Genomic DNA, 121,896 nt, shown 5'->3' with positions numbered 1-121,896 from the left:
ATACTCTGGCTTCCATGCTCAACGGAGGCTCGTCCACTAGTAATGGCTTCACATTCTTTTGTCTTCATTAACCAGCCTATAAACTGGCATTTAAGTTCATGAGGGTAGCACCTTCCTTCCAGGAATTTCTCCAGGCTTGGATGTTTGTCTCTGCTGTTCTCTTCGTGTGTGTGTGTGGTGAAGGAGGCAATACCCACAGGGAGTGGGACCGGCTCTAAGCCCCTGACCTGTGGCATGAGTGTGTGCCATCCCTTGCATTTGGCACATTTGCACACAGGTGCTTTGCTACTGAACTCTGGTCTAGGAAAACTGAGGAAGAAGGCAGGCAGGAGCCCAGCCCTCCTCTCACTTGCTGTACACTCACAGCTGGCCTGACCAGAGCTGACCCTTCCCATACTACCTAGTAAGCACAGTGTCATGGTCACCCCTGAATCCTGGGGCTGCTGCTCCAGGCGCTCCACAACACCCTCCACTACCACGGGGAGGGAGAGTTTCACTCCTAGTGCCACTACTTGGGATGTTTGAGCCCAGATACCCAATGTCGTGTGACTACATCGCTCTCTCCCTTCAGCCCTCAGTGGCTCTCCATTGCCTGCAGGATCAAGTCCAAGCTCCATGGCCTGGCCTTCAAGTCCCTAGATTTGCAATCTGGACCCAGGTATACTTCTGGCACTATCTCCCAACACCACATACCCCCTTGTCTAACCACTCATTCAGCCCAGGCACAATGGAGTCCAACTTATGCATAAGTCTAAAGGCTGTTTTCCAAAATTCACAGCTGCCCCAAATGCCTCATTTCAAAGACAGCCTCTCTCTTATTAACTGGTGTCATCAGAACTACACTGTACAGATGCAGATGCAGGCGTCCCAGTGCCTGCTCTAACGCGGGGCCTTACCCGGGTGCTCACACCGCCCTTGAGGCTGCACCTGGCTGAGCGTCACACAGACCACTCTCTAGAAGGGCTCTCTCCACGTGAGCAGCTGCAGATTCCTCCCACCTCCCCAGAGCTCACTGCTGTGGAGCAGAGGCAGTTGTATTAGGACATATCACAGCATCTTGCTGCCAAAGTGACAACTACAATTATGTTTTGGCCGACAGCTAGAGATGACAGAATGTACGGCCAAGGCCTCATGGGCCTTCATGACTTAGCAAATTGTGCTGTGTGTCCAACTGATAGGTGAGGTGGGCCCAACCTGCCCACTGCCCAGGCCCTCCCTTCTTAGGCAAACTGCTAGCTACGACCTCGAGTTAATACCTGGGGCCCTCAGGTGAAGTCTTTCACTGGGGTGTGATAGTTAATCCCCCAAGGGACATCGTAGGCCCAGAGGAGAGAAATAGTAGTGGTCATGCCCAGGCATGGCCCAAACCAAAGATAGAAAATTGATTCCTCAGGAAGGGCAGGGGCAGGCCATACAAAGCCAAGCTGTCTAGGGGTGAACTCCATCATGCAGGACAGCCTGATGAGGGGGACGCTTGTGATGGACAGAGAGTCTCTTGAGGCTCAGGACACCACCTCCATGAGGAATCTTGGTGCCAAAGGCTGTGGGCAGAGGATGGTGTCAGTGTAGGGGCCCAGATGATGCAGCAAGTACAAGCACGCAGCAGCGGCAGCTCCCACTTACTGAGCCCTTCCGTGTGCCTGGCAATGAGCTGACCACTTTACATATGTTCCTTCTTTGCATCTTCCCCATAACCCAGTGAGGTAGGTTCTGTTATTATCTCCACTTTGCCAGGAAGGAAACTGAGTCTAAGAGAGGAATGTGATGGTGGCCGCGAAGCTGGCACATGTGCAGACAGGATTGGAGCCCAGACAGTCTGGCTCCAGAGCTTGATTGGTTTGTGTTCTCATTATCTTGGTTAGACCCTTTCAATCCAGTCTTGGTTGCAGGAAGTTAAGAGACCCCCCCCCAGCCCATTTCTCACAGATTATGAGTTGAGTTGCGGCCTCCAAGTAGACTTTGACCTGAAAGCCAAAATATTACCAAGGAAAATAAACAACAGCTATTTCAGGTGACAGGTACTGGGCTATGGAATTGGGAGGAGAAAAAGAGCTATCAGGATTTCCTCGAAGTCCATATTTGCATGTTCAGCAGAACAAGCATCACCAGGAAGCTGCTCTGTGGCCAGCGTTGCCCGCGGAGGCAGGGCAGGAGCAGGAACGGTCCTTTCTCTCTGACCCACAGGCCTCCTGTTAGCCCAGGGCCTGTCTCTTACTCAGCCCTGACCTAGGCTCTGGCTGAGGCCCTGGGAGGGGCGTGCTCAGGCTCTTACAGTGCTCTGAGGAGCACTGCTGCCCCTTTTCAGGCCCTTTGTTGAGGCAGAACCTGCTTGTCCACTCACCCTGCCCAAAGGCATGCAGAGTGGAGGCAGTAGACTAACAACTCTGTTCTACATGCTTCCAAAGTGGGCATCTGAAAGGCTGGCGAGGCTGGGACATGGGAGCATTTGTATTTCAAGTGACTGCTGCCCATGAATCACCAATTTCATTCTGTGCTCTCAGCTCTGTGAAGGCATCATTTCCACCCAGCCTCACATGGAGCTGGCGGCCAGAGCCTCTTAGTGGGGCTATAAATAGAAGATCATCAACTCACCTCTTCTGAGCTCATCACAGGCTCCTGGGTTTACTGCGTGTCTTCCTGCTGCCTGCACGTCACCATCACTCAGATTTCCCAGGTGAGGCGTGGCTGAGAGACCCAGGGCATGCTCTGGGGGCTGCAGGGTTTGAATTTTCAGAGCTGTTCAGGGTGACAGCAAGGGCAATGGCAGACTTTTGAAGAGCTCGGCATTTAGGGCGTCATAATTATAATCTCGGGTCTCTGAGATCCTCTCCAATTAAACACAGTAGCAAGGGACAGTCATTTCTCCAGAAGTCCTAGAAATAAAAGGCAGAGGACTCACCAAACACACACCCAGAGAAAGCCACCCAGAGTGGGTAGCAAGAAATGAGAGGTTTCCTGCCTTCCTGTGGACTTGTCTCCTAACACTGAATGAAATACTTTATGGCTCTCTGGCTTCAGAAGTGAGATACACTGAATGAAATATTTTATGGCTCCCTGGCTTCAGAAGTCAGATCACATTTTTTTAGTATTACTCAGAGCTACCATTATGGAGTGCTCCCTGCGTGCCAGGCTCTGTGCCCAGCCTTGGCATGCAGCGTCTCATCAAGTCATCACAACAACCATATTGAGTTAACTGCTAGTGGCATTGGCTTTCTATTGGTGAGGAGGCTGAGGCTCCCAGAGTCTCAGGGACAGGGCTGCTGGATTTCAGAGCCCAGTCTCTGAACCACCACACTTTCTGCCTCCTGCAGAGGAAGACTGTGTGTCTACTTCCGTGTTCATGTGTAGCCATGCATGTGTCCATGCACATGTGCGAACAGAAGGATCTGAACCATAGTCTCCTTTTCTCAGCTTCATAAATTCCATGACTAGAGTAGGAGCCAGATGCTCATAGTCATCTTCCCCCAAGTCCCAGGCCTCTTCGACATCATGAACGTCCCCCATCATCATCTTCTCCTAATTGTGATCTTCTAGGTTCTCCCGCAGGAGGGGCCCAGCCTCCATTTGGCTCTTGAAGCCCAACTTGATGGTACTCCTCATGCCTCCCTCCTCTCAGGCCTTAAACAGTCAGAGGTCAGGTGGGACTCCATCCCTCCCATTTGCTCTCCCCCTACTTCCCACTCTGAGGGCAGCCTTCCTCCAATCTGTGTCCTCCTTTGCCTCCCAGAGTCACAGCCCCATATTTGAGGTCCAGGGCCCTTTATTGGCTTGTTTCAATAGCCTTCCAGCTCAGTGCTGTACCTGATGAATGTACTGAGAACACAGATTCTTAGTTCCCTCTCTACACCACCTGAAACAAAATCTGGCAGGGTAGAGGCTAGGGTTCACATTTTTAAAAAGCTCTTCCAGTCACCTCTGCAGCCAGGATTAAGAGATCCTTTGTCTAACTAGCCACCTAGACTCCAACCTCTCCCTGCTCCAAACCCTCCCACTCACAGCTATAAGCTTAAATTTCTTTTCTTTTTAAAAGGTGTTTATTTATTTGTTTGGCTGGGCCCGGTCTCAGCTGAGGCTCTGGGATCTTCGTTGCAGCATGTGGGATCTTTCCCTGAAGCACAGGGGCTTCTATAGTTGTGGTGTGCATGCTTCTCTCTGGTCATGACATGCAGGCTTAGTTGCCCTTGGTATGTATCATCTTAGTTCCCTGACCAGGGATTGAACTGGCATCCCCTGAATTAGAAGGTGGATTCTCAACCATTGGACCACTAGGGAAGTCCCATAAGCTTAATTATCTTAAAGCTCAGTTTATCTCATGTCACTCTCCTGCTCAAGATTCCTTGGGTGGCTCCCCACTGCCTGCAGGACAGTGCAAAGTCCTTAGTGTGGCCTTCAAAAGCCTCTCCATCCTGATCTACTCATGTCCTGCTAAACTTTGCCCCATCCACAGAGTCATCCTTCCCTGTAACACCCTCCTGACCCTGCTCTCTCTCCTTGTCTGGACTTTAAGATGTCAGCTGGCACAGCAGAGCACACTGATACAGCAGTGATCCTTTCCTAACACTTTGAGCCCTTCAATAAGAGGAATGAAGAATTATTGCTAAAATGCCCTCTTAATTCAAGAGCCACGCGTGCAGCTTTAAATGAAGAGGGTTTTGTGTGGCCAGAAGATGAAAGGAGATCTGCCAGCAGATATAACACAATAGCAGTAATGCATAAACACAAGATAGCAGGAGAGGTGGGGCTCATGATTAATTCAAAGAAGATGGTATTTCAGCATTCTCCCTGGTTTTATTCAAGCCCAAAAGACAGAGCAGGTCTGGTAAGCACTGGTGCCAAGGCCATGTTTCAAACTGCCTCTCATGCTTTTCTGTCCCCATTCCCAGGCAAAAGCAGAGAAGGACATTTGGATCTTGTTCAAAAGGTCAAAAGTGTCTTACTAACATGATTAAACAATGTGTGTATTTGGACTTTGCTCCATTTCCCACAAAGAAACACCTAGCTCAAAACAAAATAAAGAATGACTATGCTGGGGAATGGGGTGGGATGAATTGGGAGATTGGGATTGACATATATTTACTACTATATACAGTATTTTTTGTATAGCACAGGGACTTGGTGCTCTGTGGTGACCTAAATGGGAAGGAAATCCAAAAAAGGGTTATATGTATATGTATGGCTAACTCACTTTGCTGTATAGCAGAAACAGACTCAGCAATGTAAAGCAACTATACTCCAATTTGAAAAAAGGTAACTGTGTTGACTGACAGCAGAAATTATTTCAGAACATGGCCTGGAGATTGTTCCCCCCAAGTACTTCAAAGTGAAAAGGGACTCTAAAGAACTTCGGACCAAATGTGACAGAAGAACTTCCCAAGAATCTCTGTCTGCTCTCTCCCAAAGCCCTACTACAAACAAACATAAAGGAATAAAAAGAGTTACACATTGACAAGTCTATGCAAACAGGGGAAGACATGGCAGCAGACTGAGTGCCTCAGCACATTTCTGAAAGGCAGGAAGCAGTGGTGAGCCACAGGGCAGCACAGGGAGGCCGAAGGCCTGATGCCTACAGAGAGCTTCCGGATAAGGAGTGGGCAGCTTGCTGGGACAGGGAGGGCAGAGCTGCACACAGGAGGGACTGGTGGAGACTGCATGAGAGCACAAATCCCACTGGGCAGTGGGGTCACACCTCGCTTGTTCCTGCAGGAAACATGAAGTGCCCACTGGGGAACTTGGGTCAGCTCCTCAGGCACTGTAGAAGGTGAGTATGGAGTACAAAACCAAAAATATAGGGAATAAATGGAAACTCTGAAACTAAGAGGTAAACTGCCAGCCCCTTTTTCTCATTCTGTTTCTAGGAAGCTTGATAAGCAGGCATACTCTAGACTGAAGACTCACGAACTCTTTTCTGAAGAAACTGAGCACACTCAAGGGAAAGACCTATAGATACATACATGATATGGATACAGACCCCCAGAAGAAGAGCCAGCTCATGACCAGCCACGCTCTACAGGAACGTCCACTGACAGACAAGATCCACCCATGCATGCTGACCATCCAATCATCTGTACAGCACATAGTTCCTAAATATGATCAGCGAGCCAGGATCCCCAGACATTTAATGAAAGCCTCAGACATGAAAGGTAGGTGTAGGGGAGGGAGGAAGAATGCATGTTTAGAGAGGAGAAGAAAGCTTTACAAATGCTATGAAATATTCAGGGAGAGAAAATGAGATTTCTATTTCAAGACTCACTTTCATGAAATGTCAAAACACCGGGGATAAAGAAAAGGCTCCAAAAGAACTCAGAAAGGAAATACAGGTCAGTTGAAAGGATCAGGGATGAGAACAACACCAGACCTCTCAGTAGCAACACTGGAAGCTGGAGGATAATGGAGTCACAGATTCAGAATTCTGAATGAGAATTATTTTAGCTTAGAAATCTAAACTCAAACCATTAAGAGAAATGGTAGAACAAAAAATACTTGAAAACATGGAAGATCACAAATCATTTGCCTCTCATGCTCCCTTTCTCAGGAAGCTCTCCACCCAAAGAAGAGAAGAATGAAATACTTTATAGTCTCTCACCCAAATAAGAGAACAATCCAAGAATGAGCAAGACATACCTAGGAGAGGGCAGAGGCATTCTCAGGATGATGGTGAAGGATATCTGGTGACAGATGGGCCAGATGGATTACCTAATAGGTATGAATAGGTGGGAAATTATGTTCAGGAGCTATTAGATGGTTGCAAGAATTAGCAATAAGTTTACCAAAAACTGAGTCAATAAAAATGTCTGAGGCAACTGCTACCTACCGATAACCCCATAACACAGAAACTGTAAAAAAAGATGAAGGCAACACAAAATTTACAGAGCTATAATAATGTTAACACAGATTATTAATTAATCAATATCTGTGATGTACAGTACTGGGAAGCTGGAGAAAAGGGAAGGGGGATGTAGGTAGAAGAGAGTAAAAGGAATCAATCTTCATATCCCATGATTACAAATAAATAGGTAATGTTTAAAATTGACAAATCAACAAATGAACATGATAATATAAGATTTAGAAAAGTTAAACCTGGGAGAAACAGCTGAAAGTGTTTAACTGGGTACCTCTGGGCATCAAGCAGGGAGTTATGGTTGGGTGGGATAGAAGGCTACCATTTTTCACCATATGCCTTTTAGTTCTATTTGATATTTTAATCTGGGGGAGTGTATGTGTTATTTTTATGAAAATACAAAAAATTACCTAGAGGGGTGGGATGCGGAGTGGTGGGAGGGAGGCTCAGGAGGGAGGGAATAGGGACATATGTATACCCATGGCTGATTCAAGTTGATGCTTGGCAGAAACCAACACAATACTATAAAGCAATTATCCTTCAATTAAAAATAAATAAATTTTTAAAATTAAGAAAAATAAAAAAAAGAAAGAAAAATCATTAGAAAATATTTTAGATTTAAATATTTAAAACTCACCCAAGGGCCACATGACTTGAAAAGGTCAGTTTACATTCTAATCCCAAAGAAGGGAAATGCCAAAGAATGTTCAAACTATTGTTCCTGTAGTATAATTGTGCTCATTTCACATGCTAGCAAGGTAATGCTCAAAATCCTTCAAGCTAGGCTTCAGCAGTACATGAAGTGAGAACGTCAATGTACAAGCTAGGTTTAGAAGAAGCAGAGGAATCGGAGGTCAAATTGCCAACATTCACTAGATCAGAGAGAAAGCAAGGGAATTCCAGAAAAATATCTACTTCTGCTTCATTGACTACGCTAAAGCCTTTGACTGTGTGGATCATGAAAAACTGTGGAAAATTCTTAAAGAGATGGGAATACCAGACTACCTTACCTGTCTGCTGAGAAACCCGTATGCAGGTCACGAAGTAACTGTTAGAATTGGACATGGAAAAATGGACTGGTTCAAAATTGGGAAAGGAGTATGACAGGCTGTATAGTGTCACCCTGCTTATTTAATTTATATGCATAGTACATCATGAGAAATGCCAGGACGGATGAATCACAAGCTGGAATCAAGATTGCCGGGAGAAATATCAACAATCTCAGATATGCAGACAATATCACGCTAACGACAGAAAGTGAAAAGGAACTAAAAGCTTCTTGATAAAGGTGAAAAAGAACGGTGAAAAAGCTGGCTTGAAACTCAACATTCAAAAAACTAAGATCATGGCATGCAGTCCCATCACTTCATGGCAAATAGAAGAGAAAAATGTGGAAGCAGTGACAGATTTTATTTTCTTGGGCTTCAAAATCACTGCAGATGGTGACTGTAGCCATGAAATTAAAAGACACTTACTCCTTGGAAGAAAAGCTATGAAAAACTTAGGCAGCATATTAAAAAGCAGAGATATCACTTTGCTGACATAGATCCATATAGTCCAAGCTACAGTTTTTCCAGTAATCATGTATGGATGTGAGAGTTGGACCATAAAGAAGGCTGAGCACTGAAGAATTGATACTTTTGAACTGTGGTGTTAGAGAAGACCCTTGAGAGTTCCCTGGACAGCAAGGAGATCAAACTAGTCAATCTTAAAGGAAATCAACCCTGAATATTCATTAAAAGGACTGATGCTGAGGCTGAAGCTCCAATAATTTGGCCACCTGATGCAAAGAGCCGACTCACTGCAAAAGGTCCTGATGCTGAGGAAGACCGAAAGCAAAAAGAGAAGGCAGCAGCAGAGGATGAGATGGTTAGATAGCATTCCTGACTTAGTGGACATGAATTTGAGCAAATTTTGGGAGACAGTGAAGCCTGGTGTGCTGCAGTGCATGGGGTTGCATAGAGTTGGACACAACTTAGCAACTGAAGAACAACAAAATTTTAAATTGACAAACTATTTTTTTAAGTGTTAAATTTTCATTAATTATACCTCTGTGATTTGTTTCTGTCCTATTGATCTTCCTGACCATTCATGTATTCATTCATTTATTTTTCCTTTCAAAGTCTTAAATACTGATTGGAACAATGCAGTAGGTTGCTAGACAGAACACATTTAGGATCTACTAATACTAAATTTAAAAAAAAAAAAAAACGGAGAAGGCAATGGCACCCCACTCCAGTACTCTTGCCTGGAAAATCCCATGGGCGGGGGAGCCTGGTAGGCTGCAGTCCATGGGGTCGCCAAGAGTCAGACATGACTGAGTGATTTCACTTTCACTTTTCACTTTCATGCTCTGGAGAAGGAAATGGCAACCCGCTCCAGTGTTCCTGCCTGGCGAATCCCAGGGACAGGGTGCCCGGTGGGCTGCCATCTATGGGGTCGCACAGAGTCGGACACGACTGAAGCGTCTTAGCAGCAGCAGCAAAACTAAAATATTATTTATCTGAAATCCAAATTTAACCAAGCTTCGGAATTTCTCTGTGTGTGCTAAATCTGGCACATTAAGATGTGATTCTTCCATTAGCCCCACAAGTTAATACTGTGGCTAAAGATAGGGCAGAACCAGAAAGTTTGTCTGCACTTAATAGTTACAGTGTGGGAGAGGACACAGCATGTGGCAAGACTTCCTGGTTAGATGCTGAAAAGCAACCTGGTGTCTAGTCATGGTATGGTGCCGACCAGTCCTTGCCCGGTCTTGGTGAGTCCAGAAGTACTGTAAAGTGCAGTTCTTGCCCGTGACTGGCAGCTGTGTCCACCCCAGGGCCCAGCACTTGGCAGCCTGCCTCTGTCTGCCCCTCAGGACATAAGAGATGAGCCCGGGGCTCTCGCATTCATCTCCATTCCTTTGCTGCATTTTCTTTCTTGAGAAGACAGGGCAAGATAAAAAACAAACTTATTTTAGCTAAATTCAGGAGTGAAACCACATCCATATCATCCCTTCTTGCCTTTTTTTTTTAAATAAAAAACCAAAATTGCCAGTTTTTTTTTTTTTCCTGTCAGGCCACGTGGCTTATAGGATCTTAGTTCCCCAACCAGAGACTGAACTCAGGCCCCAATGGTGAAAGTGCTGAGTCCTAATCAATGGACCACCAGGGAATTTCCCCTTCTTGCTTTTTATTGAAAAACTATCTCCTTTTTTATTGAAGTACATTTTTTTACATAATGAATGACCTCACTCTCCCAGCTTTATTTATTTACTTTTGGTTGCGCTGGGTCTTTGTTGCTGCATGTGAACTTTTCCCTAATTGTGGCAAGTGAGGGCTACTCTTTGTTGTGGTGCATAGAATTCTCACTGTGGTGGCTTCTTTTGTTGTGGAGCACAGGCTCCAGGGTATGCAGGCTTCAGTAGTTGTGGTGTTTGGGCTCAGCAGTTGTGGCGCAAGGGCTTAGCTGCCCTGCAGCATGTGGGATCTTCCTGGACCAGGGATCAAACCTGTGTCCCCTGCATTGGTAGGCAGATTCCTCACCACTGGACTACTAGGGAGGTCCCTGAAGTATACTTGATTTACAATGTTGTGTTAGTTTCAGGTGTACAGCAAAGTGACTCAGTCATAGGTTATTATAAGGTCTGGTGGTGGTAGTGGTTTAGTCACTAAGTCATGTCTGACTCTTGCGACCCCATGGACAGAGGAGCCTGGCAGGATACAGTCCATGGGATTCTCCAGGCAAGAATACTGGAGTGGGTTGCCATTTCCTTCTCCATTATAAGTTATAGGTCCTTGTTTTCTATTATATATTATTATAAAATATAGTCTTTATTATTTATCAATTTAATATATAGTAGTGTGCATCTGTTAATCCCAAACTCCTAATTTATCCCTTCCTCTCCCCTTCCCCCTTTGGTAACCATAAATTTGTTTTCTATATCTGTGAGTCTGTTGCTGTTTTATAAATCAATTCATTTGTATCATTTTTTTAGATTCCACATATGAGCGATATATGATATTTGTCTCTGTCTGACTTACTTCACTCAGTATGATAATCTCTAGGTCCATCCATGTTGCGGCAAATGGCAGTATTTCATTCTCTTTTATGGCTGAATATACTGCATTATGCCATATACCATATACTCATGCATTCATCTGTTGATGGACACTTAGGTTGCTTCCATGTCTTAGCTATTGTAAGTAACGCTACTATAAACATTGGGATGCATATATCTTTTTGAATTAGAGTTTTTGTCTTTTCTGAATATATGCCTAAGAGTGGGACTGCTGGATATATTGCAACTGTATTTTTAGTTTAAGGAATCTCCATGCTGTTCTCCAGAGTGGCTCCACCAATTTACATTCCCATCAACAGTGTAGGAGGGTTCCCTTTTCTCCATACCTCCTCTACTTTTGGTGATGTCCATTCTGACTGGTGTGAGGTGATACTTCACTGTAGTTCTGTTTTACATTTCTCTAATAATTAGCAATGTGAGGCATCTTTTCAATCAAGCCTGTTGGCCATCTGAACATCTTCTTTGGAGAAATGTCTGTTTAAGTCTTCAGCCCATTTTTTGATGGGTTGTTTGGAGAAACTACCTCTTTCAGCAAATTTCTTACACAAAAACTGTACTATGTGCTTAAGAGTTTCACTCTCACGAAGAATTTTGTTCTTGAACTGTGGGAAATCCTCTACCACCACTGACCAATGGTAGGAATGTTGGGAAACGGTTCTTTGGGGTTAACAGAATTAATACAAAGGATATGTGAGTTCTCCTGAAAGCTAAAATTATCTCTGGAATATATAAATTCATAGTTTGGAAATACACATATATAAATGTATATAGAGAAAGAGTTAACATTTGGATATTTAAAAATGAGGGAGAATGCAAATATAAAGCATTATTGAGTTTTTGCTATTAATTATACCTTATGTGAGTAGATGTCAAAGGCAACCAGGCAGGCAACATGTTTCAGAACTCCAACTGGGATTAAGATGATCAGCCAGTGTCCTGTTTTGCAAAATTAACAGGTAACAAGAGAGTTTGCTTTTTAAAAGACATTTTGAGCTCTTCTTATTGTATTTTTTAAAATTGTGAAATATTTAATTATGTATCTGGTTCAATCATGAACTTATTGTAGATGTGCGATGGCTGGGAGCTCGGTTCAAGTCAAGGAAGCTTTTTTTATTTTTCAGACATCTCTAATAAAGGTCTTCTATTTAAAGATGAAATCCAACTTTATAGAGTTCTCACTCTTTGGCCCTATGCCTGCCTCAAAAAGCAATGAAGAATGAGCCATCTTTTACAAAACAGCCCTTCAAAGATGGGAAGACAGTCCTATGGCCTCTCCAACGGTGTCCTTTGCTCCCATGTAACCTGGTCTCCGACTTCCCTCCTCCACCTCCTTCCACGTGAACACATCAGTTCATCAGTGCTGTGCTTAAAATGAGGCAAACTCAACTCCTGGTATGCCCTGAGGTGTACAAAATAGCGAGGAACTATAACTTGCTGTGATCTGAGAGCTGAACGTCCATTCAGTTAAAGCAGCCACTCAACTGCTGTTTTAAAAATACCGATTTTAACATTCCTAGCCGAGAGAAGACTAATTCAACAGAAAAAAAAGTTAAGCTTACATTTAAAACAGGTTAAAGCATTCATGATTTTGATCTTTAAAAAACCCACCGTCTCATATGAATATAAATAATGGATTAACGAACTTTTGCACAACAGAAGCTAACCTGATTTTAATCTTTACTACCTTTGCAGTAAGGAGCAGAGTAACTTCCTGCAGTAGGAAGCCTTTGGGGAATGTAATTTTCACTGCCTTGTGATGTTAATTTGAGATAATTATCATAAGTGAACTAAAAAAAGTTGTGCATATTATTTGTCTCTCTGAGAGCCTTCTGCTGTTGGCTAGGCAGGATACCAAGGAAGCCCTGGGAGAGGAATATTTAGAATTTAGATATTTCTTTAATAGCCATGGATCCCAGAGTTTCAAAACTTTTAATGTTTCCCAGCTTTGGCTGGGAAAGCCATTCTCTACAAAGGCTTGAGAAGCCAGATCCAAGAGCTCTCTCCAATCGGTATTTTTAATGCACCTCCATTGTCAACTTTTCCAAAGCAGGATGGATAAGACCATTTGGCTATTTTGGAATAGTTTTGTCACGTATGGAGGGAAACTACGTTTTTTTTTTTTTCATTTGATACCTCCAGGACCATTATGAATTTAGGTTATTTGCTGAGAAAAAGGAAGCCCTGGAGTCCCTGGTTCAGTGCTCTCATCTGACTGCCCACTAGGACGCCTTGAGCCATTTCCAGGAGCATTTTCACCTGTTGGACTGGCCTCCCTTTTCAAGACCAAAATCAGAACAGAAGAGTGCTGGAAGGTAAATAAGGACTAGCTGTTTTTCCAGTCTCAGGCTTCCATGCCATGGCCTTTAGGCGGGGAGGTCGTCTACAGAGCACCAGCCACAAAGTGGGAGCCTGAACAAAGAGAAGGGAGGTTTTGCTCAACAGAGTCTGGAAACATTAGAATGTGCCGAGCAGTGATTGCAGAAACTGTTCGCCAGCTTTTAAAGAGGAGGCCTGTGGCTGGTAGATTTGGAAACTCAGGTGCAAACTTTCTAGGGGATACTTTGGCATAGTAAAAGTGTGAATGCCCTTGTGAACCAGGAATTTCACTTTTAGGAGTTTGTCAGAAGGAAAAAAAACCCTGATGTCCACAGAGGTTTAGCTGAAAGAATGTCTTAGTGGAAATAATATTTTTTATTATAATTTCAAAATAGGAGAATGTTCCATCTCTGAAGGAACAGTTTAGTTCTGAATCGTCTTAACAAGGACTTAACAAGGACAACAGCAAACCTGTCAACTACGTAGTTGTGCAACCAGGAGAAAAATACAACCTCCGAAGTGTTTTTAAAGAACTGCAGGGCTGAAAATGAGCAGGAAGCCTGGTGAAAACCTTGAGTAAAGAGGGGATGTATAGCCTCAGAGAGCTCAGAAATCTCAGCAATGATTCCCTTCTGGAAGGAGAAGACCCTACTATGAAAGGGAACTATGAAAACAAGGTCTAAATAGAACAAAGCAGAATTGCTGGGGACACTGAAAAATCTTGGAAAGCACTGTAATAAAAAAAAAAAAAGAACTTTAAAATGTGGGTCTAATTTTCCTAGAGACAAAGGCTGTAAAGAAATCTGAGAAACAGAAACTCTCCTGGACCAAGCTCTGAAATCCAGGGGACAGGTGACTTCTCAAGGGGTCCATATCAGAAGTTCATCACTGTGGCAACAGAGAGCTCCCCCAGCCCCACATTCCAACCACTTTTCCAGGGCAACAAGCATTACTGCAAACTGGACCCAAACCTGCAAGACCCTCGAAGGAAGGAAAGTATGGGCCAAGAGTTCTGTCCAGCCAAACTGACCTTCAAGTACACAGCCTGCAGACAAACATTTAAAAATCTGTAAGAAATCAGAGAATACTATTCTCATGAGCCTTTTCAGAGGAACCCGCTAGAACCATAGGACAGCAGTTGCAGCACCCCTGAGCAAGCCTGAGGAAATCAGGATACAAGGACCTTCCTTGAGCATTGGCTGTATTAAATTGTAGAAATAAAACAAATACAGAGATTAGGGTGACAGATCAGAATGCAGATGTTACATGCCTTACTTAATATTGTAGACATTTCTCATTATTAATAAAAAATTGAAGAAAGAGAAAATAGGAGTAAGAATAAGTTTACTGATCACCTCAAATTATTTGATTCAAAGGATAGTATTTAAAGCTTCCAAATCAAGTAGAAGCTTAATCATATTCAACATAAACACTAATTCTATTGACTGAATGGAGAGGAGGCGTGAGGCAGAGAGGGTGAAATTAAAAGGTCATTTTATTGTTGCTCATAGTAGAGAATCAAGATACAGTCCCCAGAAAGAGTGGATCCAGGGTATTTTACAAAGGTAACTTTTAGAGCAAAAATACAAACCTTCCTAAGTATCAAAACTACATTAAGAAAAAGGGCAAATACAAAAGTAAATAATGAAAACACAACATAAAGTAATATGACAGAATTGAAACCAAATACATCTGTCAATTCAATAAATATAAGTGGGTTTAACTCATCTATTTTTAGAATGGTTTTCAAAATAGATTGCAAAGCCTAATCCAACTCTAGGTTATATACATCTACGACAAAATGACTCAGAAAGGTTAAAATGAAAGGATGGGCAAAGAAAAGCATACCAAAAAAATATAAACATTAAAAATCTTATTATCTGACAACACAAAATTCAGGACAAAAAGCTTCAAAGAAGATAAAGAGAAATATATTTAAATGCCAAAGGCTATAAAATTCATTATGAACATTTAAACCATGAATATGTACCAAATACCACAGCAGGAACTTTCACATAATACAGTATAGAGATGCAAGGACATCTAGACAAAGACACCTTGTGGCAGGGCCCAGCAGTAAGGCCAGGTAAGAACACAGGGTTGGAGATGTATGAAAAACAGCCAATACTCAATGCATAATCATTTGGTCTATTGCACACAATTAACACACAACACAGTTTAGTCAAAGTAGTGAAAATAGAAAAGGGCAATGAACCACTCCAAGGGGAAGTCCCCAGAAGGAGGCATCTCAGCAGTGGTCCCCAGTCACTCAACAGGTCTCACAACAAGCCTGAGTTAGTAGTCACCCTCTACTCCAACAGTCTCTAGCAGTTTTGCTATAGAACAGCTCTCAGCAGACTGGAATCCGGTCCTCCACCAAAGAGCTTTCAAGTCACCTGACTCAAGAACCTTTAAAAAAAAAAAAATTTATTTGGCTATGCTAGGTCTTAAGTTGAGGCACACGGAATCTTTTATTATGGTGCACAGACTCTCTAGTTGTGGCGTGCGAGCTTAGTTGCTCCACAACATATATGATCTCAGTTCTCTGACCAGGATCGAACCTGCGTCCCCTGCTTAGACCATCTATGGTCTTATTTTAAGGAGTCCACCAGTAGGGTATAATGATTACACCACAGGGAGTCTTGTCTCTATCCAGTGTTCTTCCTGTTCCAGTGAAGTCTTTCTGCAGATTACCAAACAAAATTCTTACCTAAAGTAACACTCTTAATTTCTAACACTAAGACACTCGCAATTCTACATCAAACAACTAATATGGAAGTTCACACTGGCCACTGTGACTCCATTTTGAACTACTTAAAACAGCTTAAATTCTATCAGCAGTAAAAGAACTGAATAGAAGTATTCTAGAGTATTTTCTAAAGTATCTTCTAGAATTCTCTTAAAAGTTTCTAGGCCCACAATTAAAAGAATTGGTGAAGAGTATTCTAGAAAACAATCTTAGGAGGAGGAGGAGAGAGGAGAGGCAGAAAGAGTCAGAGGAGGAAGAAAGAGAAGAAAGAAAAGGAAAAAATGAGAAGAGAAAAAAATTTTTTAATGAAGATGTAGTGGTTTAAAATTCATTCACAAATTCTCTGACACTCTATTTAAAAGGTGGAGCCTAAAATATCTTGCCCTTAAATATGTAGTGGACTCAATAATTTACTTCTAAGTTAGAGTGGTGGTATGGACCCTCTGAGTCCATGTCATATAAGATATTGCAGCTCTCCCTTATTCCTCCTTGGTTTGCTGATGCTGAAGGAAGGCCTCCACCATGTGAGGACACACAGGCAGCCCTGCAGAGAGTCCGTGTCAGGAGAAACGGAGCCCTGAGACAAACAGCCACGTGCCTGAGCCATCCTAGAGGCGGCTCCGGGGCTCCTACCTAAGCCTTCACATAACTAAAGCACTAACCCGCAAATGTATTGAAACCGCATCAGAGACCCTGAGCCAGAACCACCCAGTTAAACTATGCCAGTTAAACTATTCTGTGAATTCCTGATTCACAGAAACCGTGAGATAATAAATAGTTATTGTTTTAAGTCACTAAGTTTTGGGGTAATTTATATCCAGCCAAACAACAAACACAGAAGGAAAATAAAAATTTTACATTTGACAAAAAGTGACCTGCCACTAACAGACTAAAGGAAATGTTAACAAATTTTTCAGGTAAAAGAAAAGTTAAAAAGATGGAAAGTAAGAAGCAGAGAATGAATGAATGAATAACAAGTAAAGTGGCAAATATGTGTTTAAGTCTAATGTTTCAACAGATTTTAAAATATACCATAACAATAAGACCTAAATAAATGGAGATATACCATGTTTATGAATTGGAAGACTCGATATTGTTAAGATGTTAATTCTCCCCCATTGATCCATAGATTCAGTGCAATTCCAATTAAAATCCTAGCAGCTTTGTTTTTCTAAAAATTGAGAAACTGATGCTAAAATTTGTATTGAAAAGCAATAGACTAAAATAGCCAAAACCATTTTGTGAAAGAACACAGCTGAATAACTCAAATGACATGATCTAAAGACTTACCATAAAGCTACAGCAGTTGATGAAAAATGATTTTCATGTTTTTAGACAATTGAAAAAAGAAACAAAGAAAAGTATCTAACAGGAATTATATAATAGCCACCCTTTACAGAAAAATCTTGCTCTTTGAGCTACAGTAATCAAGACACGATCATATTGGTAAAAAGATATACACATAGATCAATGGAGCAGAATAGACTCCAGAAATAGATTCACACATAGATGGTCAATTAATTCTTGACAAAGATATTAAAGTACAATAATTGAATGGAAAAAAGATGGTCTTTTTCAACAAACTGAACTGGACCAATTAGACAACCACATGCATAAAAAGAAAAAGAAAAAACAACCTATGCTGGGAAACAATTTTCCATGGGTGTCTTATGTATCTGCACATCTTAAGAGTTAGACGCTAACTGCCCTTTTGTTCCAGATTGTCTTTTCAAGGATATTTGTCCATGAAGCAGTCTAGGGATAGTGTCTATCTTCAAAATAAAGGGTCAGTTTGTTTACTGTCCAGATAAAAAAGGTAACGTACTCCTCTGGGGCAAAGGTTGAGGAGGTTTGCTTGCAGCCTTTTATGAAAGATTGTGTGTGTGTGTGCTCTCAGTCATGTCTGACTCTTTGCGACCCATGGACTGTAGCCCACCAGGCTCCTCTGTCCATGGGATTCTCCAGGCAAGAATACTAGAGCAGGTTGCCATTTCTTCCTCCAAGAGATCTTCCCAACCCAGGAATAGAACCTTGTCTTCTTTTATCTCCTGCATGGCTGGTGGATTCTTTACCACTAGCACCACCTGGGAAGCCCTTAGAAAAGACTGATGTTCCCTAAACTTGGGGTTCCTCAGCAGTCATACAAATCCATCACCTGTACCTGTTTGTACCTCATCCACTGCTGACCTTTTGTCATAACCCCCGTGGGACTTAAGGAATAAGAGGAACCAATGCAAACATAAAGCTTATGCTGTTTGCTGTACTGTGATCACAGTACAGAATTCTTTGTCTCTGTTTTCAGTTCAGTTCAGTCCAGTTCAGTCGCTCAGTTGTGTCCAAGTCTTTGCGACCCCATGAATCGCAGCACGCCAGGCTACCCTGACCATCACCATCTCCCGGAGTTCACTCAGACTCACGTCCATCGAGTCCGTGATGCCATCCAGCCATCTCATCCTCGGTCATCCCCTTCTCCTCCTGCCCCCAATCTCTTCCAGCATCAGTCTTTTCCAATGAGTCAACACTTCGCATGAGGTGTCCAAAGTACTGGAGCTTCAGCTTTAGCATCATTCCTTCCAAAGAAATCCCAGGGTTGATCTCCTTCAGAATGGACTGGCTGGATCTCCTTGCAGTCCAAGGGACTCTCAAGAGTCTTCTCCAACACCACAGTTCAAACGCATCAATTCTTCGGCGCTCAGCCTTCTTCACAGTCCAACTCTCACATCCATACATGACCATAGGAAAAACCATAGCCTTGACTAGACGGACCTTAGTCGGCAAAGTAATGTCTCTGCTTTTGAATATACTATCTAGGTTGGTCATAACTTTTCTTCCAAGGAGTAAGCGTCTTTTAATTTCATGGCTGCAATCACCATCTGCAGTGATTTTGGAGCCCAAAAATATAAAGTCTGACACTGTTTCTACTGTTTCCCCATCTATTTCCCATGAAGTGATGGGACCAGATGCCATGATCTTCGTTTTCTGAATGTTGAGCTTTAAGCCAACTTTTTCACTCTCCTCTTTCACTTTAATCAAGAGGCTTTTTAGCTCCTCTTCACTTTCTGCCATAAGGGTGGTGTCATCTGCATATCTGAGGTGATTGATATTTCTCCCGGCAATCTTGATTCCAGCTTGTGTTTCTTCCAGTCCAGTGTTTATCATGATGTACTCTGCATAGAAGTTAAATAAGCAGGGTGACAATATACAGCCTTGACATACTCCTTTTCCTATTTGGAACCAGTCTGTTGTTCCATGTCCAGTTCTAACTGTTGCTTCCTGGTCTGCATACAGATTTCTCAAGAGGCAGGTCAGATGGTCTGGTATTTCCATCTCTCTCAAAATTTTCCCAGTTTCTTGTGGTCCACAGAGTCAAAGGCTTTGGCATAGTCAATAAAGCAAAAATAGATGTTTTTCTGGAACTCTCTTAGTTTTTCCATGATCCAGCGGATGTTGGCAATTTGATCTCTGGTTCCTCTGCCTTTTCTAAAACCAGCTTGAACATCAGGGAGTTCACGGTTCACGTATTGCTGAAGTCTGGCTTGGAGAATTTTGAGCATTACTTTACTAGCATGTGAGATGAGTGCAATTGTGCGGTAGTTTGAGCATTCTTTGGTATTGCGTTTCTTTGGAATTGGAATGAAAACTGACCTTTTCCAGTCCTGTGGCCACTGCTGAGTTTTCTAAATTTGCTGGCATATTGAGTGCAGCACTTTCACAGCATCATCTTTCAGGATTTGAAACAGCTCAACTGGAATTCCATCACCTCCACTAGCTTTGTTCATAGTGATGCTTTCTAAGGCCCACTTGACTTCACATTCCAAGATGTCTGGCTCTAGATTAGTGATCACATCATCATGATTATCTGGGTTGTGAAGATCTTTTTTTGTACAGTTCTTCTGTGTATTCTTGCCACCTCTTCTTAGTATCTTCTGCTTTTGTTAGGTCCAGACCATTTCTGTCCTTAATCGAGCCCATCTTTGCATGAAATGTTCCCTTGGTATCTCTAATTTTCTTGAAGAGATCTCTAGTCTTTCCCATTCTGTTGTTGTCCTCTATTTCTTATCATTGATCACCGAAGGAGGTTTTCTTATCTCTTCTTGCTATTCTTTGGAACTCTGCATTCAGATGCTTATATCTTTCCTTTTCTCCTTTGCTTTTCGCTTCTCTTCTTTTCACAGCTATTTGTAAGGCCTCCCCAGACAGCCATTTTTTTTGCATTTCTTTTCCATGGGGATGGTCTTGATCCCTGTCTCCTGCACAGTGTCACGAACCTCATTCCATAGTTCATCAGGCAGTCTATCTATCAGATCTAGACCCTTAAATCTATTTCTCACTTCCACTGTATAATCATAAGGGATTTGATTTAGGTCATACCTGAATGGTCTAGCGGTTTTCCCTACTTTCTTCAATTTAAGTCTGAATTTGGCAATAAGGAGTTCATGATCTGAGCCACAGTCAGCTCCCGGTCTTGTTTTTATTGACTGTATAGAGCTTCTCCATCTTTGGGTACAAAGAATATAATCAATCTGATTTCGGTGTTGACCATCTGGTGATGTCCATGTGTAGAGTCTTCTCTTGTGTTGTTGAAAGAAGGTGTTTGCTATGACCACTGCTCTGTTTTAGGAGTCTTAAATATTTTGCCAGCATCCACTGAAACTACAACAGGAGAAACTTTTAGCTTGTAAGTGTGGTACACAAATGTTCACAGTAGCATTATTTATACTAGTCAAGGTGTAGAAACAATCCAAATGTCCAGCAACTGATGAAAGGATAAACAAAATGAAGTGTATCCATATGATGGAATGTTCAGTTCAGTTCAGTTCAGTTGCTCAGTCATGTCCGACTCTTTGCGACCCCGTAAACTGCAGCATGCCAGGCCTCCCTGTTCATCACCAATTCCCGGAGTTCACTCAAACTCACGTCCATCGAGTCGGTGATGCCATCCAGCCATCTCATCCTCTGTTGTCCCCTTCTCCTCCTGCCCCCAGTCCCTCCCAGCAAAGGGATTTTCCAATGAGTCAACTCTTCGCATGAGATGGCCAAAATATTGGAATTTCAGCTTCAGCATCATTCCCTCCAAAGAAATCCCAGGGTTGATCTCCTTCAGAATGGACTCGTTGGATCTCCCTGCAGTCCAAGGGACTCTCAAGAGTCTTCTCCAACACTACAGTTCAAAAGCATCAATTCTTCGGCACTCAGCTTTCTTCACAGTCCAACTCTCACATCCATACATGACCACTGGAAAAACCATAGCCTTGACTAGACGGACTCAGTCATAAAAATGGAATGAAATACTAACACATGCTACAACATGGATGAATCTTGAAAACATTATGTAAGTGAAGAGCTTACAAGAGACCACACATTGTATGATTCCACTAATGTTAAATGCCCAGAATAGGAAACCTATAGAGATAAAAAGTAGATAAGTTGTTGCCAGGGGCTTGAGTGAGTGCAAAGCAATTGCTAATGGGTATGGAGTCTCTTTTAGGGGTGATGAAAATGTTTTATATTTAATTTGTGTTGATGGTTGCACAAATCTGTGAATATATTGAAACCACTAAATTCATCCATTTAAAATATTCAGTGGTACCCACACCAGTATTCTTGCCTGGAGAATTCCATGAACAGAGGAGATGGGTAGGCTATGGTCCATGGATTGCAAAGAGTTGGACACGACTGAACAACCTTCACACACACACAACCATGTTTTAAAAAGAAGATAAGGTAGGAAAGCTGTACTTGTCTATATAAGTATTTCACTTTAAGAAAATCTGAATCACAGAAATGAGTTAGAAACAATAACCTGGGCAGTGACTGGACTTGCCACAGGGCCCTGTAAAATGTTAATATTAACTAACATTTTTAGGCTACATTACATTTTGAAAGTATAATGTTAAGAAGATCATAGTATAAAAAAAATACCTATTTGTGTACGTTTGAGTTCTTATGACCTGCATGCATGAATATGTCTATATGTAGGTACACATACGCATATGTCTCATCATTATTAAAGATGATTCTAAATGAGACAGTTGCCAGATGACCTCTTAGCCTTTACACGAGTTAGCTATGTAGCTGCAGTTGTTGGTCGCAAAGTCCAGGTTCCTATTTCTGGGGCAACCTCTCCACCATACAATCAGGTGACCAAGAATTTGGTCCCAAGAACCCTCATCAATGTTTTTCAAAGTTTGGTCTGCTGCAGATGGAATCAATTTCCTGGAGCCTTGACGCAAAATCCAGTTATGTGCCTGGGACTCTGCTATTTTTGGCTATGTCTCACAGCTTTCATAATTTCAGTTTCTTGACCAGGGACTGAACCTGGGCCATGGCAGTGAAAGCACCAAATCCTAACCACTGGACTACCGCAACTCTTAAGGAATCTGTTATTTTAACAAGCTCCTTAGGTGATGTAATCTACACTTAATTTCAGGAACCCCAGCTCTTGGCACCTATTGCTGACTGATGTGGAGAAGCTGAGTCTGTCTGATTTCACAGGTCTGTTCACATTCTTCCCAATAACCAGGGTAAAAGTAGCATGCCTCCCTATTGTTAACCACAATGGGTGTCACTGAGCCTGGTACTGTTTTTTGCAGGCACAGTCTACTTGTGAGACTGCCTGATATTTCCATTCCATACCTGTTTTATGCCTGCTAGAGGCCCTGATGTCTCATCACAAGCTGCAGAAGCAGGAGATTCATAGGTTGCTTTGCTCCTAAGCCTCACAATACTGGACCTACACTGAAGCCTTGGATCCTGGATTCTAGGCTCAGTTCTGTACTTCAACCCACATTTGATGGGGGAAGATGGGGAAGCCTATTAGCTCAATAACTTCCCAAGGTTGACGGAAGTGCAAGTGGTTTCCCAGTTCCTGAATGAGATATGAAATTCAGCTTTTATGAACTCGTTTGTCAGTGGGTCTACCTGACCCTAGAACCGACAGCAGAGTCAGGCCAACTCACCTGCTTATTTCCTCCAGACACTTCCATTTTGGCTCCTGCCAACATCTTTTGGAAATACCTGATTAAAATCCTTCAGTGGCTCCCCATTCTTTTTAGGGCCTAGGCCACAACTCCTCCTGTGATCTACTGTCCTTGGTGATCTTTGCATCCTTATCTCCTCCACTGTCCCCCTACTCTAGGATTTGTCATACAGATCTTGCAGTTCTCTCACCAGTTCGGGGTCTCCTGCGCTGCCCTACTCTTTTCCGTGTACTTAACTCTTGTCAATTCCTCAGCTCTCCAGTATCATTTCCCTGACCACCAAGTCTGCATCAGGTCTCTTGCTTATCCATGCTCCTGGCACTCTGGGTCTCTCTTTTACTAAACTTTGTCAATGCTCAAAAGTTTCCCTTGAGCAATTATTAAATATTCACTAATAATGTCTATCTCCCCTAGCAGACTAAAGTTCAGTAGAGGAGCGCTCTGAGTTTGCTCTCATACCATCCCAGCACCTAGCAAAGGGTCTGGCAAGCACTCAGCTGGATCGCTAATTGGTTCCAGGAAGGCGGGCCACAAGCTGGGTGGAGTGTCAAGGCCTCTGGGAATGGATAAAAGTAGACCCTGAGCAACCACACATGTAATTCCTCGGAACTGTGGGCAACGGTCCCGCGGGCCAGGTGCTCAGGGAATTCCCAGGTCAAGGACACAGTAAAAGCCCTGACTGAGGTCCAGCTGCCGAATGGGAGAGGGCCGTCCTTGCTCTGTGCTTGGGAAGGCCTCCGTTTCCCTACTGGTTTCCCACTCGGTCCAGTGAGAACTGCCCCTGAGGCCCTGAGGCCCTGAGGCCCTGAGGTAGAGCCACTCCAGAGGCGCCGGCTGAGGTCTGAGGTGCCTGTTCGGGCTGGGTGAGGCCGCCGCGCCCGCCGAGGGCGCTCCAGACCAATCCTCCTGCGCAGTCGCGCGCCGCCGGTGCTCCTCTAGCCGCAGAGAGGTGGCGCAGTGCATGTCGGGAAGGCGGTGGGCAGGTCCGGCCTTTAGCGGTGGAGGGCGCCATGGTGGGTGGCGAGGCTGCCGCTGCCGTGGAAGAGCTAATCTCGGGTGTGCGGCGAGCGACTGACTTCGCTGAGCAGTTCCGCTCCTACTCGGAGAGCGAGAAGCAATGGAAGGCCCGCATGGAATTCATCCTGCGCCATCTGCCCGACTACCGCGATCCACCCGACGGTGGCGGCCGCCTGGACCAGCTGCTGTCCCTCTCCATGGTCTGGGCCAACCACCTCTTCCTGGGTTGCAGGTGCGGACCCCTGCCGGCTAACTGACCCTGTCCCAACCGCAGTCCTAATCCCAGGGCTAACCCCTGCCCAAGGCTGACCCCGTCCCCAGTCTCCAACCGTACTGGCCAGGTCTAAGGCAGAGTCCCACCTTAGCCAATTCTTGAAAAGATACTAAACCTCTCAGAGCTTCGACTTTCTCATCTGGAAAATGAATTGTGATGACTACAGTATTAAAGGGTGAAAAGCACTTAGCACAGGCGGTCATCTAGCAAGAAGAGCCCTATACATGCTAGGCGTTCGAGTTTGTATTATTTTGTAATGCAAGATACAAATATTTTGTTTGTATTATTACTGTAATTACTTAAAACCATCCTCTTTCTGAGTGCATAATTTTAAGTTCATTAGGTCCTTTCTTCCACATGGCAAACGTGCAGGGACAGAAACTGAGATCCCCAGTTTACATAAGCAACTGAAGAGAGGGAAAGAGACATAACTAGGACCATGCAGCTTCTGGCAGGATTGGTGGATTTTACCATTTATGGCAGGATGTAGTTTGTGGCCCTTGGCTTTTTCTCTCACATCCTAGTCTGCTTGGACCCAGTAGCAAGCAGCACTCTTTGCCTCTCTGCCTTTCCTTTTATGAAAATAACAAATGCCTTCAAGAACTGAAATGCTTGAAATATGGCACTCTACCACTCCATGAAGTGGTTGGCAAATCTTTAGGCTCTATCCTTTTATTTAGCATTTCCTGAAATTCTGTTAGGATAATGAAATGACTTAGTTGACTAGTTCTGGTCTCTGTGCTCCTTATGGCTGTGTGGTCACATGGCCCCTCCAGTCCTAAGCCACTTGGTTTTGCTTTCAGATTTGGGGAGTTATTGGAACAGAATTTTGGGAAGCAGTGCCTGCTGCATCCCTTCTGTTTCTCTGACTTCCAGGTGCTCCTAGTAAATTCTAGTTAACAAGATCCAACATTAGGCAAAAGTAAGAATATTGGACAAATGAACAAGTAACATTATTTTCATTAGACCAGTATTCCACATATAAAAAAAAAAAATTGGCCCTCATACCATATCCAAGAATACGTACTGCCAGATGTACAGTGCCTCTGTTTTTGTAAGTCTTGTTTTGTAAATCTTACAACACCTGCTCTGTCGGCATTCCTAGTGCTGCTTCTGTAGCTACATGCGGAAGAACTATTTTCTAACTTGATGTTGCTATCAGTTTCCCCAGTAGTATCAAATTGTTCCTCTGAGAGTTGCGTTTATAGTCCAGCTACCTGCAGTTTCTTTTTAGCCCACAGTGACAATAATTCTTCCAGGGTTTTTATCTTACTACTTTTTATTGTGCAGTTACAACAAAGACCTTTTAGACAAGGTGATGGAAATGGCTGATGGGATTGAAGTGGAAGACCTGCCACAGTTTACTACCAGAGGTGAATTCATGAAAAAGGTAAACAGGATTTCCAAGTGCATTTGAAATGGTATAGAGCTAATGGCCCCTGCCTTTATGGTGATGTATTAGAGTATATTGTTTTCTGAATGCTCTTCTTTACTACCCCAATCTAAGCCCTTTCATTTTATTTCTCTGTAACTGGTATAAAGCTTTTCATAACCAGATTGTAACTCAGTAGGTAAATTACACAGTGGGTGGAGTAACACATAAATTCAACCTCTTTAGTTCCTTTAGGAACATTCTGTTTAGAGCTTTTTGCTTGAATTTTAAGAAAATGTTGGTTAGAGTGCTACAGTTTCCCACTTATTAAAAAATCTTATTGATAACATTAACTTATCCTTACCGCAGTGGTTGAGGACACCACCAGACTTGTTTGGCCTCTCTGACTTGTTGATGGAAATGTGGATGGTGTGATATCCACACATCGTAACTGTTTCCTATTCTGCCAGGCTTGGTCTGATCTGAGGCTGTGAATTTTTCCATAGTGAGCTGTTGCCTGTCAAGCCTTGTAATTGCCTGTAGGGACAGGGGCCATAGTGTGTGTGGCAGAAGAAAACTCAGAGGATACCAACTGCTTTTTACTGTCTCCCAAGATAGGCTTTTTCTTATTTGCCCTGGTCTCCTTAGGCAGTGGAATTAATTGTTTCCTCATCCCCCATAGCACTTCACCCAGACCTTTTTAAGGGCACATGGTAAGCTTCTTGAGAGATGAGATGGTGCTTAAGACATTGATCCTGTTAACTCTGAAACCTGGTATAGGCATGCACTAGAGAAGGTGCTCAGAAAATGCTTACAGAATTGACCAAAGGCTGCTAGCCTCTGTTAGTTCTCATCTCAGAAACATAGGCAAACGCTTGCTTCACCCCACTTGGGTCTTGTTTTGGGAAGCAGGGCATAGAAAAAGGTTCCCTTCAGTGTGGGTTTCGGGAACTAATCAAATCCTCAGCTGCCCCAAAAGTATTTCAGCCCCAAACAGCAAACCCCACTTGATTTCAGATAGTGTCCCTTTAAAAGTATTGTTGTTGTTTTTTTATGTCAAGCTTTCTCTATCTCCTTTATACTTTAATAAAACTTTATTACACACACACACACACACAAAGTATTGTTTTATAACTGAATCTGGACTCAAAAGTTTCAGGTTGAGTTCAAGGGGCTATTTTGTTTTTCATATCAGCTGTTAACAGGGCTACTGTTTGTAGCCAGGGAGCCATTGTGAATTGTGCATTTGTGACTTTTGGAATTCTCCTCTGAAATATTAAAAAAGAAACCTGGAGTAAGTCCCTTAGTATCCAGGTCGTCAGGTTCCTTGGGCTCAGGCATGGGACAGTTAGATAATTTCTGGCCACATGGGTTAGGGGCAGGCAGGGAGTAGGGTGAGCTTTCATTTCTTGACTGCTCATGGCCAGTTCTTTCCTTGACTTTTTGCTCCTAAGAGGTGGTCTGCCCTAAGATCTGTTTTTCTTGTAAATATTGTATTTCTCTCTTCACAGTCATGCTGGGATATTGGAGGTCATAACACTTGATGAATTTTGGGTTTCAAACTCCAGATGAGACTAAGGAGTGTCCCTAACATTATCCATAGACCAGAGTGAAGAAGTATGTGTGTGTGGTGAGGGAAGAATTTCTAAACTGTTAAACATTTTGTAAAGGGGTCTGGAACCTCAAAAATGTAGGGAACCCTTGTTCTGAGTTCATTTTTGAATCCCCTGTTCATTTTTGACACTCACAGTGTCAGCCTCCAGAGTAGAGTTCTCAGAGATGAACTTTGGCATCCCTGAAGCCAGCTTTGCCATCAGACTAATCACTGGTACCTAGTTACCTGGAAGAAGCCTTCATGGTGGCTGCATTTCTATAGCACTTTTGGATTATGTATGTTTGAACTTCCTTCAAATAATACTTAGGTTTTTTTAGTAACCCAGTTAAATTTTAGACTGTCAGTGTCACTGAAAATGAAGCTAAGTAGATTCTGAAAAGTGAGATACTTGGAGGATGTGTAGTGTGTTGCCAGTTGGTAAAGTCTTTTAGATAAGCCTGTCCTGCGAATGAGTCATCTTACCTGTTCCATGACAGAACTGTGGTGTGTTGAAGGCTGTCCCTTCTCTTCTGAAAGCCACCCTTAGTGCCCACTGCAAAGAGAGCCCTGGGGGCTTTGCAGCAGTTTGTGTGTGTGTGTGTGTGTCTTGCCTGAGGTTTTTGCATGTAATAGAGGTTGACAAACATTAAGCACCATTGCCAGCCCAGAGACAAAAAAACAAAACAAAGAACCTTGATGTTGAGCCATGCACTTGAAAAGGTCAGTTATGGTTCTGCCCAGAATTGATCCTTAGCTCTAAGAGTTTTTAGTTGGATTTTGAAGCTAGCTACAAAGTAGAAATGAATTGCCTGGCATCAGTGGTATACAGAGACTGGCTAGTGAAGATTATTTAGGGACATTAAGTTCTTTAAAGATTAAAAAAATACTTTATGGCTTTTTGGCACTTTTAAGGCCAGTAAAAATGAGGTCTGTCCAGCTTTTTTTTAAGGGGGTATGGTGTGGGCAAATCTGATAAAAGAAATGAGCATGGGACTCTGACAGGTGGTATTTGTCAGACAGTTGCAGTGTATGATTTTTCTTTGGAAAAAAGAGGTTCAAACACAAATATATTGAACACTCTCAATTATCCACTGGCCCTACCAAGGTACCTACCAGCAGAACTTTGTCATCAACCACGTTACCCATTAATGAGCAATAATTAACCGAGTGCAGCAGCTCCCTCAGGAATGGTGTTGTTACTGAGACTGTTTATATTATTTCCAAGGCATCATCTTAAGAAGAGCAGTGATTCACTAGGAAGTTATCGTTATTGGCCAAAGAAAGAATCTGTCCACTTAATAACTCCATTTTTCCTGAGAACGTTTTTATCAAGAGGGAAAATGGCAGTATGGAAAGTGACTATGAAATGTGGAAGAGAAGTTAGAAAAGTGTGCTTGCCTTTCAGAGAATTTTTCTTCTTATACATTATATCCAGTCTTGGAAATCTCTGAAGTAACAGAGCAGCCACTCCACTGATGGAAGGAGATGTGATTCTAGTAAGATGGCAAGTATTTGTCAATATCAAAAAAAAAAAAAAAAATTTTTTTTCAGCCTGCCAGAGTAGTTAAATCAGGTTTTGTCTTGGATCCTAAGATAAATGCTTCGTGGAGCTACCTTTCTTTTTCCCTTTATCCACAGAAATAGAACCAGCCAGAAGAGCTGTGTCTGACCCTACAGGCCAGTCTGTTGCCTGGTGCCCAGCATGAGTGAATCACCTACCAACACGAGTGCCAAAGACCAGACTTGAAACAGCCAAAGCCAGGGGCAGCTCTGCTGCTACTCCAGTCTTGGTCTGTCCTGTTGGAAATTGAAGAGAGGGCTTACCGGATTCTCTTTCCCTTTGGAATAAAGATGGTTTCTTTAGGTGGTAACTGCATTTTCCTCAAAGGAGAAAGACCTCTTATATTTTGCTCTTGCTGAGGAATTTTGCTTCTTCACTTCTCAAAGACTGATATGACAGGCTTAAGCCAGGAAATAGGTCATACCTTGAAAACTGATTGCTAAAAAGACTCTGATTGACTCACTTGCACTGCTAAATGTTAAGGAAATCCATTCAAATAGGTGACAGCCAAAATGATTTCTTCACACCCTGCTTAAGAGTTGTCTAAAGCCAAGTTTAAATTTACCAAAGGTGCTAGAGTACCCAGAAAGAATATATCTGCTTCAGTTCATCACTATTTGAAGACATGCATTTACAGTTTCTAATAGTGTGAAATTCAGAAACACATAACCTTCACATCTTCTAAATATCCTGAGTCAATGTGAAATGTTGTGAATTACTACCTGGATTCAACTGATTTTAATTTAGAACAATAAAGGGTTTGTGTGATTCTGTTTTTAGAAGCCTTCGTTGCAGAGCATGCCATGGAAAAAGTTATTTTTTAAGTATTTCTGTTATTACTGTGAATTGTGAACATTAACAGATCACAGGTGACAAAACAAAAAATCTGCTTCCAAGTGGATGGTATGGTTAGTGTTTTGCTCTATCTTCTGTACATAGTAAACTCAATAATTTCTGAGTCTACTTACATACCATCTGGGTAGGACATAAAATTTGTATCACTGCTGTATTTTTACTTATGAATTTGAGTCATTAGACTACATGGCTACTTTTTCTTTTTTTTCCTAGCATCAAAGCTAAGGCAGAAGATTCGTCACACTTTCATCATTAGCTACAGACTTGGAAAGGAGGCTGGCATGAATGCGACATTGACCTCAGCGGTCTCTTAAGATTCTTGGTATTACCATGTAGGAAAGAGGCAATTAGAATGAAAGGGAATCTTGTCTAGATTGGCATTTTTAAAGTTCTCATTTTTCTAGTAGCTATCATTGTAAAAGTATGCATGGATATTTATGTGTTTATAAATCATGCCCTCTTTTGTTGGTCAAAATGTTTAAAGTGCCTATTTTTTTTTATGTTGATGTAATAATGGCAGGTAATGAATTATACACTTTGGACTTTTCAACAGTGTACCTTTAAGTGTGATTCTGTTTTATAGTCTTTTTCCTCTGTTGACTGAGGCAAATCATATCCCTTATTTCTACCTGAAGTTTACACCATCCATATACCCTGTTTCCACACACATTTCACCTTTTTTAGAGATGACTGAAAATCAAAATCATAGGGCTTCAGGTTTATCTACCAGCTCATGGGAAAAGGCAGCCTTATTTTTTAAAAAGTCTTATTAAAAAAAAAAAAGCCTTATTTTAAAGCTCACTGAAACAAGATTCCACAGCTTGGTCTCTATAAGGCCTTCCAGGCTGCTGAGTAAAAAGCCCATACTCTTTTTTCCTGGAGGGAGCCTGAGGTTTGGTTTTCTAGACTTGAGGAACTGCCTTGTACAATCCCTCAAGAAATACTTATTAGTGCAGTGCTGCTTTGCTCTGAAGTTCTCATTAATTTCCCTTTCAGTTGATGTGTGTTTCTTACCCCCCGCCCCGCTCCTCTTTCTTATTTAGTACCCACTCTTATGTGCTTCTCTCTAAGCATAAATACTAAGGACTTCACGTGGGGACAGCAGTGTAACAGTCAGTCACGGCAGGATTCCCTTATCACTGTGCTTGGTACTGGGGGTAGTGGCAAGATATGATTGTGGGCCTGCCTGAGCTTAATCTGCTGGGGAGCTCAGGACACTGAAGTGCTAAAGAGGAGAGTGCCTGGGAGCAGAGAAGGGGGACGACTCTCACCCATGGTTCGAGGCTGAGGCCAAATCGCACACCACATCCCTGTGCAGCTTCTCGCTCTGATCTGTAGTGACCACTAGGGTGGGCCAAGTGAAGACCTTGGGACCTCTGACAAGTCACTTCTCTCCTGTGGCCTTTCCTGGAAAATGATAATCATAGAAATAGCTACCACAGAGACCTGTGACAAGGATTAATATTAAGGGCCAAGTATGGTGCTCAGTTAGCCCCGGCCTCTACAAGATATAATTCCCCAATAAAATATTCAATAATAATATATCCTATCAGGAGCACATCCATTGCAAATTCAGCTTATTTTTGAAGACTTCGCCAGTTAATCAAATTTTCTGATGTCATTTTCTAGTGGATTTTCTCTCATTTCCTCAGCTTAAACTGCCTTTAAAAAATTTTTTTAGAACAATTTACAGGAAGTCTGTAAAAATAGTTTATAGAGTTCCTGTATACTCTACAGTTTCCCCTATTAGCATCTTACATTAGTATGGTACATTTGTTACCATTAACAAGCCAATATTGATACACTCTTAACTAATATCCAGGATGTCCACGCTTCACTGAGACTTCATTTTCACTTGATATCCTTTTTCTGTTTCAGGATCCCATTACTCTCCCCAGGATAAGTTGCCTGTTTTTCATCTTACCTTTATCTCTACGGCTATCTCCCGTATAAAATTAATATTTTAGACTTTTATCCTTTGTTTACTTGGAATAGAAAGTGGCATAGAAATCTAATATTCTGCATTGCAGCACCCCTTGTAGGTTAGTAAAATGGCCCACTTTTAGATTTGAAACAGGAGCTCACAGGTAAGATACAAGCTACAAGCCACTGGTGGTCTCATAGTCTTGCCCACAAAATGGGAGTGCGGATCAAGTGAGATTATACAAAGGGACATGATAAAGTATTACTTCAAGTAATGACTAGGAGGGGCTCTCATCTGTTAGACATTAAGTCTCAAGACCTTCTGAAGAAGCAACCACCATTGATAGAGGTACAACCCATGGATTCGGTCAACTGCAGATCATGTAGTGCTGCAGGTCCTTGTTTATTGGTAGCAATTTACGTATAAGTGGACCCGTGCAATTCAGACCTGTTTGGGTCATCCATACCAACAGTACAGTTTAGGGTGCTCAGTTAATAGTGATGCCCTTTCATATTATCCAGAAATTGCTTTCTGAAACATTGCTGAGTCTGTGGCCCACCTGATAATCCCTTTCCACCTGTGCACAGGCAAGGATTCCCTCTAAGCTTTTCCAGGATCCACTTAGATCTGTGGCTTACCTATTCTATGGGCACTGGGTGGAATCACATTAACTGTCACTGCCCATCCTCTGTTCCTCTGCTATCTTTAGTAAATGAGTGAATACACAGTGTGGTATCTGACAGGAGATATATTGCCGTGTTTCCCAGCTGTCCCAGCTCTGCCTGGGTACCCTTATGTCCGAAAGGAGACTGAAACCTCAGGGGTCTGAAAGTCATCTTGTCGTCTAGCCCTGTCTCTCATTCTTGACTAGATTAGGGACACCTCTCAGTTCTGTAGTAATAAGAATAAACACAACCCTTAAGAGGCAAGAATTTTAGAACTTAAAGGTTTGTGATCATATGGAAATAGCTAACTTCAATAAACAAGTACATGCTAAAACAAACTGCCCTCCTGCATAGTATACACACACACTCCCTAAGAAACAGAACCTTACCTGGCTTTTCATTAAAATCAGTAGCTAGCTAGATAACCTATTTATTTAAATGAAAAGCAAGCCAAGCAAGTTATTTCCCAAAGTTTACTCTGTCCCTTCAAAGTTAGGACTCCTGGGGCAAGGCACAGCAATATTTCACTGCTTTTCTCATTTTGATTTGGAAGGCTTTTTCACACTGCCAGCAGTAGAGGCCGGAGAAGGCAATGGCACCCTACTCCAGTACTCTTACTTGGAAAATCCTATGGATGGAGGAGCCTGGTAGGCTGCAGTCCATGGGGTCACTAAGAGTCGGACACGACTGAGCGACTTCACTTTCATTTTTCACTTTCCTGCATTGGAGAAGGAAATGGCAACCCACTCCAGTGTTCTTGCCTGGAGAATCCCAGGGACGGGGGAGCCTGGTGGGCTGCTGTCTATGGGGTCGCAGAGTCGACACGACTGAAGCGACTTAGCAGCAGAGGCAGAGTTCTTCGCATGCGCTCCTACCTGACACGGAGGTGGGCCTGAAACCTTGTTCAAAGAGAAGAGTCCCAGCTGAGGAGGTGGAGTAGGACGACTGCATCACGTATACAGATTCCCTTGGAAATCAGACTCAAGTTGAGACTATTAAGAGCTCACATTAGATGGAGCTAATTCTTACCTGTTCTAGACCGTGGCATGTGAACCAGTTTTTTCCCCTCGACGTGCTGTCAGACAAGGATGCCTCTTCAGAACATAAGCCAGGCAGTCACAGCCCAAGTCCTATCTTTTCCCAACCAAGTAAAAGTAGGTTAGCAAACCAAAAATATCCTTGAATAAGGCCCTGGGAGAAGATGCTGTTAGGAGCCTGAGACAGGTCTTGGTCGACCTGTGATTTAGTGAAGGGGCAGTTAACAGTGAAGTCATCCTTGAACTGCATGGGCCTAGTGATTAAAGCCCTTGCTTTGCTGTCAATGCTAGCACCAAAATCTCATGCTGCTAGGGCTGCATTTATCTTTCCCTTTGACATTTTCATTAGGAATGTTTAACTATCCCTAGTAGCTGTGGACTGGTAGTAATTCCTGCCTCCTGAGTTCCTCGGTGTTACGATGATTCCTACTTTAATGTTTATTGGGGGATTCCATAGAAAAACTGTATTAGTACCTGGCTCTCAGTGAGCTCCCACTGCTTCATTTCTGCCACTTTTCCTCTGAGACCATGATGGGAAGATACGAAATGTTTCAACTAAAATTTACATGAGATAAAAATAAACACCCATAATCACCCCTCCATGCCAGGCTTCATCCCCAAAGCTGCAAAAGGGTGGACCTAACATGCTACCTGGCACCCATTAGGTGCCAGCAGGTGCCAGCATTATCAGCAGACATGCTGACAGAACAAATGGCAGCAGGCACTGTACAGTACAGCACAAACTAAACACGAGGCTGTTCTGGATCCGGGCAGAAGCAGGATGGGAGGAAAGGGGCCAGCACACGGCCAGCCTTGGAACTCCTAATCTAGGGGTCTGGGGCTTGTAAAGGCTGTCGCTATGTTCCTTTTTCCATCAATGTGGACTTTGCCCTAGTAGTGGCTGAAAGGCAGACGTCTTGCCCTAGAGTATCACACTGTAAATTGCCTAGATTCCTTATCACTCTTGGGTGTGAATTTTGGGTCTCAGACAACTGGAAAAATTTGGTCTTAGACCAACACCTACAGTCCTCACTTCCTCTTAAGCCAGCTGTTTTCAGCTTCTCAGGTGGTGAGAATGACTCATGCTTCCTTCTACCTTTGTGCTTACTGAATTATTTTTTATGAGTGTTCTACTTTTGTAACAAAAAACAGAAAGCCACTAATTAAAAAAGTGTTCCCAGAGGATTCATGGACCCTGGAGGTTCACTGCTGTCCTGCTGGCCTTCTGCCCAGGCCTGTGCATGTACTGCCAGAGTTATCTGGAAAGCAGTTCCAAGTGTTAGCTCCACTCTATGGTACTTATAGTATGGCTCAGCCTGATACCTCAAACACAGTCTTGAGGGTGCCAGGGTGATTGTGGTCTGTCCTCAAGCTCCCTTGTGCACAGTGCCCAGCCCCTGTCAAAGAACCAATCAGTAAGGGCTAACAAAAGCTAGAAAGGAAACTTCTTCCTAACAGATGGTATCATCAACTCACCACCAGGCCCCAGGACCGCCCTCACTCGTATTTCTGACTTGCAAAAGGTTTCTTGTACCTAACCCCTGGGATGTCTTGATTCTAAAGGCAGTTTTCCGGCTGATATTCCAGAGTCTCTACCTGAAATCACAGCCTTAGGTGCTTATGCAGGTGCAGTCACTACAATGCAGCAAGGTCACTAATCTAGAGTTTTCTTTGGAGGCCATATTCTAAGCCTTGAGCCAAAGCTGAAGATACGGGCTGAAGTCTCTGGATTCTTTCCTCTTCTCTGCCCAGCATGGTTATCAGAACAAGAAGCTTCCTGTTGTCTTTGTATTACCACCAACACAAAAACAGAAAACCTCCCAACTCAAGTTTTGTAGGATGACTTTACACAGAGGCTAGCCAAAGAGCTGCAAACCTCTCTGCATCTGCATTCTTTTAGTGCATTCTTCTAGTGCCGCTAGTCCAATTCAGCTGGTGGGCTGCAGTATTCTTGGCATAAGGCCTTCTTTGTAAAGGGGAAAGAGCAAGAGGGGCTTCAGACAGGAAGCAGCATTAAGAAGTCTACCTTAAGCGTGCTACGTTTGCACTTTGGCAGCGTTCAGCACACCACAGATGCTCTCCTACATTCTAGGAAGAATGACAACTAAAGCAGATTAGGCTGCTGAGTGATCCTTTCAGAGAGAGGCTCTGGTTTCCTCTAGACAAAATTCCTAACCCAGTGGTACATTAAAGATCCCAGTCTGGCAGGTAAGACTTTAGATCAGTTATAACATCCTCCCAAAAGACTACAGAAGCATCACACTTGTAACCAAACCAAGACCATCACCATATAAAGACCTCTCTAGCTAAAAGGTTATCATTTCCTTTTACTCAGCAGAGCACACACTATATTTAGTCTTCCCAAACACATGATTCCAGAAGTCACTGGTAAACAAAAGCATCTTGTGGCCAAACTTTAGCACTACGTCAATGGCAGAGTTCCTGACAGTCCAAGCAAGCTCCTGAGTCCCCCATGTGCCAGAGAGGAAGCTTGGAGCCTTTCCTTCCAGAGCTCTTGATTTCAACCAGCTAATGTTGCTGAGCTAAGAAAGATTTGCAAAGGGTGCATCTCATTCAGCTTTTGGGCCCAACTAAAAGAAAGCCCTGTCCAGGCTATGAACAGGAAACTCAGAACAGCACACGTCTGTATATTTTTTCAAAGGATAGAGGAAAAAATCAATTCTTTAAAACAAAATTTTGTTTCTAATATATCTTTGTGCTCGGTATCATATACTAGATAACAAGATAACTAAAATTTCCCCTTATCACACAATAGCTTAGTTTTCCCCTAACTAGATGGTAAATGAAGTGACAGCTACCATCTTTGCACAAGGCCCCTGCCCTATGGACAGTTTCCTTTAACAGCTTTCCACCTATTGACTTTTCTGTTTACATACATAATCCCCACATACCAGGTTCCTTTGGGACTCGGCAATGCTGAATGCAGCAGAAAGGAATTATAATAACCACCACCAAAACCTAAAAATTTTCTCTCTTAAAACTTGGAAGAATTGAGAGATCAAAATACCTCATACATAACTTTTGAGCCCCAGGCTTCTCTTTTAAAAGAGTACTAAATGAATAAATTAAGACAGGTACCTTGTTTACTGGGCATACAACAGACTATTAACTAAATATGTCACCTTCATTAACTTTCTTCACTACCTTCCACCGACATGAGAAAGAACTTTTAGATCAGTTCCAAAAGTTATTCATATTCATGGAATCTTTAAATTTTAGGGAGTGTGTGCGACTGTGTCTGTACAGACTGGAGGATATTTCTACAAAGGGGAAAAAAAATGGGGTCTGTAAGTCAAGTGCTTTCTATCAGAGACTAGTGTTCCTATGTTCAGACTTGTACATTTTTAAAAAAAGGTGGAAAATGCTGAAAACCTCTTCACTGGATAGATACAAATCCATACAAAACTCTAACTTATGAATTTTCACAAGTTGGGATGAATATTTAAATTCAGTACAATTTTAAAAACTAAACTCAATCCCTTAATATTTCTTAAGGAAATAGTACAGTTACTGGCTAAAAGACCAGACTGCCTGGGTTCAGATAGCAGCTCTATCACATACTGGTTGGTTGGCCTTGAGAAAAGTCACTTGATCTGTATCTTAAATTTTCTTATCTGTAATACAATAGTACCCACCTCATAAGATTACTTGAGTTTGAAGTGTGATCATTAAAATGCTTAGAATGGTGCCTTGCACAGACAGTATGTGTTACAAGTATTGTTACAGAGGAATTATACATCAAACATTAACATGAAATCCAACTTTGTACAAAATGAATAAATTAGTTCTAGCCTCTTGCCATACCATATATCTATAAACTTTACGTAGTAAATGTTAAAAGTAAACCTGGTATTCAACCAAATAAGGAATCTGTTCCAAGGCTGAAGAGCAAAACTTGAGTAACTGAAAGATGGAACGTCCCTAAGAATTTTCTCCAATAGGAATGGGGACTAGGTATGAGGTTTACGCACATGTGTTGAATTTAGGAATTAGAGCCTATTAATCCTTTGTAAAGTACGATATAATTTCCTTGTAACTATCTAGCAATACTCGAAATTTCTTAGTGTTACTTTTTGGCTGTGCTTCGTAGCATGTGGGACCTCAGTGACCTAACCAGAAACCGAACCTGCACCCCCTACACTGGAAGCACAGAATGAAACAGGGGAAAGGAAACAGGTTCAGGATGAAAACAGATTTTGAAGCATTATCCAAATAGCATTTAATATATTAAGAGGGGAGACTATCATAGCTACTGCATATTTAATCTAAGAGTCAGTCATTGGATTAAATGTCTCAAGAAACTATAATTTGTTTTAGAGCTGAATATAAAAGTATCACACATTTGATATGATGAAAAACTACCTTTAAATACAGCATCTTTTTTTTGGTGGGGGGGCATAATTCCAGTGAGTGAACTCTCAATTGTATCAAAAGTTCCCTGAGATCATACAGTTATCCCCAGATTTCCCAAGCATTAACTTTTAAAGGGAAACATTAGCACTTCTCCTCCCTAAGCTCTGCTTAATAGAAGCTACAGAAATTGCCCTTCTAAGTCTTCCAGTAGAAAAGAAAATCCATCTTCCAACAGAAAAGATGCTGCTAGCTAACTAAGCTAGTATGAATGTACAAGAAACTTTTGGGGTTAATGAAATAGCTGTTTTAACTACTAGAAAGACTACACAGGTGGTTCAACAGAATTTACTTGTATATTTTCCATTTTCTATACTATTTGAAGGCATAGGATAGCTTGGATTAAGCTTTCTACAAATACTGTGTTTTAAGTTTATCCAGTAAACTAAGATGCAGTACAGCTTTTATACAATTTAGGAGATTAAAAAAAAAAAATCTCCACAAGAGAAGGCAACTCAACAGGCCCTGGTATTAAAACATTTTTCCAGAATAAACAGATAGGCAATTGCATTAAAAGGCAGTTTTCAAATATTTAAATTACACTAAGATTCCTTCCTAATATCTGCCTTGTTCAAACCAATGCAACAAATTCTTATATTGTTAATTGTAGGGCATGGATTTTTTTAAAATGTTGATCGTTTTACTTTCTTCATTATCAAAAATCTTTTAAAGTGTTATCAAGCAGCAAAGTAAGTTGCATAAGCTCTCTGCTCAAGGTAGAGGTGCCAATACCCCATGGTGGAGGTGCAAACTGTGAAATCAAAGGGTGCAGTTTAACAGTAAGTAGTGCATGAAGAAACAGTAATAAGTGGCCTAAATACAGAGCTGGACAGAATCAAACCAGTTATAATTGCTCAACTAAAACTAATAAAAGGTACATTTAAAATACAGTTTGAGATTATAATTGGTATTTAGAATCAAATCTGAATTTCTTGATAAAATATAAATCTGTTCTTTTGAAACTGGAAATGAAACTATCAATTGATAGAGAGCTAGAGACTTATTAACCCCTCCTACTTAGATAAGGAAATAAGTGACAAAGTCTCTTGCACTGAAGTATGTATTTTAACAGCTTTACATGTAATATTCATATATAAAAAACTTTAAGTGCTTTTCTCCAATTTAAAAATCTAAAGAATTCAAAAATAAGGCATTCAATATTTGAAAAAAGTACAGATTTACAAAATGTGTATATTCTGTCATGAAAACTCCACACCAACATTATACACTTGGAAAAAAATACAAACAGGATATATTACAAATTTATGTAAGCAATAACTTAGTTCACACCATGCAATAAAAAGTACATTAATCAAGATACACAAGCTTTTGTAGGTTCTAAACTGAAGGACTTTTTTTCTGCAGAATCCTTAAAACCTGTGGCACTTAAAATTTGTTAGCCTTTCTACTGAGAGGTAAATTATACACAACAATGATGAAAAAGATTAACAGACCAGTTGTCTATTATGAATCATTCCAGCTTTGTTCAACAATGGCCGAAACTCTTTTCTCATATTCTCGTTTGTTTTCCTGATAAAGCTGTGCTGCCTGACTATTGGCTGGACTATTTGGATTCGGTTCATCCAGCAGAGACTAGAAGGAAAGACAGAAGGAAAAACACATATGTAGAGTTATTTTTTTATATTAACACGGGTCAGATATGGAGCACAGAAGTTATAGAAAACAGAAATTACTTAATGAAGGAAGAAATTAGTATGTCTCATGTATTTTCAGACCTAAACACTTTAGTTTGATAAAGACAGTAAGAAGTTTCCTATTGCTACAAAACTTCAGTTTTCAAAACAGATAGCTCTCAATTGCCTTAAGACCTCTAATTTCAAAGAAACTGGAAAAGAACAAATATTAATTCAGCATACTGCGATATTAAACGGGAACTAAACAATTTGATTTGGTTAATATACAATGTCTACAAAATACCTCAGCAACTAACATTTTCTAAAGTTAAACTCTATTATTGTGATAGGTTTGCAAATTCCTGGCAGTAAGTTGGGCAGTATACCTTATTTCCTTTAATCAACAAAACATATACACCTAGCAGCAAGGGAATATATTAATAACAGGAAGACTGAAAATACTATTTATGACTCAAATTAAAGCAGAAGTGTGACAGAAAAAACTTGAAGGCCACAAACCAAAATATCACATCTGCTCCTTTTAAATCCATGTAACTAAAACTTGACTCCATCCCAAACCTTCCTCCTAAACTGTCATTCAAGGTCAACTCTGAAATATTCTGCCAGAGTGCTTTGGTGGATAGTTACATTCTTTTCCTTTGAAACAGCATTTCTTGGATGGGGCAAAATGATGCTTTTCTGCACTGCAGTTTCTTGAGGTCCCTATGTTTTTACTAAACAATTATCTTTCTCTCTCCCCAAGATTTTTTCATCTTTCTCCATCACCTCTGGCTATGCTTTCTAGGCATGAATAATATTTGACCGGTGAGGGAATTTCCTGGTGGTCTAGTGGTTATGACTCTGCACTTGCACCACAGGGGGCACGAGTTCTATTTCTGGTTGGGGAACTAAGACCCCAAGGCTGCGAGATGCAGCAAAAAACACCCAAAACCCAAAGAAACAAAACAAAATCACTTGATCTGTGAGAACAATTTATACTTTATCAGGAAAATGATCATGGATTTGATCCAACATGATCACTAATGAAAAAGCAGATCAGTTGTATGAAAATCCTGAGGATTCTGTATGAGGTTTGCCACTGGTAACCTTAGTGTTGGAAGTGTTAGTTTGCTCACTTGGCCTTTAAATTGATCCTAAAAGAGTCAATTATATTTCATAGAATCTTGAAAAATTAAGATGCATTCTAACACATGCTTACCTGAATTGATGTTAAGATAGAAGATACATCGTATGTTGGACTCCATCTATTCTGAAGGATATCTAAACATATGCTACCATCAGCATATACTGCAAAGACAACACTAAAATTGGTTACATGTTAACTTGGTCATATCTAATAATTAAACAATAATTTTTTTTTTTAACCACAAACAGAATGCCTGGCTCAGTCAGAAGCCTTGAACACTGGTTAATGACTAAAACTTTCTGTCTCACAGGAAAATCAGTCTCAAACTAACGACTGTTTACCACATACCTTTTGATGAGGAGGCTGAGTAAGTTAAATTTTTTCAACACATAACATATAGCAAATCTGTTTAAATTCCACACTTCTAAATATTCCTAAATAAAGCTCTTGGGGGGGCTAATTTTTTGAAATAGCAATTCTACTTTAAAAGTAGTAATGATGCACATGCGAAGTTTTATTTACAGCACATTCTCTATCATACTCTCCACAGAAGTGAAAAACTGGAAACGGTGTGTGGTTCCCAGTGAGGGGACTGGCTGAGTAACAGTACATCATTAATGGCACATACCACTACTGCTGCCAGAAATGACACACGTCTACCATATGTTAATTAACGCAGAATGACAACCCTAATATATTACATTAATAAGTTTCCAATTACTTATATAATTCCATTTCTTATAAAGAATCATTTACAAATACTTTAATTTGAAGTATAGGCAGTCACAAAAACGTGTAAGACTCAATGCCAAAATGTAGATATCTGTAAATAGTAGGATTATGAAGGATCTTATTTACCTTCACTTGTACTTTGATTTGTTTTTCCAATAAGTATGCATTCCTCTCATAATAAAAATAAGAATCAAGTGATTACTATTTTAAAAGTTTAACATTTGAGAGTGGATTTTTCCCCCTCTTGATTATGAGAATACAAACAATGAATACAAATTTTTATCCACTTGCCGGATTATGTATGTGTACAATAAATTTACAAAAATAGAATCACTGCTGACAAAGAATAAGTGCATTCGAATGTTATCAATACTATTAGATTGTGGAAAGCTTCACAGAACAAGTCTGATCACTCTACATTGAAACAGGAGGAAGTAAGGCCTTTTGGGGGAGAGGAGGTAAATTACATTTAATACTGTCATTCTTCAGGACTCTATCCTTGGTCTTCTTCCATCTTATACCCTTTACACAACCTCTGGGGCAACTTTATTCATGGCCTCAATTACTATCTATGTGCTAGGTATTTCCAATTGTTAGCGTTAGACCAGATTTAACTCTCAGCTTTAAAGCAGCATAGTCAACTGCTTACTGTGTACCCCACAGGAACATCAAACTTAGCAAGTTCAAAGCAAAAATCATAACCTCTGTAAAACCCATAAAAATGCAAAATGATTTTAAAGTTTTGAAGTAGTAACTATTTTTGAGAAGTAATACGAAAGTAAATTAGAAACCAAACATCCATCAACTGATAAAAAGTAGTCTATTCATACAATGGATTATAATTCAGCAATAAAATGAAGTACAGTTATGTTATGAGATGAACCTGAAAACTATGCCAGCTGAAAGAAATCAATTAAAAAGGACCACATACATTATATGACACATATATGACTCCATTTATACGCAATGTCCAGAATAAGCAAACCTATATAGAGAAAATAAACCAGTGGGTTGCCTATGGCTGGGAGGCAGGAGGATAGGGATGGGGAGTGAATGCTAACAGGAATGGGATTTTTTGGGGACAGTGATAAAAATGTTCTAAAATTGATTATGGTAATGACTGTACAACTCAGTCAAGGTACTAAAAACCACTAAATTGTACAACTTACATGGGTGAATGGCATAGTATATGAATCTTTTAATAATAAAGATTTTTTAAAAAAAAAGTGAACTAGGAAGTTAACTAAATGAAGTTTTCCACTCATGGTGGGGAAAAAAGGGAAACCACGCTATTAATATGGAGGGATAACAAAAATAACCAAAGGACCTCCTGGTGATCCAGTGGTTGAGACTCCACCCTCCCTATGCAGGGGGCACAGGTTTCATCCCTGGTTAGGGAACTAAGATCCGACATGACACACGGATCAGCCAAAAAAAAAAAAGAAAAAGGATATTTATTAATTTTACATATAACAGGATCTCAATTTTGAACATGTTTGTAGTTTTACAGCTAAACTTTAAGCTACAAATTCTTTTTAGTATCTTTCACATTCTGACAAATAAATAGATATTACTTTTAAAAATGAGAAGTTATTAAAACAAAACTTTCCTCAAATCAGGAACCTTGGTAAGATTCCAGACTAAAGAAGCATGGTTAACACTGACATGGAAGCAACACCGAGAGGTGGGCCCTAACGATGAAAAGCATGGGCAGCACCTAAAAGGATGGAACAACTCTTTCTTCCTCCTATCATTTGCAAAAGCTAAAAAATGCTACTTACCATTTGGATGAAACATTTTGGATAAAAACCTAACAGTTGGCGGTTTATTTGGATATTCTTCAGAAAATTCTATTACTAGTTTAAAAGTACCTAGATAGAAAACAAACCAAAATAATTACAGTAATGACAAGCACTTTTCTATCTCGTCACCAATGAATTCCCAACCCTATGCTGGCTTTTGCACAACCACACAAAAATTAATGTCAATTTTGGTTTAGCATATAAAACATACTAAATATACTTCTATTTATGTACTGATAATATACAACATTGGCAAGCATTTTAGGGTACAAGCACTTAACATATACTACTGGTATTTTTGGCAGGCAATTTTGCCCTAGCTACCAAACTTTTAAATGCACATTTGAATAACTACAGATAATTTGCTATAACTTAGAAGGAGGTGCCAAATGATTTTCAGAGGGGCTAACCATCATATGACAAAGGACTCAGACTGGAGGGTATGGCCACTAATGTGAAAAAGTCTTTTCTGTTCCCATCATTTAAGTACGTCAAGAATCAGTTAAGCATTAGTGTAACTGTCTACTGTTGGTTATAAACCAATATGGCACATTTTGGTCAGCCTAAATCATTATTTGATGTCAAGAGACAGGCATTAAGAAAAAAAATTATGTATTTGTAACAAAGTCAATCTGTTCAGTGTACAAAGAGCTCTCAACTCAAATTACAAATCTATTTAGCAGACACAACCACCATTAATATATAGTTTTATGTTTGTCATTCTGGACTCCTTTTGTGTTTATTCACTATCCAGAGATGTTTTACTTTTGAGGAAATATACCTGAAGGCTCGACAGGTGCTCCAATTACCCACTGTGGGCTTACTCAGTAAGTTGAAGCCTATTCCTAATGAAGTCAATACAAGTTTAAACCTTTCAAGATGTCTCCACAAGTTTCTCTCCTTATTTTATCAATTAAAAAAACAAACAAACAAAAAACATACTTTCTCAACCTGAATTCTAAACTCATGACTTCAGTCTACCAAGATCAAAGACATGTATTTAGTAAAATATTTAACACTCTATTTTCATTGCTCATATATTCAATATATAACCTATACCTCTTTAAATTTTTTGTTGTTTGGAAATTTCGGATTAGGGAGGCCAAAGATACAAACAAAATCAAAGGTGATATTTAATTCACGTTCTGATATATTAAGAGGTTCTACGAAATGTATAGTTCATTAGCAAAGAGAGCCTTAAAACCTAATATATTTTTAATACCTAATGTTATATATATATTTTACACTTACTTTTAGTTTTCCTTCATAACAAAATGTACAATGTAAACATTTCAGGTAAACACAAATATGAAACAGCTTTAAGCTTGCTTTCTTCATATTTAGGGGGTCTCTGGACCTCTTTATACTCTTATTCCCAATCACACCAAGCTTCGAATGTGAAGTCACTGAACGTGAAGATGGGAAGAGATGCATGCAACAGCACAACATTTTATGGCATTTCCACCAAAAATTAAAAATATTTAAAAATATTTCAACTTTTTGGTTGGTAAAAATTCCCCTAATAATTTCATAATTGGTATAAACTGTCTCCAGCACACCATGTGCTACCACTATTGATATTTGTTGTATTAGAAATGATTACTCAAGGAAATCTTAAAATACTTAACAACTGTAAACTCATTACACATTAACCTAAGTAACATTTAATGAAAATAACTGTATTTCCCCCACCAAGTTAGTGAGAAGTGTAGCACCGTTTATCTGCAAATCTCTTAAATGATTAGCTTAATAGAAAACAGCTGCCCTCTCTCAGCTGCCTCTGCATTCAATCTGTTGCAACATGCTGTTCTGGTTGAGATACATGAAGAAAATCAGGCCTCTTCCAAATATGAAAAGGAAAAAGGAAGGAGTATTTTCATAGCCTTTTCAGATACAGGTAGATATTCTTTTTTGCTGTTACATAAAATAAATGGTAAAGTTTTTAATGGTTAGCTGCAACATAAAATGTGAAGCCATACAAACTTTTTGCATCACTTATGACTATTGCACATTGCATGTATCTTTTATCCATCCATAATTTCCTAACACATTGGCCATTTGGAAAATACCAGTTCACCGAGTTATCCAAATCATCTAAGTGTTGCCATATTTCATTTGATATGCATTTATATACACCAGGGCTTCCCTCATAGCTCAGTCAGTCAAGAATCTGCCTGCAATGCAGGAGACCTAGGTTTAATTTCTGGGTTGGGAAGATCCCCTGGAGAAGGAAATGGCAACCCACTCCAGTATTCTTGCTTGGAGAATACCAAGGACAGAGGAGCCTGGCAGGCTACAATACATGGGGTCGCAAGAGTCGGACGTGACTTAGCGACTAAAGAGAAAGAGATATACACCATCAAAAACAAAGTCACAACCGGTAATACCATCTACTAATCTCATCAGAGAAAAAAGTATTGGGAAACCGTAATTTTATCAGCAGCAACAAATCCTGTCAGTCACTTTCCTCGACTTAATTTAAAATCTTCCCTGGTGGCTCAGAGAGTAAAGAATCTGCCTGCAATGTGGGATACCCAGGTTTGACCCCTGGGTCAGAAGATCCCCTGAAAAAGGGAATGGCTATCCACTCCAGTTTTCCTGCCTAGAGAATTCCATGGACAGAGGAGCCTGGCGAGCCATAGTCCACGGAGTCACCAAGAGTCAGACATGACTGAGCAACTAACACTTTCACTAAGAATATGGCAACCAAATACATACTCAAATCTAAATAACCAAAGTTTGCCAGTCATTCTTTCAAGTAAAAATGTTCCATGAAGAAAGCAGTAACTCAAGTTGCAACTCAACTGCAGAAATGGCTTTCCCTCCAACCACCAAACTGGTATGCAAGGAAGTGCTGTATGCATACTTCCAACTTCATCAAGCAGAACATCAGAAAGCAGCATACTCAATGGTCAGAGTTTAGCAATATTAGTAATTCCCACTTTTTCATCAAAACATTTTAAAGTGAAACTGACATCTTTTATTAAAAAAAATGCGAAAAATACGACTCCAAGCACAGTTTGCTGCCACTGACTTGGTATGTGCCAAGGCACTAAATTGCTTAGGGCCAGTTTTAGTCACTAATGCTTTTGTACCATCAGTGCTATGTTAATACAATAAAAAAGGTAGGAAAAAAAAGCCTTCCTATTGCTATGAAGACAGTTTTGATCACAGGAAACCCCTGAAAAGGTCTCAGGAAACTTAAAGAGCTTGTGGACCACCCGTGAGTTTCCTTGGTATAGAGTAAAAAGCAGAACCCCTTGAGTACCTTTCTTTAACTCCTTACCCCTCCCCACCATCTAGAGGTAACCACTGATAGCAGTATGGTATACAAGCCTTTACACACACACACACACACACACACACACACACACACACACACACACACACTTGCATGTATGCTAGTCAGTAAAACTGTGGTATTGTAACATATGTTCTGCAACTTTTTTGTCTCCTCAAACATACAACCAGATCTACCTTATTCTTTAATAGGTACATAATATTCTACTGTCTAGATGTTTTATAATTTGCTTAACCATTTCTCCTACTGAACATTCAGGTTTTCTCCTTAAAAATACTTCTGCAATAATTATTTGTATAAATAACCTTGATGGGTTAATTCTGGAGCCACTGTGATAACTAAGACAAATCTATTTAACACGTTTTAAAAATTCATACTATATTAGGGAAACTTTAAGTATCTGGTTAAAATCAATTTAATAAGTTCAACTATAAATACACATTAGAACAAGTTTTCCATTTTTCTGGCTCTTGGATAAATACTGAATTTAAGATGCAAAAGATTCTGTAGAATGCTAACTATTTACAGGTGTCAAAAGATAGCTGTTAAGTGAAACTACTGGCAGTTACACACAATTAAGAGCACTGATCAACATATATAAAGTGAAAAATGCATGATTATTACTCTTCTGATGTTTACCTCAGAGACACCTTTAGCATGCTATGAGGTCATTTAAATTTAAAACTATTCTCAACATAGACCCCACCACATAGGCCTACAGTTCAAGAGCCAATACAAAAGTAACAGAAAGAACTAGCAATGAAGGTGATCAACCTGACATGGGAAGAAAGTTCTTTGTAAGCTTTAAATTCTCAGTAGCATTATTTAGTTTTAATCTGATCTATTATTAATAGAAAATAGCCTTAACTAGATAGATTGGTGTTATAATTTTCTACTTAAAAGAAACCTCTTAATACTATAGAAAACATATTGAGAATGACTTACCATCTTCAAAGGGTGTCCCTTCTGGTCTGAAAACAAGAAGATTTCTGATTAAAAAAAGTTTTTTCTTTCTGCTTTTTCCTGATTTTCATAGTGGAGAGGATAAACTCAAACAAGAGAAAGAGGAGCTCATTCTGCTAATTTGTGGAGTATTTATTGTTAATTTAATATCACCTTGGCCCTGGATTTTTATTTATATACACATAAAAGGGGCTTCCTTGGTGGCTCAGACAGTTAAGAATCTGCCTGCAATGCGGGAGACCCAGGTTGGATCCCTGGGTTGGGAAGAGTCCCTGGAGAAGGGAATGGCTAACCACTCCAGTATTCTTGCCTGGAGAACTGCACAGACAGTGGAGCCTGGTGGGCTATAGACCATGGGGTCACAAACAGTCAGATACAACTGAGCAACTAACAATAACAAACACAAGACATAAATAGTAACTTTCATTTTCCAAGTGTTCCTTTTAGAATGGTTTTACAAAAAACAAAAGAAACTTGCCATAATTTTAGCACAAAAAAATTCAGTTCACAAATATCAATCCTTTTGTAAATATATGTATTCAAAACAGAAAAATTCCTATTTTCTTAAATATATATCAATAAAATGGAAGTCAATACCCTTTAAGATAATTATGATACCAAAGTATCCTGCTTTTCAAAAGAGAAATAGCTCTTGTTCAACTCAACTAAATTTATCTGATGTCACCAAGAATGCCAGTTTCTTTTGTCCACGTCTTTTCATTGTACCATATCCCTATCTCATCTTTCCTAAGCAGCAACCTGAAGTTTATTTTTTTTAAGTTTGTTTTTTTAATTGCTTTACAAAGCTGGGTTGGTAAGGTTTAATTATTATTTGCAAGGTACATTCAAGATCTCAAAGAAGCATGCTAACACCCTGAATTTAATATCATTTTACTTTAGAAGGGTGAACTACACTCATTTTCCCCACTAATTTTTAATGGAGACTCTTAAAATGGAGTCAACGGAAATTCAGAATTCTGTTTACAGAAGTGTTCCTTTTACATTTTAGTGCAAAACCCTAGTATAAAAAGAGCAACAAGAGAGATTTCCCTGGAGGTCCAGAAGTCAAGAATCCACTTGCCAACGCAAGAGACACAGGTTCAATCCCTGGTCTGGGAAGATCTCCCAAGCAGATGAGCAGCTAAGCCCATGGGCCACAGCTACTAAACCCATGCACTCTAGGGCCCTCATGCCACAACTACTGAGCCCGTGTGCTGCAACTACTGAAGCCTGAAGGCCTCGCTCTGCAGTAAGAGAAGCCACTGCAATGAGAAGTCAGGGCACTGTAACTAGCGAGAGTCCACACACAGCAAAAAATAATAAAGAAAATAAAATTTTTTTAAAGAGTGAAAGAAAAAAAAATCCAGTTCAGGAAAACCAAAGAAAGAGCATGAAGAAATAACGCTCTTATACAAATACGCCTACATGCAATGTATACTATATGTAAAATATAAGACTGCACCTTGAAAGGCTCCATACAGTTATTTCACATTAAGCTGTGAAACATTTTTTATTTAAATTCTTACTATGGTGGAAGTTATCAATATTTTTGGTTCCTACTCTTTTTACAGTTCTAGTAGAATGCATACTAAGCATTTGCTTGGCACATTTTGTACAAACTAACTTATCATTCTCCTGTAGTCTCAAATGATATTTTTATCAAATAAAACCCACTGATTATAAAATCAAATTTTATGTGACTGCCAAAACTCTATCAGAATTTTTTTTTAATCTTACAGTTTCTGTAAGATCCCTCATCCCTAGGAAGCTGTTATACATTCAATTTTCTTAAAAGAATCACCATACCTACCATTTGTTATTTCTTTCAACTCACCCAAATATAACTGCATTCCACTGCATGATGTTGTTTTCAGATGGTGCGCCACTGACACCCACAGGTGGGTCCTCTTGCAATCTAGAAATCCAGAATAGAAATTTTAAAAGTTGAACATTAAGGCCACTAAGAAGGCCAGTCAAACATCTTTCAACCATCTACTTTGAGAAACAAACTGAATCCATTTTCTTGTTGTGCTGAGCTGGAATAAACCATACCACTTTAAATGGCTTGGGAGTCATCCCTCTTCAAATATCACCAAGGTTAAGATATCGTTCAAGAACTACTTTTAACAATAACAACAAAGGAAAAACCTCAAGTGTAAAAAAACACTATTTACTCAACTATCAATTTTGCTACTGTAAACATGCAAAGGCTGTGTGAGTCCTAACCAAAGCTCCTTGGGCAACATGGCCACCAAAAAAACTCCCCCCTAAACAAAACATAAAGACCCCACCTCAGTGTAAACATTAAATGACTGATAAACACTTGCATCCAGTTTAATCAGCAAACTAGTTTTGGGCAGTAGAACTACTTTATTCCATCTGCGTTAGCAGCAGCTTTTAGAGTGAGCAAAGCTCTGGCTAGGTTTTCTCAGTCCCTATTTTAAAAGCTCTGCACCAATACTGCATTTTACCTCTCAGATCATGCGCCCATATACAGAGCTACCTTCCAACACCTGTTACAAACTCTTGCAAAAGAAGACCCTTGGAAAACTACCGAAGGTGCCAAGCACACAACTCAGAATTAAGCAGAGAACTGCAATGAGAAACCAGGGTACCAAAGGCCAGGAACCTCGAAATTTTATTATTGGAATTTCACTCATGGGAGCTAATCTGAAATCTATGGTTTCAAGCTGTAGAAACCGAGTTTTGCACAAAAAGGAGTATCTTCTTTTAAAACTGTCATCTCAGGAAAAAATAAACGCGACACTAAATATATATATATACACACACACATTATACACACATAAACACATGGTCACGTGGTATGATTCTTGGAATTAGTCCCCCCAAAATGGCTTTTAGTCAACCTCAAGCAGTACAGGCCATGACGAAAAGAACCCTTCGAAGATACGCTGCGTGATATCGCCCACCAAAGATAAAGGCTAAGTTACCAATACACTCAAGGCCAAACTGGGCAAAGCCCCAAACAATGGCTTCCAAGTGCCTCATTTAAAGGTTTACAATGAAGTTGAGAGGTTACTTCCTGATAAGCCAATCCAAGTTTTTACACTGGATTTTTTCTCTCGAGCAGGGCAGGTCTCTCTAGAAAAACATTTATAAATGCGCACGGGAGCGTAACGCTAAGTTTTCTTGGTTATTTTCTTCTCCGTACCTGTAAGCATTCAAAGTAAAACAACTAGGGGGAAAAAAGTCACTTCCTCCTCATCAACCCTAACATCTAACAAAACCCTATTTTACAAAGGAGGCTCAGGGAGTATCAGCTTAGCCCCAGCCTCCAGAAAGGCATTTTTCCAGACCTTGGAGGCTATAGATAGGTCTTTATACACCAGGCCACAGAGCTGAGTTCCAGAAAGCACTGGCAGCCGGGTTTGCCAGCCCGAATCGCAGCCCTCTAAGCCAGTTCTCAAGGTCCTTTCAGGCGGGCGGGGAGGGGTTGGGGGGGAAGAGTCGGGTTTCGGAGGATGGGTTAACAACCTCCGGCCCTCGCGCATCAGACCCCACCCTCATGCAGAAAGAATGGGGAGGGAGGCGGGGGTTGGCCCCAACCCTGGCAGTCGGAGAAGACGGCAAGGCCATCGAACAAAGCTGACTGGTGTAGCTAGCGGTGGAAAGGCTTCTGCAAGGGCTCGCTCTTAGGGCAGAGAGAAGAGGCACCGCAGGGTGCAGAGGCGAAGGATGAGATTTGAAAGCTAGGGCGAGGTATCAGGCAACTGGCCGCAGTGGGCAGCAGGGAATCGTAGGACAGACCATAGCCATCTTTTTACTTTTTTGTGGGGGTAGGGTGGTGGTGAGGAAGTATCAAAATTTCTTACGTAGGACAAGTGAACAACCAAGGAGAAGAGAGTGCTAAAGCGGGGCTGGAACTGGGCTTCCGTCTGTCCCCCTGGGCCCACAGCAGCCCTCTTAGGGTCAAGAGGGGAAGGTGTCCCGGATCCCCACCCTAGCCCCGGAGCTTCGGGGAGGAGTCGTCATTCAGGCGAAAATGAAGGCCCTTACCGCTTGAAATCCCGCATAAGCCTCCTCCGGGCCGGGGTCGACATGCTCCCCAGCAGCCCCGCGATCAATCTGAAAGAAAAGAGTCCCGCGCAGCCCCCCCACCCCCCGGCGCGGCGGCCGAATCACTGTGGGTCACCGCCGCCGCTGCCGAGGTTGCACAAACAACCCTGCAATGACGTCTCCCTCCGCCGCCTCCAGATCCCTCCGCCCTCAGCCGGTACCATGCAGTGAGGGGTGGGGGAGAAGGGAATGGGACGTAGGAGAGCTAGTTACGGGGGCCCTTCAGCAGGGACCTTATCCCTTTTGTCTCCTTGAACGAATTGACCAATTACTGTTCCTTATGCTCAGACTGGAGGTTGTGATTGAGAAGTACCGAAACTGAAACAACACCAACCCGTCTCCCCCTCTTTCACTAGTTTAGGCTCAGCCGGGTGGGGAGAGAGGGACGCATCCGGGGCCAGAGATTTCAGGGAAAGGAGGTAGGATGACGTAAGATCACGTGACTGCCGGCGGCGTTGTCAACAATCCACCTCCGAGGGGGAGGGGACGAAGTATCTAGAACCACGTGTCCCTATGACGCCATTAGGACGGATCAAGTGAGAGCGTCTCCTGGATCTAACTTTCAGCCGTCTTTCAGCCCGGTAGTTAAATTTATGGGCTGAGGGCTGGTATGCACTTTTATGTTTTTTCTCCCTTTTGTCCTATGTACAGCTATTGATGAGATTGTGTCGGAAGCAGGAGTTTGTTTTGCTTCTTAAATCTTTAAAATAGAGCCCCAAATAATTTGGATTTAAAACTCCCCTCTGGTTGGCTCAATGGCTTATCAAATCTGGCATCTGAGGAAAAGTGAAGGGACCTCCGTTTTCCTCAGCTGAATGCAGAGGCCCATACAAAGCGAAATCCCCTGAAATGCTTCCTTAGGGCCACCAAATATTACTGTATGAGCATTGCAGTGTGTTTCCAGGGTTGGCGATGCTGGGCAGAGATTAAAGAACGATGTGCAGATTCTTTAATGTTTGTTTACAATCCCCTCAGGATTACGGAATTTTGGTTATCCTTTATGAGTCTGCTCTTATTTGAGGCTTGGTGTCAGAGTCCTTGGATTGGTCTACAGTGGGGTACCATTGTATTTGTCAAGAAATGTGCAGGTTTGATCATAGAGAGTGTATAAAGAGAGTGTAGGTGACTAGTTGCCAAACCTAAAAGCTTGACTCACATGTGGGGGAGAGATCATGCAGACGTGGATAGGGGTTGTATATCTAGCCTGAGTAATTTATTTCAGATTTTCAACACTAGTAAGTTAATGGCCTGAAACGTCCCCCACCGGGGCTCAGAGATATTGGCCGTTGGAATTCTGACATTATTTCTAGTTATTGAGTTCCCTTCCTCTATCGCCTCCAATTCTGTTCTTAAAGACTTTTTTTTGGCTGAACCCTGAGCTCTTTAAGTCCATTTGGGTGATTCCTCAACCCAAGTTGTTACAGTAAGACAGAATGAGGACTATGGCGTTGGGCATACTTTCATTGAACTATAAAGGGTTAATTTCCCCTACTTTTCTGGTACCTCTCTTTCTTCAATCCCTGAATTCTTTCTCTTGCTTTTATTAAATGCCTCGGTAATCAAGTTAGCCAGATCTAATACTTGATAGATACCCACCGAAAAATGTAATTCTCTAAGTCAAAAAGTTATTTTCTTATTTTCATTTTTTTGCCATAGCAATCCCTATAGCTAAGGATGGAGACATACTGTTAGGGTTACCTACAGTGAAATGCTAAATTTTTTTTTTTAATCTGTCGTGTCATTTGTTTAGCAATTATAGGTGTTTTGGAAATCTACAGTTCATGGTTTTCCAGAATGAAGTAATGCTTTCGATCAAATCAAGTAAGTTTCATTAAAGTCCGAGAGCTTTATTGTATAAGCAAGAATCATACGTTGTCCTGGTTACCAACCCTGTCATAACCTAGTTGTAGAAAGGACAGTTTTAAGGCTGTAATTTATAGTATAGACTCAGTTGCTCTAGATTGTGAGCTCACTGAGAGCAGGGACTCTGATTCATGCTTTGATCCTTGACAACACTATAAGTCAACAACAAATATTTAATAAATGTGCTTTACAAGTCTGAGTCCAGTATAAGATTTACTATGATACTCATAGAAAATATAACATAGTTGAGTAACTTTTCAAAAGGAAAGACAAATTTGAATATTTTTATGGTGATAAGCAAAAACCATGACCACCTTTCTTTCCCCTCCGTCTCTCAAGCTGTCGCAACATAGAAACACTTAGGAATGTTTTAAAATATCATTTTCTTTACCCTAACTCATTTAAATCAGGATCTCTGGGGGTGGGGCCTTTTAACAAGCTCTCTAGGTGTGATTTTTAATGTGCATGTTGGGGTAAGACCAACTGGGCTAGAATTTATTGGATAATAATGACGCCTTCTCTTATTTAAAAGCAAAGTGAGATTTGGCCTCTTACGCTTTTTTTTTTTTTTTTTTTAACAGGAAAATGAAACCCGTAACGAAAACAGCACTGCCTGGGCACTTCCAGTGGTATTCTTTTTATTCATTGGAGGCTGTCACTCGATCCGAACCCCATGTCTAGTTCTTAGGCAATTAAGATTCTGGGAGGTGGGGTGCCTTGTATGTCACTCTATTTTGTGGTGGAGCCCTTTGAATTATTTGCCTTTCCAAAGAGGGCCTTGAACGAGTTTTGACGTGTAGAAAGGGAATTTTTTAAAGAGGATCACTATGAATTCAAGAAAAAAAATTTAAGCATATAAGAGGTGTTCAAGAAATGTTCTTATGAATCGTCTTATCCCTGTTTTAAGGATGAATGTCGACAGCTGAGGTCACACACAGATTATGCAATATTAAGATAACTAGGTAACTTAGAAAACTATAATTTTACAAGACTTCCTTGGAAGTGTCGTTTTACAAAAAGTCTCTACCTGTGACACCAAGCATCCTTTTAGGATCCAGCACAAGCAGCAAGTGTTCTCGGGCCTGCGGGCGTCTTAAGATGCAGGTCGGATAAACTTCCACCCCGGCTCCCCTTCCCTAGAGGATTTGCAGTCTCTCGAGCTTTTGCCAAAATATGATCGTCCCCTGTTGCTGCTCAGAACCAACCTTCTGTCGTGGCCCCACTTTGATCGACAGCTGCTCGTATTACCGACCTCCACCCGCAGGGAAGCTTCCAGTTAGCTCGCACGGGGACTCGCGTCCGCTCATTCCCATCTTTCTTTCCGGGTCGGGCCTGGCCGGTTTTCCGGTCTTGCGCAGTAGACCCCAAGCTAGTGACCTGCTGCACCGTTGCTATGGTAGTAGGCAGTGGGGAGCTAGCAAGCTAGGTAGGGTGGGAGTCGCTGTGACTGCACTGAGCCAGGCTGGCAGGATCACAGAATGGGCTGAGGGAGCGGCGGCTGCCCGGACGAGGTCGACTATGGGGAAGGGGGCGCGGCACTGGTCTGGGACCCTAAGACTCCTGGTTTGAGGAGTGGGCGGGACCGAGGTTTTCTTGGGCCCCGGGACCTGATCTGTTGGTGATCGCAGCTTTGCGGAAAACTTATATTTGATGGGGCTTGACGAGACGTGTGGGGACCCTACCCATGATGAATAGGTGACATGTAGTGAGAGCATCTTAAATCTTGGTGGAAATGATGGAGACAGTAGGAAGTTCCCCCAAGTTCTGGTGGTGGCCGAAGTCATAAGGACACCTTGCTGGCGAACTGGCAGAGTTCCCAGAGACAAACAGGACTCGTGGAAAAGATTCCTAGTTTTCCGTTTTCCGTAATTTAAAGTATTAGTTTATTGTGATATTGCATTATCCACCTTGAATAAATAAAGGTATGAATGTTTAATCTTCTCCCCCCCTCCCACCCTTTCTTTCCATAAAGAAAAAACCGGGCTTCAAAATGGAGATGTATGAAACCCTTGGAAAAGTGGGAGAGGGAAGTTATGGAACAGTCATGAAGTGTAAACATAAGGATACTGGGCAGATAGTGGCCATTAAGATATTTTATGAAAAATCAGAAAAGTCTGTCAACAAAATTGCAATGAGGGAAATAAAGTTTCTAAAGGTTTGCTTCTTTTACCTTAATTGCTCTCTGTAAGTCAAAAAAGAGATTGTTATGAAATAAAAACTTATATAACAAATATTTCAGTTAACATAGGTATTTGGAATAGAAAAACAAGTATGATAGCTTACCTTATTGTGTATATTTTGTAATTTTACAGTGATACTAGATGAAATGTGCTTGTGTATAATGTAACAAAAACTGCCAAATGTGAAATAATTATTCAATTATTTAGTTTTATAACACTTAATAAAAATGTCTCTGTTTGTGCCAGATATTGTGACTATAATGAGGTAAGAGACAGTACCTGCTCTTCAGAACTTTTATTATTTAATCAGAAAGACAAGAGGGCATATAAAAATAACAGTGAATTTTAAGTGACTTACAATAAAAGCCAGTGATTAACACAAAGTCCTGCTGGATAGGGAAGATTTCTTGGAGAAGATGGAACTTGAACTGGGCTTTAAAGGGTATGTAGGACTTAAGAAAGAGGGAGAGACTGTTGTTTCCCAGGTTAGGGGAACAGCTTAAGCTCATAGAGCCTAAAGCAAGACAAAGGACAAAGAGCAGAGTAGAGTGGACAGAGAACATTTGCCTGTAGAGTTTCTTATACAGAAGTGGAAAGCAGTGAGATTAGAGAAGTAAATTGGAGGTAGGTTTTAAAGTCTTTTAGGCTGAGAAATCAAAACTTGATTTTTCTGAGAGATTTTTAATTCAGAATAAAGAAATGGTTAATATTAATCTAGCATTATTTTTTAGAATAGATTGGAGGGCTGAAAAAGTAAAAATAGGGAGATGTGTTGTGGCCTTAATTCAGGAATCCTGTTAAATGTGAGGGACCATGCTAGAATGCAGCAATTTGAATGAAAAGTAGTAATATATTACTAAAGAAGACATGAAAGTGTAGAAGGCAACAAAGAGAAGGAATCAAAGGTATCTTTGCAGTTCCGTGATTGCTACCATTGATGGAAATATCTGAGACTCAAAAGAGACATGGTTTGGGAACTAGTTCAGTTTTAGAAATGTTGAATTCGAGGTGACAGGAAATCAGTGAAGATGACCAGTAGGCTTTTAGACACGAACAATATGAGGAGAGATCAGGGGACAAGGTAGAATTTTATGTAGGTATGATAGGTCCACCCAAGGGAAAGACTTAAAGAAGTGTAAAGAAAGGAGCATTAACATTCCTAGGGATTGGGTACAAAATGAGTGATTTAAAAAATATCTATATATACATATGTATTTTGTTTATTGGAATTTAGATGCTGTAAGGTTCATAGTCTAGATGTTTTGTATGTGATGAAAAAAAAACAGCTACTCTTGTTCATTTTTATCTGATACAAAAGTAATATTCTCTTCTTTGTAAGTCTGTATTAGATATGGTGGATCAATTTGCTTTCTAAATAGAAGAAATATATTAGGCATCTGTGGATATTTGGAACTGCTCTATTTCTAGACAATGAAAAGGGAACTTAAAGTCAGTAGAGATGTTATGATTTTGTGAGAGATACATGTCCTTATCCTGATGACCTAAAACATAATAATACTGGAAGGCAACTTTGTGCACCATAAGTGAAATCTAATTAGGAGACCTTTTCCCAGGCAATATCTTTTGCTCTTTATTTTTCAGCTTTGTTGCATTTAAACAGATTTTTTTCCCTTCTTGATTGTTTTGTAAAAATAACTGATATGTGGCAAGAACACAGAGATGAATTTGACAATTTACTATTGTAACTATTCAAGCTATTTTGAGATACCCTAACTTTTTTCCCCATTGGTTTATTTCTTGTAGAATTTTTAGTTTAATCAAATCTAATTCCACAAGAGACATTTCTTGGATTAGTTAACATTCTTAGTCTAAAAACAACTGCCATAATGACTTAATTAGAACTAAATTTTTATCTGCTAGAATTTCATTAAATAGGTTAATCAGTGGGAATAGCTGTAGAAAAGTTTTCTGTTTATAAAAGAAAACAAAAATAAACAACCTGAAAAAGGACAGTGGAGTATTTCTGGGGATTTCACAGTTTATCTGAGGAAGACACTGATCCCTTATCCCTAGATGCTGCTGCTGCTGCTGCTGCTAAGTCGATTCAGTTGTGTCCAACTCTGTGCGACCCCATAGACGGCAGCCCACCAGGCTCCTCTGCCCATGCGATTAGAGAATCCTGTGGACAAGATATACGTGGCAAGAATACTGGAATGGGTTACCATTTCCTTCTCCAGTACCCCTGGATGGATGTTCCTTAATGCTTATTAACTTGCACTCACCCTTCTCTGCTTTGGCCTTTAGAATCATAACTGGGCAAGAAAACAGTAATTTTCCATAGTTGAAGGATTATATTGTAGTATCCAAAGGCAGTCTTTTTTTTTTTTTTGCTACTGCCAGCATGTTGCTATAGCACTCTGGTACCCCACCAACCAGGGAAATTGGAGCAAAAATAGGAAAGGAATCTGGCATTATATTTTGGCGTGTTTTTCTGTTAGTCATGTTTTGAGGACTTTAGTTTGTATATTAGTACAGATAACTAGAAAAATTGATATTGTGCCATTGGAATAAAGGCAATTTTTTTTCATACAAGTTAACTTTTTGATGAATCCAACATCAAAAATATACCCTTTAATTTTTAACCAAATGAATAAATATTTTTGGTAATTTGAAAAAGTTAAATATTTGAGAATTGATTGTAATTAATTCAGTGTGTTAAAAAATAGAATAAGCAGCATAAAATATTAAACCTCTTTTAGTTTTCTAAGCTGATATATTCCATTATTGACATTTTGAAATTATCTTCAGTGAGTGCTTACGAATGTAAAAACGTGTTTCATTGCTTAATAGAATCTTACAATGAGCAAAAATGTACCCACAGATTTATATATTTATATAAATTTCCTATGGATATAAATTGGTATTTCACATATCTGAAAAGTTTCTAGATATTTTTATACCTTTTTGTTACAGTGTGATGAATTTATAATCTCTACCTGGAACTTACATTTTACTCTTGAGAGTTCAGGACCAAATTCAGTAATTAATTTCTATAAATTCAGATTACATGCTCAGTGGCACTGGAATTCGTGCTCATTTGAAATCATAAGGACCTTTTAATCACAGCCAATTTAAAGGGTAGGACAATATCTCTTAGCAGAATACAAAGTTATATTTCATCATGTTAACTCTGAATTATTTAAGTAAGCAACCAAATGTCAACTTGAAGTAAAGCAATATATCGCCCTTTGTTCTATAAATATTAACTATGAAATAGATAAACATTAAAAAATAGGAATGTAAGCAAATCAACAAATTTTTATTGAAATGCATGGAGGAAAAGAAACGGAGAATTTTCCTCTTTTTAAAATTATATGAGTCTTATGTGCAAATTATGGTGCATGAGATACTTATTAAAAATCCATTTCTTTTGTTGATAGCAATTTCGTCATGAAAACCTGGTGAATCTGATTGAAGTTTTTAGACAGAAAAAGAAAATTCATTTGGTGTTTGAATTTATTGACCACACAGTTTTAGATGAGTTACAACATTATTGTCACGGATTAGAGAGTAAACGACTTAGAAAATACCTCTTCCAGATTCTTCGAGCAATTGAATATCTTCACAATAATAATGTAAGTGCTTCAAAGTAACCCAAACTATAGGAAAACCGTGAATTGTAAGTGCCTTTTAAACATTGTTCTGTTTTTATGAAAGTTGTTAAAATTATTTTTCTGTACAATATCAACATTGTGAAAACGGAAAGAAGGTTGGGGGAATTACTACCTTATAATTCAGTCACAGAACCAAAAAACATATTGAACACACAATAATTGTAACTATAAAGCAGACCAACTCTGAGATGCTAAGGAAGTATAGAAAAATCAGCAGTCAACTCTGGTGTCTTTTATTAGTGAAATATATTAAGACATCGAAAGTCAAGCCAGCCCAGATGATGGGAGGTTTGGAAGTAGGAATTGGAAACTAAGCCAGAGGAATGGCAAGAGAATATGGATGCCTTTAGGGAAACAAAGGAGAGAAAGTGGCTGAGGAGTTATAGAGCCTTGTCTTTTAAATCAAGAAAGGAAAGAAGATCAACTGTTTTGATTTTTAGTGTTGCCTTTTAACATTGTTTAATTACTGTTTATTTCAGCAGGTTTTTATGGACATACTTTGTTCCCAACATGAACTCTACTTTCTGTAAAGTTAGACATAGTAAGTGATATTAGGCATAACATCTGGATAGCCTAAGCTTTTTCAGACACCTTAATTTCTAATAGTCTGTCTCAGTGCATCTCCTGTTGCAGCTTTGTTGTAATGGCATCTAGGACTCAGATTGTAATTTCCTTGCCCAAATGGATCCAAGGGGAGGCAGTATAATAGTTAACAGCACACAGTCTCTGGAGTCAGACTATGCTAGGTTTTAACCTAGTAGCTTATCTATAGATAACCACACAACTTGTGTAGCTCACAGTTACATAATGAAAGGTAGTCCTATTACTCTGTGGCCCCAGGAAAATTATCTAACCTTTCTGAGCCTCAGTTTCCTCATCTGTAAAGTAATGCTATAGTATCTCACAGATTTTTTTGTAAAGATCAAATTAGGTAATAGCTATGTAGTGTTTAGCACTGGATCAGGTATATTTTAAGTGCTTAATAAACGGTGCTGATAGGGAGTCAGATATAGTTATCTCTATCCCTATAGTGTCTTGCCTGTAGTGGACTAAAAACATTTCTTGAATAATGGGAGACACCAGTCTGAGAGCAGAAAACTTCAAAAAGGGGGTAAAATTAAAGTAAGAATTTTGAACTTAGGTGTTTAAATTCAGGCACATAGGGAAATAACCCAAGGGCTTAACAGACAATTGAGATGTCATTGATACACATATGAATATTACTAAGCCATGAAAAAAGGTGAAACATCACCATTTGCAGCAGCATGGATGGACCTAGTGAATATCATACTAAGTTAAATCAGACAGAGAAAGACAAATATGTCACTTAAATGTGGAATCTAAAAAATAATAATAATGACTATATACAAAACAGAAGCAGATTCACAGACATAGGAAACAGACTTACTAAAGGGGAAATCAGAGGGCTAAACTGGGAGTATAGGATTAACAGATACAAACCACTATATGTTAAATAGATAAGCAGCAAGGATTTACCTTATAGCACAGGGAATTATAGTTAATGTCTTATAATACCTATAATGGAAAATAATCTGAAAAGTAATATGTATATAACTGAATCACTTTGCTGTACATCTGAAATTGACGAAATATTTTGATTCAACTATAGTTCACTAAAACAAACAAAGATGGCTTAATAGAATCAAAATGGAGTAAAAATGTAAATGATCTTGAAACATAAAATGAATCAAAAAATTTCAAAAGCACATAGAGCTAACAGAACAGAATTATTATCATTGTAATATGGAGTTCTATGCATTTTGGGAGCATTTCACTTCAAAATAAGGGAGAATGAAACTCACTGTTTGAATCCAAAATATAATTCATATCATATATAAAAATTAACTCTAAATGGATTAATGACCTAAATGTAAGCACCAGAACTATAAAACTCAGAAGAAAACATAGGTGGTAATCTGTGTGGCCATGTGTTAGGCAATAGTTCTTTAGATATGACCTCAAAAGCAAAAGTAATCAAAATAGACAAAATTGGACCCCATAAAAATTAAAAACTTTTGTGCATTGAAGGACACCATCAAAAAAGTAAAAAGACAGTTCACAGATGGGAGAAAATATTTGAAAATCAAATATGATAAGCAACTAGTTTCTAGATTGTACAAAACACAATTCAACATAAAAAGACAACCCAATTTAAAAATGGGCAAAGGACTTAGCAGACATTTCTCCAAAGAAGATATACAAATGGCTAATAGCACATGAAATGATGCTCAATATCTTGAGTCATTATGGTAATGCATATCAAAAATCACGGTGAGATGCCATTTCACACTTACTAGGCTGGCTGTAATTTAAAAAATTGACGAGAACGAATGTTGGCAAGGAATTTGAGAAACTGGAACCTTTATACACTGCTGGTGGTAATGTAAAATGGTGCAGCTGCTATGGAAAACAGCTTGGCAGTTCCTCAAAAAGTTAAACATAGAATTAGCATATGACCCAGCAATTTTACTCCTAGGTATCTATCCAAGAGAATTGATAGCATATGTTCACATAAAAACCTGCCCAGGAATGTCATATAAGCATTATTTAAAATAGCTGAAAAGTAGAAACAAATGTATATTAGCTGATGAATGATAAACAAAATTAAGTATACCCATATAATGGGATTTATTCAGCCTCAAAAAGGAATTGATTGCTGATGCATCCTACAGAATGAGTGAAACTTGAAAACATGTTGAAAAAAATCAAATGCAAAAAACATGTAAGTATAAATTCCACTTAAATGAAAAATTCAGAAGAGGCATTTTTGTCTTCAGATACGATGGAGTCCAATTTGTCTGGGCTTCCCAGATGGCACTAGTGGTAAAGAATTCGTCTGCCAATGCAGGAGACACAAGCAACCTGGGCTCAGTCCCTGGGTTGTCGGAAAGGTCTCCTGGAGAAGGAAATGGCAACCCACTCCAGTATGCTTGCCTGGGAAATCCCATGGACAGAGGAGCCTGGTGGGCTATAGTCCATGGAGTCACAGAGTTGCACATGACTGAACATCTTTCTTTGATTGCTTTTGCTTTTGATGTCATAAGTAAAGCAAAATAAGTTTATATTTGTTTATTTTTGAAGAAATGTCTATTCAAGTTCTCTGCCCATTTTTAAATTGGGTTATTTGTCTTTCTATTGTCAAGTTGTATTTTCTATATTTTGGAGAGTGGATCCTTATCAGATACATGGTTTGCTATTATTTTCTCTTTTGGGTTGCCTTTTTGCTTTCTTAATACTGTTTTTTTCCCCCCTCTGCTTAGTTTTTTTTTTAAAATCATTTCTTTCTCTTTACTGATATCCTTTATTTGGTGAGACATTCTGTTGATACTTTTCTTTAGTTCTTTAGATATGGTTTCCTTTTACCTTGAACATATTTAAACAACACAAGAGAAGACTCTACACATGGACATCACCAGATGGCCAACACCGAAATCAGATTGATTATATTCTTTGCAGCCAAAGGTGGAGAAGCTCTATACAGTCAGCAAAAACAAGACCAGGAGCTGACTGTGGCTCAGATCATGAACTCCTTATTGCCAAATTCAGACTTAAATTGAAGAAAGAAGGGAAAACCACTATACCATTCAGGTATGACCTAAGTTAAATCCCTTATGATTATACAGTGGAAGTGACAAATAGATTCAAGGGACTAGATCTGTAGAGTGTCTGATGAACTAGGGACATGAACAGAGGTTCGTGAAATTGTACAGGAGACAGGGATCAAGACCATGTCCAAGAAAAAGAAACGCAGAAAAGCAAAATGGCTGTCTGAGGAGGCCTTACAAATAGCTGTGAAAAGGAGAGAAGTGAAAATCAAAGGAGAAAAGGAAAGATATACCCATTTGAATGCAGAGTTCCAAAGAATAGCAAGGAGAGATAAGAAAGCCTTCCTCAGCGATCAGTGCAAAGAAATAGAGGAAAACAATAAAATGAGAAAGACTAGAGATCTCTTCAAGAAAATTAGAGATACCAAGGGGACATTTCATGCAAAGGTGGGCTCAATAAAGGACAGAAATGGTATGGATCTGACAGAAGCAGAAGATATTAAGAAGAGGTGGCAAGAATACACAGGAGAACTGTACAAAAAAGATCATGACCCAGATAATCACGATGGTGTGATCACTCACCTAGAGCCAGACATCCTGGAATGTGAAGTCTAGTGGGCCTTAGGAAGCATCACTACAAACAAAGCTAGTGGAGGTGATGGAATCCGAGTTGAGCTATTTCAAATCCTGAAAGATGATGCTGTGAAAGCACTGCACTCAATATGTCAACAAATTTGGAAAACTCAGCAGTGGCCACAGGACTGGAAAAGGTCAGTTTTCATTCCAATCCCAAAGAAAGGAAATGCCAAAGAATGCTCAAACTACCACACAGTTGTACTCATCTCACACTCTAGTAAAGTAATGCTCAAAATTCTCCAAGCCAGACTTCAGCAACATGAACCGTGAACTTCCAGATGTTCAAGCTGATTTTAGAAAAGGCAGAGGAACCAGAGATCAAGTTGCCAGCATCCACTGGATCATTGAAAAAGCAAGAGAGTTCCAAAAAAACATCTATTTCTGCTTTATTGACTATCCCAAAGTCTTTGACTGTGTGGATCACAATAAACTGTGGAAAATTCTGAACGAGGTGGGAATACCAGACCATCTGACCTGCCTCTTGAGAAATCTGTATGCAGGTCAGGAAGCAACAGTTAGACCTGGACATGGAACAACAGACTGGTTCCAAAGAGGAAAAGGAGTACATCAAGGCTGTATATTGTCACCCTGCTTATTTATCTTCTATGCAGAGTACATCATGAGAAACGCTGGGCTGGAAGAAGCACAAGCTGGAATCAAGATTGCTGGGAGAAATATCAATAACCTCAGATATACAGATGACACCACCCTTATGGCAGAAAGTGAAGAACTAAAGAGCTTCTTAATGAAAGTGAAAGAGGAGAGTGAAAAAGTTGGCTTAAAGTTCAACATTCAGAAAATGAAGATCATGGCATCTGGTCCCATCACTTCATGGCAAGTAGATGGTGAAACAGTGGACACAGTGGCTGACTTTATTTTGGGGGGCTCCAAAATCAGTGCAGATGGTGATTGCAGCCATGAAATTAAAAGATGCTTACTCCTTGGAAGGAAAGTTATGACCAACCTAGACAGCATATTAAAAAGCAGAGACATTATTTTGCCAACAAATGTCCATCTAGTCAAGGCTATGGTTTTTCCAGTAGTCATGTATGGATGTGAGAGTTGGACTATAAAAAAAAGCTGAGCACAGAAGAATTGATGCTTTTGAACTGTGGTGTTGGAGAAGACTCTTGAGAGTCCCTTGGACTGCAAGGAGATCCAACCAGTCCATCCTAAAGGAAATCAGTCCTGGGTGTTCATTGGTAGGACTGATGATGAAGCTGAAACTCCAATACTTTGGCCACCTCATGCGAAGAGCTGACTCATTTGAAAAGACCCTGATGCTGGGAAAGATTGAGGGCAGAAGGGGACGACAGAGGATGAGATGGTTGGATGGCATCACCGACTCGATGGACACGAGTTTGGGTTGACTCTGGGAGTTGGTGATGGACAGGGAGGCCTGGCGTGCTGCAGTTCATGGAGTCACAAAGGGCCGGACACGACTGAGTGACTGAACTGAAATGAACTGAATAGTCTTTTTCTTGCAGGTTATATCTGGGCTTCTTCAGGCAAAGCTTCTTATTGACTGCTTTTTCCCCTTATGCATGGTCATATATCTTCCTTTGCACACCTTTTTGGGGGAATTTTCTTGGAAATTTTGTAATTTTTTGTTGAGAACTGGACATGTAAAATAATATATTGTGGCAATCTGGAGATCAGAATTTCCCAGTCTCAAGGTTTGCAGTTGTAACTGTTAGTTATTTTCCTGAACTAATTTGTGAAGTCTGTATTGTTTGCCATATGTGACCACTGAAATCTGCTCAGTTAGTTTACTGGTCAGCTAATGTTTGAACAGAGAATTCCTTAAACTCGTGAAACTAATAAATCTCTCAGCCATATTTACTGGGTATTTACTGAGGGCTCCTTCTCGCTCTGTGTTGGGGCATATCTTCAGTGTTTAGGCAGAGAGTTTACAACTTAGCCCTTCTTGCTTGTGTAGAACCTAAATTCCACCAGACTTTGAACTGTGGTGTTGGAGAAGACTCTTGAGAGTCCCTTGGACTGCAAGGAGATCCAACCAGTCCATTCTGAAGGAGATCAACTCTGGGATTTCTTTGGAAGGAATGATGCTAAAGCTGAAACTCCAGTACTTTGGCCACCTCATGCGAAGAGTTGACTCATGATGCTGGGAGGGATTGGGGGCAGGAGAAGAAGCGGACGACCGAGGATGAGATGGCTGGATGGCATCACTGACTCGATGGACGCGAGTCTGAGTGAACTCCGGGAGTTGGTGATGGACAGGGAGGCCTGGCATGCTACGATTCATGGGGTCGCAAAGAGTCAGACACGACTGAGCGACTGAACTGAACTGAACTGACTGAGAGCTTAGGGACAATCTCAGGTCTTTCCTAGTGTGTGCACAGCTGGGCATGTACCCTTCATGATTCTAAGTAATATGTTGGAACTTTCCAAATCCTTTATGGACATCTCACTCCCAGCCTCTCTTTTTAATTAAGTATTTTGGTCAGCTTGTTGTTTGTCCTGTTATAGCTCCCTCAGGTGGCTATAATGTTATTTGCTACTGCTGCTGCTAAGTCGTTGCAGTCGTGTCCGTCTCTGTGCGACCCGATAGACGGCAGCCTACCAGCCTCCTCTGTCCCTGGGAGTCTCCAGGCAAGAACACTGGAGTGGGTTGCCATTGCCTTCTCCAGTAATATTATTTAGTAGATGCTAATTGTTTCTGACAAAGGCCCTTTGCCCTGGGCAAGCTCTGAGTTAGGTCAGTGAAGGCAAGACTTCTAGTGGCATTTTCCAGTAATCTGACAGACATGTTAGATAATGAGAGTTACCTGGGAATGGGGCTTTGGAGGAGATCCAACCCTATAGCTAGGAGATACAGCTTCCTCTGGTGGCTACTAGGCTGCTAGTTTTCACCATGAATTGGGGGCTGTTGGTCTACAAATCTACCAGGAACTGGGGAGTGGGGAATAGAAATAGGATAACTCAAGAATACCAGTGGATCATATGGTGAGGTTATGTTTTAACTTTTTGAGGAAACTGCAAAACTGTTTTTTCCAAAGTGGCTATACCATTTTATATCCCCATCAACAATGTATCAGTTTTTCTGTGTTCTCCCGGTATTGTTATTGTCTTTCGATTATCACTATTCTAGTGGATGTGAAGCGGTATCTCTCTGTTTGTTTGTTTGTTTTGAGCAATAAAACTGTCTTTATTCACAAATGACATGATCATTTCTGTAGAAAATTTTATGGAATCTACAGTAAAGTTAAAAGAACTAAGCTGTAAGTTTATGAAGATTGTAGGATAGAAGATCAATATACCAAAATTATTTGTATTTCTGCGTATTAGCAAACTCAGAAACTGAAATAAAAATACCACTGTAATGACATCAAAAATATAAAATACTTAGAGAAAATAAGACCTATACACTGAAAACTATTAAACATTGATGAGAAAAATTAGAGAAAATCTAAACACATAGAAATACTATGTTTATAGAGGTCTCAGTATGGTTGTGGAAGACCAAAGAGGATGTTGCTAAAACTGAATTTTAGAAGTTGGAATTCAGAGAGTGCTTGATTCTCAAAGATAACAAAATTCTGCATGTAGTCAGGGTGTTAACTGTTAAAAAGAGTGAACATATTAGGGTGTCAACTGAGTGTATCTTTATGCATGTTTAGAGCACTGAGGAGGAGGGTCATGGCTGTGTAGTAGGCAGAATATGTAAAGTGATATTTTAAAGCGCTTTTCCATGTCTATTTTTGCTCATGTTATATTCTCAGATCTTGGTATAGTACCTGGCATGTAGTAGTCACTCAGTAAAAGCTGTGAAAGTAAAAAGGGACTAACAGAGTTTTACAGATGGTGCCTTTAAGGTGATTCATTATCCTAAGATAATTATTTGGCCAATTAGGAGGAAGACTTGAGGCAGAACAAAAGCTAATCCCCAAAGCTTATAGCAATAAGTTATATAAAAAAGGAAAGATCCCAGAATTCTGTCACCAAGATATTTTCACTTGTGCTGTGATACTTTGCTGGTGATGAGAGTATGCTTAATACATTTGATAAAGTTTTTAAATGCCTTCTTTGTTTCAGGCACTGTACTGGGCATGGGGGATATAGCCAGAACAAAACAGATACACATCTTACCCTCATGGAACTTACTGTCCAATGGGAATGACAAGTAAATAGGCAAATAATAATAAAGCAAGACAAATAACTGTGAAGGAGGAAATGTAGAATAATATATAAAAGGAACCTCTTTATTGCAGACATCTCAGCTGAGACATAAGGAAATAGTTGGCGAGGCAGTGTTCTAGGCAGTTGGAACAGCATTAGCAAACGCAAACAGTGATGACACAAAGCTGGAAAATTGGGAAACTAATATTCTATAGGCTAGGGAAGAACGGCTGAGAATGTGAGCAGAGGCCAAATCCTGTAAGTCCTTACCAGCCATTTTATGTAGCTTCAAATTTGTCCTATGGCATGGGGAATCCTTGAAGGAGTGCCATAATCTCACACATGATTTTAAAATAATACTCAGGTTTTGTTGTGGGCAATGAATGGGAGGGGATCAGAGGCAATTCAGGGAAACCATTTAGTAAGTAATAATTTTGATAAGAGAGCTGAGGGAACTTGAACGAGGGAGAGAAGTGGATGGAGAGAATATGGGACCTGAGGGAGAAATGTGTCTTGATTTCTGGCTTGAGCCTTGAGGTCAATGTTGGTTCCATTCACTGAGCTAAAGGACTCTTAAGAACAAATGGGTTTGGTGGAGAAGATAATCCATCTAGTTTTTAATTATCTGAGTTTGTGGTAGTGAGTGGGTCAGCCTTATGGGACTTCTTGCAGGCTTCCAGTTCTTATGGAAACCCAGAGAAATATCTTGGTTAGAGATAGAAATATGGAAATCATTAGTATATAGATAGTTACTAAGGCCTGTAAGAGTAGGTGAGATTGAGATGAAACAGCCAATAGGTGGGAAGAAGCCCGAAAGAATATGGTATTCCCATAACCAAGAAAGTGCCAAAAAAAAAAAAAAAAGTAGATGAGATTGTGCAAGAAAGAAGATGCATGAGAAGGGAAGCCTAAGACCAGAACCCTAGATTTACAGACAGAGAAAAAGAAACTGCCATTGGAGGAAACTGGTCCCAGAAGTCGGGAATGCAGGAGTGGTTGGCTATATTTTTACACTAAGATATCTAACAAGGTCTTCCCTGGTGGCTCAGCTAGTAAAGAATCGCCTGCAATGCAGGAAACCTGTGTTCGATCCCTGGGTTACGAAGATCCCCTGGGGAAGGGAATGGCAGCTACCAACTCCAGTATTCTGGCCCAGAGAATTCCATGGACTATGTATAGTCCATGAGGGTCGCAAAGAGTAGGACGCGACTGAGCAATTTTCATTTCCCATCTGGCAAGATATGTATCGAGGGGTGTCTGTTGGATGTAGCAACAATGAAGTTGTTGATGACTTTGGCCTGGACACTTTTTAAAATTAATTTTTATTGGAATATAGCTGTTTTGCGAGCTTCCCAGGTGGCACAGTTGGTAAAAAATCCACCTGCCAATGCAGGAGATGTAAGAGATGTGGGTTTGACCCCTGGGTCAGAAAGATCCCCTGGAGTAGAAAATGGCTCCCCACTCCCATATTCTTGCCTGAAAAGTTTCCTGGACAGAGGAGCCTGGTGTCCTACAGTCCATGGGGTCACAGAGAGTCGGACACAACTAAGGCACTAAGCAAATAGTTGTTTTAAATTGTGTTAGTTTCTGCTGCACAGCAAAGTGAATCATATATATATATATATATTCCCACTTTTTAAATTTCCTTCCCATTTAGGGCTCCGCAGAGCATTGAATAGAGTTGCTAGGGCAGTTTGAATGGGGGAGCAGAAGACAGATTGCTCACCTTCCACTTGAGCAGTGAATGAGCGATCAGAAAGTGAATAAGTAGAAATAATGTTTTCAAGAAGTTTAGCTATGAAGGAAGTGAGACAAAGGGCAGTACCTGAAGTGTGACACAGGGTTAATGGAAAGTTAAACTTTTTCCATTAAGTTCTTTTTTATTACTTTTTCTTTTAGGAATGCGATTTATCTTTTCAGTATTACCTTCATTATTATCTTTTCAAGGGGTTGGGACGATCCCCTGGAGTAGAAAATAGCAACCCACTACAGTATTCTTGCCTGGAAAATACCATGCACAGAGGAGCTTAGTGGGCTACAGTCAGTGGGGCACAAAGAGTCAGACACAACTGAGCACACACACACAACTATTTATAGTTACATGTTTTTGCACTGTGTAGCTAATCCTTTGCATGTGGTAAGAAAATAACTTTACTATCTTAATTAGCTAGATTTTCTCTTAATTGTTGAGAAATTTTCTAGATAATGAAACCTCATTTTAATGTATTACATCTTCTGTTTGTTTTTTAGATCATTCATCGAGATATAAAACCTGAGAATATTTTAGTATCCCAATCAGGAATTACTAAACTCTGTGATTTTGGCTTTGCACGAATGCTAGCAGCTCCTGGAGATGTTTATACGGACTATGTGGCCACACGCTGGTATAGAGCTCCAGAATTAGTATTAAAAGATACCTCTTATGGAAAGTATGTATAGTTGGGGATCCTGCCTGGCCTTTCCTAGCCATCTCTTTTTTCCCTCGGTGTATCTGTTACCTGAACTACTGACAAACTCTGCCTTCTGCATCTAGGCTTGGGATAGAAAAGGGACACCCCGAAATAGAGCAGAGAGACCCTAGATATCTATCCTGCTGCTATTGATGTTGCCACACTTGCCCCCTGGAGCTGAGTGGCCCCAGCCCCAAGAAACTTATGCAGAAACCTCTCAGGCTGCCATCCGTGCTTGCCTTAAGCTGTGCCCCACCCTTTCTTTACAGAGTGGCCTCCTTGCTTCTCTGTAGACTCTAGATTCTGCAAAGATTTTAAAATCTATTCTGCCAGTGTTATCACAAGTTTCCTAGTTCCTGAGTATGGCAAAGTCTTTGCAAACACTGACAAATACTAATTTTTAAATTGTACTAGATATTTCAAAAAGTAGAAAGGCCTCAGTCTATTGTGAATCAGTAAAAATAGTATAGGAAACAACAATCTAATAAACAAATAATGAATCCTGAAGAATGTAAAGACACCCTCAAGAGTGTGAGGGTTACAAATTCCTCCGTATCCTCACCAGCACTGATTATCTGACTTTTGGATTCTAGTTATCCTTATCAGTGTAAAGTGGTATCTCCTTATGGGTTTGATTTCCATTTCTTTGATAACTAATGATTTTTGGACTTCATTGTTGATCTTTTTATGTGCTTATTGACCATTTATATATCTTCCTTGGAGAAATTTCTATTCAGATCCTTAGCCCTTTTTAAAATTAGACTGGCTTTTTAATATTAAATTGTAAGAATTCTTTGTATATCTGGATATAAATTCCTTATCAGATACTTGTTTGCAGATATTTTCTCTTATTTAGTTGCCTCTTGATTTTCTTGATGGTGTGTATCGTTAGAAAAACAGAGTTTTTAATTTCAGTGAAGTTCATTCTGTCTGTTTTTATGCTTTTGGTTTTGCCAAATCCAAGACTGTGAAACGCCTCTGTTTTAAGAGGTTTATAGTTCTAGTTCTTAGATTTAAGTCTTCCATCCATTTTGAGTCAGTTTTTATAAGTGGTGTAAGATAAGGTCATGGACATAGGTTCAATCACTGGTTGGGTAACTAAGATCGTGCAAGTCGCACAGCATAGCCAAAAAAAAAAAAAAGGGTTTTTACGAAAAGATGTTTTATATACTTCTCCATGAAAGAGTGATTTATTCTCGTCTGTTTCAGACCTGTGGATATCTGGGCTTTGGGCTGTATGATCATTGAGATGGCCACTGGCAATCCCTATCTTCCTAGCAGCTCTGATTTGGATTTACTTCATAAAATTGTTTTAAAAGTAGGTAGGTATTACTGAAATGTACTGTTAAATGCCTAAATAAGTGTTTTCAGATAAATTCTGCTTGATTTTCAAATTTAGTCTATCTTTATAAGAATAAAGAAGCATATTGTTTTGATAGATGAAAGTAGATGGATGCTTTGGGCTAATAAAAAAAAAGGTAGAAAAATTCTGTTTTTGAAAAGAATATACTTTTTTCAGTTCAGTTCAATTCAGTCGCTCAGTTGTGTCCGACTCTTTGCGACCCCATGAATCGCAGCACGCCAGGCCTCCCTGTCCTGGATGCAAATAGCTGTACCATGTTGATGGTCGATACTAAGAAAAATAGTAAAATAGGAACCTACTTCAGTTTGTCTGAAAGTTTTTATAAAATTTTGGCTTCTACAAATATTTGCCTCTTTCAAAGAGGACTTTTAAATCATAGAATTGATTTTGGTGCTCTTTTAAAGTGCTTGGAAATAGAAAACCAGTTGTTTACTAAGAAAACTTTTATTAACCACAGTAGATAAGCAGATAGCTAAATACCTTATTCAAAAATATGTTTGATGATAGCTGAATTATTTGATGATCTGCTTTGACTACCCAAACATTTTCATGGTTAGTGTTGCTCATGGAGTTTCAAAGATATATTTTTGATTGAGGAGCTTGAGCAACCTATTTTGTGATGAGAAAGCTATACATAAACATATAATTATAGGATCATGAGGAAGGTACTTTGAACAACTCTAAAAACTGTGACTCTGGATAAATATTGGTTAAAGATACAGTTCAGACCCTTAAAGCATCATACTTTTTTCTGTCATATTTAAAATTCTGGTTATGAGATTAATGGTGAGAGAAGTCTAGAGATGATGGGATCAGTTTTGTCATTTTACAAATGAGAAAACGAAGATATAGAAAGGGAAGATTTGCCCAAGGTCACAGAACTAGTTAAGAGCAAAACTAGTGGTAGAACTTAGCTCTTTCCGCTCCTATTCATAGTTCTCTACATTCTGCTACTAATCTATAGCCTTGTTTTTTCTTTACAATGTTTCTATTTCTATATAATTTTAGTATTTTAGCTGTTTTGAGTAAGACTTTGCCGATGACCACTTGCTAGATAAACCATTTTGATACCCTTATGGAAATACATAAAAGTTTGAATGTGCCTTTTCTAATAGCATTATATATCATGTCTTGTATTTTGAAAAAAGAAAATGCACCTGTGGTTTTTTATTCTCTACTGCCTATGTGCTATCAACAGATTACTGGGGAACTCACTTTTTTATGCTGTATTCAGAAGATAGTTCCTTATGCTATATTCAGAAGATAGTTTCTTGTTCAATTTTTAAAAATTGAGAGAACTTAATTGTTATTCTTTCTTTCAGTAATTTGATGCAGACAACATAACAATTTGATTATTTTGATTGTAGAATAATATCCCTGTTTTCTTATGTATGTATTTTTTTCTCTTTTCAGGCAATTTGACACCTCACTTGCAGAATATCTTTTCCAAGAGTCCCATTTTTGCTGGGGTGGTCCTTCCTCAAGTTCAACATCCCAAAAGTGCAAGAAAAAAATACCCAAAGCTAAATGGATTGTTGGCTGACATAGTTCATGTATGTTAAGAGATTAAGGACTTATTTCTTGGAAATTTGCATAAATTATAATACAGTTTTAAGATATGACTTTAATGAAATTCCAAAAGGATTCCTGGAGTAATATTAACTGTTCAAAGTTACTATATTCTTCTGTGTTTATGTCTTTAGTTCAGAGAAGTTAAAAGTCACAGACTGTTAGAATTGAAAGGCCCCTGGGATAATCCAGTCTATTCTTTTTTGTTAATTCCAATTTTATTGATAAACTGGAAAATTTTAAGGATAAACTGGAAAATGTTAAGGACTTACCATGTTGATCAACACCTCTTAACAGCCAGTCTTCCCAGCAGCTACCCAAGAGATTTCTTCCTTGTACAGTGATATTCTAAGGTATGTCGAGGCATTGGCAGCTATAGTTGTAATGTAGTTTGAGGATATACCAGTGCCAAAATTCAGGTTGATATGGAGAAAACAAAAACATTATATAGCACTTTTAAATTAGTTTAAAATTTAAATTTTATTTTGAACTGCATAATAAATATACCAGCATACTTAGAATAGAATTCAAGTGAGAGAGCTACTTGCTTCTGTTTGTTTTCTCTTCCCAGCCAACTTTCTTTCCCAGGGTCAATTAACTTGTCTTACTTCTAATGTACAGCCCTTAAAAAAAGTGGTAATCTGACTTCAAAGCAAGTATAGCATGGTGTTTATGAGAGAGGGCTCTGAATTCACATGAACTTTCTTTAAAACCCAGCTCTGTTACTAATTAGCTCCATAAACTTGAGCAAGTCAATCTCCATGCCTCAGTTTACTGAGTTATAAAACAACATTAACAATATTTATTTTCTGGAGCTGGAGGATAAAATGAGCTAATGGTAGAAATGTTCTTAGCACAAAGCCTAGAATAAGCTGTCAACAGATATTGTTAATGTTAAGTGTTGTTGCTGTCTTTTAGATAAAACTAAACATGACATGTAATACCTAAAGAGTTATCAAAGGAAGAAAGTTATTTCTTTGGTAACTGTAAAGAACTAGAGTTTATTAAAGGATCGGTTTTTTGCTACATTTTCCACTTTAATTTCTTTTTTTTCATGTCATAGTTTTGATTTTACAAAGAATACATAATGATCATAAAAAAATAGAATGCTTGATAGAGAAGTTAACATTTTCCCAACCTCCGCAATCCAGGAAAAATTACTGTTGATGTTTTGGTTTATATACTTTTCCCAACCAAATACATGCGTAACAGTTTATGCTTTTTAAAAGATGTCATATTTTATTGTTGTTTAGTCACTAAGTCCTGTTTGACTTTTTTTTGACCCCATGGACTGTAGCCTTCCAGGCTCCTCTGTCCATGGGATTTCCCAGGCAAGAATACAGGAATGCGTTGCCATTTCCTTCTTGAGGGGATCTTCCCCACTCAGGGATGGAACCCACATCTGCTGCATTGGCAGGCGGTTTCTTTGCCACTGAGCCACCTGGAAAGCCCTGTCTTACTTTACACACTGCTATGTAACCTGTTTATTTTCACTTAGCATTATAGTCTATGGGGTCGCACAGAGTCGGACATGACTGAAGCGACTTAGCAGCAGCAGCAGCATTATAGTTTAAGCATACTGCCATGTCAGTAAATATGGAGCTGTGTCATAATTTTAGTGCTTGCATACTGTTTCATTGTGTGACTATACTATAGCTTATCTTGAAATTTTGTACATTAGGTTTCAAGTTTTTTCCTTATTTGTAAAGATGCTACAGTAAACATCTTTTATATGTCTGTATGAGCTTGTGGTATTATTTGCTTGGGATAAATTCCTAGAAGTGTGACTGGTAGACCAAAGGGTTTATACTTGTTAGGACTTTTGGTATATCTTGCTATTTTTTCCTCCAGAAAGATTTCATAGATTTATACTCAAGTAGCATTGGGTATAAATCTCTATTCTCAATCTAACATTGAATATTATAATATTAAAAATATTTGCAACTTAATTAACTAGAGATACAGTATAATTTTTAAAATTGCACTTCCTTCATTATAGGGAAATTGGACATGTTACTGACATTAATTGGTCATTTGTAGTTCTTATTTTAAGAATCCTTAAACTATTTCTGATTTAAAGTATACTTTTATATTGACTTGCCAAATAATCATATTAGTGTCCTGTTTTATATATTCTAAATACTTTTTTCAACTTGAATAATCCAGTGATTTGGAATGCCACATTTATCATAGATAGATTGCTTATACATGCTGGGGTATATTTGTATTTCAGTGATTTCTCTCCTTATTCTATCACAAGTACAATTTTGATTATTATAACTTTCAAATACATTGTTTTTTTTTTGGTCACACCATGCAGCTTGTGGGATCTTAGTTCCCCAACCAGTGATTGAACCTGGGCCCTGGCAGTGAAAGCGCTGAGTCCTAACCACTGGACCACCAAAGAATTTCCTAAAATACATCTTAATACCTGGTGTAGAGCATGTATTTTTTTCCCTAGATTTAAAAATTTTAAACAATATTAAATGGTATAATTTCTATACAGTAAACTACATGATTTCAGATGTATAATTTGATGAGTTTTGGTAAATGTATACATACCTGTAAAACCACCACTACAATCAACATGCCTAAAATTTCCATCAGTTCCCAAAATGTCCTTGCATCCTTTTGTCATCCAACTTTCCCTTCATTCCTGTCCCTAAATAACCACTGATTTATTTTCCACTATAGTTTATATTTTCTAGAATAGTGTGTAAATGGAATCAAACAGTGTATATATTCTTTCATGTCAGTCTTTTTTAACTCAGCGTATAGCCTAGAGATTCAGTTCATGTTTTTGTGTGTATCAGTAGTTTGTTCCTTTTTATTGCTGAGTTATATTCCATGTATGAACATATCACACTTTTTAAAAAAAAATCTGTTTCCCTGTTTTGGGTTTTTTCCTCTTTTTGGCTACTACAAGTAAAATTGCTGTTGACATTCACTTCTAAGTCTTCGTGTAGGTGTGCATTTTTATTTTAGGAGGGACAGCAGCCAGTCTGTTTCTCAAAGTGTCATATTTTACATTTTCCAAACCAGGGCAAACGTTTAAATTCTGTAAATTATACTGTTTACAGAAGGAATATTTATCTGCTTCCAATTGGCTGTGACCTTTTAGCTTTTTTCTTCCTAAGTTTTATTGATGGGTAACTATTAATGTTCTAAAATAAGCACATGCTTTTAGCTAGTTTCAGTCTTAAGGATATGACTATTCTCACATCATAAAGATGAAAATAGACTTTATGAGTTAATTTTTAAAAATTGTGATAAAAAAATAGAACCACATAACATAAAATCTATCCTCTTAACCAAATTTTAAAATGTACAGTATGATATTGTTAACTATAAGCAAATTCTTATATAGCAGATCTCTATAACTTGGTCTGTGAATCAATTTAAACTAGACTTTGTGAAATAGTCAGAAGTGTAATGTTATATGCAATTACTTTGTACATTCTGGATTTTAACTATTGTTTCTATTTATGAGATCTTAGACCAATTACTTGTCCTCTTTGGGCCTTAGTCTCCTCATCTATACAATGAGGATAGTAGTAGTACCCATCTTGCAGGGTTGTTGTCGGGATCAGGCAATAGGAAAAGACTAGATAGAGTGTTATATGACAGACATGTAATAAACATAAATAAAAGTTACCTATTATTAGTATGTTTTGCCTTCTTTTGGAGAAAGAATGAAAATTATCACGCAAATGGCTTTTATTCAAATTATGTCTTTAATATTTGGATTAATGTATTCTAATTATGATTAATTATATGTAGAGTCATTATATACAGCTTATTTTCTGATACTCTTACTTCACTGTCTCTTTGTTTTGTAGGGGTTTTTTTGGTTCTCAGTTGACGTAATCCCAAGTGAAGAGAAGCAGAAAATAGCTGTTCTGATAATGGGTTATTGAAGGATTTGGGGGCTTGGATACTTGTGAAATTGTTTTATGCCATATGAAAAGCATTGAATTAGGAATCAGACAATATGAGTTAAAATTCTAGTTTGGCAAATTACTAAACATGCTTCTAGCTCTATAAAATGGAAATGATAAGTCATGAACTTTCTTCCTTACAGGGCTGAATAAGAGGACCAAAATGAGCTAAATAATTCCTACTAATTCCAGCAGAAATAGACTGACTTCTGTTTTGGCTAGAAATAGGACATTTAACCTGTAGTGTTGCTTTACAAGTACAAATTTCTTACGGAAACAAGTGGTCAGAACTCACTGTCAAAAAGTCCTGAGGTCTAATTCTATCTTTTCAAGAACTCTTTTAGCTCTGGGTAATTAATTATACCTGCATTTGTGAAATTTAACATTTACCTTAAGGAGACATGTTAAGAATTTGTTTAACATGGAATCTTTTTTCATTTTCTAGGCTTGCTTACAAATTGATCCTGCTGAGAGGATGTCATCTACCAATCTTTTGCATCATGAGTATTTTACTAGAGATGGATTTATTGAAAAGTAAGCATTTTGAGTGAGTGGGGACTTTTTTGTGTTTTGTATTAGAAAATTTTACTAGCATGAAAATTGCTACATAGGTTAATGTTACACAAAAGAATTCAGTTTATCAAAAACTTACTGAGTTTTTGTATTGGCTAGATATATGGTAGACTTGCAGCTGTCATGGTGAAAACTACTAAGAAAAATAGTGCAGTTAACATTTATTACACAGTTACTATGTCCTAGACAGTGAGCTAAGCTCTTCACATGCATTTGTCAATTCTTACTATAGGGTTGCTGCTGCTGCTAAGTCGCTTCAGTCGTGTCTGACTCTGTGCAGCCCCATAGATGGCCTCCCACCAGGTTCCCCCGTCCCTGGGATTCTCCAGGCAAGGACACTGGAGTAGGTTGCCATTTCCTTCTCCAATGCATGAAAGTGAAAAGTGAAAGCAAAGTCGCTCAGTCGTGTCCGACTCTTAGCGACCCCATGGACAGCAGTCCACCAGGCTCCTCCGTCCATGGGATTTTCCAGGCAAGAGTACTGGAGTGGGGTGCCATTGCCTTCTCCAACTATAGGGCAGAGATAACATTAAATAAACCATCAATATTTTTTAGCCTTGTTTCCACTTAGACCCCTGACTCAGAATAGTCCAGTTTTTCCTCTTGACAGCATCTCTGACCTATATATTATAATTAGCATTCATTTCCCAGATGATTTTTTCTCTGCTTTACTTATTATCTGTTGCAGTTCCTGTTGTTCTATTCTCGCCACCAAACTGGAAGTTCCCTGAAGACAGGGACCATGGCTCTTAAAGCCTTTCTCTGTCCCACATTGTATCTAAAATATATGTTAACAATGTGGATTCATAAATCAGCCATGCTTCTTTAAAAAAAACCACCATTTTCTATTTGAGCTTTGAAAGAAACAGGAAAAGTTTATTAATTGCAAAATTATTGTTTGCCTTGGAGTATGAGACAGAAACATAAATATTAATTTAAAATGTGTTGGAGTTAAGATCAGGCATAGGAAAGTCCAGGACCTCCATCGAAAATAGACTGAAGTAGAAAAAGTCAAAGAAAAGGGAACTGTTGCGAGTAAGTAGAACCTGAAGCATTTCAAGTATTTTATTCTAAAACAGAAAATGAGAAGATATATTAAAAGTACCATTGATGAGAAGTATCAGTTATTGAATAAAAGAGTTGCTTCCTGTCAATTCTATATAGACTCATTTGATTTCTCTTGGGTATTTAACTATTAGGATTTTACTATCACAGGGTGAAAGTTCTTGAGTTCCACAAGGCAAGGAAATTTTAACAGAAATGTGCCATTTTCTTAGCCAAACTAATCACACTGTTGTGTTTTTTTTTTTCCTTCATCTCACACTTACCCTTTTACTATAATTCTAGGGAAGATTTCATTCATGGTAGAACTTATTCAGTCTCAAACTGATAGCAGCAGCTGCTTCAAGAAAGGAAACTGTGTAGCTCGGGGAAAAGGGTGGAAAGGAGACTTTTCAGTATAAAGTTTTTGAGTTTTGAGCCATACAAATTGGACTTTCTATTTAAAAATAAATAACTTTTATAAAAAGCCAAACTCGGACTTCCATAGTGGTCCAGTGGTTAAGAATCTGCCTGCCAGTGCAGGGGACATGGGTCCGACCCCTGGTCCAGGAAGATTCCACATGCCACAGGGCAACTGAGCCCATGTTCCATGCCACAACAGCTGAAGCCTGTGTGCCCAAGAGGCCATGCTCCGCAACAAGAGAAGCACCTACAATGAGAGAATTCCATACACCACACTAGAGAGTAACCCCTCTCTACTAGAAGGGCAACTAGAGAAGCAATGTACAGCAATGAAGACCCAGTACAGCCAAAAATAAATAAATGAATATATATGTATTTTAAGCCAACCTAAAGCCAAAACAATCTCGCTTCAGTATTGATGTATTCTAATTCAAAAATATTTCTCTAGAGTAAGATTTTAGAAACTAGTTCATCTTTTAAGTCCTATTAAAAGAACAGGACTTAAAAGGGACAAAGTGGCCTGAGTCTTCTTTGAAGAGAATAGTACATTTATCAGAATTGAAAGCAGTGCCTTTATTAAGTAAGCTTTACATCACAAAAGAACACTAATTCATATGTCTATCTTGTGAAAGTTTTATTAATAGTAAATTACCATGGAGAAATTGTTGAAAGATGTATCTTTACCAAGAAGCAACCTGTATTAGATAAATATTGTGCCATCTCTTGGCATACATTACTGATAACTTATTTATGCTGTAGCTCAGATGTAAATTAATTGATTAAAAGGTCTTTTAAAGATTAAACAGTATCTACATAAAATTATTTGATATTGCTTGTTTTATCAGATTCATACCAGAACTGAAAGCTAAATTGCTACAAGAAGCAAAGGTCAATTCATTCATAAAACCAAAAGAGAATTCTAAAGAAAATGAATTTATGAAAGAAGAAAGAAAAACAATTTATACCAATACACTGCAAAGTATTTCAGTTTGGGGAAAGGTAAAAACTGGTCTTATTTTTAGCTAGTATAACTGTATTATAGTTAGTACTCTCGTGATAAAAATAACTGACTCAGATTTTGGATGTATCTATTCTAGGAATTGGAAAAAGAGAAAAAGCCCAAGGAGATCAAAGTCAGAGTTACTAAAGTTAAAGGAGGAAAAGGAGATATCTTAGAACCAAAAAAGATAGTGTGTGAAGGTGGCCATTGTCAACAGGTTGCAGCTGAAACTGCTCATACTATGTCTCAAGATACAAAACCTATAATCAGTGAGCCACCAAACCCTGTCAATCCCAGCACTAACGCTATAGGCATGAAAGACGATCCATGTGCTGGGGGTAGTACGGTAATGCCACCCATCAATCTAACTAGCAGTAACTTGATGGCTTCAAATCCCAATTCAAATCTCTCCCACTCCAATTCAAGGTGAGTTTTAACAGAAAATAGACAGAAGGAAATGGACCTAAGTTTTATAATGTTTTTATATAATGGTATTTCAAAGAAGCAAGTTTGTAATGTCTGTATATAAACTGAATTGGAAGGTGTATTGAAATTATAATCATATAATGGGCCATTACTAAATTCTTCTTATGAATGCTATAGAAGAAATTAACTTTTCTTGGCTATGCTCTAGGTGTGTGGTTTTGCACTAATGCAGTTTGCAAAAACCTCATTTTGAAAAAAAGGCCCTCAGAAAAATTACTTCCCATTTGAAGAGAAAAATGTAATGTGACCTCACTTTTGGTATTGATGTGCCTTTATATAGCAAAGTAAGCTTTATTTTCCTATCGTAGCAAATTATCTAAATGGAAAAAAGATAGTTGAAAATAATCTTATGTAGTCAGATAGCTTTTCAAGGTTAAGTATTTTGGGAGAAAAACAACATACTGGATCAATTTTAGATGCAACTACTAATACAGATTTGAGACACTGGTACCATGAACCTAATTAATCAAGGGCAGTGTGACGAATGGATGCAAGAGTCTGTCTAGCAAGGCATCAGGGCCAGTTCTAAATTTAGGGAACTGCTATGGCTCTAGATCTGACTGACTTCACTTTCACTTTTCACTTTCATGCATTGGAGAAGGAAATGGCAACCCACTCCTGTGTTCTTGCCTGGAGAATCCCAGGGGCGGGGGAGCCTGGTGGGCTGCCGTCTATGGGGTCGCACAGAGTCGGACACAACTGAAGTGACTTAGCAGCAGCAGCATGGCTCTAGATGGAATAGGAGGCTCGGTTCAGCATCCTAGAAGACTAGTTCAATCCTAGCAGGCTGGTTTGGGCTGTAAGTTGTGAAGCTTAGCGGTCTGCAGAGGTGGCAAGTGGACATGTCTATATAACAGACTACAGACAGCGAGAGTCATTCATTCTTGAGGTAACTCCCAAACCATGGTTGTAATAACCATAATTATAAACTAGCCTTGGTCCAAAGCTCAGAAATTCATGAACCCAGTGGTTAAGAGGTCCAGGTTCAGAACAGATAGAAAGGACCAAGTGGGCCAGCTGGAGTAACCCCACCCACAGCATGGTGTCACCACTGATGTTAGCCACAAGTGAGTTGTTCTCTGCTGTTTTTTCCTCTTAGAGCTGTTGGTACTTATGGACTAACAATTGCATTTTGGCACATGTTCAAACAGTAGACTACCATGGTATAACATCATTATTGAAGCTAAAACAGAAGTATTTCTGAGGAGTTCTAATAACTTCTCATTTGTTTTTAAGTAATAGGTTAACTGAAAGAGCCAAAAAGAGACATACGTCTTCACAATCTATTGGACAAGTGATATCTAACAGGCATGAGGATACAGGTTCCACTCAAGTAAGGCAAGAACCTCATCATTAAATTACATCCTCTTTCAACATTATCCTCTCACCCTGTGTCCTTTTCTTTGTCTTTAGGGCTCTAACATTTTTTTTAAATGTGCTTTTATTTGTCCCTTTTACGCTGGAGTGAAAATAGGTCATCATTTCCTTAATGCTTTCACAGTTTTAGTTTATTTCTTATAACTTGATTTGTGTATTCAATGAGTGACTTGGGGGGGAAAAGGTAAGATTTTCCTTTAAAAATCACAAGACTTTTTGGTTTTTCACTTCAAAAAATGATTTTAATATCTTACTTTATAGATTAAGAGCAATTGCCAAATAAATACATCTTACTTTTCCCAAGAAAACATAATTGGTGTCATTCATTTTCCCATTTTTCACATAGGAAAATAGTTTACTTTATAATTGAAACAGTGTTATTTATAATAATAAGACATTGAAAACAGCACATCCATCCAAGAACAAGTGGCTGGTTAAATATGTTAGAGTATATCCACATAATGGGATACTGAGCATTACATGACATTACATCATTAACCTAGGAAAGTTTCTATCGTTTGTTATAAAATAAGCAAAAACAGGTAGCACAAAAGTTTTTCCAGAATGCTGAGTTCACAAGTAATTTTTTCCTTTGGGTTTTCCCAGTGTCCAGAGCACGTCATTTTGTAAATTGAAAAATGAGTTATTAATAAAATGAACCAGAGCGGTTTGTTCAAAATCAGAGTGCAATGAATAGGATAAAAAATTAAAAGTTGAGACTGTGGTTCTCATGATCAAGACTATTCTCAGAACATTGAATAAGCTAAAAAAATTTATGAAATTTTTATTGGAGTTTGATCCGTTTATATGTTTGATGATATGCTCTTCGACATCTTTTGGGAAAAAATGATTGATTTTATCTTTGGCTGTGCTCGGACTTCTTGTTGCACAGATTTTTCTCCAGGTGCAGCGAGCAGGGCCTACTATCTAGTTGTCGTGCTCGGGCCTCTCACGGCAGTGGCTTCTCTTGTCGTGGAGCACGGGCTCTAGAGCATGTGGGCTCAGTAGCTGCGGCTCTTGGGCTCGAAACACAGACTCAGTAGCTGTGGCACACCAGCTAGGCTGTTCCTTGGCATGGAGGACTCTCCTGGACCAGGGATTGGACCCTTGTCTTCTGCATTGGCAGGCGGATTCTTTACCACTGAGCCACCAGGGAAAGCCCTCTCTTCTACTTCTTAATTATTAAAATAACCTTGCAAAGACTAATTTTTATGCCTATCTTACACCATCCAAAAGGCTGGAATTTGTTGGCTCCTCATCCAGTAAGTAGTTACATACCTTTTTTCAAATTAACTCTTGTTTATTTATTTATTTATTTTTTTAAGAGCCAAATGGAGAAGTGTGTGTTTAATGAGCGAACCAGCCAAACTGACCAAATGGCAAATGGAAACAAAAGGAAGCTGAATTTTTCCAGATCTGACAGGAAAGAATTCCATTTCCCAGAATTGCCTTTCATAATACAATCAAAGGAGATGAAAGGAATGGAAGGTACACGTTTGTTGCATAGTTTTACAAATCTCCAGATAGAATATTTTAAAAAACCTTTTTTGGTAATATAACTTACATTTATAATATGATTTAGGTAGAAAGAGGTATGTGTGTGTGTGTGTGTGTGTGCGTGCATGCTCAGTCCCTTCAGTCGTGTCTGACTCCGTGTGAAGCTATGGACTGTAGCCCTCCAGGCTCCATGGGGTTCTCCAGGCAAGAATACTGGAGTGAGTTTCCATGCCCTTCTCCAGGGGATCTTCCTGATCCAGGGATCGAACCCACATCTCTCACATCTCCTGCACTGTCAGACAGGTTCTTCACCACTAGCGCCACCTAGGAAGCCCCAGAATGGAGTATAGTGCTAGGCAAAATATTTTCAGCTGATGAAAAAATTTTTTTCCATAGTCAAATAAAGAGTAATACTTAAAGGAGATAATTTTAAAGAAGGGTTAAGAAAATTTTAAAAAGTAAAAATTTTATTAGCTCAATTTTGTTGAAATGTTAGAATAGTATTTGAGGGAGACGTTTTTGGTTTATGACCTAGGGCAATTGCAGTTTCCTCTGTTTTTCTGGGATAACTTGCCCATATAATAGCAGGAATGATGTATGTGTGCTTCAGGCATTCAAGGATTTAGTCGATTAAGATTTTATAACATGTATTGAGCTCATAAAATGAAGCTCATTTTTTTTGCAGTCATTTCTTTGAAGAACAGTGACACCTTGTGAAAAGATAATATAATAGCAAGAAAATAGTACTTGGCATAGCTCGAGAGGAATTATCTGATCCACATAACAGTAATACTCAGAATTTTAAAAGTAAATGTCTTCTTTATTTAGAGGACAGACTGGTAGACTATTTGTAAAATTATATAACAAATCATTTATGACTGATATTTTATACCATTACAGCTCATGATTTGTTTAGTTCCTTTATAATAAATTGAGAAACTGACTTTAGTGGATATCAGAATTTCCATTTGAAACTCTTGAAAAGGAAAGTAAAATTTCAAGGTAAGAGTAACAAGTTCTCGTATATATTTTTGCAAAAGTGAAACAGATAAAAGTGTTGAAGAGGGAATCAAAGAGAACAGATTCATCTAAAATACCAACTTTACTTAATGCAGATCAATATCAAGAAAAACAAGAGGTAAAACTTTTTATTAATAGCTTTTGCTAAGTAATGATGTTTAGAACATTTGACTTAGTGTATAATTTTAGTTATTACTGTTGGAAAGTTAGATAAAATTTCAAAATTATGTAATCTTTGACCTCTAGAAATAGAACTATATTTTCCTAGAATAATCAATTATAAAGGTTTTAAAAAATGTTTTATTTTTGAGGGTAGTAAATTTGAACCTTCATTTGAATGTTGAGTGACTGAATATATGCTACCCAGAGAAAATAGTATGTGTGTTATGTATACTACTTGGTGGTAGGTAAACCATGCCAGAGGAAAGGAATAGTGGTATAAACATAGGATTATCCTGGCCACAAGAACATATATATTGTGTCTTTAGCCTTTTTCTTCCTTTTTTTTCCTCCAATTTATTCCCCCATCTCTGCTCTCTAACTACTGTCCTATTTTCATAAAGATATGCTCTGAGCTAAGTATCAGATAATCTTGAATTTTATTTGGGGATCTTGAAGCCATCAGTATCTATTATAAATTAATACTCTTTAAAGGTATTCTTTTAAGGGAAAGGGATTGTGCTGAGCATCCACTGAATTAAATTATATTAACAGCCTTCTATCCTGTACACCTGTGATGTCATCAACTTTGTTATCTCGGTTTCTTATTTTCTAAATAAAATTGACTACATTTTTATCTGTGATAAAATTAGCACATACTTATTAAGGAAATTTGAGGAACTTATAAAAATAGAAACCATCATCTAAAACTATGTAAGAAGGTATTTTTTTTTGTAAGAAGGTATTTTTAACCAAGTCTATTTATTTCTAAAACATTCAGGTAAGAATTATCAGACACTGTTAGATGTACTTTCACAATGACATTTATGCCTTATTCCTGGCCTTGAACTTGTTGACAACTCCACAATCAGTTTTGCAGAGAAGAAATATTTTCTAGATAGAACAAGAAAGGCATTAACGGTCATCTTTTAGTTTGTTATAAAAAAGAATAAGGTGACTTCAAACTTTTAAACCTGGGTGACTTACTGATGTCACAGTGTGTTGAACAGCACACCATTTGTACATTTTTGGAATAATTGGATGAGTTAAGGGTCTTGAGTTTGGGCAGACTAGTAACGTGCTACATGTGTTTGTCCTACTGTACTGTGAAAGCCCTCAGAACTAAAATTACATTTTAATCCAGGAAGAAAGGAACTCTCAAGACAGTTCTGACATTTTAAAAATACATAATAGGAAGGGAAAATCCCTTTTTGTGCATATGATGTAGAACTCCTGAAAAGATGATCTTTTAAAGAGTAACAGTGAAACAGTTGTAGTTATTAGAAATATCCAGAAGTCATCAATGATAATTATAGTTTATATGTATCAGATTGGCCAAAAAGTTTGTTTAGATAGTTTCTATAAGATGGTAAGGAAAAACCCAACCCAACACTAATCATTCAAATGCAGTTCTGACAAGTGACAGAAATTACATATGCTGCTGCTAAGTCACTTCAGTTGTGTCCGACTCTGTGTGACCCCGTAGACGGCAGCCCACCAGGCTCCCCAGTCCCTGGGATTCTCCAGGCAAGAACACAGGAGTGGGTTGCCATTTCCTTCTCCAATGCATGAAAGTGAAAAGTGAAAGTGAAGTCGCTCAGTCGTGTCTGACTCTTAGCGACCCCATGGACTGCAGCCTACCAGGCTCCCCCGCCCATGGGATTTTCCAGGCAAGAGTACTGGAGTGGGTTGCCATTGCCTTCTCCGAAATTACCTATGAGGCTGATTGAAATGCTTTTAATAAATTAATCTCAGAATTAAGAAAATGTCCTAAATTTCAAGTTGATAGGTTGTTAATTTAGAGCATGAGAGAATATGATATGTTTTTAAAAACTTAAGACAGGGAATGGCAGCTTATTTGTTCTATTCACAGATTTGTTTCTGACTTACTAAATCATATCCAGGCACTTCCCAGTTAACAGTGTAGACATGTATTCAATAGATGCTATGACCTAGAGAGAAATTCCCATTACTGCTGAGTGAGTCAGGCAGGAAAGAAGAGTCCGCAGAAGAGCCCCCTTCAGCTGTGCCTTAGGATGGTAATAAGGACCTTTTGCTAAACAGTCTCCCTGTGCCTCATAAACTAGCTCCCAGGTGCCAAGTGCAAGTACTCATCTGTGGCTGTATTTCCTTAGCCAAAGACTCACCGTTTCCTCAACTAAGGTCCTGTTTCTATTTACTTTTTAGAATACAGGAAATGCACAAACTGAAAGGAAGAAGAACCTGCCAGATGTAGAGTAGAAAATGCAGCAGCTGAAAATTCAGGGAACCCCAGAATCACACTGTATGGTTTAAAAAAATCCTTTTTATTAATATTATATACACAAAAATGTTGACTAGAGAATTCTACAGATAGATCGTAAATTCTGTGTAGTTATGTGTAAACTCAACCTAAATTTGTTTTTAAATTTATTAGTCTATAAATGTTTCATGTTTTCTTAATCTGAACATTACTTTATAAAAATTGCCTGACTGGTACATCCTAATAAAACTACAGCTTATGTTTGGTCATATAATTTTATTTGATGACCTGTTATCTCAGTCATGTTTGATTACTGGTCATTCTTAGCTTTATAGATAGAAAGATTTCTAAATGTGTAAAATGAGATTCCAATGTCTGGGAGAACCAGACATCTCTGAGCAAGCAAGTACACTAGATAACATGAAACATGGGTTTGGTTTTACATTGGACATTCTGGAGCAGTATTTAATTGAACATATCATGAAACATGTTTAAAACGATGGAAATTGAGCCAAGTCTTGAAGGAAATCTTTTGGCTTGACCAGCATGTTTATCATTTAGTAGTTTATATAGAATATATTGTTATGTATAATTTAACATTTATACGGTCAAAGTTTTGGCAACATGTATTTATATTCTTATCCCTGGTTCTTACTGGCTTGGTTTCTGATTTTAGGATGGAGATGGCCATTGTAAGGGGAAGAATTTGAAGAGGAACAGACTTTTTCCCTGGTAGTGTCTTCTCTTTTAAATCTTAAAAAATACAAATTGGCAAGTCTTCCCTTTTAATTTTATATACAACAGAAACGTAACATGAGCTGTTACGACAGTAGTTAGTCCATAGTAGCATCATCCAACTTTGTTTTGTTAGCAAACCATTCATAGTTTTCTTCTTTCTTCTAAAAATTCTGTTGATGTGATGTTATGATTTGGAATTATAAAGTCATCTCCTCTCTACGAGCTTTTTTACTTGCCATGATTACTGAGTAGGTAATACATCCTGTCATATGACCCATACTGTATTTCTACTGATCTCTGCCCTCTGCTAGTCATATAATCTAAGTGTCAGTTTTTTTCTAGAATGCTCTAGCTTCCTGAAGTGAGTTCTTAATGAAATGTCTGATATTTTTTAAAAAAGTAGTCCATTACATGATGAAAAATATGTTCTGTTAATTAGCTATAAAAGCATTTATAATATTTATAAAGTTTCAAAATTATATCATATTAAATGTTAATTTTTAAAATTCCTTTAAACAACTGCCAGCACTCTTTCAGTTTCCTAGTTCAATCTGATAGTGCCTTTTATGTAGTACAAACTTTTTCTATTTATGTATGACCCAGAAGAGAAACACTACCAAAATTCTTGGTTGTCATATTATTCAAAAAACAAAATGAGATCGTTTGGTATTTTACCAAGACTCTGCCTGATTTTGTATTTACCAAATAGACTTGAACAACAAAGGAAAACATAATTTATTTATTATGATGTTGTGATCTCTTTTCAACTTATTAAAAGGTTGATTAAAATTTGCAGTGAGTTCTCTGGTGGTCCAGTGGCTAAGACTCCATGCTCCCAATTCAGGGGGCCCAGGTTTGATCCCTGGTTGGGGAACTAGATCCCAGTTCAGTTCAGTTCAGTTGCTCAGTTGTGTCCTACTCTTTGTGACCCCTTGGACTACAGCATGTCAGGCCTCCCTGTCCATCACCAACTCCCAGAGTTTACTCAAACTTATGTCCATTGAGTCAGTAATGCCAGCAACCATTTCATCCCCTGTTGTCCCTTTCTCCTCCCACCTTCAATCTTTCCCAGCATCAGGGTCTTTTCCAATGAGTCAGTTCTCTGCATCAGGTGGCCAAAGTATTGGAGTTTCAGCTTCAGCATCAGCCCTTCCAATGAACACCCAGGACTTGACTTCACATTCCAGGATGTCTGGCTCTAGACGAGTGATCACACCATCATGGTTATCTGGGCCATGAAGATCTTTTTTTGTATAGTTTTTCTGTGTATTCTTGCCACCTCTTCTTAATATCTTCTGCTTCTGTTAGGTCCATACCACTTCTGTCCTTTATCGAGCCCATCTTTGCATGAAATGTTCCCTTGGAATCTCTAATTTTCTTGAAGAGCTCTCTAGTCTTTCCCATTCTATTGTTTTCCTTTATTTCTTTGCATTGATCACTGAAGAAGGCTTTCTTATCTTTCCTTGCTATTCTTTGGAACTCTGCATTCAAATGAGTATATCTTTCCTTTTCTCCTTTGCCTTTTGCTTCTCTTCTTTTCACAGCTATTTGTAAGGCCTCCTTGACAACCGTTTTGCCTTTTTGCATTTCTGTCTCCTGGAGTTTGCTCAGATTCATGTCCATTGAGTCATTGTCCCATCCTCTGCTGCCCCCTTCTTCTTTTGCCTTCAGTCTTTCCCAGCATCAGGGTCTTTTCCAATGAGCTGGCTCTGTGCATTAAGTGCCAAATGCTGGAACTTCAGCTTCAGCAACAGACCTTCCAGTGAATATTTAGGGTTGATTCCATTACGATTGACTGGTTTGATCTCTTTGCAGTCCAGAGTTCTTTCAAGAGTCTTCTCCAGCACCACAATTCAAAAGCATCAATTCTTTGGCACTCAGCCTTCTTTATGGTCCAACTTTAACATCCGTGCATGACTACTGGAGAAACCACAGCTTTGACTATACAGACTTTTGTTGGCAAAGTGATGTCTCTGTTTTTTAATTCACTGTCTAGGTTTGTCATAGGTTTCCTTCCAAGGAGAAAGCATCTTTTAATTCCATGGCTGCAGTCACCATCCACAGTGATTTTGGAGTCCAGTCCAAAATCCAAACAAATAAAATCTTCCAATCCGAAATAAAATCTGTCACTGCTTCCATTTTCCCCCATCTATCTGCCATGAAGTGGGACCAGATACCATGATCTTAGTTTTTTGAATGTTGAGTTTCAAGCCAGATTTTTCACTCTCCTCTTTCACCTTCATCAAGAGGCTCTTTAGTTTCTGCCATTAAGAGTGGTATCATTTTCATGTCTGAGGTTGTTGATATTTCTCCTGGCAATCCTGACTCCAGTTTGTGATTCATCCAACCCAGCGTTTCACATGATGTACTCTGCATATATGTTAAATAACCAGGGTGACAATATACAGCCTTGTCGTACTCCTTTCCCAATTTTGAACCAGTCAGTTGTTCCATGTCTAGTTCTGACTATTGCTTCTTGTCCCATATACAGGTTTCTCAGGAGACAGGTAAGGTGGTCTGGTACTTTCATCTTTTTTAGGAATTACCCATAATTTGTCATGATCTAAACAAAGGCTTCAGCGTAGTCAATGAAGCAGAAGTAGATGTTTGATCCTTAAAGGACTGTCCTTTTTATTCTTCAGTTCCTACAAAAATGCCTGCTGGGATTTTGACTGGGATTGTGTTAAAGTCTATACATCAATTTGAGGAGAATAGATATTTTAGAAACACTGAATCTTCCAATCCACAAATGTGATATAAGCGCTACATTTAGTTAGATATTTAAATTTTTTCTGTAGTATTTTGTAGTAGTCTTATACATCATTCATTAAATTTACTCCAGTGTGTTTTGGGTTTTGATGCAATTATAAGTGGTATTTTTAAAAATATCTTTTAGTTGGTTGTTACTAGTAGTACAGAGGTACAATTTGTCTTTCTATATTGATCTTGTGTTTTGAGACCTTGCTAAATTAAATTCAACTTATTCTAGTAGGTTTACTTCATTCCTTCCTCCTTTTTTTTTTGTCTATTCCGTAGGATTTCCTATATAAGCAATTACAACATTGGTAGATAAAGATACTTTTACTTCTTCCTTTCCAGTGTTTCTAGGATGTGTGACGGTGCTGCACAGAGGTGGTGAGAGTGGACATTCTTGCCTTTTTTCCTATACCAGAGAGAAAACATTCAACCTTTTCCCATTAAGTTTGATGTTAACTGTAGGTTTTATGTAGATAACTTTTATTAGATTGAAGAAGTTTCCTTCTATTTCTGTTTGTTGAGTGTCCTTACCATGAGCAGGTATTAAATTTTGTTAAATACTTTTCTTGTATCTTCTGAGATGATTTATGATTTTTCCTCTTTATTTCTGTTAGTATGAATTATATTAATTAATGTTTTAATGCTAAATCAACCCACATTCTTAGGGTTAAAATCCACTTGATCCTTTTTATGTATTGCACTGAATTTGATTTGTTAATATTTTATTAAGATATGGCATCTACATTAATGAGGGATTTTAGTCCATTCCTTTCTCTTGTGTTATCTTTGCCTGCCTTTGATATCAGTGTTACAGTGCTTCATAAATGAGTTGGAAAGTTTTCCCTCTTCTTTCCTGCAAGAATTTGTGCAAGATTAATTTTACTTTCTCCTTAAACACTTGTTAGAAATGACCAGTGAGGCCAGCAAGACCTAAAGTTTCCTTTGTGGAAAGATTTTAACATGCAAATTCAATTTCCTCAAATTTATTTAATACATATGGAGCTATCTAGATTTGCTATTTCTCCTGTGTCAGTTTTGGTAATTTGCCTCTTTCAAGGAATTTATCTATTCCACCAAAGTTGTTGATTTTTATTGGCATAACATTGCTTACCATTTTCCCTTGTTATCGTTTAAGAAGTGATGTCCCACTTATCATTTCTTGTATTGGTAATTCGTGGGGGATTTTTTTAGTAAGTCTACCTAGAGGTTTATCAACTTTCCTAATTTTTTTTTTGAAGAACCAACTTTTGGTTTTATTTCTATTGTTTGTTTCTTATTTTACTGATTTATGCTCTTCTTTTGGGCTTAATTTGCTCTTTGTGATATTGTGATATAGTAACAAATACAAATTTTAGGTCTTTGTCACCTTTTCCTGACACAGAGCTCCCAAAACATTTATAATTTCCTGGCTGAGGAGTGAGAGGAGTGTCTTTTGTTATTCATAATAAACCCCTTTCACCCATACCTGAGTTCATGCTAATGAGGTATTTAGGTCTTATATCTTTACTAATCTTCAGTCTGCTAGTTTATTAATTGGTGAGGGAGGATTATTAAAATCTTCAGCTGTAATGATGGATTTGTTTGTTTCTCCTTTCAGCTCTAGTAGTAGTTGGTTTCTGCATGTTAAGCTTTGTTACTCAGTTCAGTTCAGTTCAGCTGCTCAGTCGTGTCCGACTCTTTGCGACCCCATGAACCGCAGCACGCCAAGCCTCCCTGTCCATCACCATCTCCCGGAGTTCACTCAGACTCACGTTCATCGAGTCCGTGATGCCATCCAGCCATCTCATCCTCGGTCGTCCCCTTCTCCTCCTGCCCCCAATCCCTCCCAGCATCAGAGTCTTTTCCAGTGAGTCACCTCTTTGCATGAGGTGGCCAAAGTACTGGAGTTTCAACTTTAGCATCATTCCTTCCAAAGAAATCCCAGGGTTGATCTCCTTCAGAATGGACTGGTTGGATCTCCTTGCAGTCCAAGGCACTCTCAAGAGTCTTCTCCAACACCACAGTTCAAAGGCATCAATTCTTCGGCGCTCAGCCTTCTTCACAGTCCAACTCTCACATCCATACATGACTACTGGAAAAACCACAGCCTTGACTAGACGGACCTTAGTCGGCAAAGTAATGTCTCTGCTTTTGAATATGCTATCTAGGTTGGTCATAACTTTTCTTCCAAGGAGTAAGCGTCTGTCAATTTCATGGCTGCAGTCACCATCTGCAGTGATTTGGGAACCAAAAAAAATAAAGTCTGACACTGTTTCCACTGTTTCTCCATCTATTTCCCATGAAGTGATGGGACCGGATGCCATGATCTTAGTTTTCTGAATGTTGAGCTTTAAGCCAACTTTTTCACTCTCCTCTTTCACTTTCATCAAGAGGCTTTTTAGTTCCTCTTCACTTTCTGCCAGAAGGGTGGTGCCATCTGCATATCTGAGGTTATTGATATTTCTCCTGGCAATCTTGATTCCAGCTTGTGTTTCTTCCAGTCCAGTGTTTCTCATGATGTACTCTGCATGTAAGTTAAATAAGCAGGGTGACAATATACAGCCTTGACGTACTCCTTTTCCCATTTGGAACCAGTCTGTTGTTCCATGTCCAGTTCTAACTATTGCTTCCTGGCCTGCATACAGATTTCTCAAGAGGCAGGTTAGGTGGTCTGGTATTCCCATCTCTCTCAGAATTTTCCACAGTTTCTTGTGATCCACACAGTCAAAGGCTTTGGTATAGTCAATAAAGCAGAAATAGATGTTTTCCTGGAACTCTCTTGCTTTTTCCATGATCCAGCGGATGTTGGCAATTTGATCTCTGGTTCCTCTGCCTTTTCTAAAACCAGCTTGAACATCAGGAATTTCACGGTTCACGTATTGCTGAAGCCTGGCTTGGAGAATTTTGAGCATTACTTTACTAGCATGTGAGATGAGTGCAACTGTGCGGTAGTTTGAGCATTCTTTGGCATTGCCTTTCTTTGGGATTGGAATGAAAACTGACCTTTTCCAGTCCTGTGGCCACTGCTGAGTTTTCCAAATTTGCTGGCATATTGAGTGCAGCACTTTCACAGATGCATGTATATTTAGGGCTATTATATTTCTGGTGAAATTGACCTTATTCTGCTGTCCATTGTGTGAAAACAGTTGTTTTATTTATTTTTTCCAGTTTTATCATTGTTTAAGGTAATGCCAATACCTATTAGTCAATGATGCCTGGAAGTAGAAATTTAAAGAATTCTGCAAGTGAAGATCTAGTCAAAGTTGTGAATAAGGAATAACCTTTAGAGTCATTATCAAAATTTCTAGCTCTGTCTTATATAAAATATCCCTGATTGATTGTGTGCTTTTTTAGTTTAAGACTATCCCTAAGGATGTCGATATGTGGATAAGAGTTTGTAATGGCTTGCCTGTTCTTTTTGTTGTTCTTAGTCAGTTATTGTAACTCATTTATTCTGTGAATTCTTTGCCAATAATATGAAAGTTGAAGTATGAGGTTTGCCAATGGAACTTCAGCAGTGGACATAGTTAGATAGGAGGATAGTCTATTGGTTGATAATACTTTGTCAAAAGATGTTAGTCAGACAGGTGTGTTTGAGTTGTATTTCTGGCCTATTTTCATTTTCCATGTATGAATCTAACTTGTAAATATTTGTTACAAAGCAATTGGTTGAAGTAATGAGTTGCTTCCATCAAAACTGAAAATGTCCCATGGCGGCTAGAACATGACGACATTAGATGGAGCTCAGAGAAGATACAGTACTGATTTCTGTGTTTAATTTATTTCTATTCTATGCCTGCATCTCTCTCATCAACTCTGCCCAAGGAGTTGGACAATAGATAATCACTATGAACTTATTTTAATCTCATTAGTTTCTCTTAATTAATAACCTAATGAGTCCTATAAGCAAAGGGAAAGTGAGGGATATAATAGTTATGTAGTTCAAGTAATCAACAAGCATTCGGTCTCTGTTCTTAGATCTCTTTTCTCTCTACGCTCCCTAAGTGAGCTTATCTAGGTGTATGGCCTTAAACATCACTTATATATTGATGACTCTTAATTTTCTCTCTCTAGACTGGACTGGACTTCTTAACTCCAGACTCAAGTTTCCAATCGTCCATTCAAAGCATATAATAGATATCTTATGTCCCAAATTCAGGTCCTGATCTCTTCCCCACTCTTGTGTTCCTCTTACCTGCTCCATGTTTCTTCATTCTGGTTAAGGGCAACTCTGTTTCTTCCGGTTGCTCAGGAGGAAAATCTTGCAGTAATCCCTGACTTCTCTCTTCATCTCTATATCTCTAACTTATGCTTTCAGCTCTACCTAAAAAGTATTTCTAAGAAGTGACTGCTTTCTTCCCTCTACTGTTACTTACAACATTTCTTGCCTGGATTTTGTAGTAGTCTTCTGGTACCTGATCTTCCCGCTTTAACACTGTTCCACCTTCAGTTTCCTATCAACTCAGAGTAAAAGCTGCAGACATTACAACCACCTCCAGGACCCTACACAGCCTGCCTCTACTTTCTCTATGATGCTATTCCTCTTCTATTACTTATTCTGTTCCAGGCCCACTGGCTTCCTTGCTGTTCCTGCCTCAGAACCTTTGTTCTTGCTGTTTCCTCTGATGAGAAATATCTTTCCTCAGGTAACTGCAGGAGTCCCTCCTTTAACTCCTTCCTGTTGTTCAGAACAACCTCCTTACTGACTTTTACTCATATATGAAGCTTTCTCTATCAGGTTACTTAAGATGACAACTTTCCCCATTCTCATTCCTGTTTCCTGCTTGACTTCTTCATATATCATTCCCTATCTGACAAGCTTTTTTTTTTAATGATCTCCCTCCAATAAACGATGAACTGCATGAGAACAGGGAAATTAGTGTTTTGTTTGTCGCTATATTCCCCAGCATAGAATAATGCCCAGCATATATTGACACTCAATAACGTTTTCTTGTGAATTAATGAATTTATTAAACACCTACATAGGAATCACTTGAAAAAAACAAAGAATAAACTATGAGATAATTTTATTGATGTGGTAGAATGTGCTGTCTATATCATGTTAATATTCGTTGTCAAGTAGCTGAATGAGTAGCAGTCATTCGGCATGGAGGTTAAAGGTGAAGGAAATGAGGTAAGCTTACAGCTTGTTAGCATTTTAATGGAGGAATTGAAACTTAGGTACTTTCAGAGATAAAACTTGGAGGATGCTTTTTAGGAACGGAATCCAGAGGAATCTCGGATAAGTGAGAAAAATTTTTTCTCGAAATTTAGAAAGAGACAAGGAAATTCAGATAAGACAAGTGAAAGGGTAAAAAGAAATAGTGCTCTACAATATATGGGTCAGAATTATGCATATGAGTTACAGTATGTGGGTCAGAATTTTAGATTTTCCACCGAAAGTGACCACATTTCTGTTTCTTTAATAGCTATGTATCAGGAGACCTAAATTAATATACTTAGTGCTTGCCACAGAGTGAGAAATTGTGTGAGTACTGTCTCAGTGTATGCAGGTCTCTCAAGGAACTCTTGGCTTAGAACAAGCAAAGTGATTTATTTGCTTAATTGGATGGTATTGAAAGTATAAACAAAATGTATAACGTAGAGGGATAAGTAAAACAAAATGTGCTTCAGATTTACTTTCTTTTATCTTTAAGTACTTATTTCTTTGTTTGGCTGTATTAGCTTTTCCTTGAGGCCCACGGCTCTCTAGTTGTGGCATGCAGGTTTAGTTGCCCTACGGCATATGGGACCTTAGTTCCTTAACAGGGGTCAAACCTGTGTCCCCTGCATTGGAGGCTGGATTCCCATCCACCAGGGAAGTCCCTCAGATTGATTTTCAGACTAACTTTGGGTTAAGATTCTTGCTCTTTACCACTGGTGTTTTATTAAATGGATAGCAGAATAGAGACTACAGGCGTCCAATGGCTATTATGTAGTCTCTGTGCCTGGCTTGCCAAAGCATAAAGAGGATTCCAAAGCTCTCTTTCAAGTCAGTTAGTCCTAACTGCCTCCAGAGGGAGCTCAATAGCCATCATTTTCAGGATCAGGAGCTCTTGTCTACCCTGGTCTAACAGGACAAGTCATTCAGCTCCGTGTTGGACTGAACCTAGTTTATGAAGATGGGGTCCTAATGAGGCAGTGATTTTTGCCCTTAAATCAGTGGTTTTTGCTCCCTAGGATGAGAAATGCAAGAAACAATGCATGCTAGGATTTGAGTTTCCTCAGATGAATGACTCCAAAGTCTTAAGACTTTTCAGATCAAGCCTGATTATTTATATACATTTCAGGTAGCTTCTCTTGGATGTCTCTGAGTAATTTCTTTATAGTTACTAATATTACATTTTTCAGTATTACTAAACTGTTTAAAGCATCTGATGCCTCTTGAAAAACCTTTGTTGTTGTTCAGTCACTAAGTCATACCCGACTCTTCAACCCGATGGACTGCAGCACACCAGGCTTCCCTGTCCTTCACCATCTCCTGGAGCTTGCTCAAACTCATGTCGATTGAGTTGGTGATGCCATCCAGCCATCTCATCCTCTGTTGTTCCCTTCTCCTCCTGCCCTCAATCTTTCCCAGCATCAACCTTAAAAAAAATTCTGCCACCGGCAGTCTCCCTTGATTTGTTGTTCAATAGATTTGAATTTGGAAAATGGGTTCCTTTAATTCCTGTCCTTCAAACAATATCTAGTGGTAACAGAATATTTATTGAAACTATATCTATGAACTCCTGGGGCTTTTCTCTTTTAAAAAATATTTGTTGAAAAGATTAATCTCCAAAATATACAATCTGCTCATGCACCTCAATATCAGAAAAACAACCCAATCAAAAAATGGACAGCAGACCTAAACAGACATTTCTCCAAAGAAGAAATACAAATGGCCAAAAAAACACATGAAAAGATGCCCAACATCGCTCATTGTTAGAAAAATAATCAAATTGAAACTACAATGAGTTATCACCTCACCGTGGTCAGAATGGCCATTATCAGAAAACCTACAAACATAAATGCTGGAGAGAATGTGGAGAAAAGGGAATCCTCCTGCACTGCTGCTAGGAATGTAAACTGATACAGTCACTGTGGAGAACAGTATGGAGATTATTCAGAAAACTAGGAATAAAACTACCATATGACCCAGAAAGCTCATTATTTGGCATATACCTGAGAAAGCCATAATTCAAAAAACACATATACCCCAGTGTTCACTGCAACAATATTTATGATAGCCAGGATATGAAAGCAACCTAGATGTCCATCGACAGATGAGTGGATGAAGAAGTTGTGGTACATCTATAAATGGAATATCACTCAGCCATAAAAAGAAATGAATTTTTAGTCAGTTGTAGTGAGGTGGATGAACCTCGAGCCTATATAAAGTGAAGTAAGTCAGATGCATATATGTGAAATCTAGGAAAATGGAACTAGTAAACCTATTTGCAGGGCCAGAACAGAGGCGCAGACGTGGAGAATGGAATGGTGGGCATAGCCGGGGACGGAGAGGGTGGGAAGAGCTGAGAGAGTGGCACTGAAACACATACATTCCCATGTGTAAAACAGATAGCTGGCAGGAAGTGGCTGTGTGACACAGGAAGCTCAAGCTGGTGCTCTGTGATGACCTAGAGGGGTGAGATTGGGAGACGGGAGAGGTGGCAGGTGGGAGGGAGGCTCAGGAGAGGGGATATATGTATACTTGTAGCTGATTCACATTGTGATACAGCAGAAACCAACACGTCACTGTAAAGCAATTACCCTCCAATTAAACATTTAATAACATATTTGTTGAATGAATTTTCAGTTTTTAGTAAGAGCCATATAGTATAATAGAGTCCAGGTTATCATCTGATTGCCCAGAATAGAATCAGGACTTTTACACACTTCTTTACTGCAGAGTATGTGTGTGGTATTTTGTTGCCTCAGTTTTCCTCAGTTGGAAAATGGAGACAAGAAAAGCTTCTCTCATAGAGATATTGTGAGGACTTACTAAGATAAGGTTTAATACACACAGGGCATATTGAGTTTATACTATACTGATGAAATTTAGTTGTCTTCTTTAAAGATGCAGAATTACAGTTTTGCTTTTTGGCTGTACTCTCAGTTTGCTGGATCTCAGTTCCCCAACCAGGGATTGAACCCAGGCAGGCTACAGTCAGTGGGGTCACAGAGTCAGATACAACTTAGTGACTGAGCACAGACACATAGCAGCGAAAGCACCAAGTCCTAAGCACTGGACTGCCAGGGAGTTTCCAAGAATGGTGGTCTTTAATCATAGTTCTTTTGACCAAGTTGTCCAAGTTTATCCTGACTTCATTTACTTTGATAATAAATTGGTCTGTAAGTACCCCTTACTCTTATTGTGTACCTGTGAGATTTATGAGGGGATCTGTACCTTGGTCTCCATTTGTTTAGATATGAAATTGGCATGGATGACAAATACATCCCTGCTTTTAATGTGTAAAAGTGTGAAAAGTGAAAGTGAAGTCGCTCAGTCCTGTCCGACTCTTTGCAACCCCATGGACTGTAGCCTGCCAGGCTCCTCTGTCCATGGGATTTCCCAGGCAAGAATACTGGAATGAATTGTTATTTCCTTCTTCAGGGGATCTTCCTGACCCAGGAATCTGCATTGGCAGACAGATTCTTTACCACTGAGCCACCTGGGGTATTGTAGTTCTGTTCTGTCCTGGGAAAACCAAGTCAAGACCTGCAGTTTCTAGTGTTTCTCCTTTGAGCCTACATTGGATTTTCTCAGAGTCTTTGTGCATTATGGGGGTAGGTAAGTTGATGTTACAAATGTGGCTGTTGTAGGGTGCTGAGTAGATGAGTTACGTGATAATATAAGGAGATGAAGGTTTTATGAAGCCTGAAGCTTTTAGATTTGAAGGCCCCTCTGAGGGGGGAAAAAAAACGGAGAAGGCAATGGCACCCCACTCGTTTTCTTGCCTGAAAAATCCCATTGGCAGAGGAGCCTGGTAGGCTGCAGTCCATGGGGTCGCGAAGGGTCGGACACAACTGAGCGACTTCACTTTCACTTTTCACTTTCATGCATTGGAGAAGGAAATCGCAACCCAATCCAGTGCTCTTGCCTGGAGAATCCCAGGGAGGGGGGAGCCTGGTGGGCTGCCGTCTATGGTGTCGCACAGAGTCAGACACGACTGAAGCGACCTAACAGCAGCAGCAGCAGCTGGGAAAAAAAGACAATACAAATTTGCAATTATGAAATTGTTAGGGCTGTTCTCATGGCCTTGGAAGGCACCTATACAAGGGAGAGGACTTTATTGCCTTCTTGGCATATATGCCTCTGTGGATAGGGTTGCCATTACTTGGTTCTGTGGTCACCAAAAGTCACTCAGAAGTGGGAAAGGCAGAGGCAGTGGCAGCTGAATTGGCAATCAACCAGGTCAGGTTTTGAAGTCTATTGAGTAGATACTCATGTGATTAGGAATCCTGGTTCTAGTCCTTTGGCTGAGTGGAGTTGTTATAAGTGGAAGGGTTTACAACTGGTAGCTCAGCAGGTTGCTGCTGTGTGGCACTCCTCTCCCTTCATTTGGAAGAAGGAACACAGAATACCATTCCAGTGATAGGAAGCACCCTGATACATTTATCACCTTGAAGAATAGACTTCCATTTTTATTGCTTATACCATATATAAACAAATTTATATGTTTCACATCCTGCTTTATAATGTTAGTTACCTCTTGATTTATATCTTTGTACCTTAACACCCTACCCCCAGTACCTTCATATAATTATGTACCTTGATATGTATGGAACAAATCATTTAAATTCAAAATGGTAGTTTGGAGACTTGCTGAAGAATCAATGGATGATGTCAAAACTGATCAGTAAGAAACTGAGACATGGATGTCACAGACCACGCTTGTCAGAAGTTTTGGGATAGTAGTTAGTGATGTCATGTTGCAGTTCTTCCTTAAAATTTCAGAACACTCACAGTTTCACGTGCTTTTAGGAGCGTTTAGTTGAAGTTTTTCTCAGGTTTCAGTTTGAGCACATGAATGCCAGAAATAAAAACTAGTTTTCCCAGCTTTCCTTACAGTTAGCACTATCAGAGAAATAGTGATAGTAGCAATTTGTATTAATCTCTGACAAGTCAAAGATTTTGCTTTATTGCTGTCAATTTCTAACATAATAGAAGAAAACATGAAACAACTGTCTTGGACCCTGGGCAATAGGCAGCTCAGGACTGTGATCTCTGAGAGAAGAAAAATTACTGAAACAATCACTGTGATCACACACACTTTTTACAATTTCTGGATCACTGAACAGGGAGGTGGTGATTCAGCAAGAGACTGGCACATTTGGTGAGTTTATGAGGTGGGGATATAAGCTTAGGGAGGTCAAGATGGCTAGAGTTGGTAAGGCAGAATACTAGAGAAGGAAAAACTATGTAGAGAAGGAACTTAGAAATCCACATGGATTCCTCTCCAATATCTTGCTGAGCAGTAATCAGAGAATGTGTGGCAATCATGAAAATGTGCCTCCTAGAGCTCCAACTGCAGGGACTGCAAATTAACTTACACCAAAAGAATTACAAGAATTAGCTAGCTTACTGGGAAGATTCAGGAAAATATCCCTGGTATTAGATTTGGGGTATTTAATCAAGGGGACTAGAATATATGCCTAGATAAGCAAGAGTTCACTGACTTGGGGGAAACCTGTCAGGACATGAGATTTAACACTCTAGCAAGGACCTTATGGGATGTAGGAAGCACACTGCTGTGTTTGCTCTTAAAAGCCTGGGAATAACTATGACCAACACCCAGGGAAGTAGAAGTGCCTGAATTCCCCTTAAAGTGAGAAAGGAAGAGAGAAATAGGATAGAGAATAGAATAATGTGTTATATAAGACCAGGAGACAACCAGAGAATAATGTTCCATGGGAGGGCCCAAGGGACACAAGTTCATTAGGAATAAAAGAAGTGCAAGTCTTATATACTGAGAACTACAGTGAAGAGACTGATGCTGAGCCCCTGATATGGCATCATTCCTTGAGGAGACTAACTGGCTCATTGGTGGCAAGTCAAATATATCAGGCGCTTTCATCCTTCCCAAACTTCCTTAGAGATACAGTGCGGTGTAAATGTTTTCCACTCGATTTCATCCCTCTCTCCTTCATAAGTCTCAGCACTGCCTTGCAGTCTTATGACTCCCTTCGCTACCCTTGGCTGTCTTCCCATTTTTCCTTATGGGTATTTACTTCCATAAATCTCTTTCATGTCACATCCTCTTCTTGGCATCTGCTTCTTGGAGTAACTAGACTGACAAGGTATGCATAGAGGAAATTTACAAAGCCAGCCAAAGAGTATCTGCCAGGGAGCTATAAGCTGAATACTTCTTAGAGATCACACAGAGTTAGGAGAGACTCAAGTTTCTGACAGCCAAGTGCAGGGGTTTGGGGGGCGGGGAGTAGATGATGAACCTGAGACATATTATTGTAACAGTAAGTTCCTTTAAAAGAGATGCTGAAAGAACACAGACACCAACTAGAAGGGACTCCTAATGGTCAAATCTGAGACAATGGGAACAACAAAACAGCTGAATGCAGAGTTCTAGAGAAGCCTTCATAAATGAACAATGCAAAGAAATAGAAAACAACGTAATGGGAAAGACTAGAGATCTCTCCAAGAAAATTGGAGATACCAAGGGAACATTTCATGCAAAGATTGGCACAGTAAAGGACAGAAACAGCAAGGACCTAACAGAAGCAGAAGAGATTAAGAAGAGGTGGCAGAAATACACAGAACTATACAAAAAAGGTCTCAATGACCCTGATAACCATGATGGTGTGGTCACTTACCTAGGCCAGACATCCTGGAGTATGAAGTCAAGTGGGCCTTAGGAAGCATCAGTATGAACAAAGCTAGTTGGAGGTGATGAAATTCTAATTGAGCTACTTAAAATCCTAAAAGATGATGCTATTAAAATGCTTCACTCAGTGAAGCAAATTTGGAAAATTCAGCAGTGGCCACAGGACTGTAAAAGATCAGTTTTCATTCCAATCCCAAAGAAAGGCAATGCCAAAGAATGTTAAACTACCAACAATTGCACTCATCTCACATGCTAGCAAGGTAATCCTCAAAATCCTTCAAGCTATAGGCTTCAACAGTACATGAACTGAGAACTTCCAGATGTTCAAGCTGGATTTAGAAAAGGCAGAGGAACCAGAGATCAAATTGCCAACATACACTGGATCATAGAAAAAGCCAGGGAATTCCAAAAATACATCTGTTTCTGCTTTATTGACTATGCTAAAGACTTTGACTGTGTGAATCACAACAAACTGGAAAATTCTTTAAGAGATGGGAATACCAGATCCCTTTACCTGCCTCCTCAGAAACCTGTATGCAGGTCAAGAAGCAACAGTTTGAACTGGGCATGGAACAACAGACTGGTTCAAAATTGGGAAAGGAGTACGTCAAGGCTGTATATTGTCACCCTGCTTATTTCACTTATATGCAGAGTACATCCTGCAAAATACTGGACTGGATGAATCACAATCTGGAATAAAGATTGGCAGGAGAAATATCAACAACCTCAGATATACAGATGATACCACTCTAATGGCAGAAAGTGAAGAGGAACTAAAGACCCTCTTGATGAGGGTGAAAGAGGAGAGTGAAAAAGCTAGCTTAAAACTCAACATTCAGAAAAACTAAGATCATGGCATCCCATCACTTTGTGGCAAATAGAATGGGAAAAAGTAAGAACAGTGGCAGGTTTTATCTTCTTGGGCTCCAAGATCACTGCCGATAGTGATTGGAGCCATGAAATTAAAAGATGCTTGCTTCTTGGAAGAAAAGCTATGACAAATCTAGACAGTGTATTAAAAAGCAGAGACATCACTTTGCTGTCAAAGTTCTGTATAGTCAAAACTGTGTTTTTTCCAGTAGTCATGTATGGATGTGAGAGTTGGACCATAAAGAAGGCTGAACGCTGAAGAATTGATGCTTTTGAACTGTGGTGCTGGAGAAGACTCTTGAGAGTCCCTTGGATAGCAAGGAGATCAAACCAGTCAATCCTAAAGGAAGTCAACCTTGAATATTCATTGGAAGGATTGATGCTGAACCTCCAATACTCTGACTACCTGACGTGAAGAGCTGACTCATTAGAAAAGCCCCTGATGCTAGCAAAGATTGAGGGAAGAGGAGAAGGGGGTGACAGAGGATGAGATGGTTGGATGGCATCACAGACTCAATGGACATGAACTTGAGCAAATCCCGGGAGATAGTGAAGGACAGAGAAGCCTGGCCTGCTCCCATCCACGGGGTCACAAAGAATAGGACACAACTTAGGGACTGAACATAACAATGGATGTATAAATAAAAATAAGTATGACTCTATGAACATATAAATGAATAATGCAAAAAATAAGTAAATAGGGGAGAAGGCACAGCTCTTTCTTGCAGTAAAGCTGCATTTAATAAATGTAGAGGGAATGATGGAAAAAGAAAATAATCATTTACCATCACACTAATAATTGACGCTGGCAAAAATCACTGAAGGGTGTTAAAACTAAACAGGATATTGCATAGTGTCTCCCCATAGATAAATTATTTATTACAAAGGGGAAAGTAATTTTACAGAGGAGTAATCTTAGTAAATTGGTTAAAGTGAACATTTTCAGTAATGGCACAAATTGATATAATTTACCACTTGACAGGATGCAATGAGAAGAACAACATTATTTCTCTGATAGTCCTGCCAAAAATGCATGACCTGAATATAAACATGAGGAAATATCAGGAAAACAAAATCTGAAGCCCTGTAGAAAAACAACTGACCTGCAATACTCAAAAGGATCAAGGCCATGGAAGTCAAGGAGAGATGGAAGAACTTTTCCATACTGAAAGAGAAGAGAGATGAAAGCTAAATAAAGCATGTGATCCTGGACTAGCATGTTTTGCTATTAAAAACATGCTGGAAAAACCTTGAATGAGGACTCTGGATTAACACCGTACTATTATATTAGTGTTAATTTCCTACTTTTGATTATTGTATTGAGGTTGAGTAAGAAAATAACATTTGGCAAAAATTGTCAATTCCAAGTATTGGTGAGGATGTGGAGCAGTAGGGTGTATCATACAATGCTGGTGGGAATGCACATTGGCGCAACCACTTTGGAAAATCTGGCATTATCCACTCAAGTTGTAGATGAGCCTGCACTAACTCAACTCTTCCTCTCCCTGGTGTTTACCCTAGAGAAGGTCTTGCACATGGACTTCAGGAGTTAAGTAGCAGAAGGATGTTTCTAGCAGTGTGGTTTATTGTAGCAAAAGTTGGAAACCAGAAGTCCTTCAACAATAGACTGGATAAACAATGATATATTTAATACACACATACACACACACACACACACACACACAGAGTCTTTAAGTGAATGAACTACAACTCCAGTGCATCAGCATCAATAAATCTCACCAACATCTTTCATCAAAAAAGCAAGTCACAATATGATTCCACATGTGTAAGTTAAAAACATGCAAAACTGTATCTTAAAATATACAGTATATGATTAGATTATTTTAAAAGGTGGTGCTAACAAACACAAAATTCAGGATAGCAACTCTATCTGCTGGGAATGTGATCAGAGAGTGTACCTGGAACTTCTATGGGGCTAGTAATGTTGAGTTTCTTGAGTTACTATACTTCAACAGTGTCTGTTTTATTACTATTCTTTAAATATGCTAGTTACATTTTTGTATTTTTATAATAAAAATATTTTAAACAAAACCCAATTCTTACAAACTGAGATAGAAATGGATATTATTCTTGAAAGTCAGTACAGGAAGTGCAGGACTCTTCAGACATCCCTACAGATGATTGTCCACTTTCCATTTCATTTTTATTTTTAATTTATATGTTTTTATTGTGAAACATTTTAGAAATATAAAGATGCTCAGAGAATAATACAATAACCACTTATGTGTCCATGGTGACATGTAAAACTTAAGAAAAATAGTTGAAGCCCCTTGTGTAGCCATCAATTACATTTCCTTTCCTGCATTCCAGTAACTATAGTTCTGAAATTTGTATCTGGAATTACCATTCTTATCTTCCTGACTTTATGCAGGTACCCTTAAAATCTGTATTGTACTGTTTGGCATGTTTGACATTTTATTAAGTGGTATCATCCTGTACATATCCTCCTGCAACTTATTTTTCCCCAGTTAAAAAAACAACTTTGTCCATGGCAGGATTCTTTGCATCTAATTTTGTTTCCAATGCTCCAAAATTAAAAAAAAAAATTATTGTGGGAAGTTTCAAATATAAACAAGAGTATATATCCATCTACATCTACAAGAGTAGATGGAGTATCATTTTGATACGTGCACAATGAACCCCTATGTACTCATCACCCAGATTTAACAATTATCAACACGTGGTCAATTATATTTCATTCATTCCCCTACTTATTTCCTCCCCTCTTGTATTATTTTGAAGCAAATACTGACATCAGTATAATTCTTCCCTAAGTACTTCAATGTGTATATCTAAAAGCTAAGTCCTCTTTTTATAAAGATATAATTATGTCTTTACAACAGTTTTGCAGTTTAATATTATCAATACCCAATCAGTGTTCAAATTCCATATTTCTCCTGTTTTTACATTTTGTTTGAATCAAGTCTCTCTTTTACTTTTTTTTAAACTGCTGGTGGACTACCCTGTGTAAGGCATTAAGTATAAAGTTCTACTGAAAATATGTGGGGCTGAAGATCTCAGTCTGAGTGAAGAGCAGCTCACTCCCTTCATCAATGGGCTCGGAATCTAGACTTCTTCATGTGGCTTGTGGAAACCAGCAACCATTTCCACAGAAGCCGGGTTTGTTCATCACTGATAATCATCTAACTCTGTGAGAATGTTGGTTTTTGTTCTTATAGACTGTGTAAAAAGTTCCTGCAACATATCTTTTTTCTTAAAACCCCATTAGATGGTTATGCTATTACTCAATATTTACCATGTCAAGTAAAGACACAAATAATACTTTTCTGTTTACTAATAATCCATGCTAAACAAATACTTATTTCCATCATCCTACTATCCTTGCTCTTCCTTGAAACTGGAGAAGGGTGTGGGATGAGATGAAAGAGTGAGGTGACAGCCCCATGAAAGTATTGATGTTAACAGATTGAAACCCATCACATGCTCTCCGTACACAGGTTACTTTAGTAGAACAAGCACCCTCCTCTCTGAGACATTTTACATTTGTATTCACTGTAATTGCAGTTTCTCCTTAGTTGAACCTGTCTTATTTTCAGGCTCTCAGTCATCATTTGGGCTATTGAAGTCTAATATGCCCTGCAGTCTTGAAAGTGTTGCTCTCGTTGTTAGCATAATGGTGCTTATGGGACAATTTAAATATTTTACTCTTTCTGGGGTAAAAATAAAAATTATTTGCAGTAGAAAAATGAGACTGCTGATGCTAGTGATTAGAAGCCTCACTCTGCACACACATGTGCACATGCACACACACAAACACAAAAGAAGCCCCACTTTCATGAATGTGATTGCATTAAGACAAAGATGAGCTCCTTAGGGGTGCTAAGAGGGTGCTAACGAATCTTAAGCCTCAGCTGAACTCTTATATGCCAGATGTCACAAGATAGATGACATACTCAGTTGTGAAGGAAAGAAAAAATATATATATATGTGTGTGTCTGTGTGTGCTGGAAACATGTTTGACACTGATTAAACTGTGAGACATGTTTTTAACTATTTTGGAATGAACTGTTCTTAAAAACATTTAAACAAGATGCATGTCTGAAATACACATGACTTTTGAGGATGTTTTCAAAAAACACAAAGCTGCTTATAGTTGAATAAGGCTTCCTTTCCCACAGTTACCCACAGAGCTAGAACTCAGGAGGGAGAGGGAAGAAACCAGCTTAGCTCTGCTCCTGGTCACAGGGCTAGGCAGCTTGGAAGGGAGGACAGCAGGAGAAAGGGGTGGTGAGCTCCACCCAGGACGAGGAGCCACTCCTCTTTCTTTGGCAGCCCAGAGCAATTATTTCATGAGAAGCCATCTTGATGACATGTGCCCCGTTCACAGGCCCCAAACATGCACTGTTTCCTGTGTGGAAACATTGTATGAGTCATCAACTGGTATTTGGGTGAAGCAGGAACCTGAGCAGGTCTCACCTGAAGCCTTGTTGACCCTGAGAACCTGGCACTGATTTAGAGCATCACTTCATACAGGCAGAGGACTCTTTCAGCAGTTAGGACTACCAGCTTTCCACAGCCAAAATTCAGTGGTAGTCACTGACCTCGTGGTCTTGACAGTCTCTAGACAGGGTTAGAGGATGCAGCGTGGACATGCAGCTTTCACCATCTGCTCTGCCCTCGAATTACAGGTACACCAAGAATACACATCACAACTGCATCATCAGGAAAAGGAGGGTAGAAGTGCTTCTAGCCCTGTGCCATATTTTAGATCCAACACTTTGTGCACTTATCGTGGAAAAAGCTTTGGGAACAGAGGAAGTCATAGTTTGATGGCATTGTTTGAATTTGACAATATCACTGGTACAACTTTTCCTTCGATAGTTTCCTAAACTCAGCTATGTTCACTATATATGTTCTTAAGAGGTAAATTCTGTTTAGTAGTAGGGGAAATGGTCATGGTCCTTGGTCATACTAGGATCATATCATACTAGGTCATACTCGGACTAAAATCTAGGTCATACTTTGAGATTATTCTGTACAAGAGAACCTCAGGAAAAATAGTTTCATAATGATAATGAGCCACAGCTTTATTCAGCAAACATTGTATTTGAGTGAATTGTATTGAGTTATCAGTGTTTGGTAACTAGATTGTGAATACTTGTATGGCAAAGATCCAAGTTTTCTCCATCTTTTATTTGCTATGGCAGTTAGTACATGGCAGAGATTCAGTAAAGTAGAGCAGAGTATCTAAATAATAATACTGAGTTGACCAAAATGTCCTTTCAGGTTTTTCCATAACATCATACAGAAAAACCCAAAAGAACATCTTGGCCAACCCTGTAGTTAGTGTTGAGAATGAGATTATTAATGATCTGTGGGATCCTAGCGGGAGAGATGAGACTAGGGGAACTAAAAATGCTTCAAGGGGTAGTGTTTTTTGACAGATAGATGGACCTTAATAGATTGAAATAAGGGCTATCATATATTGGGTGTTTAATGTGTGCCAGGCACTGTGCTAAGCATTTTGCATGCATAATCCAACATAATCCTCCAAGCAACCCTATGAGAAAAGCACGGTCAATATCCCCATTTTAGTGCGGAAGAAACTTGTGGCTCAGGCAGATTAAGTCATCAAAGTCACACAGCTGGAAGGTGACGGAGTCAGAACTGAATCTAGTCTAACATGAAGGGTATGCTCTTTACCACTGGGCTATATTGTTCTCTATTCTAGGAAGTGAGGCAAGTGGCTTAGTGTTTGGAAATCATGGACCACATTCTAAAAGCATTTATTAGTTGATGTGACTGGAGAGCAGAATATGTGGGTGGGAGAACGGTGGGAGATAGGGTTGTTCCGATAAGTCAGGGCACAGCTCAGAGACCTTGATGTGATGCGATCCTAAGGAACTGGGGGGTTTTGGAAGGTGATGGAAACATTCAGTGCCTATTATTGAAGTGGCAGGACTAGATATGTGCTTCAGGAAGACAACTCAGTGTGAAGGGGCAGAATGAGATGCAGAAAAACCAGTAAGGTGGCTATGGCAGTAGTGGCACAGGAGTGGCAAGGCATGCTGAACACCAAAAGCATGTGATTTCCTCCTGCAAGTCTAACTTGGATTGTTTCATTTTAAGAAAAACAAAAACACGTTTAAAAATCTAGACTCAAAAGGAACGTAATTGAGGAAATAATTATTAGCTTTATAAAATGTGTTACACTTGAGAGCTTTTAAATAGGATTTAAGAACTGATGTCTTCAAATGGTGGTGTTGGAGAAGGCCCTTGAGAGTCCCCTGGACTGTGAGGAGATCAGTCAATCCTAAAGGAAATCAACCCTGGATACTCATTGGAAGGATTGGTTGATGCTGAAGCTGAAGCTCCAATACTTTGGCCTCCTGATGCAAAGGGCTGACCCTTTGGAAAAGACCCTGATGCTGGGAAAGACTGAGGGCAGGAGAAGGGGATGACAGAGGATGAGATGGTTGGATGGCATCACCGACTCAATGAACATGAGTTTGAACAAACTCCAGGAGATAGTGAAGGACAGCCTGGGGTCCATGGGGTCACAAAGAGTCTGGCATGACTTAGTGACTGAACAACAACAGAACAGAATTTAGGGAATTTTTGCACATCTCTGGGAACTATGGAAACCAACCTGTATTTCTGTAACATTCTGTGTATATATTTTTTTTCTTTATTTATTTTTGGCTTACTGGTTCTTCGTGGCTTCTCAGGCTTCTCTCTAGTTGTGGAGAGCAGGGGCTGCTCTCTAGCTGTGGTGCTGCTCATTGTGGTGGCTTCTCTTGTTTAGAGCACAGGCTCTAGGGCACGTGGGCTTCAGTAGTTGTGGCGCATGGACTCAGTAGTTGCGGTCCCTGGGCTCTAGAGCACAGGCTCAGTAGTTTTGGCACACAGGCTCAGTTGTACTGTGGCATGTGGGATTTTCCAGACCAAGGATTGAACCTGTGTCCCCTGCATTGGCAGTGAATTCCTTACCACTGAGCCACCAAGGAAGCCCTTGCGTGACATTCTTAAAGGAACATTTGTTGACCAATCATCACAAAGGAATATAGGGACTATGTATGTCTCCTAAAACAAACCCCTTTTCTACATGACTCTACTTTATGAAGGAGAAGGCAATGGCACCCCACTCCAGTACTCTTGCCTGGAAAATCCCATGGACGGAGGAGCCTGGAAGGCTGCAGTCCATGGGGTCACTGAGGGTCGGACACGACTGAGCGACTTCACTTTCACTTTTCACTTTCCTGCATTGGAGAAGGAAATGGCAACCCACTCCAGTGTTCTTGCCTGGAGAATCCCAGGGACGGGGGAGCCTGATGGGCTGCCGTCTATGGGGTCGCACAGAGTCGGACGTGACTGAAGTGACTTAGCAGCTACTTTATGAATGCCACTTAAATGTCATTACATCTCTGATAAATTCCTGAAATATTTCCAAAGAAATAGAAATCAGTAGAATTAAGCATTGGAAAACTCTCAGACAGTTGCTTCTGGACTGTGCTCTGGATCTACAAGTAATTCCCTGACTTACAATGCTCACTTATATTCCTGAGCTGTGTGTGTAGTACTTTGGCAAGTGTGACACCATGACATGGACTGATTACACAGACTCTCCCCTTGTCTACAGGGAATCACTCATGAGAAGGCAGGCTCTCTCATCTTCCTTTCAGAGGGATTTCATCCCGTGACTCCCCACCCAGAAATGCAGAATAAACAAATAACAACAATTAGATTGACTCTGAGATCTCATCACCCACTTTCTGAGGTCTTAACAGCCAACCTAGAAGCATGTCCTATTGAACCACAGTGTGAGAATGACAGTTTCACATCTCTATGGCCATGGGGATATTTTGCCTGTCTCCACAGGTCAGCATTTTTCATTTGTTCCCTAAAACATGATCCCATGGATGCTATGGAATTATTAATTTCAAATATGGGAGTGATTACATTAAAATGAGTTTTTGTCTTTTAGAGATAGATAATGAACATGTATAGATGAAACTATATGATGCTGGGACTTCCCAGGTGGCCCAAAGGCTAAGACTCCATGCTCCCGGTGCAGGGGGCCCGGGTTTGATCTTTGGTCAGGGAACTAGATCCCACTTACTGCAACTAAGGCTTGTCATGCACAACTAAGGATCCTGTATGCTGCAACTAAGACCCAGTGCTGCCAAGTAAATAAATATTTTATAATAAAAAAATTTTTTTAAAGAAATTCTACAGTGCCTAGAATTTGCTTCAGAATGGCACAGGAGGACTTCCCTCGTGGCTCGGTGGGAATGAATCTGCCTGCCAACGCAGGGGACATGGGTTTGATCCCTGATCCGAGAAGATCTCACCTGCCACGGAACACCTAAGTCCTCATGCTCCAACTACTGAGCCTGTGCTCTAGAGCCCAGGAACCACAGCTATCGAAACCCAAGTGCCCTAGAGCCTGTGCTCCGCAGCAAGGGAAACCACCGCAGGGAGAAGCTGCACACCGAGACTAGAGAGGAACCCCCGCTGGCCACAACCAGAGGAAAAGCTTGCGCAGCAGTGAAGACCCAGCACAGCCAAAAGTAACACAAACAAGCAAAATTTTTAAATGGCACAGGATGGAGGGGAATCAGTGTGTGTGTGTCGGGGAGACAAAATAATAATAGCCAGGAGTTGATGATTGTTGATGCTGGAGAATGGGTGCATGGGGAATCTTTATATTATTCACTATATAAATTAGTGAATAATAACTGTCTTTATAAAAAGCCTACTATTTATATGTTTTAAATTATACATAATTTTAGGGGAGGGAGGTGGGAGGGGGGTTCATGTTTGGGAACACATGTAAGAATTAAAGATTTTAAAATTAAAAAAAAAAAAAAAAGAACAAGCTTATGGTTGCCAGGGTAGAAGGGAACGATGCAAGGAAGAGACAGTTAGGGAGTTTGGGATGGGCATGTGCACACTGCTATATTTAAAATGGATAACCAACAAGGACCTACTGTATAGTACATGGAAGTCTGCTCAATGTTATGTGCCAGCCTGGATGGAGGGGGTTTTGAGAGAGAAAGGATACATGTATATGTATGGCTGAGTCCCTTCACTGTTTGCCTGAAACTATCACAATATTGTTTGTTAAACAGCTATACCCCAATACAAAATAAAAAGTTTAAAAAAAGAAAAAAAAATAAATTATACATAATTTTAAAATGAGCAGTCTTTACGTAGAGGGCAGAATTAGCAATGTTTAGATTTGGGGTTGAGCATTGTAGTGAAGGGGCTTCCCTGGTGGCTCAGATGGTAAAGCGTCTGCCTGCAATGCAGCAGACCGGGGTTCGATCCACTCCAGCACTCTTGCCTGGAAAATACCATGGACAGAGGAGCCTGATAGGCTACAGTCCGTGGGGTCGAAAAGAGTCCGACACGACTTCACTTTCACTTTCACTGTAGTTAAAAAGGAGAAATGGTGTGAATTGTTTCTAGAAAAATGTGCACGTCCAGTAATTTCTCTTTGTTGTGCATTATACACTATTCTGTCCGCCACCTGCCTCTAAGTCTACACTAACTCTATAGAGCTGTGCTTAGTTTCCTATGCATTTACCTGAGTCTTTTATCTTTATTTCTAGTTTTTTCACCTCTGGCTTGTATCTTTCATTAGATTAGTAATCTCATCATGGCAGGACATTCCATGTAACCAGCCCCTCACTCCACAGCCCTGAGCACTATGATTTTCCAAGAATGATAAAATTTTTAAAAGATAGGAGATCAGAGTGTAAGCCAATATTTTTCAGAAGACTTGCAATGGGATGGTTAATTATCTAAATGTTGGTTTATGCATCAGAAACTGCTGAGTTTGCTTCAGTCACCAACACTCATTCTGAAGTTAAGGGGGACATAACTTTTTATTTCTGTAAAGCAGAAATAGGGCTTTCCTGGTGGCTCAAACAGTAAAGACTCTGCCTGCAATGCAGGAGATGTGGGTTTGATTCCTGGGTCAAAAAGATCCTCTGGAGAAGGGAATGACAACCCACTCCAGTATACTTGCCTGGAGAATCCCATGAACAGAGGAGCTTGTTGGCTACAGTCCATGGGGTTGCAAAGAGTCAGACATGACTGAGCAGCTAAGCACACACACAGGAAACAGAAATAATCTAGTCTCAGAATGATTCTGAGAAGGGAGGGGGGCGGGAAAGGAGGGAAACGGATGGGAATGGCAGCAGTGTTCTTCTGTTAACCAATGGTTGTCCTGAAATTCATTCCCAAGCGGTGAAAGTGAAAGTGATGTCGCTCAGTCGTGTCGGACTCTTTGCGACCCCATGGACTGTAGCCTACCAGGCTCTTCCCTCCATGGGATTCTCCAGGCAAGAGTACTGGAGTGGGGTGCCATTTCCTTCTCCAGGGGATCTTCCCAACCCAGGGATCGAACCCAGGTCTCCCGCCTTGCAGGCAAACGCTTTAACCTCTGAGCCACCAGGGAAGCCCTCCTAAGTGGTAGAGACCACAAACCTGTCCCCAGGTGGCTGTGCCCACAACCCTTATTTGTGTGGCTACAACACGGTTCTAACTCTTCTGAGTAGGTGAAGTTGCTTCCAGAAGTCTTCTGTAGCCACTGTAGCCCCTTTAACTCTTTTAGCAGAGAGTTCTAGAAAATGTTATTGCTGAAAATGGTCAGAGCATCATCGTAAAGGTTACCAAAGGCCCTGAATGTGCAGGGCTCACAGCAGATGCCAGGTCTCAGTTCCACCGGCCAGTTCCCCACCTCCACCCAGGTCCTAAAGATGCACCTTGGAGGTTTGTCTTGAAAGTTTTAGTCTGATAGGAATCAAGGGATAGATTGAGTACCCTGTTTGAGAACTATAATCTCTAGTTTTGGCTTTCAAATGGAAGTTCAAAGAAAGTGACTTACCTCTTAAGCAACTGCTAAGATGACGGAGTGAACTGCTGTGAGAAAGTCATGACGTCGTCAGTCCTTCTGGCCTCCACACAGAAACTGCAACTCTTGGTTAGAAAATAAAGGAGGAAGTGAAGCAGATTTATCATTGCTTAAGGAGCTTGGTATGCAGAGCTAGGATTTCCTAGCCGTTGGCTGAGGTAACAGGGGGATATTTCTCATGTGTGTGCTGGTCCCCCGCTGAGAACTGGGGAGCTGCTGGTTATTAGGCTGGACCTGCTTATTTGTGTTCTCCTAGAAGCTCACTGGGTACTACTGTGATCTCCTTTCTTCTATGTCCAACATTGTTCAATACCTCCAGGAAGTTTTCTTTAGAAGAAAACCTTCCATAGCAGTTCTGCATGGATAATTGGCAAATATGGTTATGATACAACAGGTAAGATTGGATGATTCGAAAGTTTCTTCTGCTAAATGGACATTAATATTTTAAGATTCCCCTTGGCCCCTGTGAGTGGTTAAGAAAATGAGTAGTGAACAGGCCCACGCTCCAGGGGTTCCAGACAGCAGGTGGAACAGGTAGTCTGAGCTCCTGGAATCCTAGCCAGGCTCTCAGCCCTCCTTTTTCCTCTAGGAAGAGGTTCTTGTTCAGTTGTTAAAAATGAAAAACCCTGCTCGCTAGAGCGTCTGGCCACTCTGCAGGAGTGTTGCCTGGTCTGAAAGGCACCTTGGCCTCCCCTGACTGCAGACAGCGTGCCTCCAGTCCAGACTATGCAAGGTCTCCTGCTCTGCTGGCTAGTCCAGTCTGTGTTTCCTCTTTTGTAAAATACTTCATCAGGACCCAAATTAAATCTCCCTTGCCTTAATTTGGGTCCATTTCTTCTTGATTAGTCATCTCAGATGACATAATAATTTCTTGTTTTTAATGTATTTTATTGAAGTATAGTTGATTTATTTATTTGGGCATACAATGCAGTGTGGGGGAATCTTAGTTCCCCAACCAGAGACAGAACCCACAGCCCCTGCATTGGAAACACAGAGTCTCCTGGAAAGCCGGGGAAGTCCCATGGCATCTTTGTTTTGGGTGGTGGGAAGCTGGAAGCTCTGGGAGTGCCCGTTTATTGGGGAGCAGAGAGGCCACGTGCAGTGTGTGCGTGTGGTAGAGTGTCTGCAGCAATCAGGAATGGTGGACTGGAGTGGGCCTGACAGTGTGGATGGGCCTCAAAACTGAAGTGCAAAGTGGAAAAAGTAAGGTACGATGAGATCTATATCACAAAGTCATTGATGTAAATGAAAATGCATGCAAACCAGACAACACACACTCCCTTGAACACATACCAGCCAAAAATAGAATTAAGGATATTAAAATGGTTGCATGGGACCTTCCTGCGGGTCCAGTGGTTAAGACTCTGTGCTTCCACTGCAGGGGGCATGGTTGATCCTTGGTCGGAATCCCGCATGCCACACAGCAGGGTCAATAAATAAAATATAGCAGTTGCTTGTGGGAAGAAGAACAGGAGTGAGACATGGGCATAAGAGGAAATAAATGTGTGTATACTTAAAAGTGCAGCCTTGTATGGAACAGTTAGAGTATAATGTCCTGTGAACTGAAAAGTATAATTAACACTCAGCACCAAAGGCCTAGTAAATTAAAAAATAAATGAAATTGAGTGCCCGGAGCCTTGCCAAATCCTCAGTTCTGTTTGGTCTGGTTTCTCATAAATCCTGCATCCACTTTTTGCATCCAGCCAAGGGTGGCGGTGGATGGGTCGGACTGGACCCTCAGTCATTGGAATACAGTGTCTTGACTTCTTCAGATACAGGTCTAGATCATCCTAGACCAATGCAGTCACAAAGTGCCTAGCTCTAAAAACTTTCACCATTTAAAAAACTAACTTGGGGACTTCCCTGGTGGTACAGTGGATAAGAAATCTGCCTGCCAATGCAGGGACACAGGTTCAATCCCTGATTCCAGGAAGATCCCATATGCCGAGGAGGAATTAAGTACATGTGCCACAACTACTGAGCCCACTTGCCCTAGAGCCCATGCCTGGCAACAAGAAAGGCCACCTCAATGAGAAGCCTGTGCAAGGCCATGAAGACCCAGCACAACCAATAAATAAATAATATATAATTTTTATTTTTGAGATATTTCTTGGTCAACTGTGTGTACAACTTAAACCAAAAAAAAAAAAACCTAACATTCTCCAAATTAGCATGTGTTCAGTAGGTACCCTGGTGGCTCAGAAGGTAAAGAATCTGCTTGCAGTACAGGAGACCCAGATTTGGTCCTTGTGTCAGAAAGATCCCCTAGAGAAGGGAATGGCTGCCCACTCCAGTATTCTTGCCTGGAGAAACCCATGGACAGAGGAGTCTAGTAGGTCACAAAGAGTCAAACATGACTAAGCGACTAACACGTTCACTTATTTTTCAAGCTTAAGTTAAACTGATCTTTTTTTTTGGGGGGTGGGGCCAAGCCTTAAGGCTTGTGGGATCTTAGTTCCTTGACCAAGGATCAAACCAGCACCCTCTGCAGTGAAAGTGCAGAGTTCTAACCACTGAACTGCCAGGGAATTCCCAGGTTGAATGATCTTTTACCGTCCATTCAAAGACACCTCTTCCCCCTTTGATGTCTTATGCGTATTAGAAATGTGCCTCTTCCTGAAGGTACAACCCCACAGTCAGTCACAGGTGTGGCAAGTGGAGCTGGGTTATAGTCCCACTGGCCCTCTCTGTTGTTCAGGGCACGATCCACACAGCTGTAGCACACAGCCCTGTGAACAAATAGACTTCTATCTGCCTCTCTCTGCTGGGTTACCGCCACTGTTTGCTGGTTGGTCTAGGAAAGGCAGGCTTGACTGACCATCCTAATCACCAAGTAGAGCAACATATCTCCCATCCCACATGCTCTTCTGGAACTCTGCCCCTGCCTCTCTAGAGGTGGAAACTGATTTCACTGTCCTGAAGTCTGGGTGAGCTAGTGACTCACTCCAAAAACCAACAGGACACAGCAAAAGTGACACTGATTTCTGGGGTTTAGGTCATAAAAAGTGATACAGCATCCACCCTGTTGGCCAGAACACTTCCTTGCACTCAGAGCTTTCAACTGCTGTGTAAGAAGTCTGACAATGCTGAGGAAAGCCATGCCATGTGGAGAGGCTGAGTGTGGGTGCTCTGGCCAGCGGTCCTAGTTTTTGAGTGCTCCAGGCTCTGACATCAGACATGTGCGAGAGCAAGCCTTCGATGCTTCTAGCTCCCACTTATGAAGTCATCGCCAGACTTCGAATCTCTCCAGCTGAGGCCCACACAGCTAAAAGCGGAGAGAAGCCACTGTGATGGTCCCCTTTATGAATTCCTGACACATAGAATCCATGAACACAAATTGGTGGTGGTTTGATGCCACTAAGTTTGGGGTGAGTTGTTACACAGCTGCTGCTGCTGCTAAGTTGCTTCAGTCGCGTCCGACTCTGTGCGACCCCATAGACGCAGCACACCAGGCTCCCCCATCCCTGGGATTCTCCAGGCAAGAACACTGGAGTGGGTGCCGTTGCCTCCTCCATGTTACACAGCAGTAGCGACTAAAAAACCCATCATCTTCAACAATGAAAAGTGGAGCAATAAGACAGGGAAGCCATTATAAATTAAATTTTTAGAACTATCAACTGAAAGAGACAGAAGTGACCTATCAACAAACACAAATGACATGGTTTGGTTCCTGACTAGAATAAAGCATTACAGAAAGATTCTTAGGAAAATTAGGGTAATAAGACTTTTGACTGGATACCAGATAATAGTAAGGAATTACTGATTAAAAAAAAAAGGAATTGATTTTAAAAAAAAGTGTGATACAGTAGTTATTGGAAAAAGTCTTCTTTCTTACAGATAAACACAGAAGTATTTAACTATGAAAGTATCTCTGATTTGCTTTAAATCGATTTTAAAATAGAGGTTGGGGTGGTATTGATGAAACAAGAGTGCCATATGTTGATAATAACTGAAGCCAAGTGATAGGTGTGTGCATGCAGGCTAAGTTGCTTCAGTTGTGTCTGACTCTGTGTGGCCCTATGGACTGTGGCCCCCCTGGACTGTCCAGGGGGTTCTCCAGGCAAGAATACTAGAGTGGGCTGCCATGCCCTTCTCCAGGGTATCTTCCCGAACCAGGGATTGAAACTGGGTCTCTCATGTTTCCTGCATTGACAGGCAGGTTCTTTACCACTAGTGCCACCTGGGAAGCCCCAGGTGATTGATAGGTACATGAGGATTTATTATATGATTATTTCTCCTCTTGTACATATTTGAAAATTCCCATAAGAAACAGTTTGACAAAAGAGAGGATGTTAGGTCCTCTGTCCTAGTCTTCCAGGCTGTGGTTCTGTGCCAACAGATGCCAATGGTTTAAATAGATTGCTTCTCTTACACACATGATCTCTGTGTACTTCTGGAGACCCAGAATCCTACACTCACGTGGAGATCTCAGGCAGAGAAGTAGACTAGCAGAGGAACGCATATTTTTAGGTAAATGTTTATACTCAAATTAGTATAATTTTTGGTGGCTAGAATTCCCCTTAAAGATAAAACTCTCCTCCCTGACAATAGCCAGTATTAGGTACACAGAGGGGATCCTGACAAATTGATGTGAATTAAGAAACCTGATTATTCAGGATTCATTCATCAGCTTACTCTGAAGGTTAGATAATGTTTGATTTTGAACCTTGAAATGTATCTGTCAGCAGAAAACACAGCTGCATGTTGCTATGCAGATGACATGTTTTTGGGAGGTCCTTCTGTTTGCACGTGAGTTCTCTCCTTGAAGGAGGACTGTTAACTCATGCTGCAGCCTGCTGCTCTCTGCTTGGTTCTGGCGATGTCACTAAGCCCAAAATAGAAAGCTCTTTTTACTGCAGAGCAGGGAAAGAGGTGTAAATTTCTCAATTCAAACAACAAAGGGTAGCACTATCCTGGCATTTCTTGGGAGAGGGTGGGAAGAGATGCTGCCTGCTTCATCGAGGAGGAGTCATGTGACACTGGCAGAGGCTGGGACCAAGAGACAAACGCACACTGTGGCAAACCGGGCTCATTTCCCATCCTGGCCCCCTCACCCGCTCTGTGCAACTGTGTCACCTCTTTCAGGACATGGGAAAGCAGCTGAGCCACTGGGGATTCAGTCCCAGAAATGTCACTGAAGTTATCAGACTGCAAACAGTTCTCTGAGCCAAACCCCTTCTCTCTCAGCTTTTAGCGGAATCAGTACCTTGCCACAGAGGTAAACAGCAGGGAGATTTTTTTTTTTTTTCTTCCTGTCAAATGGTCAAAAACTTGATCTCTAGGGTCAGAAAGAGTTTGGGGAAATGGCATTCTTATATATTACTAGAAGGAGGTAGATTGACCCAGCCAACTGGAAAGCAGTCTGACAAGACGGATGCATGATAGAGCAAAGGATGCAGATCCAGAGGCTGGCTCATCTACAGCTGGAGGAAGTATAAACTGGTTCCGTAGGCAAACTCTTGCACAAGTTCAGCAGGGGACATTTACGGTTATGTTCACAGCAGCATTGTGAACAAGGTCTAAATCTTAGAAACAATGCACTTGCCCATGAGCAGGAGAGTGAGTGGTGGACTCTGGTGTATTTATGCGCTGGGGTATTTTACACCAGCCAAAACGAACTACAGTGGAATGTAATGACACGGATGAATTTTTTAGCAAAGTAATATTAAGTGGAAAAAAAAGTCCTGAAAGATTACATACAGCATGATATCCTTTTCATAAAGCTTGGAACAGGACTTCCCCAGTGGTGAGAAGTCTGCCTGCCAGCGCAGGAGACATGGGTTCAGTCCCTGGTGCGGGAAGACTCTATATGCCACGGGCAACTAGGCCCGTGCGCCACAGCCACCAGAGCCTGCGCTCCACGATAAGAGAAGCCCACACACCACAATTAGAGAGTAGCCCCAGCTCGCTGCAACCAGAGGAAGCCCATGCGCAGCATCCAAGACCGAGCATAGCCAAAATTAAATAAACAAAAATTTAAAAAGAAAGCTAAGAACAAATTTTTAAAATTACTCTGTAAGAATAATACAAAATACAGTAAACCCAGGTAACACGAACATCGGAAGCAGGATGGTCTTCTTGGTTGGGGAGCACAGGGAAATGAGGGGGAAGGCCTTATGAGTTAAATATTGGTTATTGTTGAAGTCCTAGTTTTTGTTTTGGGTTCTTGATTGACAGGTACTAATTACATTATTAAGATGAATTTACCACCTATATTAACAAAATCAGGCCATCCAGTAACAATTATGATAATGTCACAAACCAAGGGTTGTGGTTAATCCAATTCTGTGTACCTGACATTAGTGTAAAACAAACAGTTCCAGAAATGTCATTGGAGTTATTAATAATTGGCACAGTTATTCTGTTTCTAAACATTTATTTTAAGGAATAGACAGAGATGCACATAAAAATTTATGAACAAGAATTTATCATTGTATTTATAAATATAAAAATAGGAGACAATCTAACTACCAAACTGAGGGATTAGTTGGATAAATTTGGTTATATCTCTATGCTTAAAAAAAGGTAGTCTTTTCAAAATATTCTAAGAGTATTTAAATATGTGAGAAAATACTATGTATCAGATGAATAAAACAGGTTACAGAACAGACACACAATATGAACCCAGTTTTTTGAAATTTCCTGTTGGTATATATATGTACACACACAGAGAGAGAACTGGGAAGATTATACATCAAAATGATTTACTGTTCCCTAGATGTCACAATTATTTTTTTCCCTAAACACTTAAGTAGTTCACAAATCTTCTACAGTGATCATTAATTCCTTTACAATCATAAATAATTTTACTATAAAGATGGATTTTAATAATAGTAGCTAATATAGATGGAATATTTGTCATGTGCTAAGAGCTTTACATGGGCTAATTTATTTAAAGCTTAAAATAACCCTGTGAGAACGGCAGTATTATTATCCCTGTCTTACAGATGAAGATACTGAAGTTTAGGGGGTTAAATAACTTGCCTGAGGACACAGAGGTTCTAAGAAGTAGTGCCTTGAATCAGGCTTCTAGGGGGCTCTTCAAAGAGTGGGCTTGACAGAAGGATCGTGATCTTCCTGGCAGAGGGATGGCTCCACCAGAGAGAATGATCTTCCTGAGAACAGCACTGGAAACTAAACAGTCTGATGTGGACCTGAAATCCGTATAGAGAAAAGACCCCAAGGGGTGCCTGAGTCAGAGCCAACACAAGGGAGCCAACTGTTGAACCTAAGGAGGGCAGACATGGGGCAGCCAGGGCACCCACTCCTGAGGATTTCTGATGAGCCCTTGTGGAAAAGGAGATCCCACTGACTGGAGAAATGGCTGGGGAGCAGAGATGTTTTGCTCCTGGCTCTGGCCAGCCCTGACTCCCATCAGCCACTGCACTAAGATTGGCATCCAGAGCCTCTGGTAGAGAGGAAGAGGGTGCTCTAGGCATGGGACAGGGCCAGGGCCTTAGCTGCAGTCTCTTATCATCACTCATGCTTTAAATATAAGCTCTGATGTGATCGTGGCATCAGAGATAAAATGCCTTTCTCAAACTAAGTCAGCAGGATCTGGTATCCAGTTTGGACAAGACAGTGGAAAATAGGCTCAGGGGGAAAAAAATCCCTTGGCTTCAACACCAGCACACAGGAGTTGAAGAATCTGACACCTTAATATTGTAGAATAAACAAATGTAGGCATGTTTTCTTATGTTTTCTCCAAAATATCTAGAATAGATATGATTTAAGAAGGAATGAATTTTTAAAAAGAGAATGGATTTTAACAGTTCTCTGCTGAAGAATTCTGGACTATTTTTTAACATGTAGTTCAAGCATCAGCTTCATGGAAATACCAAGCTGCCTCAAGCAACAAGGCCATCTCTCTTCTATAAATGTCTAATGAATGACTTGTTTACCTGTTGGACTGTCTTCCCCTGCTGGAGCATAGCTCAGTGGACCATGTTATATACCACTCGGTTTTCCTGCTCTCCCTGCATCTCTTTCTGTCAACTCTCCCCCACATACATTCCTATTCGTGCCATGTGGTAAGTCCTAATTAAGTGTGGCTGTTGGAACAGAGAGCTATAGAGGTTTGGGGTGTGGTCTTCTAGAATTCCCAGAGCTGGGCACCAATCCCCATTTTGCATCTCTGATACTGGAGAGCCCTTCCCCAGAAAACACATGAAAAAGAAAATTCCCAGCTGTATAGCAGTAAATACACAAACACTCACCAACAACTACACAAATGAATGTATGTAGAACTGGGAAAATCTGAATAAGATAGATTTTATGAATATCAATATCCCCATTGTGTACTACAAGATGTTACCACTGGGAAACTGGGATCTC

General features: G+C 39.8%; 3 protein-coding genes across 6 annotated transcripts; 2 read left to right on the top strand and 1 right to left on the bottom strand.

Annotated features, from left to right (window-relative positions):
* The first annotated feature begins 23,940 nt into the window (after window positions 1–23,940).
* Window positions 23,941–30,145, top strand: CDKN2AIPNL (CDKN2A interacting protein N-terminal like). 2 transcript variants are annotated; one of them, XM_068980759.1, is made up of 3 exons: window positions 23,941–24,195; window positions 25,528–25,627; window positions 29,833–30,145. In XM_068980759.1, the coding sequence occupies exons 1-3, from the start codon at window positions 23,957–23,959 to the stop codon at window positions 29,842–29,844; spliced, it is 351 nt and encodes a 116-aa protein (XP_068836860.1). In that variant the 5' UTR covers window positions 23,941–23,956; the 3' UTR covers window positions 29,845–30,145. The 2 variants fall into 2 exon arrangements, with proteins under 2 accessions (XP_068836860.1, XP_068836861.1); XM_068980760.1 differs by having other exon boundaries at window positions 28,842–30,145.
* A 7,368-nt stretch (window positions 30,146–37,513) lies between these two features.
* UBE2B (ubiquitin conjugating enzyme E2 B) lies at window positions 37,514–51,410 on the bottom strand. 2 transcript variants are annotated; one of them, XM_068979685.1, is made up of 6 exons: window positions 51,273–51,410; window positions 49,090–49,170; window positions 47,238–47,263; window positions 42,971–43,060; window positions 40,530–40,618; window positions 37,514–39,269 (listed from the first exon to the last, which is right to left on the bottom strand). In XM_068979685.1, exons 1-6 carry the CDS (start codon window positions 51,314–51,316, stop codon window positions 39,141–39,143), a joined length of 459 nt encoding a protein of 152 aa, XP_068835786.1. In that variant the 5' UTR covers window positions 51,317–51,410; the 3' UTR covers window positions 37,514–39,140. The 2 variants fall into 2 exon arrangements, with proteins under 2 accessions (XP_068835786.1, XP_068835787.1); XM_068979686.1 differs by lacking the exon at window positions 42,971–43,060.
* A 3,775-nt stretch (window positions 51,411–55,185) lies between these two features.
* CDKL3 (cyclin dependent kinase like 3) lies at window positions 55,186–87,226 on the top strand. 2 transcript variants are annotated; one of them, XM_068980534.1, is made up of 12 exons: window positions 55,186–55,350; window positions 58,777–58,971; window positions 69,603–69,781; window positions 71,012–71,124; window positions 72,579–72,718; window positions 77,118–77,206; window positions 79,555–79,708; window positions 79,807–80,135; window positions 81,438–81,528; window positions 82,898–83,060; window positions 84,110–84,207; window positions 87,167–87,226. In XM_068980534.1, exons 1-12 carry the CDS (start codon window positions 55,186–55,188, stop codon window positions 87,224–87,226), a joined length of 1,776 nt encoding a protein of 591 aa, XP_068836635.1. The 2 variants fall into 2 exon arrangements, with proteins under 2 accessions (XP_068836635.1, XP_068836636.1); XM_068980535.1 differs by lacking the exon at window positions 87,167–87,226 and adding an exon at window positions 86,436–86,489.
* The last annotated feature ends 34,670 nt before the right edge of the window (window positions 87,227–121,896 follow it).

The sequence above is a fragment of the Capricornis sumatraensis genome, chromosome 9, assembly GCF_032405125.1.
Source record: "Capricornis sumatraensis isolate serow.1 chromosome 9, serow.2, whole genome shotgun sequence".
NCBI lineage: Eukaryota > Metazoa > Chordata > Mammalia > Artiodactyla > Bovidae > Capricornis > Capricornis sumatraensis.
This window is presented reverse-complemented; position numbering and strand designations above follow the sequence as displayed.

Bases quoted from the DNA above. Each gene is read 5' to 3' on its own strand.
- CDKN2AIPNL (XM_068980759.1), top strand. From the start codon at position 23,957: ATGGTGGGTGGCGAGGCTGCCGCTGCCGTGGAAGAGCTAATCTCGGGT. The intron at 24,196-25,527 runs GTGCGGACCCCT...TTTATTGTGCAG, and splicing joins CACCTCTTCCTGGGTTGCAG to TTACAACAAAGACCTTTTAG.
- UBE2B (XM_068979685.1), bottom strand. From the start codon at position 51,316: ATGTCGACCCCGGCCCGGAGGAGGCTTATGCGGGATTTCAAGCG. The intron at 43,061-47,237 runs GTAAGTCATTCT...TTTTCTATCTAG, and splicing joins AGGGACACCCTTTGAAGATG to GTACTTTTAAACTAGTAATA. The intron at 39,270-40,529 runs GTAAGCATGTGT...CTTTCCTTCTAG, and splicing joins CTATCTTAACATCAATTCAG to TCTCTGCTGGATGAACCGAA.
- CDKL3 (XM_068980534.1), top strand. From the start codon at position 55,186: ATGGAGATGTATGAAACCCTTGGAAAAGTGGGAGAGGGAAGTTATGGA. The intron at 77,207-79,554 runs GTAAGCATTTTG...TTGTTTTATCAG, and splicing joins AGAGATGGATTTATTGAAAA to ATTCATACCAGAACTGAAAG. The intron at 81,529-82,897 runs GTAAGGCAAGAA...TATTTTTTTAAG, and splicing joins AGGATACAGGTTCCACTCAA to AGCCAAATGGAGAAGTGTGT.